At 45.8% G+C, this 141,952-nt stretch overlaps 5 protein-coding genes, 1 long non-coding RNA gene and 1 other non-coding gene across 12 annotated transcripts; 5 read left to right on the top strand and 2 right to left on the bottom strand.

Annotated features, from left to right (window-relative positions):
- Positions 1-571: 571 nt before the first annotated feature.
- On the bottom strand, positions 572-13,424 carry SLC2A10 (solute carrier family 2 member 10). Of its 2 annotated transcripts, XR_010592270.1 has the most exons (6): positions 12,709-13,105; positions 5,556-6,929; positions 4,465-4,551; positions 3,263-3,385; positions 2,267-2,402; positions 572-1,032 (listed from the first exon to the last, which is right to left on the bottom strand). XR_010592270.1 is itself a non-coding variant. In XM_005304643.5 (5 exons), exons 1-5 carry the CDS (start codon positions 12,710-12,712, stop codon positions 936-938), a joined length of 1,734 nt encoding a protein of 577 aa, XP_005304700.2. In that variant the 5' UTR covers positions 12,713-13,424; the 3' UTR covers positions 572-935. The 2 variants fall into 2 exon arrangements, 1 of the variants encoding a protein (XP_005304700.2); XM_005304643.5 differs by lacking the exon at positions 4,465-4,551 and having other exon boundaries at positions 12,709-13,424.
- Positions 13,425-31,354: 17,930 nt separating this feature from the next.
- TP53RK (TP53 regulating kinase) lies at positions 31,355-35,701 on the top strand. The gene is made up of 2 exons (XM_005304644.4): positions 31,355-31,623; positions 35,071-35,701. Exons 1-2 carry the CDS (start codon positions 31,386-31,388, stop codon positions 35,547-35,549), a joined length of 717 nt encoding a protein of 238 aa, XP_005304701.2. The 5' UTR covers positions 31,355-31,385; the 3' UTR covers positions 35,550-35,701.
- Positions 35,702-36,705: 1,004 nt separating this feature from the next.
- On the top strand, positions 36,706-58,083 carry LOC101936487 (tyrosine-protein phosphatase non-receptor type substrate 1-like). Of its 4 annotated transcripts, XR_010592268.1 has the most exons (9): positions 36,708-38,349; positions 42,386-42,727; positions 43,671-44,000; positions 45,295-45,414; positions 46,293-46,652; positions 46,782-47,090; positions 48,037-48,351; positions 49,293-54,807; positions 54,879-58,083. XR_010592268.1 is itself a non-coding variant. In XM_065565959.1 (8 exons), the coding sequence occupies exons 1-8, from the start codon at positions 38,310-38,312 to the stop codon at positions 48,047-48,049; spliced, it is 1,566 nt and encodes a 521-aa protein (XP_065422031.1). In that variant the 5' UTR covers positions 36,706-38,309; the 3' UTR covers positions 48,050-48,192. The 4 variants fall into 4 exon arrangements, 3 of the variants coding, with proteins under 3 accessions (XP_065422031.1, XP_065422029.1, XP_065422032.1); XM_065565959.1 differs by lacking the exons at positions 49,293-54,807; positions 54,879-58,083 and adding an exon at positions 47,536-47,587 and having other exon boundaries at positions 36,706-38,349; positions 48,037-48,192; XM_065565957.1 differs by having other exon boundaries at positions 49,293-58,083.
- Positions 37,925-38,054, top strand: LOC112060125 (small nucleolar RNA SNORA5). The gene has a single exon (XR_002889420.1). It is a non-coding gene; the product is annotated as a small nucleolar RNA SNORA5 (small nucleolar RNA).
- Positions 55,919-68,510, bottom strand: LOC135975339 (uncharacterized). Its single transcript, XR_010592269.1, has 3 exons — positions 65,237-68,510; positions 61,741-61,875; positions 55,919-59,136 (listed from the first exon to the last, which is right to left on the bottom strand). It is a non-coding gene; the product is annotated as an uncharacterized LOC135975339 (long non-coding RNA).
- On the top strand, positions 64,586-106,149 carry SLC13A3 (solute carrier family 13 member 3). 2 transcript variants are annotated; one of them, XM_065565956.1, is made up of 13 exons: positions 64,586-64,605; positions 76,220-76,485; positions 77,334-77,497; positions 82,713-82,779; positions 83,555-83,740; positions 87,283-87,408; positions 91,463-91,558; positions 93,882-93,986; positions 95,107-95,204; positions 96,080-96,192; positions 96,527-96,688; positions 98,978-99,115; positions 104,485-106,149. In XM_065565956.1, the coding sequence occupies exons 2-13, from the start codon at positions 76,250-76,252 to the stop codon at positions 104,668-104,670; spliced, it is 1,677 nt and encodes a 558-aa protein (XP_065422028.1). In that variant the 5' UTR covers positions 64,586-64,605; positions 76,220-76,249; the 3' UTR covers positions 104,671-106,149. The 2 variants fall into 2 exon arrangements, with proteins under 2 accessions (XP_065422028.1, XP_005304704.1); XM_005304647.5 differs by lacking the exon at positions 64,586-64,605 and adding an exon at positions 64,717-64,988.
- Positions 106,150-119,047: 12,898 nt separating this feature from the next.
- Positions 119,048-124,223, top strand: OCSTAMP (osteoclast stimulatory transmembrane protein). Its single transcript, XM_042861097.2, has 2 exons — positions 119,048-120,082; positions 122,050-124,223. Exons 1-2 carry the CDS (start codon positions 119,087-119,089, stop codon positions 122,410-122,412), a joined length of 1,359 nt encoding a protein of 452 aa, XP_042717031.2. The 5' UTR covers positions 119,048-119,086; the 3' UTR covers positions 122,413-124,223.
- Positions 124,224-141,952: the final 17,729 nt, after the last annotated feature.

Here is a 141,952-nt window from a genome sequence, read left to right as displayed (position 1 = left end):
GTGTGCAAAATGGGGAAATGTGTGTAACGCTGACAGACCCTGGTCGTCGGCGGGTAGGACTGAACCAGGGACCTCTGGAGCTTAGTGCGTGAACCTCCACCACATGAGCTAAAAGCCACCTGGCTGTTAGCTAAGGCTGTAGAGCAGACTCATTTCTTCTCTCTCTCTACGTGGTCTTGGTGCCACTAGATGGGACAGAACACCACACCCAGGAGATGTGCAAACAAATACCCATTTCTGTAGGTGAAAATCTTGTGGAATCAGTTAGGAGGAGGGCTACTTAGAACATTTGGCCCCTATGTTTTGGAAAATATTGCCCCATAGCCCTGTGGACTAGCATTGGCTGCACAGTTATCTCTGTTCAGTCAGGGCAATTATTTAGATTGTTTATTATCTGACAGACTCTATGGCACTGCTCAAAAGTTAAAAAACTAAGAATATATAATACAAACTGCTAAATCTTTGACATGCTCATGGAACAGCCTGTGCATCAGTAATGAAGCAAGCAGGTCTCTTAACCAGGACAATAAATATTCTGCACACAGATAGTGCAGAGAGACAGAATCCGGACTTCTTGGCATAAGTTGTGCTTTATTTCTCAAATACAAAAAAACATAAATTCAACAAACAGTGGGAGGTTCCAACCTCTGAAATAATAAAAGATACCAAAGCAATGAGAGGGTCCCTCTTCAGAGTCCAGAATGCTATTGTCTATACATATAGCACATATACATAGGGACACAATCTACAGTCTCGCTAACATCCGTGTCTCAAGATTCAAGGCACTGTAATGAGTTCAGCGCGCTGGCTTATTGTGCCAGGGCTTTTCCTTCGAGCCAGTGACTGCCTTATGTTGAAGATATCCAGAATAAATCTCTTGTTGTCACAGACCCTATTTGTTTCCTGACAGTGACACTCGCTACAGGTGGTTTGTTTCAGGATGCGCTGGAGTGCTCCACCCTTTGGTACTGAGCATGTGCAAAGTTTCCCCTTCTTCCAAATCTTCGCCTGAACGTGTTTCCTTTCAACAACCTGCCGGACAATGACTAAGGTCAGCTAGGAGCAGCTGCTGTTATCAGTGTTTTAGTGTTTACTTTTCTTCCCCTCTCACCTCATGGTGGGCACAGAATCCCTCCATGGCATCTTCCTACAAGACATGCTCTAACTCAACCAGAAGTTATGGGCTCGATGCAGGAAGTACTGGGTGAAAAGCTATGACCTGTGTTATACTGGAGGACAGACTAGATGGTCCCTTCTGGCCTTAAAAATCCATGACTCTACTAATTTATAAGGAGGGTGTAAATGGCAAGCTAAAGTCCTTCCTCTGCATCTCCTGCAATGCCCTTCAATTCTGATCTGTGATGCTCCCTAGTCCAATCCTGGGCTCCCCACATAGCATGGCTAAGAGTGCACCTCAGTTACTCCCCAATTACCCCCGGGTCTGTTAATGCACTTCAGCCCTGACCTGTCGCAATTGTAATAGTGTCTGAGAATAAGAATGTGAAACTGTCCAGTCTAGACTCATTCTCTGGAATGAATCAAGTACAAATAAATAAATGGCACAAATCCATCTTCCTCGCCACTGATGAGATGATTCAGCTTTTTAGTGATTCATTCACAGACATTTTGCTGACTAGTTATCAATCTAAGGACCTGACTATACAGGAATACTCAGGAAAATTAATCCAAACTAATTGGAGGTGTGAATTTAAATTGGATTGGTTAAACTGCATTAAACATCTGTGTAGATGATCTTATTCTGAATTGAGGCCTGGCCTATGTAAGCTGCCTTGCGTCGACCTAACTATGGAAGTGGCTACACTAAAAGTTTGCTCCCACCGGCGTAACTGCCCCGCTACGCTGACTTAATAACTATACCTTCACGATGTAGTTAGGTTGATGCAGTGTCAGTGTAGACACTGTGTAGCTTATATCTACTGTTAATGGCTTTCAGAAACCATCCCATAATGCCCCACACTGACAGTTAAATTGGCGCAAGCGCTCCCAGTGAGGACATGCACTTCCAACACAAGGAGCATAGTGTGGACATGCAAAAGTGATTTAACTACTGAGGCGGCTGTATGACGACATAACTTAGGTCAACATAATTCTGTAGTGTAGACATGCCCTTAGTAACACAGATCAGTTGTTTTTCGGATGAATAACTGGGGGCCTGATCCTTTGTGTACTTTACAAAGACCCCCTACTAAAGTCATAGGGTAGGACCCTTTGACCTGGAAAAGAGCCAGCACCACAGCATACGTACCGTTTCCTTGAGAACTGCTGGTCTATCTCCTCTAGAGACTGTCCTTTCGTTTCCGGAACAAAAAGATAAATAAATATAACAGCTGCCACTCCCACTACTCCATAGAGAAGAAACATCCATGACAAGCCTATGGCATCTACAGAAACAAGTTCGAAAGAGTGAAGGGTTAGCAAGAGATAACACCATTTGCACTGAATGTCCTTTGGCATATGAAGCAAGTTGGTATCTTGACCAAACATCAGTTGTGTTCTGTGGGGCCATTGTACTTAGAGAAGCCTGTAAAACATAGCAGAGAAACACACAAGGCCCGGATTGTGAATCAGCCTATGAGAAAGACAGCTCCCAACTCCAGAACTCTGAAGTACTGACATCCCAGTCTCTGCCTGCCAGAGCTGTGTAAGGAGCAGGGATTAACCTCGGCTCCAGAGGCCAGGCAGTACCTGATGATTTTCTCAGACTGGTGCATCAGACAGTGCTGCTGGCAAGAAAAGTTGAAGAGCAAGGGGTTCCAAAAGTTGCAAGCTTGGTGCTTTCCAGACTGATTCAGATTCGCTGCACTCGGCCAGTACAACATTTCCATTGCCCACATCACAAAATAACCGAATGTGAAAGAATTAAGCAAAAGCTATGGTGTTTTTATCACCATGGATGACACAGAAGCTGCAGGGAGCCACTTCTAGCAGAGATAAAATCAGCCTGGCTCCTATCAGAGTGGCCAAGGAATGGTGCCCTTTTGTCTCACCTGGTAGTATAGGAGGGTCCCAGTTCAAGGCTTGACTACAGAGTTACACACAGAGTGAGTTCTTCACACATGGGTTGTGTCCATTCTAGTACCTAACCACTAGTAGCCCGAAATGATACCCAATCCCCACACAGCATCCTGTGGCCAGTAGGGACATTGGCAGCCTCGCTGATTCTAGTAGCCTGACAGTAGAGAACTGAAGGGTGGTTGGACTGCATTTAGAAAGGCAAACAGGAAATGAGGACTATACATACCAATGAGATCAAGGAACGAGAGGCTGATCAGTAAATTAGCAGCCCAGTTAAAGCTGTTGCAGAAGGAAAAGGCCCTTCCTCTTATTCCAGCAGGATAGATCTCACTGAGGACCAGCCATGTCACTGCAGAGAGGAAAGAAGGAGAGACAACAGCATCTTTAGGCAACTTTAGTGTGAAAGGGTGTGGGAAAGTTTTAAGGCTGGATTTTACCAGGGGCTGAGCACTGGCCTATCTCTGCACCCACTGAATTCAATGTTAAAGCTTCATCTGACTTCAACAGGAGAGTGCCAAGGCTGAGAGTTTTTTAAAATCCCACCTTTACTATTTTGTGGAGGAAGAAAATACAAATACAGAGACAAACTACACGCAAAGGCCCAGGGAGAGGGACCCAGGAGGAATCTGCAGAAAAGCTCCTAAAAACCCAGTTACCTGAAGCTACATTTGGGACATAAACAGGCTTAGTTCTAAACAGCAGGATAAAGGCAGGAGACAGAGCTACATTTTGTCTAAAATCAGAGACACCCCTTGTAGAGATGGGAACAGTACACACAGTGAGGATGTCTCTCATGCGCAGGGAGGCCATTTCCAGAAAGATGAGCAGGGATGGCTGCTCCCTTTAGACTTGGTGGGACGTATGCAGCTCAGTCTTGGAGCATCACACTTAACACTTACCCAGTCGTGTGTCTATTTTACAGGATTCTAGGCAGCTGTTTCTATTACATGCATTTCATTATAAAATAATAATAAGTACTGGGCCCCTACACTGTGCTTTTTGGCCATGGAGCTCAGTGCTTTACACAGGTGGATAAGTAGTATTAGCTCAGATTTGCAGATGGGGAAACTGAGGCACCGAGAGGTTAACTGACTTACCCAAGGTTGCACAGTAAGTATGTGGCAGAGCTGGGAATATAATTCAGTTCTCCTAATCTCCAAGGGACCACACTACCTGTCACCGAGTGCAGGACATTTCAGTATATAATCTAGGTATGTTCCAGAAGTAATTCAGTATTTTGTGAAACCGTATATGATGGCATAAAACAACTTAAAGGGATGCTGTCAAGTTTATGAGGCCTACCATGGACCTACTGTCTTTTTACTTAGATCTTTTTAACTTCATTAGATGTGGTTTCCTTTTCCCCCCAATAAAAACTTCAGTATTACTGAAAACAGAATAAATAAATGCCAGCATGCTAGCACTCACAAGCAGCTCCGCAGTAACAAATCTGGGTGTTCATGCAAGGAGTTCAGTCAAGGAGCAGACGTTAGTGGGATACTTTCAAAGGGGTAACTATAAATAACAATAAATAAAAAGCAAAAATTATTCAATTTTTAAATTATTCAAAATATCTATTTAGGCAAGTATAATACAGCTTTCATTGCCTAAAATAAAAGGAAGCTGGAATGAGGATAGGTTAGGTGTGCTTTCAACTGCGGATTACCTATCAAATATGGTCCAGGCGAGTTATGACTAAAAGCCATTGCCAGGTGGCAAGTGACTGGTAACACCTGTGAAATGAGTTGATAATCTCACTTCAGTTCCTAGTGGATGGGTGTCTACACCCCAGTTGGCAGTAATGACTCTCAGAAGAGATGCAGAAGGTCGATAGGGCCATGCAGACCCAGGGACCAAAAATTGTGCTGTGAGGCACTGATGTATATTGGCCTTTTGGACAGTGAACAGTAACTATTTAAAAAACACATGAAATTCCAGATGTAGCTTCAAACCAATGCTTCCTTCTCTTATTATGTGCTGTGAGTTTTCCAAATGTATTTTAAAGCCTAGAGATGGACCTGCTAGCTAGAGTAAGGAAGAAGGGAAGGCTGCACTGGACTGGGACTCAGGATATATGGAGTCTACTCTCAGCTCTGCCACTGACCTCATGCATGACCTCTGGCAAGTCACTTAGTCCCTCTGTGCCTCAGTTTACCAGCTGTAAAATGGGGTTAATAATTTCCCCCTGCCTCCCGGGGCGTTGTGAAGATCAGCTCAATGTTTGTGAGGTGCCCAGTTTCTACAGCAATGAACACCACAGAAAAAGCTATAAAAAAAATAACTCAGAGGTAATATGTATGGGAACTTTACACAGATGCTGTACCAGGCCTCCAGTCTGCAGGGCTGGAGCGGTATGAATTCATTCAGGTAGGCATGAGTGTGGGATATTTTTTCAGTTGCAGGACCCTCAGCTGCCTTGTAAAGCAGGTGTATAGCAAATGTTTCCAGAGTGTGACGCTCAGTCATGGTTTTATACTATGGGTTATGGCAGACAGAACATGTATAAACTCCATACTTACTTGGTCCAAATCCAATTGAGAACGCGCTCACAAAGGCCATCATGCTCAGCAAAGTAATCCATTTTAAAACCATATGTTCCCTATTGGGAGTATCACTGAAAGGAGAGCTTGTGTTTTGCACCGTCTCTTCATTGGACTGATTTGGCAGGTCCATTTTCTGAGAGCGGGAAGACTCTGTAATAATCTCTCTGTTTCTAGTGTTGCCAAAGTCTTTTGTAAGACCCTCTGGTCTGGTAAGAGCAAAACCGGCACTTTCACCAGCAGCTGAAGTCCGTGGGATGTACAACGCAGCTGGTTGGGAGGATACTGGCTGTATGGGATGTTGTGCTATGGTGTACGAAGCATTGGGCTCTGTGGCAGTCTTACAGTCTCTGGCCTTATCCAATGGAACAGTCCAGCTGGTGAGGCCAATAGCAGTGACGGAGACAGACATCACCACACACCCAGCAATCAATAATACCCTTCTGCCGGCCTTATCTGCAAAAACCATTGCAACTAATGTTGCAATCACCTTCATCACCCCGAGCCCCACAGAAGCCAGGACAGCAGATGAATCATTCTGAAATCCCACGGAGCGGAAGATTTTGGAAGCATAGCACAGGACATTAGGTTGCCCGGTGAACTGCTGAAAGAGCACCAAACCCAGGCCAACCAGAGTCCTGCTTTTCATGTTGTCTCTAGACCTGAAAAGGTCAAGAAAGGAATAATGCTTCTCCTTACATGGCTCTGGCTTTGCTTCCTCTCCATCTTCATTGTTCTGCAGTTGAATGAGGCCCTTATGAGAGTCACAGTCCCATAGGTTTAACACAACAGGCTTAGTCGGGAGGAGCAGGATACTGAGAAACTGTATGACAGTCGGTGCAAGAGCCAATCCAAACATGTATCTCCATCCCTCAGTCATGTCTGAGAAGATGTAGTTCAGCGCATATGAAAGTAAGATGCCCACGGTGATGCCAGCTTCATAGAGAGACACCAGCAGCCCTCGCTGATGAGCAGCCACCATTTCGGAGACATAGATGCAGCATGCCATGGACGACACAGAGATTGCAAACCCTACAGTCATACGTCCAAATGCCAGCCAAATAAGTGACCCTGCCAATGTTAGAATGAGGCTGCCACACAACAAGATTAGGTTGCTGACCAGTATTGCCCTCCTCCTTCCGTGACGGTCAATGAGGATCCCACCAACCAAAGAGGCAAGGAGAGCCCCAATCAGCAGGGAACTCACAAGGATTTCCTGTTCAAAGCAGCTGAGGTGGAAGTCCATCTGCAGTTGCAGTAAGGCACCAGAGATAATCCCCAGCTCATATCCGAACATTAACCCGCCCAGGAGAGAGACTGTTGCAGGCAACAGGAGGACCAGCAATGCACGACCTGGAAAGTAAGCAAAGAACAGTGGGATTTCAAAGATTCACTCTGCTGGCTTTATAATGAAAACTATCTAGTTACACAAAATGGAAAAAGCTGTTCTGATAAAAGGAGGCCCAGGTTTTCAGCATGCACATTTGCGCACCTAAGCTACACAAACAATTACAACAATTGGGTGTACAATTGTGGTAATCATGCCTATAAACAACCAAGCATCTCTCTGGGTATGTATTTATGGAATTACAATGAGTGTGCATTCAGTCGTCACAACTGTGCATGCAGTTTAGTCATGGAAAGGGGCGCACATATTTGTGCTCACAGTTCTGAAAATGTGGGCCTGGTGTGTGAATGTGAACACAGTTAAGACTTAGATGTAACTGGAAGTCAGTGATTTATAGTGGAGAAGCCAGGGTAATTCCCCCTTAGACTGTCCAAACTATTCTGTATGTTCAACAACTTCCCAGCCAGGGGATGTAGTTTTCTCCTTTCTGTACTTTTCTGTGGGTTGTGTTACCATTCTGATGCTCTAGTCCTCAGTTTGTAACTTAGAAGCATCTGTGCGGGTTCTTTTCACCACCTAGGAATTTCACAAATAAATCATCAGAGGAGCAAGTTACTGTCTCTATGTGCTGAACACTGACACCCCTGCCTGTTAACTCTCACACTAGAGAGCCAGAAAGGACCACTTGGTCCATCCTGTGAACCCTTTGCTGCTCATTACCGCATTCCCTCTAACATCTTACCTAATCCCTCCTTAATTCTCTGCAATGGTCAGGCCTCCCTGGGGAAAATGTATTTCATTCCCCTAAAGTCCAGCATAAACTCTGACTTCCTAAGAAGATCCTTCCTCCTTGTCCTACGATCATCTTTTCATTACAAGGGACGTCCAATATTTTAGATCCAAACTTCCCCATTCCAAGATCTGACTTTACTGTATCTGACTTTTAGTGTGGTAAATTATTTCCATCAGAAATTCTAGGTCAGGATACTGAGGTTCTAGACAGTGTTATGCTAACACAATTGATTGCCTTTATTTACAGCTTCCTGCACCATTATTTCACTTGTTTCCCTCGTGTTGTGTCTCTGGCCCTCCATCTGAGCCTGGGCAGGGAGACAGGACTCGCTGAGGTAATAGGAATAGAAAATATTAAACTAACCGATTTTGTGTCCCCTTTCTTTCCTCTGACCATCTCCATTTTTAAGTCCCTTTACTAATGCTAATAACAGAGGCAGAGATCTCAAGGACTTCCCTTTAATGTCTCCTCACCAGATAAGTGGTATCATATAGCCAGGCCCCTGTGCATTGCATGATTATGTGTGTGCAGGTAAATTGCTGCATGAGTGTGGATTATTTTGAAATTGCAGCACAGTTATGCTCCAGAATCTCATTAGCTAAAAAGAAGTCTCTAGCCCTTATCACCAGGGCCGGCTCCAGGCACCGGCCCACCAAGCTTGTGCTTGGGGCGGCACCTGGAGGGGGATGGCGCGGCGCTCCGGCCGCCGGGGAGAGCGAAGCCCCGGCTGGGCTCACCGCCCTCCCTCCGGCGCTCTGGCCGCCGGGGAGAGCGGAGCCGCAGCGTGCTCTCCGCCCTCCTCCCGGCGCTCTGGCCGCCGGGGAGAGCAGAGCCGCGGCGGCCTCGCTGCCCTCCCCCCAGTGCTCCGGCTGGTCGGGAAGAGCAGCCCGCGGCCGGGCTTGGCGCCCTCCCGTGCCGCGGTGGGGGCGGCGGGAGGCTTTTTTGCCTTGGGCGGCAAAAAAGCCAGAGCCGGCCCTGCTTATCATTACAAGAAAGCCAAAGGGAATGCAAAACCAGGTTGGTGGTGTGTGCTCTGAGAGGTGTGAAATGCTCCAGTCACCTTAATTTAAGTCTGAGGACGATTTAAACTTCAGCATTAACTCTTTCACTGCTGAGTATTTTAGCAGGAACATAGAGCTTGTTTTTCATTGCTGAATGCAATGGAAGATGTCGGGAGTGCCTGTAGGGGCATATAGCTACTTGCTGTCAAGGTGTTGCTGGGGTGGTGGCTCAATCCCTCTTAACACCTGATTTAAAACCACCTCTACCTCTGACCAAAAGGGGGAGGCTAAGAGGAAGTGCATCTTAACCCCCTACCAAAGGCCTCAGCTGTTCTGTGGGAACCAAAAACCAAAGCCACTCCCCACACTTTCCTGGATGCTGAAAGCCTCCAGCTCTGCCCTGAAAATTTCTACCAGACTGGTAGGTATGGTCAGTACAGGGAGTCGAATCATACTGAAAATAAAACAGTGGGGCAGCACAAAATAAACTGAGGCCTGGGGTAAAATCCTGGCCTGACTGGGAGCTTTCCCACAGACTTCAGTGAAAGCAGACTCTCTCTCATGTGGTCTACCCACAAAGTTGCACCATTTTAATTAAAGGCATGATTTTACACTGATTTAATTAAACTGATATGACTCTATACATGTACTCTCTTATGTCGGTTTAAACTGGGTTTATATCAGTTTCACCTGCGTGGGTAAATGTACAGGAGCAAGTTAAACCAATAAAACCAGAATGAAGACAATATAAGAGAGATTGTACACAAAAGTTGCACCGGTTTAACTAACCAGATTTAAATTCAACTGGTGCAATTTCTGTATCTAGACAAGCCCTGAATTTAATATCAGAATAAATCAGATACACAAAGAATACTAACTGGTTTGGACTAGACTAGTGGTGGGCAGTTAGGAGTAGAGTGCTTGGCCATGCCATATAATCCCTAGGTCCCTGCCACAAAATCCTGGGGCCTCAGTCTCATCATTTAGGTCTAATGCCCCACACAGGATACCAAGCCTTTATATATAGCCTATTAGAGTTAAATTAGGGCAGGAGTGTTCTCCAATGGTAGCAGAAATTAGAACCCCTTCATTCTATTTCTGCCTGTATCTCTGATGTGACACATGACCTTGGTCAAGTTACTTAACTTTTCTGTGCCTCATTTTTCCATTTTTGTACAATAGGGATAATAATACAGAGCTACCTGCCTGAAAGAGGTGTTTGTGGGACTTAATTAGTATTTGTAAAGTGCTTTGAGAGCCTTGATGGGTGGCACTAGAAAGGGAAAAAACTATTGTGAGAGAACCTGATAAGTGGAAAATAAGGGTGAACTGGGCAGTGGTGTTAAAAAATATTGGCTTGTAATAGAGAATTGCTTCTCCTGGCCAGGCTTGGGCTCTGCATATTTCTTTGTGACAAAATCCTTAAGTTCTCTGGGCAAGGGACTGTCAATTCATCTGTGTTTGTACAATATCTAGCACAATGGGGCCCGAAACCTGATTGGGGTATTTGGGCAACACCAATGATAATCGTACAGATATTGTTCACCACTCCAAATGACCTATTTCTCCTAAATGTTGAGCTGCAGGCATGAGTTTGTTCTGTAATATGCTGTTTTCCAGCATGTGACACTGATGCTTTGTTACTAGTTTTGCTTTAATTTAAAATACTGTTATTTTAAGTAGACTATTGGAAAAAAATTATGGAAACACCCACTGAAATATGGAAAAGTTTCCTCAACTAGAGCTTTATAAGATGTTTTGCAGTCTGTGCTTCACAGGAAGTGTCTATATTAGCTTCTAATTACAGTATGCAGTAAAGGTTATTTCTCAGTAAAGGCTATATTTACATTTGTATTTATTCTGTTGCGTTTTGTCGTGCCATTTGTATTCATTATGTCACTCATGACACATGCCAAAAACCACCCTCCATGCAGTTACCTACACTTAATCACTTCTTGCACACATGTAATATAGATAATTAGAAACAATATTTGCTCAATAAGAACAGAAAGGGGACAGGGCCATTCTACTGTACTTCTCATTATCTTTTGGGCACTAATGATTTATGACCTTTGATTTAAATCCAGTTTGCTATTCAGTCAATTCCAATGCTGTCATGGGGGCTCAGTCACATGTGTCCCTGCACTTGGCTTTCACATTTGCATTCTTCTCTTGAATCTTTACTTAATGTCACAAGGGGAAAAAGTTTGGTGGGTCTCACCGATGCCTCTCTGTCAAGTGTGCACTCGGCTCAGGTCTAGAATAGTAGTTGGTGGTGCCAGAATTCAGAGAAACTGACTTTTGTACCACTAAAGACATTATTTGCATAAGACCAGTGCCAACACTCTCATCAATGCAACTTCCTTTAACAAAAAGTTTAATAACTGGTTCTATTTCTCAGTTGTTCTGTTCCTCCACTCAGCCCAGGAAATGGGGCTGGGGACAAAGTTGGCTTTAAGCCACCTTTTGTGCTCCTTGTATTCTAAGGGCAAGCAGTGGCTTCTGGCAAAAATCAGAGCCTCTGAGCAGCTTTAACTGATTCTCTGGCTGCAAAGCCCCTCTATGGGTGTGCTAGGTCACAGTGTGAGATGCCAGTGCCCCAAATACTGGCCATGCTCCATGCACATTGAGGGCTGGCAGAGAGTGTCCCAGCTGCTTGGTTCAATGGCTGGGGAATTATCTTTCACTGGGAGTTCCCCAGGAGCTGTTTCCTCCCCATCATATCACCAGAGTGGCATTAATGGGCTGGGGCACAGAGTTGGCCTATAACGTTTGCTACGAGATTTGGTAAAAAGATTTCTAAATTCAAAATTTTGTCAAAAATCAGTTTGAAAATTTCAACTTTTTCTGTGTGTGAAAATGTCATCGTGTTTTTCGGATCCTTTCTGTTAGCTATGTTTTCATAAGACTTCTGGTCTGGTGCTTCCTGTCCACAAGCAGTTAGCAATAATAAAAAGACACAGCTACAACTCAGCCCCATGGGATACAGCACCCCACATGCTCATGCCTGACTATAGAGTTTTGGCTCTACAGAGCCTTAAAAGTGGTCTGAAACTTGCCAATACAAAACAAAATGTGACTTCTATATTCAAAGGGGGCTAATGATTTTGGATGTCTCTGTTTTTGGGTGTGCCTAGATACACCCACAGGAGCTTGATTTTCAAAAAGTGCTGAGCACCCACCCTCTGAAAAAAATCAAGCCCTTTTAAGGTGTGTGAAGTTGGCACCCAAAACTAGCAGCACCCAAAATCACTAGCCTCTAGTGAAAACGGAGACCGGTGTGCTAGAGTTGGCTGTGAGGGTGGTATGAGGATTAACTGAAATCTAAATTAGCCAGCGGAGAATGAATGACAGTGGTTCTCGGCTACTATACCAGAGGGAAAGGAGAGGACTCTAGGAAATTAGTGGTAATGTTGTAATGAAGGAAGAATTTGGAGTAATCAGTAACAGTTCACTTAACATCAAGCCTGATATCCCATGAACTCTGGGACATGGACTTGAAAGGTCTCCATCTTACAAAAACCACCAGCTCCAACCGGTGGCAGCCTCAGTAGAGAGCCCAAGGGCTGAGAGGGCCACGGAATCTGAACCCTCCAGCTCGGAGAGGGGGGGAAGCTGCCCTCACTGCCCCTGTTATGGATTAGGTAGAAGGAATCCCTCCTCCGGGCTGTGTATGTGTGAATTCAACCCAGCCTCCTTCACAGCACCAAAACTCCCTGGCGGATCCATCTCTCCTCCACCCCCACAGATCCTGCCAGGAAGCACCATTCCTTAAAAGCTTAAACCATTCCCCTCCCCCGGGCGGGCTGTGAAATCCGGGTGGGGGGAGGTCACTGGGGCTGGGAGAGAAGCAGCAGCAAAGCGGGATCACCAGCACAGGCGAGTGACAAAGCAACCCCCAGCCCGGCCCCCTGGATTCCGTCTGGAGCCAGCCAGCCCCGCAACCCCCGCTGCGCCGCCAGCCCCTCGCCGGGCGGGCATGGCACTTACCCATGGCGATGCGAGAGGCCGGGGAGTTCGGCTCAAGTTTGTTTCCAAACAGCCCGGGACGGGGACAATCCAGCAGGGAGTGGGCAGTCAACCCCAAACCGACTGATTCAGGTCCCTCGGATCATCTGTGCCTGGGGGGGATCCGCTCCCGCTGCAGCAGCAGCCCTGAGCCGGGGGGCCCTGAGCCAGACCCGGAGAGGAGCGGGGCTCCCCGACCCTGGACCGGGGATCCACATTCAGGATCCCCGGGCAGCCAGACGCTAAAGTCCTGCGCTCTTCTCTCCTGGGGCGGGACTGGGGGCGGGGTGCCCCCCGCTCTGGCTGGGTGCCCCAGGCTTGGGCACGCCTTGCCTGCCACGACCCGGCTCGAAACCCTCCAGAAACTCCCGCCCCAGAAACTTTCCCTTCCCCGCCAGCCCCCCTAGCGCCCGGCGGCGATGAACCAGGGGGTGCTGCTGCACAGCGCCACGTTGCTACAGCCCTGCCTAGTGCAGCTGGGACGGCGGAGCCTGGGGGTTGTAGTCCTGGTTCCCCGGCCCGGGGACAGCTGCCTCGCCAAGGGCTTGGTGGCTGTGCAGAGCTCCCAAGAGCTCGCTCTGTACCTCCCCCTCCCCTGTAATGGGGTATGCCCTGTCTCCTCCAGCGCTGAACACACACTCCGACTCCGTTGCAGGGAATTATTGTTGATCCTCTTCCTTTTGCGACGAAGGATTTCTGCAAAGTGAGTTCCAAGGAGGCAGCTTAAATCTCATGCATGAACCCGGTCCTCCTTTGTTCCCTAAGAATAAGGGGGCGGGGGTGGGGGGTGTCTCTGGGTGTGTGGGGCGCAGTGGAATCAGGCTGTGGCAATTATGAATATTATGAAGGAGATTTAAACTGTCCCTCATCACAAACAAAACCACAAACCCTTGCAAAGCGCATGGCGCATCCTCACTGTTCCTCTACCTCTGGGATTGTATTTATAAGGTTCTTGGGACCTGGATCATTTCTTCACAGCCCTCTGTAAAGGCCCTAGTACGCTGGTGATGTTATAGAACTGATAGATGAGAAATAAACCCTAAGAGTTAATAACACCTGACCATGCAAGTTTTCTAGTGCTCCTGCTGAATGTATCATGACCCCTGACTTAAATGCTCAGGTTCTGAAGCTCAGTTTTTATTGGTGCATTTCTAATTGTTCTAAATGCATGGATCCAGGGCCAAAGTAAGACTTTCTGCTGGAATTACAGATCTACACCAAACCTCAGCCCTAAATATAGTATATGCTATATATCATTTTAGCAGTGCATGTGAAATGCTTCATTGCTGATTGCAGGGGGTCTGGATAGCTCTGGCAGGAAGCCTTTGCTTCTAGAGGACTGCTTTAAAACCAATGCAAGTAACCAGTGCAAGTGGAATAACCAGAAGAGATTGGCAACTGATGGTTCTTTGGTCCTGCTTTGGGTTGGAAAGGGGTGTACACCTCTACCTTGATATAACGCTGTCCTTGGGAGCCAAAAAATCTTACCGTGTTATATCGAACTTGCTTTGATCCGCCGGAGTGCACAGCCCCGCCCTCCCTGAGCACTGCTTTACTGCGTTCTATCAGAATTCGTGTTATATTGGGTCACGTGATATCGGGGTAGAGGTGTATATTACAAAAAACAATCCAGCAGGCCAGAGATAAGGAAGATTTCAATGTCAAGGACTGTCAATGTCAAGGCCCCATTAGGCAAAGTACTTCAGTAGTATTTAGCTTTAAGCATAAGCTTAAATTCATCTCTGCTCAGCAAAGCACTTAAGCATGTACATAAAGTGAATGTAGTGAAGACAATGTTACATAAGCCACTGGTTCCTTGAATCAGGGCCTAAACTCACACATCCAAAACCAAAACAAATAAACCCAAACTTTAAACATGGGGTTTTACAAAATCTAATATGTGTTTTCATGATTATTTTAATCCAATGAAAACACTTCCCCTCAGTGCTATAAGCTCAAACCATAGAGTATTAGGCTTGTGCATGAGAGCCAGAACATGAAAGTAACTATAAAAAGTGAAACTAACTAGCCAAGTTTCATCCCCCCCAAAATGAGAGGACTACAAAAGCAAACAAGTTGGATAACTAATGAAAAATTGATTGTAAAGATTATTTCAATGTTCATAATCTCAGGCATTATTTACCTTAACAGGGAATTCTAGATAAATATTTAAAAAGCAACCTTTTTATTCAGAAAACCATGATGGTACCCAGCTCTTTTTCAGGAAAAAATACATTAAGTCTCTGCTCCCGAGGAATCCAGTACTGCCAAATCTCATGATTTAACTGCGGGGTTTACAATTTCCCCCCTTTAAAGTCATAGGTTCCTGGACTCATGTGACTAGAAAGAATCTCAGCTTTCTCTTTCTTAAAAGGAAGTTTTTAACCTTTATGGTTGTGGAGTAAATGTTGAAATCATGAATCCTAAAGGCTCAAAAAACAGAAGGAAAATGAAAAGAACTTCGGATTTACTATTTTAAAATATCTAATGATTTTTTAATCCAGTCTCATGACTTTTGGGGGCCAGACTTATCATTTTTGTACACTTGAGACTGGCAATATAGGAAATTCTATATCTTTTCAGCACTGGATGTGCCAACATTTTGGAAAGTAGGTTGTAGGCCATCTGGTTTGAAACTTGAGCTTGATCAAAGACTTGTTTTTGTTCCCTCTCAAAGACACAGATCTAGTCTATTTTTAAAAGTGTTTCAAGTCATCCACACCTTTTACAGATTAAATATACACTTCCCATTCATCTTTAGTTTCAAATGCAAAATAAATATTTAAAACTACCACTTCCAAATTCTTTTATCCAGAATAAACTCACAACCGCACAGGGACCTAATGAAAGGTAAAGAATGGCTTCAAACACTGAAGATGACCAATAAGATCAACAACATTCAAGGAAGCAGCTTTTCAAAGGGATTAAGGAATGAGAGTTGAAGGATTTGGTAACTATAGCAACTGTTTCAGTGATGCTAATAATCATGCAAATTAAGTAATGTACTTTAAAAGCCAGACCATAAGTTGTGAGCATTTTCAATCAGCTTTAATCACTGCAGGACAGAAAATCCTACAGTTTTACAGTATGAAATGTACGCACAGCATACACATAGCCCAAGTCACTGGGAGATTTTGTTCTTGAAATTAGGATTCTCTTGAGAATGGGTTATCCTGTGTGGAAGTAATCAGGGGAGTAAAATGATGCTATGACAATGCAGAAGATCCAAGGTTTTCTAATTAATCTAGAAGTATGTTAAGGGGCTGATGTAAAATTCTGATTGGCTCTTATAGCACTCAGAGCCAAACTGTTTTGTTCCAATTGCTAATTAAGTATCTCCTTATCCTGAAGCTGTGTGTGTGAGACTGATTGACCATTGTGATGTCTATTCTGAACTCTGGGAACACACTGAAAAATATGGGGTACTGCTGGTGGATGCCCTGTGATTTTCTCTGTATACTCTGCCATCCAGAATGCAGTCGTTGAACTAACAGGGGAGATGGTGGAGTGCCCCTGCTAGGCGGCCCTGAGGTGTATGTGCAGTGCCTTTTCAAGTATATTATGCAGTTGACAAAGGGAGGTGTATGACACGGATTTTCACACAGGGCTGGAGAGTGAGCCTGCCCCACACTCACTTGGCAGTGGTGGCTCCTGTCCTGTGGGGTTGGGCTGGCTCCCTGTTCTGGTCATTGTAACATGGTGCTCGTGGTTGCTTGGTGTTGTGACTCTGTGCACCATGTTGCAATGCCACTCTCTCAAATTTGGCTTCGGCACCCATCCGTCATGATGGAGGGTTGGCCAGGCCAAACCTGAATGGCTTGGAGTGGGGAGCCAAGCCCAGGAGCCGCCATTGCAGGGTAAGCAAGGGTTGGTCTTGTCAAGCTGTCTGGAGTGGCTCAAGAGCATGAGTACCAATCTCGGGGCAGACTGTTACAAATCAGAGCACAATCCCCAAACTGGTTGTGAGTTCTATACTGAGATTTCACCAACCAAGCATCAAGTGTGAACTGCTCAAGCACTACAACAGCCTTAACATGGAGTCACAGACAGTCCCCTTGGCTACACCAATCTATCTTGCCACCTAGGCAAGCTTGCCTTTGCGATAGATGGTCCCTTATGCCAAAAATTACAACAATACTTCCAGTCCCAAAGCACCAGTCATTTACCCCAGGTCAATTGTACCTTAGATCTCTCACCAAAGACAATGCTTGTAGCCCACCCTATAACAAACTATCTAAAGATTTATTAACCAAGAAAAAGAAATAGAGATATTTACAATGTTAGAGTAAGTAAAAATACAGACACAAATGAGTTACAGTCTAAGGCTTGGTCTACACTAACCCCCCAAATCGAACTAAGGTATGCAACTTCAGCTACGTGAATAACGTAGCTGAAGTTCGAAGTACCTTAGTTCGAACTTACCTCGATCCACACGCGGCAGGCAGGCTCCCCCGTCGACTCCGCGGTACTCCTCTCGTCTAGCTGGAGTACCGCAGTCGACGGCGAGCACTTCCGGGTTCGACTTATCGCGTCCAGACAAGACGCGATAAGTCGAACCCAGAAGTTCGATTGCCAGCTGCCGAACTAGCGGCTGGGTATAGACGTACCCTTAGACTCCAAAAGGTGGTAGAAGTGTCTATAATAAGCAAGCTCTATATGTCCTGTAGGACTAACCCAGGCAAAGCATGGGGATCTTTTGCTTATGTTTAGTAATCCTTACCCCTCGAAGTCCTAGCAGCATAAAGATACAGTTTCTTCTTGTCGGGGATTTTTATTCCCTTCCCCCAGAGTTCAAGCTGATGGGACAAGTCCTCGTGCACGTCTCCTCTTCATGGGGGTGTGTGTGTGGGGGCAATCAACAAAGTCTTTTGTCCTCTGATGTTTGTCTGGTGTCTATAGGCCTTCTTTTGTTGGGCAGGAGATAACACCTTATGGCAGGGTGGACTAGGTCCGGAGGCCCCCTGCTGGAGGCCTCACGGCCCTGTATCACCTTCTCCCAGAATAGAGCAGCAAGAAGTCCTCCAGGCAGCCTAGAGTGGCTAGAGTGGCTGAGGAGGAGTGGCCAATCAGAAGGGCTGCTGGAGCGATCAATAAGGGGCCAGAAGGACTGGATAAAAGGCAAGCAGCAGAGCAGAGCCTTCAGTTGCTGTGTGGAGCTCGATGAGGGAGGACTGGGTGCTTGGCTGGCTAGACGAACAGCAGGACTGCGGATAGCTCACCGCAGAGAGCTCACCAGACAGAACTGAGCCCAGCGAAGGCTGCCAAAGACCTTGTGCCTGGCTGGCTGGATAGAATAGCAGCAGAGCCGTCAAAAGGTCAGTGTGGGCAGGCTGAGGCTTGGGGACTGAGCACAAAACCTCACGTCACCAGACCGGGGTACTGAGATGGGCCCCGGCTGGGTGTCTGCAGAAGGCAGTGCCTCTACGAAGAAGCCTAAAAGCTATGGCCCCATACCAGGGCCATGATAAGAACTTGGGAATCTATATCCCGGAAGGCAGGACAGCATGTGAGGCTCGGCCAGAGGGCTGAGCTGCTGAAGACCAGCTGAGAGTACCAGTGGCTGCGGAGTGCTTGCGAGAGGTAGATGCCACCCTGCTGTAAGACCAAAAAAGAAAAGGGAGCCGTCTGCAAGAGGTGGGTGTCCCGCCATGAAAAGAACTGTTTGCAGGCACTCTCGGCCAGAAAAAAGGGGGCACGCACGAGTGGCGGGTGCTGATGCCGTTACATACCTCCTGTGGCAAACTGTATTTCACACTTGGTAATACTTCTCTCCTGACTGATAATTTACAGTTATAAAGAAAACACTTCCATATTACCTTATAACATGGAATACAGATATTTGTAAGTGAGATTAATGCATTCAGCAATTTACAAGCATTTCATAAAGTCTAAACACAAAACACATTTTTATAACGCTAATACCTATTTTAACACACAGGTAAGCCAGACTGATTCCAGCTGTACAGTGTACAATTGAGGCCTACGGGCCTTGGCATGAGCTGGCACCTGGTCTGCCAGTATCATAGGGTTCACTCACCAGCCCTCTCCCTCCCTCCCTCCCACCCCCAGGGCCTCCCATGTGCACCAGGCCAGGATTACGGTTGTGGTGCTGGGACAGAAAGTGCTGCTGCAGGTGTTTGGTGCCCCATCAGTGAGGTGAGGAGAACATGGTGGAGGAGTGCACCCATTGAATAGGGAGGCTACATCCACCACTGAGTCCACTGGATTATGGTGCATTTAAAATTTTACTTGTGTGCATATAAGTCTCTCTACTTATAAATAGCTAGCTACACGTTTGCTAGTTCTGCGAGATTTGTAGGCTTAGACTATCTCAACTAGATATTAGCTGTACAGCTCTAGCTGATGAGGGGAATGAGACCAAATGGTCAATTAATTTGAGTACTGGAGAACCACCAGGAGAGTCTTCTGACTGGGGATGGTTTTAAAAAACGAAACCTAAAGCCAGCAGGTATAATTGAAAATAGTACCACGACGAACAACCCATTGGCCCCTTGCTTGCAAAATCTGGCTCTGCCACTGCAAGAATAGAGATAGGGTTCCCTTGAGTTTGGATTCTCTCTTTGGGGAGCAGTTATAGCACATGCATTTCTTCTGATGGATTCCTGAATTTCTTCTGAGTCTTTTTCTTAAATTATTTCATTGTGTGAAATCGAAATAATGGCTTTTCTGTGACTTTTCAGCAAACTATTGTCCAGGTATGTGAACTGCCAACAAACCTGTTCTTAAATATCCTGGAAGGATCCTGTTCTCTGGCAGGGTAATAAACATTAAATACCTAAGATAGCAAGAAGGTGTGGCTCTGTGGGGGAAAAAAATATCTTTATGGTTAGTTTACATAAAGAGGCGGTGAGAATACATCAATATGTTTGGCTGGTGCCTCAACATTGCAGTCAGCTGGATGTCACGAACCTTTCAAACTAAACCATGAGGAACTGATACAATATGCAGTGGGAATAATTGAAAATGTGTTTTAAACAATCCTTTGAAAAGCAACCTGAAATGTTTCTTTGAAGTCTGAAGTTGTGTAAATAACAACTTTTGTCCTATACATGTAAACCATGTATATTCTGAGCCTGACCCAAAGCCCATTGAAGTCATTGGAAACACTCGTATGGGCTTTAAATCATATCCTCTTTGTGCAGCTGCTGTAGCACATAACTCCATGAATTAAAGGTTTTGTGTGGTCTTCCATGGAATGGGTCTTTGGGGACCTGGAAGAGTCATATCTATATGACAAGTCTGTGGCCACTTGCAGACACAGCATTAGTTCCGAAGGATCCTGCAAAGGAAGAAAGGCTCATGCCGCCTGTTCTCTAGCATATTTCTTGTCCTCCTTGCTATGATCTTCCCTGAGGTGTTTCTCTTGTGATCATCAGGCTGTACGTCTTGGCCAATCCACTTCCCTGTTTGATTCTTCTCTCTCTTTCGGCCTGTGGATTTCAAGTGAATGAGGCTGCATTCCAGTTATAGAACCAAATAATAAAAACACCAGGCATACAAACCACAAATACGTATTTCTTGAGCTGTTTAGCATTTAAAATTCAAACTGCAGTTGGTAACAATAACCCAGTTCGAATGTGTTCTACATTGCTGAACTATTCATGAAAAGTTGCACTGTGCCGCAGGGCAGTAGCAGCTAGAAACAGACATTAAAATCATAAATGAAAACAAGGAGTGGGAATCCATTTAGCAAAGAAGGAATCCCCAGCGATCTAGCAGGTTCTCCCCCACAAGGCAGATAATTTGGCTCCAAATCTGTAATTTGTTCTTTTTTTCCCTTGTCATTGTAATAATTCAAATGCTTTAAAATAAGGGCAGAACAGAAGTTAAGCTAGTTTGTTTTGTAGTCAGCTATGGGAAGTTTATTAGAGGAAATGTTTGTTCTTATAACCAAACTCAGCAAGTTCAGGTCATTTTGTTTTAGAGATGACAATAGTGCAAAGTGAGTCAGGGTTTGTTTACTCACAACAGTTGTACCACTCTAACTATCTGGGAAGAGTTAAAGCACTACAATCCCCCTAGCATGGAGACAGTTCTGTTGGCATCAGCGTGCTTTACAACAGCATAGCTATTCCCATACTAGAAGGAGAATAAGCTATACTAGTGTAAGGCACTAATACAGCAGTATAACTGCATCCACACTAGGGGTAGTGCCAGGTAACTGATTCAGAAAAAATTACCCCCCTAGCCAACTTAGTTAAACTGATACTCAGAGAAGGGCCATGCTGAGGCTTGGGGTAGCTGACTCCTGTCTGTATAAACTCTCAGTTGCCACAGTTTGCCTAATTCCCATTTGACCAGCTTTGAAAATCTCGGCCTTAGGCCAGGTCCACTAGGAATGCGTTACAAGTATAGGAATACTGGTGTACTTACTATATTGGCAAAATACTCCTCAAGTATATCTACACTACGGACGCTACAGTTCACAACTGCAGCAATGTCACAGTACTAGAGTGTCGATGGGTCCTATGTTGACGGAAGGGGCTTTCTGTTGCTGTAGGTAGAGGCAGTAGATAGGTTGATGGAAGAATTCTTCTGTCAGTGTAGCTGGTCTACATCGGGGGTCAGGTCGACTTAACTACAGTGCTTAGGGGGGTGAATTTTTCACACCCCCTGAGCGATGTAGCTAGATCGATTTAAATTTTAAATGTAGACCAGGGCCTCGGAAGGCTTATTCCAGCCCCTGCAAGTGGGAAAACAAATAAACAGGGCTGTCAAGCAATTAAAAAAACTAATCACCATTAATCGCATTGGTAAACAATAATAGAATACCATTTATTTAAATATTTGTGGATGTTTTCTACATTTTAAAATATATTAATTTCAATTACAACACAGAATACAAAGTGTACAGTGCTCACTTTATATTTATTTTTATTACAAGTACTTGCACTGTAAAAAAACAAAATAATTAGTATTTTTAAGTCACCTAATACAAGTACTGTAGTGCAATCTCTTTATCATGAAAGTTGAACTTACAAATATAGAATTATGTACAAAAAACTGCATTCAAAAATAAAACAATGTATAATTTTAGTGCCTTCAAGTCCACTCAGAACTACTTTTTGTTCAGCCAATCACTCAAACAAATTAGTTTACATTTGCAGGAGATAATGCTGCCTTCTTCGTAATTACGTCACCAAAAAGTGAGAATCCAGGCATTCTCATGGCACTGTTGTAGCCAGCGTTGCAAGATATTTACATGCCAGATGCGCTAAAAATTCACGTCTCCATCTTCAACCACCATTCCAGAGGACATGCGTTCATGCTGATGATGGGTTCTGCTCGATAACAATCCAAAGCAGTGCGGGCCAACGCATTTTCATTATCTGAGTCAGAGGCCACCAGCAGAAGGTTGATTTTCTTTTTTTAGTGGTTCGAGTTCTGTAGTTTCCACATTGGAGTGTTGCTCTTTTAAGACTTCTGAAGGCATGCTCCACACCTCATCCCTCTCAGATTTTGGAAGGCACTTCAGATTCTTAAATCTTGGGTCCAGTGCTCTAGCTGTCTTTAGAAATCTCACATTGGTACCTTCTTTGCATTTTGTAAAATCTGCAGTGAAAGTGTTCTTAAAATGAACATGTGCTGGGTTATCATGCAAGACTGCTATAACATCAAATATATGGCAGAATGAGGGTAAAACAGAGCAGGGGACATACGGTTCTCCCCCAAGAAGTTCAGTCACAAATGTAATTAACGCATTATTTTTTAAATGAGCATTATCAGCATGGAAGCATGTCCCCTGGAGTGGTGGCCGAAGCATAAAGGGGCATATGAATGTTTAGCATATCTGGCATTTAAATACCTTGCAATGCCAGCTACAAAAGTGCCATGCAAATGCCTGTTCTCATTTTCTGGTGACATTGTAAACAAGAAGAAGGCAGCATGATCTCCTATAAATGTAAACAAACTTGTTTGTCTTAGCGACTGGCTGGACAAGAAGTAGGACTGAATGGACTTGTAGGCTCTGAAGTTTGACATTGTTTTGTTTTTTAGTGCACTTTGACGACAAAGATTGCACTACAGTACTTTTTGAGGTGAATTGGAAAATAGTATTTCTTTGGTTTATCATTTTTACAGTGCAAATATTTGTAATAAAAAATAATGTACATTTTGATTTCAATTACAACACAGAATACAATATATATGAAAATGTAGAAAAACACCCAAATGGTATTCTATTGTTTAACAGTGCGATTAAATCTGCGATTAATAGTGATTCATTTTTTTAATCATGATTAATTTTTTTGAGTTAATAGCATGAGTTAATTGTGATTAATTGACAGTCCTACAAATAAAATCAGTAAAAGCACAGTTTTGCCAGTATAACTGTGTCTACAGTAGAGGCTTTTGCTGGCACAGGTGTGTCAGTCATAAATCACACCTCATCACACCCCTGACCAAAATAATTGTGCTAGCAGAAGTCTGTAGTGTAGACCTCGCTCCATTCTTCTTCTAAATAAATCCTGGAAAAAGAGTTGTCTGTGCGAACTCCATCCTGCTAGATGCCGAGTGCTCTCAAAGTCAATGTGAATTAAGGGGTCTCAGTCCCTTACAAGAACAGGCTCTAATTCTATTAGCTTGGCCTACAATACTTTTTAATTCAATTCTATCATTTATAAAAGGAGGGTTGCACATAAAACTAAGTTACACAAGTAAAAGACATTACAACAAACTCCATGCCTCAATGAAATTCTCCAGGGTGATACAAAATGTGTTTTGTTCCAATAAAATATTGGGCGATACTGTAAACGGTTTCAGATTATTTCCAAAGGCTGCATCAATCATTTATTTAGTTGTAAATGAAAATAATGAGAAAAATAAAATAATGGAGGAAATAAATGTTTCCTCTTGAACATTTTGGAAACTCCAGAGGATGTTGGTCAGAATGAGATAAATTGTTTAATTGACCATAATGATTTAATGAAAAGGTAACATGCTGTTCGTGTGTGGGTATAGCCTGACCTACGCTATAGAATTAGGTCGGAATAACTACATAGCTCTGGGTTGTGAAAAATCTACACCCAAAGCAGCATAGTTAAGCTGACCCAAGCTGACCCAAGTCCTTGTGTAGACAGCGTTAGGTTGATGAAGAATTCTTCCATTGACCTAGCTGGAGCCTCTTGAGGAGGTGGATTACTTATGTCAACAGGTGAATCCCTCCTGTCAGCATAGGTAGTGTCTACGTTGAAGTACTATAGCGGCAGAGCTATATATAGTGTACTAACTGTAAACTAGCCCTGTGTGTGTACGCACATGCAGGTCTATAGGTATGTGGGCGTGTATGCGCATGTGTGTGTTAGAGTGCATGCTGTAGGCATAGATTTTGCTGGACATGAGTAAATGTGCATCTAGCTTGATTTGAGTGCAAGGTTAAACTGGAAACAAAGGTGTGACAGGCTGTGTGCTGGAGCCTGTGTTTTGGGGCTAGTAGAGATAACTGGGAACACCCTGAGCTGGTAAGCTTGAAATGTACATAAGGTGAGGATACAAACAATTGGTCCTTACACGATCTGCAAAGGAATTGGTCCTTATATGATCTGTACCATGTCCAAACCAATTAGATTCAAGAAGAACAGATGTTTTAGTAGCCTGGAAAAAATGTATATAAACTGTATAGTGTGTGATACGAATGATTTAAAATTATGGTATCACCCTGTACCTAAACCTCTTGAGTCAGAGCCTGGTTTGCATGGCCATAGCACGGTTATATGCCTAATAAAGTAAACGGAGTGATGAGCTGGAGTTGAACTGAGCTTTTGGATGAAGTGTTCTCCCTGAACTGGATGAGGTGGTCTGGATAAGCCAATTGGAAGAGATCTTGGAGGGAATCCCAACACATGCATGGGCCTATATGTGTGTGTAAACTCTGCCCAGAGCCCTATGAAAAATCTGAGCTTTTTAAAATAGTATTTGCAAATTGGTAACAAGCAAAATGGGAATGCAGCTTTTTCCTGGTTAAATGCTAGAGCATCCTGTGTTAAACGGCCTCAGACCAATGGACTTAGGACAGAATAAGAGAAGGAAGAACCACAGGGTACATTTCTTTTATCATCCAAAGCTGTTACTGAAACAATGTAAATATTTCCCCAGCATGACCCCACCACATGAAGCTGAAGTAAGCTGTGTGGAATGTGTTTATGTTTATTTTATTATCTGAAACAGAAACAAATGATGTGGTAGGGAAAACAAGGACAAAATGGACTTGAGACATTTCCAAATGTAACAATCTAAGAATTATTTATATGGACTGGACAAAATCTCTTGTGCAGCCTGTATCTCCTGAAGAACATAAAGAATACCCCACTATGTGCAAATAGCCCAGGAGAGTAGTGGGTTGCATTGTGTGCCATTAACATTCAGTTGTGATGTTGAGACCAAGGGCTTAAACAAATTAAGCAGTTGGCTAGATGCCTCCAATGTATTTAAAACGTCAACTGTGAAAGATTAATGAGTCTTGTTCATGCCTCTGTGACCCTACGCCCCATATTCTTCATAGAGATATTGCTATGATATGAACATGGCATAACTAAGATGTGCTCTATGCAAGATTGGTCATGTGAGATATCATTGAAAAGGTTATGATTTACTGAATATGATTATCCTATTGGTATGCATGTATCATTTCTGTATCTGATGCTAGGAATATTGACTATGTAACAATTCAACTGTGTTTACACCTGGGGAATGCCCACCAGACAGTAGGCAATCAGCCTGGATGGGCCATTCGGGCGAACAATAGGACTCTGGAGATGCTAATCTCCCACCTTCCTGAGAAGCTTCCTGGGATGTTGCTTTGACACTGCAGGGTCATATGATCATGTCACCTGGTACTGGACCCCATCTTGGCTTACTAGTATTTTTCCACTAATCAGGAGTAGGGACCAAACTGGGAAACAAAGGATTCCAGCCATATGTAAATCTTATTTAAGGCAGGGAAGTTAGTTAATCAGGAGCATTCTTCACTGAATCCCCGCCCAGGATGACTGCTGAGAACATCTAAAAAACCAGGGGGGTGAGAGGAGGGGAGAAGAGCTGAGCCTGGGCCAGAAAAGGTGTCTGGCCTGTGAAAGAAATGCCTAAAACAACATTTAGGGTGAGAAATTACTACTTGTAACCAGTTTCTTTAATGTATTGAGCTTAGTTTGCATGTTTGTTTAATTTGCTCAGTAATCTGCTTTGGTCTGTTTGCTACCACTTATAATCACTTAAAACCTACCTTTTTATAAACTTTTGTTTATTCTAAAACCCAGTTTCAGGAATTCATAACAGGGGGTGGAGGGCAAAAAGCTGTGCATATCTTCCTCCACATTGAGGGAGGGAGTGAATTTCATGAGCTTATACCGTACAGTTTTCTGTGCAACACAAGACAATACAATTTTGGATTTGCACCCCAGAGGGAGTGTGCACTTGAGTGTTGGGCAATCCCCAAGCCGATTCTTCCCATACAGAGCTGATTTCAGTGTCTATGTCTTTCTGCAGCTGGGCATGTCCCTACCTGAGTGTGTGCTAGAGGAGGCTTGAGGGCCTGGCTTAGCAGGACAGGGTGAGGGAGCCCAGGCTGATGGAACGGGCAGGCTCAGTGGGACCCCAGTATATCAGGTGGCACCCCAGAGTGTGTGTGTGGGTAACCCGTCACAGCCTCCACACCAGTGGTTCTCGAACTGTGGGTTGGGACCCCAAAGTGGGTAATGACCCTGTTTTAAAGGGGTTGCCAAGGCCGATGTTAGACTTGCTGGGGCCCGGGACTGAAGCCGAGGACTTCAGCCCTGGGTGGTGGGGCTCAGGTTACAACCCTTGGGCTTTGGTTTTGGCCCCCCTACTTGGGAGGGCGGGGCTCAGGCTTCGGCGTTGCTCCCCTTCCCCCCCAGCCTGGGGCAGTGGGCACTGGCAGGCTCAGATCTCGGTCCCTCCTCCTGGGGTCGTGTAGTAATATTTGTTGTTGGAAGGGGGTCAAGGCGCAATGAAATTTGAGAACCCCTGCTCTACACTCTTTCTTCTAACACAAAAGGCCTTCCTCAACCAGGAGCTATGTGGAGTGGCCAACTGAAGATGTCATGTGAGCACTGTTGAGCTGAATCAGCTCGCAATGTTGGCAGGATTCTAGAGTATTGACGGCATTTCACTATTGATAATTAACTTTTCCGTAAAGTAACCATTAACTATCAGCACCGTGAATGATTGACTCTCTTCCAGGCCAACTTTCTAAACCTTTACTTATTGGGGAGGGGGAGCTGGAACTAAGCTGATAGGGTGGAAAACAAGCATCTTACTTCACCTTAGTGACATCTCTCCCCATCCTCTTCCTCTGTGTCATACCTCCCAGCACCAAGTTGTGGTCCTAGCTAACCGAGGCCCTGATCCTGCAAATGATAAAGCATGGTCAGATTGATGTGCCTGCTGAGATCTCCATTGAAGCTCCATGTGTGCACAGCAGAATGCCTCTGCAATATGGATTGCAGGATCAGGGCCCCAGATTGTAAGCTCTTTGTGACAGACACTGTGCCTTCATTCTCTGGGGATGCCCATGGTACTATCTGCAAATGTCACATTCAGGGGTGGTGAGTTATATGGGCTCCTTGGTGCCTGGGCTCCAGCAAATTCAGGACCCAGGGGGTCAGGCTCCACCAATGTTTGGGGCTGGGTCTCTCCCCCAGCGCCGCCTGCCACCCCTATGCACCTCTGCTGGAGCATCCCCCGGCCCCACCTGCCACCCCTGCGTGCCATCCCCAAGCATTCCTGCCTGCCCCTGCAGCTCCGCGCTGCTGCGTCCGGCTACAAGGGAGCAGCGCTGGGGGCAGGCTGAGGCAGGTGCTGTGCTGGAGGAGCCCATGGCACACACCGCCCCCCCTCGGCAGCTGACTCTGAGTCAAGTCCGGGGTAGGGGGGAGCTTATCCTGGCTGGACCTCCTGAGCAGCAGCCTGGGGGGGGGGGGCTTGGGTGAGTGTTGGGCCAGGGAGGGAGGGGCTCCCCTCCCCTCCCCTCCCCCAGAGCTCGCTGCTGCTGATGGGGAGAGGGCTGGCGGGGGGGAGTCCTCCTCTCTGGCCCCCTGCCCCAGGGGCTGACTGCTGCACCCCAAACTCCTCATCCCTGGCCCAGCCCCACACCCTGCACCCCAACTCTCTGTCCTAGCCCAGAGCCTGCACCCAGCACCCAAACCCCCTCCCAGAGCTTGTATCCAGCACCCAAACCCCCTCCCAGAGCTTGTATCCAGCACCCAAACCCCCTCCTGCACCCCAACTCTCTGTCCCAGCCCAGAGCCTGCACCCAGCAGCCAAACCCCCTCCCAGAGCCTGCACCCAGCACCCAAACTCCTTCCCAGAGCCCACACCCCTCCCCACCCAAACTTCCTGCCAGAGCCTGCACCCCAAACCCCCTCCTGCACCCAAACTCCCTCCCAGAGCCTTAGGCAGGTGCTTGTGCGGGGACTTGGACCCGTTCTGGGCACCACCAAAAATTATACAAACCTGCCGCCCCGGTCACATTCTATTAATTTAAGGCTAGATAGAGCCTGGCCTTCACGCTGGCGAGCAGTTGGAAGGCTCAGGGTGAGCAGGGGCCTTCCTTGCCCCTTGCATGGCCCATAGAAGAGCCTGACACAGCTGTTTTGCCTGTGCTATGGGGAGTGCAGGGACCACCGTGCTCCCCTGGGGGCACGTAACAGCTCCAAGTGGGTGGGAAGGAGCCAGGACAATATCCCTGCACACACTGGAATTTGTGCACCCCAGAAAGCAGTATAGCAGCCTCCCAGCATTCTGCCTCCCGGAGCTCCCTGCTGGGGTAGTGCAGCAGGACTGCGCCTTGAAGGACTGTAAGCTCCATGGGCAGGAACCGGATCCTTGTCTGTGCCTTGTGCAGCATGGAGCATGCTGCCAGCACTTGGAATGACTAATCCCAGCCCTGCCCATTTACCCTCTATTGCGGGTCCCACTCAGCAGCTCGTAGCAAGGCTCTGTTCTGTACAGAAACAGAATAATTCATTTCTTTACACACGCACACTTCCTGGCATGCTCTTCTGCGTATCACATCCAAGCGCTCTCCTGCTCATGGTGACTTCACTGAGGTGCTGGAGGCTGAGGTCCTGGCAGGGAGCATGGGGGAAGGTGTGGGTACCAAGCGTTTATCCCTGATGGGATGGCACAGCAGAGATGCAGGCAGTGCCCCAGCTTTGCAGGCAGCTCAGCAGCTGCAAGAGTGCTCTGAGTTCCTGAGTCCCATTCCTGCAGTTGCAGCATCAGAAGTTAAAGGAAGTTTCGTTCTTAGGGGGACAAGGCTGAAGGGCAGCTTCTCACAAGGGGAGGCAGCGGGAGTGATGATCTATCACATATTAGTTATATGCTATTTACTGAGTGCATCATAGAGAGGAGGGAAGCAGGGTGTAGTGGGGAATGAGGAGGTATATAGTGGAAGGCGGAAATATAGAGGGGGCACACAGAGAGTGGGCAGTGCGAGAAGGTGGTATAGACAGGATAGGGTAATACATGATAGAAGGGTAGTATAGAGGGGCTGGGTCATACATAGCCAGAGGGCAGTATACAGGGGATAGAGTGATCTGTGGCGAGAGGGTGGTATAGAGGAGCGGAGTGATAAGACCTGAGTAGGGTTGCCAACTTTCTAATCACACAAACCCGAACACCCCTGCCCTGCCCCTTTTCCGAGGCTCTGCCCCGCTCACTCCATCCCTGCTCCCTCTGTTGCTTGCTCTCCCCCACCCTCACTCACTTTCACCGGGCTGGGGCAGGGGGTTGGGGTGTGGGCAGGGGGTGAGGCTTCCGGCTAGGGGTGTGGGCTCTGGGGTGGGGCCAGAGATGAGGGGTTTGGGATGAAGGAGGGGGCTCTGGGCTGGGGCAGGAGGTTGGGGTGCAGGAGGGGTTCGGAGTGCAGGGTCCCAGTGGCGCTTACCACGGCTCCCAGAGGTGACCACCAGGTAGGGTTACCATATCTAACAAATAAAAAAAGAGGACCCTCCACGGGCCCTGGCCCCGCCCATTTCCCCACCCCCAACTCTGCCCCTTCCCCACCCTATCTCCGCCCCCTCCTCCCTCCCACTCCCAGCCACACGAAAAGGGCTGCCCGAGCACTACCGGCTTCACGGTTTGCCGGGCAGCCCCCAGACCCTGCGCCCCCAGCCGGCGCTTCCCCAGCGCAGCTGGAGCCCGGGAGGGGAAGCGCCCAGCCGGGGGCACAGGGTCTGGAGGCTGCCCGGCAAACCATGAAGCCGGTAGCGCTTGGGCTTCGGCCAGCCCCCTTGCCTCCGGACCCTGCGCCCCCAGCCGGGCACTTCCCCTCCCGGGCTCCGGCGGCGCAGGGTCCGGAGGTATGGGGGCTGCCCAAAGCCCGTAGTGCTCGGCTCTTAAACAGAGCCGAAGAGTCGGGGAGGAGCAGAGCCGCCGCGGCCGGAGGCTCTGCTCCTCCCCTGACTCTTCGGCTCTGTTTAAGAGCCGGGCTGCCCGAGCGCTACCGGCTTCGGGCAGCCCCCATGCCTCCGGACCCCGCGCCCCTGGAGCCCGGGAGGGGAAGTGCCCGGCCGGCGGCTGGGGTCCGGAGGCAAGGGGGCTGCCTGAAGCCCATAGCGCTCGGGCAGCTCGGCTCTTAAACAGAGCCGAAGAGTCAGAGGAGGAGCAGAGCTGCCGCGGGAGGGGAAGTGCCTGGGCGGCATTTTCCCGGACATGTTCAGCTTTTTGGCAATTCCCCCCGGACGGGGGTTTGAGTGCCGAAAAGCCGGACATGTCCGGGAAAAAGAGGACGTATGGTAACCCTACCACCAGGTCCCTGCAGCCCCTAGATGCATGGGCGGCTAGGGAGGCTCCGCACACTGCCCTCACGCTCACAGCTCCCATTGGTCGTGGTTTCCAGCCAGTGGGAACTGCGGAGCCGGCACTGAGATGGGCGCAGCGCGTGGCATCTCTGTGGCCGCCATCTGTCAGGCCGACTGGAGCCACCAGGGTCCGTTTTCGACTGGGCGTTCCCATTGAAAACCATACGCCTGGCAACCCTAGACCTGAGAAGGCAGGAGGGACCCCAGAAGGGAGAGGCAGTAGTATAGAGGGGTGGGGTGAGGTGATTCATAGTGGGAGGGCGGTATGGTGGGGGGGAGTGATGGAATTGGAAAGTATCAGGGGGTAGCCGTGTCAGTCTGTATCTACAAAAACAACAAGGAGTCTGGTGGCACCTTAATGACTAACAGATTTATTTGGGCATAAGCTTTCATGGGTAAAAACCTCACTTCTTCGGATGCATGGAGTGAAAGTTACAGATGCAGGCGCTGCCTAGAGGGACTATAAAGGAGAGAGGGCGGTATAGAGGGGCGGGGTGATACACGGGAAGAGCGGTATGGGGGGGCGGGGTGAAGCTCAGAGAGGGAGGCCGCGAGGCCGGTATGGGTTAGCAGGGTGCTCCCGAGGCCGGTGTAACGGGCAGCAGCCGCAGGCTGGCAGGGCAGGGCGGGGTTACAGGCTCCTCCCTTTAATGCTCTCCTGGGTGGTTCGGCTATTTCCGGTAGCCGAACCCGAGGTTTCCCGAAGAGTCCCGGTAAGTCACGTGGCACGGAGGGGGCGGTGTCGTGTCCCTTTCCCGCACGCAGGTTACGCCGGCCACGGAGCTGACGTACGCAGGTAGCGTAGGGGCCGCCTCTATCATGGCCGGTGGGGGAGGCGAGGCGGGAGCGTGCGCGGTGTCTCCTCCGCCGCTGCAGGGGCTGCAGCTGGTGCAGCAGGGGGCCGAGGCGCGGCTCTACCGGGGACAGTTCCTGGGCCGGGCGGCCGTGGTCAAGCTCCGCTTCTCCAAGCGCTACCGGCACCCGGCGCTGGAGGAGCGGCTGAGCCGGCGGCGGACGGCGCAGGAGGCCCGCTCCTTGCTGCGCTGCCGCCGGGCAGGTGGGGCTGAGAGATGGGGGGGCTCAGCCTAGGGGTGTCGGGGGGGGCTTAGCTCAGGGGCAGAGGGGGGCTCTGTGGGTGTGGGGTGGGTTTGCTGGGAGGGGTGAGTCTGTGGTGAGGTGTCAAGTATCATGTGGTGAGGTGGGGGCTGCTTGTGGGGCAAGGAGGGGTGGGGGAGCCTAGGAGGAGGTGGGGGGCTCTGTGGTGTGGGGCTGAGCTGGAGAGGTACAGGAATGAGTCTAGGGCAGGGGTTCTCAAACTGGGGGTTGGGACCCCTGGGGGTCACAAAGTTATTATATGGGGGGTCATGAGCTGTCAACCTCCACCCCAAAACCCGCTTTGCCTCCAGCATTTATAATGGTGTTAAATGTATAAAAAAGTGTTTTTAATTTATAAGGGGGGTTGTACTCAGAGGCTTGCTATGTGAAAGGGGTCACCAGTAAAAAAAGTTTGAGAGCCACTGGTCTAGGGAGAGATAGGAGCTGCTTGTATGGAAGGGTCTTGGCACTGGTTGGGGAGAGGGTTGTATCGTGAATGGAGCCATCAGCACCTCTTTACACTTTTTCATAACCCCAGGTAACAGGGCTTTTAGTCAAATTGAAAGGCAACAAAAACCTACACAAAAGGACTTATTTAAAATCCAGCACACAATTGTCCTGAGTGACTTGCTGCCACAGGATATTGTTTTCTGTGGTCCTCATTGTAGTATCTGAACATTTCACAATATTACTGTATTCACAGAGTATACTGATAGTATTTAGAAAGAGGCTTGGGCTTTTCTGTGTTGGGGAAGTAATGGAAATAGGTGTTCTCCAACAGGGCCCTGCATGATTATTCTGAGATCTTGTCTACAATTAAAATGTAGAGTGACATATCTATGGGCTTGGATAAACTTGCAAGTTAGAGCGCATTAAAGCAGCCCCGGGCGCCCTAACTCCTGAGGTGTCCACGCTCACAAGGCACGTTGATCACCTGGATTCTGCTCCTGGTAATCCACCTCCACAAGAAGCATAAAGCTTGCTGTGCCCTGGCTGAAATGCCCGGGCGTCAGTGTGGACAAGGTGTTGCATTACTGCGCTGTGATTGGCCTTCGGAAACGTCCCATAATCCCCTGAAGTCAAGTGGCCACTCTTCTCATTGTTTTGAAATTGGCTGCGGCATGCAGATTTCCCCTTTCAGAGCTCTGTTTCTGACAGCCAGCATGCTTATCTGCTCCGGGACAAAGCAAACCATTAGTGTGGAATGCTGCTGTTGTGAGGAGGGGAGGTCTATTGCTATCTGAACTTAAAAGACTGCATGCTGACACACTCTCTGCCCCCCAAAACACAGTCTCTCCCCCCACATACACACCACACACTCCTGTCACACACACACACCCCCATTTGAAAAGCACATTCCAGTCACTTGCACACTGGGATAGCTACCACAATGCACTGCTCTTTGTGGCGTTGCAAGAGCTGCTAATGTGGCCACGCCAGTGCGCTTGCAGCTGACCGTGTAAACACATGGCCGCGTTTCCCCTGCTCTGGTCTCCGAAGGCTGGTTTTACTGCCAGCGCTCTACATCTGCAAGGGTAGCCAAGCCCTATGTTGCTCAGAAGTTGGGAAAAGTTCACAACTCTGAGCGTAGTAGCTATTCCAACCTGACCTCTAGTGTAATTGTGGCTAGGTTGACAGAAGAATGCTTCCCTTGACCTAGCTATCAGGGTTGGAAGGTGGCTTGCCTACAGTGATAGAAAAATCCCATCTGTCACTGTTGGAAGCCTCTATAGTGCTACAGCACTTTAGTTGTGCTGCTGTAATACCTGTAGGGTAGACAAGCCCATATTCTGAAGTAGTGTCAACACAAGAAGCTATTCTGGATGCTATCGTGCCCTAAATTAACACTTTACCTTACTCTGAAGTAACTTTCAAGTGTAGACAAGCTCTTGGATGATTAAAATAATAGGAACCAGCCTAAGTTATAGTGGGGCAAAAGTGAAGCAGGGAGATAAAACCTTGATCTTCAGGGCACCATCCACTAATGCAGGGGATCTCAAACTTCATTGCAGTGCGACCCCCTTCTGGCAACAAAAATTATTACATGACCCCAAGATGGGGGGCTGAAGCCCGAGCCCACTGCCCTGGGTGAAGGGGCCAAAGCCTGAACCCCACCGCCCCGGGGAGGGGAAGTAAAGCCTGAGGGCTTCAGCCGCAGGCAGGGGATCTGTAACCTGAGCCCCGCTGCCCAGGGCCGAAGCCCTCAGGCTTGAGCTTTCGGCTTCAGCCCCGAGTCCCAGCAAGTCTAAGCCAGCTCTGGTGACCCCATTAAAACAGGGTGATATATATCTTCATCTGTAATTTCAAGATTCTTGTATGGTATTTTTTCTTCTCACAAAGAGCAAATAACTGGTATGTGTGTCTTTGTCATTTTCCTGATTTATGGTACTTGCTCAGGATCTGCTCAAAATGCAGCCATGCCTAGGACAAAATCTTAGCATATATTCTGCATCTGCCAGACAAATGTGTTGTCTGGCCGAGTGATTAATCCTGTATTCCACTGAAAGTGCAGGGGGGATTTAAGGATACATAATGAAATTTCAGGAGTTGAAATTTAGAGCTTGTCTACATTATGGGGGATCCAGTGGTATAGCTACAGCGCAGTAGCCATGTCGGCGTAATTCTGTGGTGTTGTCACATTCTACAGTGATGGAAGGGTTTTTTGTTTTTTTCCCCAGAGTGTTAGCCATGTTAGTCTGTATCAGCAAAAAGAACGAGGAGTACTTGTGGCACCTCAGAGACTAATAAATTTATTTGAGCATAAGCTTTTGTGGGCTAAAACCCACTCATCGGATGCATGCAGTGGAAACTACAGTAGGAAGATATATATACACAGAGAACATGAAAAAATGGGTGTTGCCATACCAGCTGTATACTATCCTACTGTATTTTCCACTTCATGCATCTGACGAAGTGGGTTTTAGCCCATGAAAGCTTATGCTCAAATAAATTTGTTAGTCTCTGAGGTGCCACAAGTACTCCTCGTTCTCTTTGGGGTTTTTTTTTTTTTTGTTGCTATTGGAAAACCACCTCCTTGAGTGACGGTAGGTAGGTTGATGGAAGCATTTTTCTGTCAACCTAGCTGTGTCCTATGCCGAGGGTTGGGTTGGCAAAGCTATAGTAGTTGGGTGTGGCTTTTTCACATCTCTGAGCGCCATTGCTCTGGCGACCTATATTCTAAGTGTAGACCAGGCATTAGGCAGGGCAGTAAACTTAACACTGCTAAACTTGGACTTGTCAGTGCACTAGAGGTCAGGATTTTGAGCTTCTGTCCCAATTCCAGGATAGTGTTGTAAACTTCTAAGAGTGCATTTGATTTATGTAATTATAAATTTTGAATATCTTAAAGCAAGCTTAAAAATTCTTATAAGCTAAAGGCTAGCATTTCTTCAACTCTTTTTTTTAATAGGGATTTCTGCACCAGTCGTTTACTTTGTGGATTATGTCTCCAACTGTATATATCTTGAAGATATCCTAGAATCAACTACAGTTCGGGATTATATAACTTCTGTACAGCAAAGTGGAAAGGATACCAGTAACCTCTTTCTCTTAGCAGAAAAGATAGGTGAGGTTTTGGCACGAATGCATGATGAGGATCTTATCCATGGAGATCTTACAACTTCCAACATGCTTTTGCGACCACCAGTAGAAGAGCTGGACCTGGTGCTGATAGATTTTGGATTGAGTTTTATTTCTGGTCTTCCTGAGGATAAAGGAGTTGATTTGTATGTTTTGGAGAAAGCTTTTCTGAGTACTCATCCAAACACAGACACACTGTTTGAAGCCCTGCTGAAGAAGTACTCTGCTACATCTAAAAAATCAAGTCTAGTGATCAAAAAGCTGGATGAAGTACGACTAAGGGGAAGAAAGAGATCCATGGTTGGATAGAAGAAGAAAGCAGAATTTGTGGGAGGGTAGGGCAAATGTAACTTCCTATGATGTGCAAATGTGCTTGTTTATTAATTGTTTGGTCTTATTTCATAATTCACCATTTTGGTAGCTTTCATTGTCAAATGTACAATAAACCAGTTTAATCCCAACATGTTGGTGATCCTTGTATAGCAATCTGACAAGTGGCTCAGAGTAACCAAGTTAATGATAGGTGATGGGAGTGCAGGTGGGAAAGTAACAGCTGAGGTGGGAACAGTTGCTTTTCTTGTCTCCTAATGATCAGATATCCCTTTTTAAAAAGAAAAATCCAATATTTGTAGTGTGATTTGCTATGCAAATATAAAGCTTGTATTGTTAGAGCATTAAAAATGTTATGTTTATTGCAGTAAATTTGGGAAAGTGTAAATTTTGGCTCTGTTTTCAAATCAACTTTGTTTTCTTAAGCCAATAGTCAGTTACATCAGTAATAGAAATGACCAAGTCCTCTGCTGAGGATCTTTCAGTTAAACAAAAGTGTTGCAACTTTCCATGCAGAGTTTCTGTAAGAAGCAGTGCTTCCACTCTGACTGTTTAGGCCCTCTAAAATAAATCAAAAAAATTTTTTTTAATCAGAGTATAGCAACAGCGGAATGCCATAGTGGATCAGAGATGAGGTCCATCTACTCTGGTATCCTGTTTCCAACACTGGTCAATATCAGATACTTCTGAGGAAAATGTATTCTTGGGGGAATTCTGCACCAAAAAATTAAAATTCTACATATTTTATTTGTCAAAACACAATATAATCATGCCATTTTCAATTATTTGGTAATTTATTTCAAAATACCTGTCATCAAGTATGTCTGTAATGATACAGATGACAAAAAGGATTCCCCCCAGAAGTAGGGAGTTAAAGAAACCCCTAGGACAATCCAGTTCCTGTTTCTCTGTTATGCTTTCGTTGGGTGCCTCACTCTTGGTGTGTCACATACACCCACATCCTCAGAGTCCAGCTGCAGGTTCTGCTCCGAAGTTTCATTACTGCCTGCCAGGCCCAGACAACTCGTACCTGCTGAGAGAGAGAGAGAGAGAGTGTGTGTGTGTGTGTGTCGGGGGGGGGGGGGCACAATTTAAAGGTTCGGCTGCCAGCTTGAGTCATGTCTCCCTTTCCTCCCCCCCCCCCCCCCGGCAGGCTTCACCCCCTCCTTACTTAAGTCTCCCCTCCTGGAAAGCAGCAGCCCCTCCCTGCAGCTCCCAGCTATTGCTTCTGCCTCTTCTGGCAGCTGCTGTGCAGGGAGGGGGTCTGGGGGCACGATGTGACTGAGTGGGGCCAGCAAACCTGGGCACTGCAGCCTGCCCAAGCCTCCTGGGGAGCTGGGCTCCGGTGGATCTTAGCAGTGGGCAGCAGCTCTGCAGTGCCAATTCTGCAGGGGATGGGAGGGAATTAAATTCTGTGCAGAACATTAATTCTGAGCAAACTTTGTGTTGTGCAATGGTGCAGAATTCCCCCAGGAGCCAAAATGTAAGAATTCTGCAGTTGGCAGATGTGGGCTAATCAGCCCCCCACATCGTGATCACTCATACATCTAAGCCCTGAACCACACTTTTAAACATTAATTGGAAATATGTTCTTAGCATTAGCTACTATAACTGGATATTCTTGTCATCTGTATAAATGTCCAATTCCTTCTTGAATGTTAAGTTCTTAGCCTCTGACTTTTGGTGGCAATCAGTTCTACACTCTAATTATGTATTTATTTCTTTTCATCAGTTTAGAACTTGTCACCTTTGTTCCCTTGTTCCTGTGGTATGAAATGGGGAGAGCAGAAACTCCTCATCTACCATCTCTATACCATACCTTATTTTATACTTTTATTCCCTGTTGTTTATGTCCTTTCCAAAATACAGAATCTGCATCTTTTCAATCTCTCTTCCTATGAGCTTTTTCCATGGACAAGTAGTGCAGACAAGCCCTAATCATTCTTGTCACCCTTCTCTGAACCTCTTCTTATTTTGTAATAACTACTGCTGTAAATCAGTTTTATTTTTCCTGTGACATTTTTGTAACCATGGCTCATCTGCACACTTTGGGGAAGCTGGGTGGTATATTTGTTTGTATCTTAAGGAACCCTGAGATTGGGGGCAGGCCCCTGGGTCTCGGGCAGCCCCCAGGGCTTGTGGGAGGGAGCATGGTGAGTTTCTTTGTCCCGGGGGAAGAGAACGGGCGCACAAGGGGTCCGCCCCTCGCTCGGTGGGGAAGGCGGCACCCTAGAAGCCGCTGCCATGCCGGCAATCGGAGCGAGACGCCTACCAAGCAGCTCCGTGGCTCCGCTTTAGCGCCGCAGCCTGAGAGCGGGGAGGAGCCGAGTTCGGGGCCGCTATTCTCCTCCTCGTGCAAGCGTCCTAGCGCTTCGGGCTGCCCGTGCCCGGCGCGTATTCACTTCCTTGCCAGAGAAGTTTGCCCAGGTCAAGTGCCCGGTTCCCCCGCCGTGGGAGCCGGGTTCCACCGGCCCGGGGACAATTTTACGAGGCGGCCGAGGAGAGCGACTCCCTGCTCTGACCCCCCCCCCCCCCTTGCCCTGCAGCGCCCTTTCCTGAGCCAAGCCCCTGGCTGCACCCCGCTGTGTGGGGGCATCAGTCTTAGCTTTCCAGGCACGTCTGGGGGCGGGGCCCTTCTCGGGGCGAGGCAACTCCTGGCTGCGCTAACTTCTCCAGCAGTTCAAAGTGCACCTGCTGCGGCGGCTCCTTCCCGGCTCCCCGCCCTGCCCACACCGGACTATGGAAGCGCTGCTCATGCTGGTGCACCTCGTGGCTGCAGGTATGGACGCTCCCCTCTTCCTCTGCCCTGCGGCTTGGGCTGTGCCTGCTGGAGGCGGCGAGTGACACGGGAGGCTCCCTTTGCTGCCCCTCCCGCCGCCTTCCCCTCCTTTGCCGCTGCTGTATTTCCAATCAATGACCCGTCGTTGCCAGCCAGACTCCGCCGCCTCTATTCGCCTTTGTGCAGGACCTTGCTCCTTGAGTGGGTCTGTTCAGCTGGGGCTATTCCCGAAGGAAGATACTGTTCAACAGCAGCAAAGGCGGCAGTGTTGGGCCTTTGGGGATTTTTTTTAAATCAGTCGGAGTTGAGGTTGAACACAAACCCAAAGTGTCACCGCAACGAGAGGGAGGAAAGTCCCGAAGTTGGCGGTGGTCTTGTGGTTTATTTAAGTAGCAGGCTAAGTAGGCTGGGAAGGATTAGATTTTTATCAGTAAATGTCAGTTTCACGGTACACACAGGAACTGGCAAAACATTTCTATCAGTAATCATCGAAAGTTACAGCTGGGCAAAGTAAGAAAAATGCTGCCTGATAACTTCTTAAGAGTCTAAATCCAGTGATTCAGACTTTGAATTCGGCTCGTTACAAATGGGCTAGTGAACAGGTCGGATTGCTTGATTTGAGGGTATTTACTGTGGACATTTTGACATGTGATATTGACAGTTTGTGTTTGGTTATAAAGCTTTAACTGATTGAATTTCAATGTCTATTGTCATTAAATAATTGTCTGACCCCCATAATTTCCCACAACTATAAAAATGTAAATAGATAAAAATAGAAAAAAGCTTTAAAACCCATCTTGTGCAGCTATGCAAATTTAAATTGATAAAAATCTTTAAAATTCTTAAAAATAAAATTGATATATATGTGTGTGTGTGTGTGTGTAAACCAATTTCTGTCAAGCCTAACTCATAGTTTCTGGTAACTGCACCTGTATTCCCCCTCCATGGTTCCTCTAGGACATTCACTTAAAGGTTTCTGGTTCCCAGCCATCACCTCTCTTGAGCAGAGACCTGCATCTCTCTCTCTCTCCTCACAGGGGATTTTAAGGCTGCACAGCTCCTTGGATTACACTGTGATATCCTCAGCAAGCCAGACTGCCTAAACAGGCGAGCATCTGCATGTTGCTTTCTCCCTGAAGGCTATAGCCCATGTATTGCCCACAGTTACAGGTTACCACATAGCTCCTTTTAAGCAAGTACATTTATTCTTAAGGTAAAAACAGGACAGAGAAAACAATAAAAGAATCTACACACATGCTAGAACGGTTACCACTGGTCACCCCCAACACCAACCTAGCACACTGGTAGCTTTCAGTCTTTGAAAACCCACCACTGGATTTTTCCTGTGGTTGAAAGTTCATATCCATCTTAGCTCCAGAACCAGAACAAGGGCTGGGCAGAGCATTAGTTTCTTTATACAGCTTTGGCCTTTGATCTTCTACAATGGGTAATCAACAAAGACCCTCTCCTCTGGATGTAGCTTGAAAAGGCTGGGTTTTTGCATAACCAGAGTTGGATAACGTGCATTAACTGCACCCTAGGTATCCCCAGGAACTGCAGTTAATGCTTATTGTCCCAAAAGTCCATACTTGTCTGGCATTTTCAATAGAGTCTTTTGAACTCCCCATTCCTACATTGGTCATATCTTGCCCCTAGAGAGATTACATGAACTTAATACAATAAGATCTTTCAGGGATATTGCGACATTGCCATATCTGTCACACATGGTGCTATATGCTAGATAAACTTATGCCAGACAAATAATAGGTCCCTCCTCAAAAGAGTTTACATTCCAGAGATATGAGTGGCTATGTTGCAACACAATACAGAGCAAACATAGAATATCAGGGTAACTAATATTTGGAATGCTTCACAGAACAGGGCTAGAAAAGTAATAGTATTTTACACTAATTGTTTGGAATGTGTAACAACTTGCATCTAAAGTGAAGGCAAATTTGGCCCAAAGTGTCTTCAGCTTCCAAGTTTGAGGGTTTCAGTTTTAAGGGCCAAATTCTGCTCTTGGATGCACCTACAGGGCTCCTGTTAATTTCACTGGAGATTCCCGTTTTCAAGTGCATCAAGAGCAGAATGTGGCCCGAAGAGCTGTGTTGTACCAATAAATAAAATAAATAAGAATTCAAAGGAGATAACATGAAAACTATTCTGAACATTTGCCATTTGGGGAAGTTGAAGTGGGGGTGGGGGGAAGGAGAAAAGGAAATGTTATGTCCATTAAGAACTATCCAAATTCCACAACTGCAGTCCAAGTGGAAAATATAATCTCCTGACTTGTTTAGTAATAAATAAGGTTAGTTTTATTAAAGGTATGTTTGACTACAGTGGCATAGTTACAAAAAAAGAAGTCTGATTAATTTCTGAAATCTCCGATACCAAAGAGCGCAGTTGGCTCCCTAACATGGCTAGGTTTATTTCAGACAGGAATCTGGAACAAACATGTGGAACAATTTCTATAGCAGACCTTTTACAAATTGGGAAGAGATGTTCCACAGACAGAAATGTATGACAGTGACTTAGAAAAGCAAACGGTACCATCAGCTTGAAATCTAGCCAATTAAAAAAAATGAATGAAAAGTTGTTTCAGGTCTTATCTTGATCTCTTGAGTCTTAATTGTGTTTTTTACAATTACATTTTCTGAACTCGCACAATTAAAAGAGGAAACTGACTAAGATCACGATCCACCATTTGTTTCAGTTGGTGTGAATCCTACACCTATGTAATACCCCATTGACTTCAATGGGGCTGCACATGGGTGCAGACATCCTTGCTAGCAGATCTGAGACCTGTGCTTGGCATAGTGTGCTGTCAAAGGCATGGAATAAACAAACAAAAAATGAATCCAACTCCCCTCTCTAATCCTTTTCACGTGCTACTTGTAACAAGGGTAAGGAAATACATTTGAGACAGATGTGTAATTTTTATGTTGACAGTAGGGTGACCAGATGTCCTGATTTTATAGGGACAGTCCTGATTTTTGTGTCTTTTTCTTATATAGGCTCCTATTACCCCCGTCCTCTGTCCCGATTTTCCACATTTGCTGTCTGGTCACCCTAGTTGACAGTGTCCCATTGAGTAAACAATGACATGTCTGGTGCTCCAAAGCATCAATATATTGGTCACCCCATCTCAAAAAAAGATATATTAGAATTGGAAAAGGTACAGAGAAGGGCAACAAGACAACAAGAATGAATAGGGGTATGGTATAGGTTCCATATTGGGAGAGATTAAAAAGACTGGGACAGTTCAGCTGGGGAGGGAGGGGGGGGGGAGATATAATAGCAGTCTGTAAAATCATGAATGGTGCGGAGAAAGTGAACAGGGAAGTGTTATTTACTCCTTCACATAACACAGGAACTAGGGGTCACCCAATGAAATTAATAGGCAGCAGGTTTAAAACAAAAAAAGGAAGTATTTCTTCACACAATGCAGAAAAAACTTATGGAACTCGTTGCAGGGGATGTTGTGAAGGCCAAAATAATAACTGGGTTGAAAAAAGAATTAGATAAATTCATGTTTATGAACTATGGCGATTAGCCAAGACGGCTATTAGCCAAGATGCTCAGGGATGCAACCCCATGCTCCGGGTGTACCTAAACCTCCAACTGCCAGAAGCTGGAACTGGATGACAAGGGATGGCTCACTTGAAATTGCCCTGTTCTGGTCATTCCCTCTGAAGCATCTGGCTCTGGCCTCTGTCAAAAGAGAGGCTACTGGGCTAGATGAACCTTTGGTCTGACTCCGTCTGGCTGATCTTATGTTCTATGTTCTTATAGGGCTCAGTTCCTAAAAATATCAATCCCCTCAGATATGTGTCTGATGGCTTTGATTTATCCACAGGACAGGTACAACCATAGAAGCACGAATGTCCCCACCCCAGCACAGTGATGTGACTCCATCCTGATCCTAGGCAAGCCCCTAATTAGGGCTGAGAGGGAGAATTCAGTCTCTATAGCTCCTTTTCCTGTTACTAAGACTGATAGTGAGTGCCAATTGCATGTTCGTTTGTTTTATTTTTAGCTACATTGGAAATCAAGACCAGCCCTTCCCCAGTATTCTGTCTGGTGGACAAATATATTGAGTTGCATTGTAATTTTACAATCTGGAAGAGTGTTAAATTGGAGGATGTGGCAGTGAAATGGACCATAAACAATGAATTTGGAGAGAAGACCGTATACCAGTTTGATGGAAAGCATACGTTATATCACCGGAATGGGGCCTTGGTGAATCCTCAATTACTAACCCAGGGCAGCGCATCACTGAACCTGCATAATGTGACATTAGATGACGAAGGGATCTACACATGCACTGTTTTAATAACCCCGCAATATGGAAGTGGGACAATCCAGCTCCAAGTAAGAGGTACTCAATACTATTAGCTATAAAACAGAAACAACCAACCAATGTGTAACTTTGAGGCCAGTCAAAGGGTTGAGTTAAGACATGATACTGTGATGTAATGAAACAGTAGCCTTATTTTAGCCTTGGAGATTTTCATCTTTAGGAATTCCTAATTACTTCATAAACTACCGAATTGGGACAATAGGGTGTCAGATAAATGGGAGTATTCTGTATTAATAAACTCATTTTACAGATGGGGGAAATTGAGATATAGAGAATAACTGACCTGCCCAGAGTCACACAGTGATGATAGAACTGGGTCTAGAACCAAGAGGCCTGATTCCCTATCCCCAGCCTGCAGTAAACACTAAACCGCATATGGATAGGAAGTGACTCTTTTGGAATAGGAGCACTGAATATTAAACAAACCCCTATAATTTCTCTTGCCACTGCCTACAGCCAGCAGTTCATTCTCCAGTGACTGTTTTGAATTATTTTTAGGCACTTGTTTGAGGATAACTGCAGCAAATGTTTCTTAGGGGATCATCAAGTGCTTTCCAGGTCCTTGTAGCCAGTTTAAAGTTGGCTTCTTTACTGTCTCTTTGATGCAATGATTTAGTCACAGTCTGGCTTGTTTACATGTTAACGTTATAAGAGTAAAACTTTTGTAGAAAAGAAACTCTTCAGAGGAATTCTTACTGTGCGTCACTGGTGTGTATCTATCACTCATTTGTGCATTTACATTCTCCTTTTTATTTTGAACTACATTTTTACTAGTGTCCATTAGCACTCAGTCAGTATTTTGAATCTAGTCTTATTCACTTAATGCCATGTAACACTGTATTCCCAATTTTAACTATCTACTCAGAAGCAAAATTAGTGTCTGGTGCTAATTAGGAATCTTTTATGGGGAATCATGAGCAACAGGATCTTGTTTATGCATGACTGTGATCTGTCTTCCCAGCTCAGCCTACAGTGTTGCTGTCACCCCAAAACCCTGAAATTACAGCAGGGGGAGAGAAAACCTTTTCCTGTGATGTTCATCAATTTTACCCTCAAGAAATTGACATCTCCTGGCTGGTTAGGAAGTATGGCAGTAAACACGAGAGGCCTTTAACGCAGGATATCTGCACGGGAGTCCCACTGGCTCATGATAAAAAGGGCATGTTCACCGTGCTGAGTCGGGTGACCCGAGAGGTGTCTGAAGAGGATGATGGATCCTTGTACATCTGTGAAGTCCGACATGAATCTCTGGAAAAGCCGCTGAGAGGAAATACAACCATATTTGTCACGAGTAAGTGGCCCAAGAACAGACTCTGAATAGCTCTGGTTGAAAATTTTTTAATGGCACAATTTTCTGTCAGAAAATGTAATTTTGCTGAAATCAAACTGTTTCATGGAAACGTGTTGGTTTGATGACATTTTTCAACAGGAAAAAGTTTAAATGAATCATTTTTTACTTTCTTTTTAATTTTGATAAGGTAAAAATGATTAATTTTGACTTTATCATTTTGATTAATTTTTGTTTAAACTTTTATATTATACTAAAATATTAGTTTTAATATATTGTATGTAGAGATTTAACATGTTAGAATATGCCATAGTTAATATTTTATATAACAATGTTTTGACATTACTGAAATTAAATGTTTCAGTTGTTCCACATCAAACTTTTTCTGAATTTTCATTTTGTAGAACATTTCAAACTTTCAGCTTTTCAGTTTGATTTGGAACAAAAACAAATTAAAAAATGTTGGGATTTCCCAGCAAATGGAAATTCTACTCTCTACGCATTGGGGAAATCCTAAGAAATGATTGATGGGAGAAATAATTTTAATAGGGGCAAAATCCTGCCTTAACTCCAGAAAGTCCTGAGTGCAGTAAAACCAGTGCCCAGGGGCTCAGGACTCCAGGGGCCTGCACAGGGGTTCTGCACTCTCTTCAGGCTGTGCTCTGTGTTGGCTCAATGCAACGGCATGCGGAAGAGATTGAGAGTAGGGTGGGGCTGTTGCAGATCCACCATCCACAGAAGAGGAATGCAGCATTCCCAGGGACTTTTGCAGCCTTGAGGCTTCAATAGCTGCTCCTGAGCTCTGCAGCCTGTATGGGAGATCTGCTTCTTCACCCTTGCAGTTCCCACAAATCTCCCCAGCTCACAGCCCCAGTTACTCAGGCTGTAGTTGAGGGCAGGAAAGCAAAAAACACTCAAATATCCTGTATATCAGCCTTCTCTAGCAAACTCATATTACCCCAATCCCTGCTTCATACCTTCATAGACATAGCCCTGTACCCAAAATAGCAAAGTTACTCCATGGCTCAGTTCACTCCTCTTTCAAGTGTGTTCTTCATGCACATGTCATCCAAAAGGCCTAGAATCCCTTGTCTTGCCTACACAGAACTGATTATAGCTTGACCTCTTTCTGACTCAATTTACCATCATGTAAAAGGGGGATAATAACAATAATACAGAAGTGCTGCACTTTCCAGGGCTGATGGGAAGCTTCATTAATTATTTGTAAAATGCTTTGAGATCCTTGGGTGGAATCTGATTATTTTAAATAGTTTCTAATGAATACATTTGTTTTCAGCCCCAAAGCAGTATCATCGGGATATTGGGTTCATTGTTGGAGTGGCTGCTGCTTGTATTGTGATAACTGGAGCGTGTAGTATATTTTTGACCATATTCTATCGGGAACAACTTATGAAAGGTAAATTTTTTTTTAAACAGTTGCACCCTTCAGCATCCTTCTAGCTGTGGTAGGCCTCCCATTTATATACTAATGGTAATAATAATTAATAACTAATAATAACTTAGCTAAGGGTTTGCTCTGCAAACAGTATGCTTCTTAGCTTATGTTAAAGGAAAGTTGGCCTAAAAATCAGAGCTAAAGCTTTCTCTAACCCAGAGTGTTAACAAATATCCTATTTGATTCTGAACCCCAAAGAAGGGAGTTGCTAACTTCTGTACTTCTATCTGATTTCCTTATGGATATTTTATATGTTAGGACACCTCAATCAGCTGTATGGCCCATGAGCAGACTCCTTGGGAAGCACCAATAGTAGGTAATCTAGCTTATTTGCCTGCATCATGGCAGGATTGATTTCATTTCCCTAAACCATCTGTCATGGACTAATCCAGTCATTAGAGGGATGCAAGCGGGTTTTAGCAACTATGGGAGACCAACCATAGAGGTTGGGGCACTATATTTAGCAGTCATAGCACTTGTCAGTACTGAAGGGATCACAAGGGTTTAATCAGATAGAAAAGATGGGTTTCAGCAACTGAAAGGGGAGTGGGCCCCCTCAACTCATCTTATTGCAAAGGGCCATTGCGTGGAGGAGGTCCTGGTTGTGTCTGAGCAAGAGTGATGACAAAGCAGGGCTCCCATAAAAGGTCCAGGGCTCTCTGCAGCTACACTTTGGGTCTTTTCTAGGCATGTACCCAGTGTGCTGATTTCACTCTGGCCAGTATTTCATATTTCACTCCTACTGTGAATATCACTACTTTATATATCCAGGAACCCCCAGTTCTGCTATGCCAGCATCTCACAGAGACTTCTAAATCCCAAATTTATCTTCTTTTCAGTGCCACCTCAGGTTTCCTTGATTAACAAACCAGATGTGATCCCGATTAATGAGAAGCTGAAGCTGATGTGCAACATAAATGGGTTTAGACCAAAAGCGATTAGTGTGAAATGGTACCGGAGAACCCCCCAAATGCCATCAAGTGAAGCTCCTGAAGAAGCCTCTTTTCTTCTGGGTCCGAGAGACGATATTACAGACAAGGCAAGGCAGCCTTTGGAAACCAATGGCAAGTTCTTCAGTGTTCCATCCTGTCTGACCTACACACCCACCATCCGGGATGATGGGGCAGTGTTTGAATGCAGCGTTGAGCACAGCGCACTGAAAAGCGCCATATGGATGAGCACCACGCTGAGTGTCACAGGTAAAAGCTCCCCCCCCCCCGCCTCCTGCCAGCAGATCTTCTTTTCTTACTGACTCCTTGCCAAAAACTGAACAGTAACTTTTTACAAGATTTCCCTAAACACACACGCTCTCTCTGTCTCCCTTTCAGCTCGGCCGACAAGTCTCTACATCACTAGCTGGCCTCAGGCTCCCATGGTAGGAGAGAAGCTCATTCTGAGCTGCGTAGTAGAGAAATTTTACCCAAAGGATATCACTTTGACTTGGTTTAGAAATGGACAACTGGTTAGCGATGTGACACAGTTTGGACCTTTCCCTTGTGAAATTGACTATTTCAGTGTCTGGAGCCAGACTGAGTTTATACTGACCAATGAGGAGGAAGGGGCAGTTTATATCTGTCAGATAAAACACAGCAGCTTTGGAAATATAGAAGAACTCTTCTATGAAGTTAACTTGCAAGGTAAGATACATGCCGTGAGTCAACTGCTGCAAATGATGCTAATAGTGGAGCTGCCTTTGAGAGGTTCAGCAGATTTGCACCACGAGGTGCAAAAGATTCAGAGCTTGGGAGGCAGGGTGGTCTATTGGCCCGTGCACAGGGCATAGTGCTAGGAAGTCCTGAGATCTAATCCTGGCTCTACCGCTGACTTGGAATGTGGCTTGGGGCAAGTCAGTCCTTGTTTTTCATCTATAAGATGTAGAGGATAGGGGTATTGTGACCATCAACTAAATATAAAGTGCTATGGAAGTATTAAGTATTTCTAGGTGAGAATGGTTTGATCACCTGGAATCTGAATGGGGCCTTTGGGTTAAAGACTGTAGAGGAAGCTAAGGAGCAGCTGAGTTCCTCCTAACCCAGCCTATTAGAGTGATTGCTGAATGGGCCTTCTGCTTTCTTGTCTTAGCCCCATTTCACACACTGATCTTCAGCGGTGGCGCAAAGTGGAACCGGCTCAGGTAATGCCCAAAATCTGGGATGAGGAAGAAGAGGTATGGTAGCTGTGGCTGAGTAGAGAGAGACCTTATTCAGCACAGTGCACTGTGTGTCAGTATGGGAGAGCCTGGGGATGTGATGGGGGCCTGGAGTACTGCGAGAGCCCCATGAGCTATAGGTACAGGGGAAAGAGCGTGACACACACAATGTTGGGCCAAGGTCAAAGCTACAGTCACACCCAAAAATTTCCATTGCCAGACCCGCAACATGCCATCAACAATCAAACCAGGCACAATTTGCAGCAGCTCTCACTGTGTGAGCTGTAGGCTCCCGCATTCTCATTATGACTGTCATGAATAATTCACCACTCCCATTGGTACAGTTATGCATCTTGGCCATGTGCCCTCTTCTTGACATTGGAGGTGACTCATCTAACCATCTGTCCTGCTGTGTGTTCTTTCAATTTGAACAGGGACACCCCCTGAAGTTCTCTGGATCACCACAGACCCCTCCATTCCTGTGGCGGGAGAGGAGCTGAGGCTGAACTGCAGGATCAATAACTTCTCCCCTAATGTGATCACTGTGAACTGGTTCCGAGATGGGCAGCTCCTGCAAGCGGGAGTCTGCCATTCAGTCTCCATAATGGGGGCCAATGGTTTGCACTCCATCTGGAGCGTTTTGAGAGTCACGCCCGGAAGGGAAGAGGAAGGAGCAGTGTTTACGTGTCGGGTGACACATGCTGCTTTAAGGGACTCTGTAGAAAGATCATACACTCTGCAGCTGCCTGGTATGTCCTGTACAGCATGTTTGATTGGATAGTTCATACAGTGCCTGAACAACGGAGATTAGTTTAAAGCGAAGTGTGGTCAAGGGGCCAAATGAGGCCTGTAGAGTGCCAGAGGGAGGCCTAAAGTGATGGTGTGAGCCGATGGCTGTGAGCTAGAAACTTAATGAGACCTGATCTCAGCTCTGACACAGACTCCCAGCATGCTTAATCTCTCCGCCTAAGAGCCCCCATCTGTCCAAACACTCACTTACGTAAGGGTGGAGCGAGGAGTGCTGTGTTTGTAAAGCGCCTCATTTCTAATTATTGTTATGTTATTAGAATGCAGCCTGTGGCTGCTCTCGGCATGTAAGCGTAGGACGGGAACAAAGCTGATCAACTGCAGGTTTTTAGGGCTGGTGAAATGTTATGAAACACAGAGCCTCGGAGTAGGCTCTAAGGTCATCCTAGCCCCTCCTGCATCCCAACAGCTAGAGGTGAGCACTGCACCAGGGGATGCTTGGACTTTGCTGGTGCGTTCCCCTCCCCCATCCCTCCTCCTCTTTTGTATTGGTCTCTGGCTACCAGATTTAGTCCTTGGGCTAGTTGGTGTCTGTTACATTTTCCAAGTCCTGCACTCATATATGGGATCCTCACTGTGGTCAGCGAATGCATCTTTCTGCATCACACATGGCAACATTTCGCCCAGGACAAATAAGGCACATTTTGTTTATGAACTTGCTCCATAGGGAAATGTCATTTTTATGGAGACATTTAAAAAAAAAAAAAAAAGAAGCTCTGCGGACTAGTGGTAGTGAGAACCCAAAATGTTTTACTCCATTGTAAAATGATGAACTTCCCCCCACCATCTGGCACGTGATTTTTTTTTTTCCATATCGGTGTAACAAAGCACACATCAGCAGTTACTGCTGGCCAAGCTGACAATTCTGACTTTTTCTTTATAGATTGACTTGGTGAAGGCTCAACAGACTGTCCAGGGTGGGAAAGAAAGCCGAAGGTACACTTCCAGCACAGGGAAAGTTCTCTGGAACTGAAACTTACAGAAAAGTTGGTTCGACATCCCTCCCACTTCATCTCCTGGCTTTCACGTTCTCCTTGTAAAGGGATCCTAACTGCTCCTTCCCGTCCTCCAGTGTAAGGACTGGTTATATGTCACGCTCATGGCAGCTGCTCGCTGCCTTTCTGTATGAGAAGCACCAGTTTAGCAGCTGTTTTGTAGAGCAGAGAGAATTTTTTGTTCTTTAGCTTCACTTTTGGTTAAAGGGTGGCCTAGCTTCCTGCATTTTTTGGGTTGTACGGAATTGCTAAATGTGCAGGTGAGCAACACCCAAGAGTCAGTATTATTAACATAATACTTCTTCTTAGGGCTGGTCCACACTAACCCCCCAGTTCGAACTAAGATACGCAACGTCAGCTACGTGAATAACATAGTTGAAGTTGAAGTACCTTAGTTCGAACTACCAGGTACTTACCGCGGGTCCACACACGGCAGGCAGGTTCCCCCATCGACTCCGCGTACTCCTCTCACAGAGCAGGAGTACCGGCATCGACAGCGAGCACTTCCGGGATCGATTCATCTAGGGTTACCAGACGTCCGGTTTTTCCCGGACATGTCTGGCTTTTTGGTAATCAAACCCCTGTCTGGGGTGAATTGCCAAAAAGCCGAACATGTCCGGGAAAAATACCACGGGCTGGGCACTTCCCCTCCCGGGCTCCGGGGGCGCAGGGTCCAGAGGCATGGGGGCTGCCCGAAGCTGGTAGCGCTTGGGCAGCTCGGCTCTTAAACAGAGCCGAAGAGTCAGGGGAGGAGCACAGCAGCCAGAGCCCGGGAGGGGAAGTGCCCAGCCAGGGGCGCAGGGTCTGGAGGCATGGGGGCTGCCCGAAGCCAGAGCGCTACCGGCTTCACGGTTTGTTGGGCAGCCTCCAGACCCTGCGCCCCCAGCTGGGCGCTTCCCCTCCCGGGCTCCAGCTGCGCTGGGGAAGCACCGGCCAGGGGTGCAGGGTCTGGAGGCTGCCCGGCAAACCGTGAAGCCGGTAGCACTCGGGCAGCCCTTTTCGCGTGGCTGGGAGGGAGGAGGGGGCAGAGTTAGGGCGGGGAGTTGGGGCAGGGCCAGGGCCCCGTGGAGTGTCCTCTTTTATTTTTTAAATATGGTAACCCTAATTTATCGCGTCTAGACAAGATGCGATAAATCGATCCCAGAAGATTGATTGCTTACCGCCGAACCCGGAGGTAAGTATAGACGTACCCGTAGTATTATTAACACCTAGGATTTATCTCCAAAGGGCATTAACTAAGTACTAGGGCTAGGGTAGCTAGGGCATAGTTATTAACCTGTTTAACAGAAGGAGAAACAGAGACACAAAGTAGTGAAAATGATTTACCCAAGGCTACTTAGAGAGCTGTGGAATTATTTTCACAGATACTAAGGGGTTCGTTGGCTTTCATGTACATTGAAATGATCCTACCTGACTCCTAGATAGAAATTGGCAAGGCTGCGAAGAAAAGAGAAGACCTATCATATAGTTTACCACTGGGTGTCTCTCTTTACCTCATCACTGGAGGTAGAACTGAAAAATGTAAAGACAGCTCTGCAATCTGGCCTGTGGTGACCAGAGTGTGTTACCTAGCCCAGTGTGAATGGAGAAAGAGCTTTGCCTTTTCTTTTCTTGGTTCTTTTCACAATCAAGTATTTGCAAATTCATTTATTGAACAGAAAATTGACACTCCTCCTATACTTCTTACACAATGGATCAACTCCAGCTGCTTTGAGGAATGAATTCCCTTTCTCAGTGGGCCAACTCTAGGTCTGCTGTAAATGGATGCCATTCCAATGACTTCAGTGGAGATGCACCTTCTTACACCAGGTCTGAATGAAGTTCAGTGTGCAATGACATCAAACCATGGGAAGGGGGGATATAAGGAAGTAGGGAATGATAAAACAAGGGCAGAGGGAGAAGTTCTTTTGGGATAGCTTGTGGTGTTTTTTTGGAGAGGGATGTTGGTTATCAACTGAATTGTCTTTATTTATTGCATTTTTTTTTTTTTTACTGTTATAAGTCAGTGGCTCTCAAGCTTTCTAGACTTCCCTTTCAGGAGTCTTATTTGTCTTGCATACCCCCAAGTTTCACCTCACTTCAAAACTACTTGCTTACAAATAAGACATAAAAATACAAAAGCGTCACAGCACACTATCACTGAAAAATTGCTTACTTTCTCCTTTTTACCATATCATAAAATAAATCAATTGGAATATTAATATTGTACTTACATTTCAGTAGATAGAGCATAAATCATTGTCTGTTCGAAATTTTAATTTGCACTGACTTTGCTAGTGGTTTTTATGTAGCCTGTTATAAAACTAGGCAAATATCTAGATGAGTTGATGTAGCTCCTTAAAGACCTCTGTGTACCCCCAAGGGTACATGAACCACTGTGGTAAGTGACTTCTATCATAAGCAGGGGGCAAAGAGCAGCAAGTGCCTAGGTGTGGATTATTAGAAGTAATAATGTTAAGGACCACTTTGGCCACTGAGTTCATTGGGAGTAGAATCCAGACCTCTATAAGGGGAAATGAAGGAGGAAAGTGTGGTTGCTTGGCCAACAGGAACACAAAGAAAAATAAATGTGAAATATAATATGTGTGTATAAAACCAATAAGCATGGCTGCTGGTACAAGTGTGTGAGCAAGAATACATGTGTATAATCTGTGTGTGTGTTCAGTTATCATGACTGCATGGGAAAAGGACCAGTGTCTCACTGTCCCTTTGCGTGTTCAGTTACTGTGATTCTGCATGAAAACTGTATGTGCAAATTATGCACATGCACTTTAGAATGTGAATTTTTAAAACTCTAGGCCTCAGTAGCTGCAGGAATTTGGAATCCGCCTGCTTTGCAAAATGCAGAGCATTACTAACCTCCTGCAAACACCGTATGGGTGCCGATAGGAAAATAAGTCAAACAGTACAATAAAAGCTCATTGGTAAAACAAAGGTCAGTATGTGAGGGTCACTAGTGATAAATACAGTCTCTCCCCAGTCAAAACACAAGCCCAGAGTCTCAGGCTGTCCCTTAGTGCCATACCTACCAGCTCTCCCTTTTGTATAAACAGTGAGTGGATTTAAATGTAGTGGAATTAGTGATTACAAGTGTTGGGTTGGCATCAACCATCCCTCCTTCCATGCTCATTAACAGAGATAAAAATCTAGTTACAGCAGGAAATAATTACCATATATACTCGTTCATTAGCCCGTTCGTTTATAAGCCGACCCCCCAAAATGGATAGGTAAAAATAGCAAAAACTGTTTGACCCTTTCATAAGCCAACCCTATATTTCAGGGGTTGGAAAACTTTGGCTCCCGGCCCATCAGGGTAAGCTGCTGGCGGGTCAGGACATTTTGTTTACTTGGAGCGTCTACAGGCATGGAGCCCCTCAGCGCCCTGTGGCCGCAGTTTGCCGTTCCCAGCCAATGGGAGCTGTGGGAAGCAGCGCTCCACTTCCCGCAGCTCCCATTGTCTGGGAATGGCGAACCGCGGCCACAGGGAGCTGAGGGGCTCCATGCCTACAGACGCTCCAGGTAAACAAAATGACAATGTATTAGGTATTCAATTAAATGATTCCATAGAGTTTTTAAAATCAATTTTTGGTGTAGACCCATTTAGAAACTGACCCCCGCTCTTTGATGCGTCACTTTTTTACCAAAAATATTCAGCTTATGAACAAGTATATATGGTAATATGGAAAAAAATGAAGGAAAGAAGCATCTGGGCCTTGGCTAATGCTGGCGCAGGAAGTGTTGATTATAGGTGTTTACAGGGGTGCTGGAACAATTTGTATAGCGGGGATGCTGAGAGCCACTGAACCAAACTGTAAACCCTGTATATAATGGAAACCACTTCAAGCCAGCACCCGGAGCACCTTACTTCCAGCACCTATGGGCATTTACATAATTAAGAAGATGCAAAGAGGTCGGGGTTTAAATCTTAATCACATTCAAAATACTGGAACTCTAAGCAAATCAGTATGTCACCACTAGCACAATAAACCTCAGTAAGAGACAGGCCCCTGTCCTATGAATACTGAGTGGCATGTTTATGATACTGAGCTGATAGGGGCTGCATTAAGGGAATTGAATAGAGTTAAACAGGCACAAATGTGAATTGAGTAAGGAAAAGCCTTCCCTTTGTTTCTCACTGTTAGAAACCTGTATCACTATAAGAGAAATGGCAGCTTTCTGCACTGGCCACCAAATAAACTCTCTCTTTTAAGATCTCACAGTGTTCTTGTATTTCACATAGTTGATTTTTGAGAGAGGGGTTTGTGGGGCTCCTGTGGGGCTCCTGTGGCTACAGCAAGAGGCAGAGTATGTTTGGTGACTTGGGCTCCTTTTAAGTAGTTGTAGTGTTTTATGATTTGAGAATTTTACTGTTGGGTCCTCAGCTTCTTTATCTGCTCATCCTTTGTCATCACGCATGGAATGTTACCTAAGTGAGCAGGTTGTGGGTGTTAAAAACCCCCACCATTAAAGTCATGTTCACAGCTGATGAGCAGGCTCCCTTTTCTTTCTCTTTCCTTCTTGTTGTTAATTATGGGCCTGATACTACAGTTCTTACCCTCATGGCTAACTCACATAGGTGTGTAGCCATTGACGTCAATGGGAGCAGGAGCAGACCCAGGACAGTTATCCTGGGACTAGTCACAGCAGATTCGGGCCTTGTGTGCGTGGTCTGAAAATGTGAAATCTACCCCATTGGTTCCTGATTTCTACCTGTGTCAAAATGATCCCCAGTAACCCTGGAGCCTAGATAGAAAATCAGTTCAAATCAAAGCTACCCTATCAAAGGATGGGAAATTGAAACAGCAGCAGGCTAACAAAAGCAGCCCAACTAAAATGCAACCTGCTTTAGCCATGTGCATCTCTGCTGCTTTAGAGAACTCTGGTATTGGGAAATCATTGCCCAATGAATGGCACTGGGTTTGGTGAGGCTCACCCAACCATATTACGGTCTTGGTTGTGTTTCAGTCCTTTGCTTCCAGGATGTTTCGTCTTTTCATTGGGCTTTGTTTGTTTGTTTTGGCTAGAGCTGCAGTCCCTAATTGCCACAGATCATTTGGTTTTTGTTTTATTTGGTCATTTTTGGTGTAGGCATGAAGAGCTCTGTAGTAGTCTCGGCTGAGGTTCAGCCCTCAGCGGGGCTGTGGGGTATCCCACTGCCTCGCTCTGGTCCGCCGTCAGTCCTGGTCCAGCGGTAGTGTGGGACAGCAAACACACGGTTAGGGGCTCAGGCCCTTAAGCAGGGGCTGAGCCAATGGGTAGAAAAAGCCCCAAGCCCTCAATCAGGGCGGGGCAGCAACCACGCAGTCTGGACTCAGGCCCTCGAGCAGGGGCTGAGCCAATAGTTCAGGAACCCAGGCCCTTAAGGAGGGGCTGAGTCAATGTTTGTAGCAGCCCAGGCCCTAGGTCAGGGCGGGGCAGTAATCAAATAGTCAGGAACACAGGCCCGTCAATGTTTGTAGCAGCCCAGGCCCTAGGCCAGGGCGGGGCAGTAATCAAATAGTCAGGAACACAGGCCCTTAAGGAGGGGCTGAGTCAACGAGCAAGAGGTCCCAGCCTCTCTAGGCCAGGGAGTCTGCCACCCAAGGAGTGGGTGGCAGGGGTGACGCAGGCCCTCCCACTCCACTGCATCCCAGCCCGGGGCCCTAGCAGCAGCGGAAACTCGCTGCTGTCAGTGGGGATCTTGGTCGCAACACACTGACATAGGCTCTGGCAGTGCTGCAGCCAGACTGGGGTCGGCTGCCCGCAGGCTACTTCCACACGCCCCCTCATAAGGTACCTGGGCCGTACTAGTGTCCTCGGTGCTCTCCACCAGCATCGGTTCCTCCGGGTAGGTAGCGAAGGGTAGGTTCGGCTCCTCCTCGGGATAGCGGCAGGCTTGGCTCCTCCTCAGGGTAGCTGGAAAGGGGCAGATTTGGTTCCTCCTCAGGACAGCGGGAAAGGGGAAGGCTCAGCCAATCCTCCTCAGGGTAACGGGCAAGGGGTAGGCTCGGCTAGCCTGCTGCTGTCTCCAAAGCAGGAGCTCGGCCACAGACATCTGCCCTCTCCGCCAGCTTGTTCTCCACTGAGCTCTGCAGGCGGGCTTTTATACTTCCGAGTCGGCGCCATGACCTCTGAGGGGCGGGCGCCAGACCCGGTGGCTCCGCCCACGTCGGTGTTAGGGGAGGTTCGGCCCTCAGCGGGGCTGTGGGGTATTCCACCGCCTCGCTACAAGCTCATTTTCCTTTAGCTCCGCAATTGCTCTGTAATTAACATCTTTGAGGCTGTTTACTCTTTTTGAAAACAGATTCTTTTCAGCGTATCAGGCTGGCATAAGAAGGCATTGGAAGGCTGCACTGTAGCCTGTGGTGCGTTTTGAAGTTTGACTTTGGCCTTCTGTGTTTGGATCTGCAGGTTGTGTGTGGAGAGAGAAATGCAATTAGTCTGATTGAATAAGGTCTCGGCGGCTGCTTTGTTTGTAAAGGAGTAAAGCTTATGCAATGCTGGAGAGTTATTCTGCATCTTTTTTCATGCGGTAACTTTTTATTCATGTCTCTCAATGGCAAAATATGAAATTTGCAGAAAGGGCTGAAACATACACATGCCTTTCTCTCTTCCAATCAATTCTTTAATTAAATGGAGAACCACACAGTATCACTAAGAGAAAATAAGCAGGACAGGAGGTATGTATGCCAGCATGGACTGAGCAGGGGGCTGGGAGCTAGGAACATCCTGAATTCTAGCTCTGCCACTGGCTGTCTGGGTGGCCTTGAGCAAGTCATTTAACTTCTTGTGTCAGTTTCCCCATTTGAAAAGTTGGCATGATAATAATAATAATAATATCCACTTATCCACCCTGAAGGGTTGATAGGGGTATTAATTGATTTGTTATTATTTGCATAATATTCTGAAGCTATAAAGTGCTATTGGAGAGGAGGGAGAAACTATCTCACATGGACCAGGATCTGCTCAGACAAATTGCAAACCAGTCTCTAAAACGTACTGTACCAACAAGCTCTGTGGCTATATACGCCACCTCTTTTCCACCAGGCCAGTGATTTACGGTTCTCATCAGGGGATGGTTTTCTTCTTTGGAATCTGTTTTGTACTTTCTTGCTATTCATTTGACTCTGTTAGAAACTATGACTTTCCTGACACATTAGGAATGACCTGTCTAGTATCGCTAATTCCCCTGATGGCTAATTGGCTGTGAAGGGGAAAGGGCTTGTTTGCCTAATAATAATTCTGTATCTCCTAGTACGTTGTGGGGCTGAATTCATCAATGTCTAATGCACTTTGAGCTCGTCAGTCAGAGGATGCTATAGAAGTGCAAAGTGAGATCAGGTTATTATGTTACTTGTCTTTTCTGCTCACTCTCTGGTTTTATTCAGACTGATTTAGCCTCCATTCGCTGTGCTCCAGACACAGCAACAAAACACAGAGAAAGTCCAGCCCGCACTTGACTTTATCCTCCCATCTTTTCCCCCTTTGATCTGTTCCTCAATTTGATTATAAAGTTTGAATTGTCATCTGTATCTTCTGCCCCTTGCATGGAGAGACTGGGTCTCTGAGGCTGTGGTCGATTTTACTTTTTCCTTCTTATGTGGCATTTCCATTCCTGGAGGTTTGCACTTATGGTAGCCCATTCTGTACGATCGTCTGCTTATCTCTTTGTGGATGAACAGTCCTTTTGGTCCACCAGGATACTACATTGCATTGACTGAGTTCAAGGGCATCGGAATCTTTGTAGAAGGTTGCGGGGACGGCAAGGCCAGAGTGGCAGGGGGAATTAAAGTGCTACTTAAATATCCCACAGAGTACAACTGTAACATAAATACCCAGAATACAAAATGTAGCCATATTATAATATTTAAGGCATAATTATAGTATGAACAAACAAAAGAAAAGAAGACAACTTTAGTTCTAAACATCGGGACTGCATTTTATTTTTGTACTTCACTTACATTTATCATGTTATTGCATATAAGCCACTATTAATACTGCATTATTATTATTTTTACTATTGAACTGTAACTTGCAATTCTGTAACATTACAATCAAATTGTCCTTGTTTATACATAATGTATATTTTAACAATTGTAATCCTAAATTGTACATCTCCTTAGAAAAAGGCATCAGCAAAATTAATAACAACAACAAACAACTTTGAAAGAAGGTAAACGTGTCCCCATAGAAGCGCTACCATATGAAATGATTTTTCTATGTTTTATAAAAAATAAAATAAAATAAAAAATATATTTTATATTTTTAGAAATCCTAACAAACACCATGAACAGGCTGTAGCAGACAGAAGCAATACAATATCTATTAAGCAAAAAATGTAAACTTAATGCAATTTTGATCATGCAATTATCTAGGATTGCAGTGGATATCTAGGAATGCATCTGATCTGGTAGTGCATCTTGGTCCTTAGGAGTACAATCATGTTTTTTCTACAGTGCATGTATTTCTTTTGTTAAAAAGTGTTTGTGTTGGGAGGGGCTCCTTGGCCCTCTCCCCAGGTCTGGTGACTGAGTTCCAATCATCTCTATACTTTTTTGGTTGGTTATGTGGTCTATCTAGGATATTTTCAGAATTCTTCTGTAACATCATCATTTGAAGGATTGTAGTTTATTATCAATTGTTTGAATGTCCATGTTGGATTTTACTTTTAATTAGTTCAATAAAAGAATCCTCTCCTTGCCCTTTATGCTGTCTTTTTTTTTTGCTGTTTGATAAAGAGGAAAAGAGCTATCCTGCCTGTGCTGATCGGGAATTTATTTTGCAGGGGTATTTGAGGTCAGGTGTGAAAAGCCAGTCATTTGGAGTTATAATTCTGGTGTGGGCAATTTCTGTACTTCCTCTGTGACCTGTTTATAAACCATTTCTAACAGGCTTAGCCTTTGCTTGGATTAATGTATTTGGACCACATTCACGTGCTAGTTTTTGCTTGCTCAGCATCAGTGTGCAAAGTGGGGAAATGGCTTTAGTCTTGCTTAGATTAGAATGACACAAGGCAGAATATGCCAGAGGGCCTGGACAAAAACTCTTGAGCTGAGCACCTGCAAACTTTGAGAAAGTTTGGAACCGACTGTTGTCCTTTGGCTTGGGTCTGCTGTGATTAGCTCTTATCTTTACGTTGATTCCTCCTAGCAGTGTAGAGAACTTGTCAAAATTCTTTTAAAAAGCCCTGTGTTGTTATTGAGTGGAGTGGAAAAGCAACTGCACCTCCCTGCGTTGTCATTTTTGGCTTCTCCGTAATGTGCAGTTGTGTTTGATTTCTGTGTACGGGGAAGAAATATGATACTGGATTCCAGATTGAGCATTTGAACAAATATTTAAGCATATGGATTTTCATTGTTTTTTAGCACGTCAGATGTAGGCACCTTTTCCCCCCTTTGTATTTGAGATGTATTTAATGTAGTTGTTGGGATCAGTACCGGGGTACCTGGCTGAAATTCTCTGGGCTGTGTTATGCAGGAGGCCAGACAAGACAATCTAGTTGTCTCTTCTGGCCTTAAAATCTAAGATTTTATTTTGAAATGCATGTCCTGCTAACCCCCTCCTATAACAAATGGCATGAAGCAAGTGGCTCTGCAGCATGGAAGATCTTGAGGAGAGAGAAGATGCCTGTGTCCCTTTTCTGAGAATTGAGATGGAAAAGAAGTAGGGTCACCCCCCCTTACTGTCTTGGGGTAATGCCATTGTTAGCAGCAGAGTTGCACTAGTGTAAAATTGGAATAACACCGTGGTCCCCTGGAAAACAAAACAGAAACCAACACAAATAAGCACATACCCACTTCAGGCAAATAGCAGCATATCCATGTGATTTTTAAAAAGACCACTAAAGCTGGTAAGCTGTGAAAAAGGAAACTCTAGATTTGTCTGCATTTAAAGAGGTACAGGCAACCACTGTTTTTTGTTGTTGCTAGATTTGCAATAGAGTTGCATACAAGTCTTGTTAGATAGGATACTGATGGACCTCAAGCTAAAAAGAGTTGGGTTAGTACTGCTAGGAAATCCCAGGAAGTAATAATGGCAAACCAACTGATATCAGTGCTGTATGAAATAATTTTGGAGTCCTGTGCAAATTGGGGTGCCCCCACCTCAAATTTGGCTCAGCTGCCCCTTCCCCGTTATGATGGCAGGACAGTGGGCCAAACCTGAGCGGCACTACAACCCCACTCTAGCTCTGCTCCAGCTGCTGCCAGCCCTGCAGAGCATGAACAGGGGCTGCACAGTACCCCAGCCCAACCCCCACTCCACACAGACCCCCAAATGCCCCTCCCACATATAGCCCTCCACCTGCCCACACTTATCCTGACATCCCCGACACATCCCAGCAGCCCTGACATACATCCTGCTCACCTCAGCCCCCAGCACCTCAGCCCCACTGGCAGAGCCCCCAACATGCCCCATTCACCTCAACATCCCAGCCCCCAAACCCACCACCCTCCAAAATCCTCCATCCCCCCACAACTCACCCCACCGCCTCCCAATATTCCCCCAGTGCCCCCCAACACTCCCCACCAACCCTTAGTCCACCAGCAACTAAGGTCCCAGCCCCTCATCCACCACCCCTGGAATCTTCCTGCCCACTCACTGGCACTGGCACCCCCTACCGCACCCCCTGGCTTCAGTGCTTTGCTCCAGTCCTGGGCGAGGGCGGCTCCTTACGATCTCTGGTTGCTCCCCTCACCCACCCTGCACTCACACTGCAAGGACCAAATCTGAGTGGGTGGCATTGCCAGGTCATAATGCCACTCATTCAAATTTGGCCTGTGGTGGGGACAGCCAGGCTAAATTTGAGTGAGGGGCGTTGTAATCTCATGTGTCTGGTCGAAGCACCACTCAGGTTTGGCCTGTCGTCACAATGCTACCCACCCAAACCTGGTGGTCTGGGTCTCCTGAGATGGGTGCCCTGTGCAAACGCCCCGAGTGCATGTTAGTTAACTCAGGTCTGGTTGGCACCCTTATTACTTAGTACTCTGCCACTGCCTCAGCATGGTGCTAGGGGGCGCTGTACTGCAGAGAGTGCTGGAGTTACTCTTTCCTCTGTCGTTCCTGAACCAATGCTTCAGCAGGGTGCTTGCTCTTTCGCTGGATATGCCGTCTTTTGGATAAGATGTGCCAATTGTAGTCATTAAAGATTCCTACAAGAGTAGGGGTATTAACTGTGGTATCCTGGACAAATTCCAGCTTTACCTTCTTTACTACACTTGCCCCTGGAATTTCAATTGCATTACTGTAGTTACTCTTCACTTCTCCTATAAATATGACGGCAGAGTGTTGCTGGTGCAGCATGTCTGCTGCATTTCCATCCCAGAAGCAGCTGCTTTTCAGTGGTGGGCTAAATGATCCCCATACACACAGGGTCCAGTTTTCATACTTGCCACCTAAGTGAGGGCACTAGCTGTGCATTCGGGTGTTCAGACTGAAAACTGGGTGCCCAAGTTTGAAAGGTGGGCTCCCCATCTACAAATTGCTTTGGAGTCTGTTGCAGCTGAAGATGCTGTATGGTACTGGTATGATTTTGGTCTTTTCCTTAACTTGGAGATAGAGCTCTACACTTGATACCAATTAGGATTCAGAAGCCTGTAGTCCCAGATATGTTTTTATGGGGTTTGGGGTAGGTTTTTTTAGTGGAGGTCATTCAGCTCTGGAATAAATTGACCCTGTGGTCTGAAGAAACCCAGATGTGCTGGTCTTCAAAACATGTTGCAAGAAATCTCTTCTCCTAGGCTTTTTCTGAGGGGGGAGTGACTAGGGCTTCATGGAGATGGCAGGAAGATGGGCTTGTGTTGCTGGGGAAGGGAGTTCAGTGATTGTTATATGTTGACAGCGAGTCAGTTTTTACTTTGTGTGTATTTTTAAACTGCCTTATACAAGCAGCTGGAGTGTTAGGCATATTTTATACATTAATATTTATTTACTTTTGTCTATTTTTTGAATTAACCAAGTAATCTTAATGAAACAGTGCCACTACTCATTTGAACAATGTCTGGCCAACCCTATAGGCTGGCTTGATTTGTTTGTAGGCCAGTCTGTATCCCTTTATCAGCTGATTAAGGGTAACTCGCTAACAAAGTCGTCAATTGGTTTCTTTAATCCTTCGTTACTGTGAAAGGAGATCAATCAACATGATGTGTGTGGCTCTCTTCCATCTTCTTTCCTTTGTCTGTGCTCTTCCTAATCTCAGTGCCTTCTAGTGAAGAAGGGAACATGTAGAGGGAAAAGCCTTACCTCCCTCAACCCCCCCAGCCTGCCCATTCCATTTGTTTTATCTGAGTCAGGTTTGACCTGCATTCCACTGTGAGAAGGGTTCTATCTTCTAGCTATTGATAAGAGCCTTTTAGTTACCTTGTTACTGGAGAAGTCATCTTTGGAAACATGCCCTTTCCACTGACCGATATTTCACAGCAGGGCTGGCTTGTGTCTGAGTTCTGGGGACAATGGCTGTTGCTTGTCATTATGCTGAGTTGTAGTCTGTGCATTCTGCAACCCAGAACATAGAACTTTTCACCTTTGGCCCATGTCTGTGTCTGAACAATATCTAAATAGAATATGCTCTAAATTATGGAGGAAGATGTAACAGGTGGGGGGGGGAGAGGGTGAAGTGGGAGAGTACAAAGAAAGCAAGAATCTAAGCTAAGCAGATCTGCAGCATTACCTTCTGCTATTGGACCATATCCATTCCTGACATCCTTTCTCAGGCAACACACCACTGATCTCAGTGAGAACTTTGCCTAGATATTCACTTCTGGATTGTAATCCTATAGATCAGTGGTTCTCAACCCTTTTCATACTGGGACCCCTATTCCATCTAGCTGGGGATCTCCTCCTGTTTGGTAGCATGGGAAAGACAGGGTGGTCATGACCCTAGGTCTGGAATTCTATTCCATAGCTATCTGGATTGAACTGTGAATTTAATTCATGGGGCCAAATTTTCAAAGCATAGTGCAATGGCTACACCTATAGCAATACAACACAACCCATACCTATCACACCTGCCACCAATGAGAGTTTTTGCAGATGTGATGTGAAATGCAGCCCTTTCCCTCTCCCTCCCCCATTTTGTAAACATCGCAAACTGTGGAGCCCTGGATTTTTTATTCCCTCTACCCTCCCCCTTCTTCTCCCACTTTTTCTTTAAAAAACTCTCGACAGTAACTGCAAAACCTAATTCTAAGCTGTTCACGGCAGAGAATGCATTTACTTGTGCAATTAGGCCTTGATCCCGGCTGAAGCCTCTTTGGGTGTTACTGTAATATAAATGTTAAATAATAATGAAGGTTACACTGTTAATGTTTCTGATGAAATCTTAACTTTACATTTCCTGCCTGTTGTAGTTTTAATAGTGCAAAATGTAAAGTTACATGACATTTTTTGAATTGATTTCTATACTGGACCTTTGCTTTAGATTTCTTAGTCTGGCAAAACCTCTATTTTTTTAAAAATAAGGGTGTTTTTTTCCAATGCCTTCTCCCTTGCACCTCTGTAAGCAGGTGAGATCTCCCAAATCAGAATATTCCACTCACACCTATGGGAATCCTCATCATTTTTGCAAAAGTGTAAATGATGATATAAGGTGCAAGGCGATGGAGAATCAAGACTAGACTAAACTATCACAAAATGAAAATGAGTGCCCTGAAGTCTAGGGCAAGATGTATATTCACTACTTCATGGACTCATTCTCATACAGGGCCTTATTATTCACTGTAAAAGGCACATCTGGGGGAGAAGCTGCCATTACTGTCCTTCTAAAGGCGACCAATTGCAGTATCACAAACACTGTCAGTGTTTCTTCATATCAGATACCCAAGGATAACAAAACATACACTGCTTGTGCTCACTAAACACTAGGGCCAGCCCAGAATCATCCCTGGTGTAACTACTGGCTTCAGTAGTGTTGAACAAGGGGTAAATTTGCTCCAAGGACAACATGCTTCTAAAATGACTGAAAAGAAACACTAGCTCAGGGGCTGCCAGCTTCTCTGCTGCGTTTAAATGACTCGGCCTTGAGCTCATATTACTATTATTATTTATTATTATTAAACTCTGAATGGTTTAACTTGGTTGTTGCATATACAGCAACTGTCTCTATTTCTCTTCACTTACTGCAAAGCCAACTGGCAGAATAACTTCGGACTACCAGCTCCACATTGTGAAACAAGCTAAGTGGCTGCAGAAAGGCAGGGGCAGGCCACACATATCATGGCTAGTGTAATATATGTGAAGCAAGTTGGGTTAGTTTACAGCTCGATTCACTCTGAGTAGCTGTGTCATAGATGCAATCAGGCGCTTTTCTGTGATGATGATTTGAAGAGAAGGCTCTGGTGTTTGATAACTGAGAAAACACTTCAGGACAGCTACCAGTTCGCTGTAGAAAAGGAGATGGTGTCACCAGTGATTAATACTGAGCTGTCTTCACCCCCATTGCACTCAGGGAGCCTAATTCATACCCAGAACACATGCAGCCAATGGTACCTCTGTGCTTCTGACTCCATGCAGCACATTCTCATATGACCTACTATCTGCTGGGTGGTGACCCATGAATGCTGGAAAGCCGGGATGATGGCAGTAAGTAGAGTCATTCTAGCAGGCTCAAGAGAGGGGGGTTGCACTTCCCTGACATTCAAGCCAAAGGGAGTGAGTGATGAGCAGCAGCGAGTCCCATGAGGTGTGAGCAGCAGAAAGGACAGCACTTCCTGCAGAAGGGTCAAGGATAGGGAGAGCTGGTAGAGGCCCTATTGCTGCAGGGTGGCCAGAACCTCCCCTAGCCGGACAGCTGTTCTTTGGCCAACTCTGGCTGGCCAACTTAGGGAGCGCTCCAAAGGTGTGCCAGCAATCATTGGGAGCTGGCTGTGGGACCCACAAGGGATGGGTAGTGCTCCAAGGTTGCTGAGCGATGGCTTCTGAGAAAACTGGGTGCAAAACCACACTTCCTTGCCCCCTCCCTGTCCCCAGCCCCGAGGCGGTTAGGGATTTCTAAGGCGCCCATCATGGTGGTATCTAGCCGGGTTGGACAAGATCGCTCAGCATAGTTGCCCAGAGTTCACCGCTCACCAGCTCCGTGGCTGGGGGGTGGAGGTTGCTTTGCACATCATGCGCCTCTCACCTCGGGGAGGGGAAGCTCCCTCTCCTACAGGCAATAGACAGGTGTCTGCCGGGGCCCCGCCGGCCTCTGGATTCCGGCTCCCGGGACAGCTTGCGGGGAGCCTGCGGGTGGGTGGGGCTGGATGCGGGACAGGGGGTGTGGTGAGGAATGAGGAGCGGGGTTGTCATGCGGGGGGGGGGGGGGGGAGGTGTCCGGACGCGTGGGGGAGGGGTTGTTCGGGGCAGGGGGCGGCAGGCCAGCAGCAGTGGCCCCGTGCTCAGTGCCGCCCCCAGGTAAGAGCCCTCCCTCCCCCTCCCCGAGTAACTCTCCTCCCCCCCGGGATAAAGCGGCGGCCCCTGCGCCCGGCCGCAGTCGGGTCCAGCTGGGTGTCTGTCGGGCTATGGCAGCGGTCGGAGCCCTAGCGAAGAAAGTGTGGAGTATCCGCCGGTTCCTGGTGTTACTCTTCACCCCGCTGGTGCTGCTACCCATCATCATCAGCCTGCCCCCCAAGGTAACCTCCCTTGGAGCCCCACAGGGGACCCCTCCCGCCTGCCCCCAGGGAATCCCGATTCCCCTGCTTCTCCAAGAGACACCTCCAGACCTGGCCCCCTAGCGACCCCCTCCCTTCATCCCAGGGAACCCCCCTCCCCTCGCCGTGCCCGCTGCCCCCAGGGGAGCCCTGGCCCTGCCCTGCCCGCCACGCTCCCTCCACAGGTCCCTTCTGTCCCCTTGCCCAGGGCGAGCCACCTTCCTTCCTACCTGCCCCCAGCCACTCCCCTCTGCCCTGCCCGCGCCGGGCCGGGCGCTCCCTCCCTGGAACCGATCCGCCACCGGCCCAGCGCCTCGGCTCGGGGCTGTCTCTCGGTCCCGGCGGAGCAGGCTGCCTCGGCGCCTTTGGACGCAGCAGGGACCGCAGCCAGCGAGTTGGTGTCCAACTCTTAGAACTTTCCGCCGGGTCTCTCGGCGCCAAGCGCTGGCTTCAGAGCCGCGTTTCGCTGGCACAGGGCGCCCGGCAGCTGGGACACGCGTGCGATGTGTACTCCTGCGCTCCTTTCCCCGCTCCGCGCCAGGTCAAGGCTCTATGGAAAGGCTGCGGGAAGCTGCGCCCATGCCCGGCTCCAAGTGACCCTCTCCAGCCCGTCAGCACTCGCCGCACGCTGGCACCCCTGCCCTGGTACATAAGCGTGTTTTCCAGACCCTTTCCTGTCAAGACACTGGGGACATTGGGGCTGGCTTCTATGCTGGTCTGAATCCCCTCCCTGCTGACTGCCTGTGGAGAGAGCTTTCCCCCACCCAGGAGAAGAAGACAAGGGAACCTGCAGCACTATGCCCTGAAAGAGCATTTCAAGTCAGGAGACCTCATGAACCTTCCCACCTTGGCTTTCCCCACCTGATCCTCAATGTTTTCTTGGCAGGGCCATAAAGGCAAAGAGTGCCTACAGCTCCATAGAGGGCAAAATGGCATTGGATTCCTGAGCTTGGGAAAACTGCACTGCGTAGGACCCCCTGCACAGATGGGGCCAGGCATCCCACAAGGGGATAGAGAGAAGGCAGAGGGAATTAGATCTATGGCCCATACCCCCAGAGCACACTTTGGGTCAGATTCTACAGCATGGCGTCATGCCCCTGGTACTGTGAGCAGAGTCTGGCCTGAGGGTGAAAATAAGGTGTTCTACCTGCTCTCACAGCGTGGATAAGGCTTAGCCTATGACTGTGAGCTGCACTGGTTGCTTAGCCATTTCCCTGTGTGGTTTTATCCCTAACTGGTTTGGGCCCTGGCTACTCTGGCTCTCTTCCCCTGCTGTGCTACCACGGTTGTGGATGGCTAGTTTCTTGAGCTAGATTCTCTCTTGGTTTAACTGCTAGGAGTTGCAGGAGGGCTTAGTTTAACTGTATTGGTGTGGTGGAGAAATGTTGCTTTGTTGTAGGGTGCAGATACAGTGATTTTAACTGTGATGTATATTTATATATTTGTGAAAGTGCCTAGAGCTTTGGTGAGTGTGTGTGCAGCGTGCGTGCAGCGATAGCTCCAAACAAACCAATCCATCCCAGGATGGTGGGAATATTGACTAATGCAGAACTAAGCAAGAAGGATCTCAGAACTGGCTACAATTAAGTGGATTATGCTAAGATCTGGCACTAACAAGTATGTGATGCTACTCTTTCAACCTTCCTAGAACACCTAGTGCTTATAGAGTGCTTTTCAGCAGTAGATCTCAAAGGGAAACATAAGTACCGAGAGATGAAGTGACACGCCCAAGGTTACCCAGCAGGCCAGTGGCAGAGCTATTAACCCAGGGTTCCAGAGTCCCAGCATAGTGTTCTGTCTGCTAGGCACACTGCCTCCCCAACTGTAAGGAAATCTCACTGTAAGTCAATCCCAAGATCTACACCCAAGAACAGTTTTCTCAGGAGAGCTAAAAGTTGCAGGTTTGGTGTCAGAATTGTGGTTGGATTCTCAATAAAGTGATGCATGGACCACAATATGCCCAATGAGTATTACATGGTTTAAATGGCTTGTTATCATCCCCTCTTACGAGCAATGTTGTAAAATATGGCATTTTGCAGGTGTGGGATGTGCCTGTAAACAGACAACCTTTGTTATCGTGACTGAAGAAGCTTCTTGAGTGAAATATTTGGATTATTCTGTACAAGCTGTTTTCAGTTTAGGATATGGGCTTGGGGACTATGTGTTAGAGAGCAAAGCAGGTGACTTGTCTTTACAGTGAATGCTGAAAACCTTCTTGGGGAAATACAGGATTTTTACAGCTTTCTCTCACACAAAGTTTGGCTAGATGTCTAGAATGACTAGCATTTCCTCTCAGGAGACTTGGGGTATTTCACCCCAGTGACTGAGAGTTTTTTTGCCATTGACTTAAACGGGGCAGGATTTTACCCTTGAATTCACATCATGACTCAGATCCACTTGAAAATTAATTTGTTCCTATCAGCAAAAATTGGGCACAGTTCAGCAAGTTTGGCAGTCTCTGCTAAAGAGAAGCTCTGGACTGGAATAGCCATGGCGATAGCATGTGCATTCACAGAGCTGTGTTGGGGGCACCTGTGTAGTCTACTGACTTTGTGCCTGGCTCTAGTCAGATAAAACCTTCACTTCCAAAGTCACAACGTGAATCCCTGAAATAAAAATGAAAGAAAGAAGAAGAAGAATTAACATTGTTTTAGTTGATGACACCACACAGTAGCAGAAAGAATTCCTTTTTGGAATTAAAATCCATAGTTTCTGTTTTGCATAACTGTTTTTTTTGGATGATGTCTTACTAAGTGCATATGAAATCTTTTGATTGTTTCAAAGGGCAGAAATAGGATTACATAACAGGTATCTAATTCCTTCTGCAGACTTGTAAATAGCTCATTGTATTAGTTTGTGCATTCATTTTCTGTAGCTGAACAAGTGACTTTAACGCTTTTAATGGCTTCCCTTTTGAAGCTGACTGTGATGTAGGTCCAGGCATACAGTCTGTCGTAGAAGAAGCAATCTGTGTGCTAAATGCAGACTCTTGTCTTGGGGTATGTCTACACTACAAAACTAGGCCGACTTACAACCACCACAGTAATTACTGCACTACTGTCTATACTATGTATGTCTACACTACTCTCCTTAGATCGAGTGCTTGTCCTCACCAGGAGCACTTCCACTGACCTAAGAGGGACAGTGTGGGGAGGTGAGAGCCTGGTCTCTCAGATCTACTAGCAGCTCCCTGCCAGGAGCCTGGCTGCCCCACAGGCTCCTGGGGTGGCTGCTTCCCATTCTGCTCCCCACTCCTCACAGGGAGCAGGGGAAGTTGCTCAGGGCTTCTTGCCTGCCCCAGCCCTGCCAGAAGCGGGGAGGAAGTCACCCCAGCTTCTCGCCCTGGCTCCAAGATGGGATCGGAGCCTGAAGTCCCCTGGGCTTCTCACCCTGGCTCCCAGCTGGGAGCAGAGTCCAGCTGCCCAGCTCTCCAGGGGAGCAGGGCTTTCCTGTCAATTTCACGGCTCCTGCAAGACAGGACAGCCAATGTAAAGGACACAGTGTCTACACAGACATTGCATCACCCTAACTACACCGACATAAGCCTTATGCCTCTCCTGGAGTTGGAGTTATGATGTCAGTGTAGTAGGGCACTTACATCGGTGGGAGGAAAGCTGTAGTGTAGGCACTGACTGATATATTAGGTCAACATAAGCTACCTTATGTCGACCTAACTTTGTAGGGTAAGACCAGGCCTTGGAAGCCCAGACTCGGGGTTTCTAATATGCTGGTAGCACACTCCTCATGTGCAAGTCCACACAGGTTAGTGTGATTAGCACTTTTTTGCTCCAGAAAGACCCAATGATGGAAAAGTGGAAGGGATTGCAACTCAGAACTGGGCATTGTGTGTGAGGGGTGCTGCAGATCAGCGTTTTGGTGCATTGTGGGGCACTGTGTGGAGAGCCGAGGCCTGGAATAGCAAGTGCTGCTGCAGGTCAGGTTAGAGAGGCATTGGCAGACTTGCATGTGGGAAACTATCACTGCCTGACTGAGCTATGTTAGCAATTAGTCTTTAATTTTCATGAGCTCTAAATTCATTCGCAATTTTAAAAAAGTTGCTGCTTCGCTGCCATTACTATCTGCATTACTTTAAAGTCAAATTCCCAATGTCAGTGCGGTGCCTATAAATCAGGGCCGATTTTGGCCCTGCGTGTTTAAAACAAATCTGAGCAGCAGTTTCACTGTCTGAACTGTCCTCCTTAAGTTTAAGAGTATGGATGAGCCTACACCTGGGAGTGACTCTTGCAGAGTGTCATTTGTTCACGTTCGAGGTAAAGCTTCGGGTTTCAAAAAACAAATTGACTAATTTTTCTTCAGCAAGCAAAGAACCTTACTTAGGTATCCAGGTGGGATTAAATTCTGACGTCTGGAACTGTGTTTAACCTGTCCTGCACAGCCTGGGTGGCTGCTGGGAAATGAAGGGCACAGGTTACATATATAACTGTGTTCACCAAGAGGGTGGAACAGGCAGTCTCAGCAGGTGAGGGGAGCCCATGTGGTGGGATACCAGATGGCATGGTGGCTTGTAAAAGGAACATGTGCTAGCTGTGGAACATATGCCGTTAACTGCCTGGCTGAAGTTAAATGACTGACTTAGAACAGACAGCTGCTAGAAACCTCATTGATTTGGGGGTTTCTCAAACCAGTTTCTTATGAGCCAGGCCCTCAGTGAAGATAATAAATATAGATCTGGTGCAAGTCCACGCATTGGTTTAATATATAATCTATCTGTTGGCATAGTAGCTAAACCCTGATAAATATATAGGATGAACACTCTGGGCCAGTACCTCAGCCTCTCCGTTCTGGAAGCTTTGAGCAGCATAAAGCAGTTGGAAAGGTGCCCTAAGGCATGCCCTGATTGTAGACTCAATCCCTTGGTAATGAGAAGCCACAGTAGCTAGCTCTATGCTACCCATTCCCCACATCCCTGGGCAGGAGGGAGCATGACAGTGTGTGTGTGTGGGGGGGGCAGCGAGCACTGTGCTCTGGTGTGCTATGCCAGTGTAATTGCCTTGAGGGGGGTATTAAAAGCAAGTGGAAGTTAGAGCTGGTGGGTGGTGGTTCAGCTGTGCATTGTAGTGTTCAGTGGTCACTCGGTGCTTAATGTGCTTAGAAGAGTTCTGCTTTATTCTGTGTCCTGTTCCAGCTTCACAGCACCCCTCACAGACTCTCTGCCTTGGAAGCTCAGCCCTTAAAGGCCCAGATCCTAATGTCACAGGTGGCCCCCACATCCAGCCCTACCTTATGTATTGGCACCACACCAGTTCTGCTGCCAAAGGGCCCTCCACAGCCATGAAGGAGGGGCTGGATTTTGGCCATAACACAATGCACTTCTTAATGTCTTTCAAAGGGGACTGGAGACATGGGGCCTAACGTACAGCTCTTAAACAGAACCATTATCTTAGGTCTCAGTTTGCCCTAAGCACTGAGCACTATGAGTGCCCAGTAGGGGTGGGGCAGGGGAGGTCGGGTTGGGTTATTCAAGGTCTTCAGGGTTTTTTAATTTGACTCAGTAAAAGCTCCACTGGAATTGTGAAGGCCAATTAATGTACATGACTGAGCCAGCTCGTTTGGCTTCCTAGGGGATCCATTTCCATTCACAAGGGGTTGTGGGTGAAAGGGCGACGATTCACCTGGACTTGCATTGGAACTGCAAGAAACTACAAACTTAACAAGAGGAAAATCCTAAGTGGGCCCAGGCTCCCTGAAATGATTTGAACCCCTCAGTGAACCTTCCAATGGACATGATCCGAGTGTGCACCCAGGTGACATTCACCTGCCTAGGAGTTTCCTTGTGAACACTGCCACAGGGTGTTTCCTGGATTTTTGATAGTTTTGGGTGTCGGAGGATTGAAAGTTCACCTGTCAAGTTGGGGCCCTTCAATTGCTGCTCATCCCCCACCCCTCCATCCATACCGAGGGGAAGCTGTTAAAAAACATCACTATTAGCCCCCTGCAGGGTAGCAATAGCTTCGGTTGTAAGCAGAGATACCATGTAAAGACGCCTGTGCGAGTACATACATTGACAAACAGACTGCAGGATCCTGGGTTGCTGACATTTGAATGGCACCTTCTGCATTTGTCAGTGCTCTCTGAGGGAGTCACATCGTTGGAGGAGGAGACCCTGGGGTAACTGGCATCATCTCTAGTTCTACAGGTGGGAAAGAGAAAGTCTGACCTCAGAGGCAGGTTTGGTTGGATGCCAGCACGTGCTCCCGCAGTGGGGGCTGAAACAATGAAAGGGCGATGTGTTGACTATGCATTAAGCGCCACAATGCAAGGTTTCCTGAGGAAGTGCATCTCCCTTACCACACTTTGCACCAGGGCCCCTCAGGTCCTCCCCACCTCTCTGGCTGCTGCTGAAATTCTTGAATATCTAATCCAAGAACCCGAGGGGCAGTTGTGAATGATTGCAAAGAGCTCAGGCAGGGCAGCAGGTGGTCGGAGGAACTGTGTTGCAAGTTTGAGCACAGGGGGCACTTTTAATGAGCTGTGCAAAGTGCTTGTTACAACTGCTTCTAATGAACTCAGTGTCTACAGTCCCCTGGCTTGGCAGCATCTGCTGTAGCCAGGCCTGCTACCGGGGGCACCAAGCAAGTGTTTAATGCCCAGTGCTGTCTAAAAACACAGGTTCAATCCCTTAATGAATACAGATCAATTTAAGACTAACTCAGAAGCAAGATATAGGAGCTGGCAGGCTTGGAAGCAATGGATATCTCCTGACTGGAGTAAGGAAACTTACCAGCTCCCAGGAAAAGCTCTCCCGTTTAAAAGCAATGAACAGGAACCACTTTCAAACTATGTAGCAATAGAGGGTGTCTGAGGCTAACTGGAGATGGTGGGTGCTGTCCATAGAGTTCAGTGGGTTAGCAGCATCGAGGTTGCGAGAGGAAGTGATTGCAAGAATGGGGTATGGTGCACTGGTGAGAAGGCATGTGCAGAATGAAAAGCAGTGATATCTAGTGGTTAGGGTGGGGACCTGGGAGTTAGGGCTCCTGGGTTCTATCACTGCTTCTGGCAAGGGAGTGTAGTCTAGCGGGTGAGAACAGAGAGCTGGGATCCAAGCTCTGCCATTGATTTGCAGTGTGACCTTGGGTAAGTCATTTAACCTCTGTTTGCTAGCCAGAATGTTTGCAAACAAGGCATGTGTTACATGATGATTTACAGAATAATTGCAAGAAGCCAGTATTCTGAGTGGAAATCTGATTCCAATGCTTGTGGTCACCTACTCAGTGAATAGACCATGTGACCTTTGTGGCCAGTCAAAACAGTATGAATGTCAAATTGTGAAAAGTTTGCAAGCAATCCAGAGGCTGATAGGTATTTGTATGCCAGACAATGGTGATCAAAGGTGAGATCCTCACCTCTGCTCTGACCCTTTTACCCTGGGCAAAAAGGCCAGAGTGGTGAATGGTGATCCAAAGATTCTGGCCCGGGGAGGAATCCCCTGTCACAGGAACTGAGGAAGGTCCTCTCCCGCTTTGGCTGTCCTGGCACAGGTATGTGTGGCTAAGGGCCTAAGGGGTGTATTGGTTGTGGGGCTGTAGTACACAACATGGCTGCCCAAGGAGGCTGTTGTAATTTGGAGAGGCCCTTTGATGCTACCCAAATTCTGCCAGGGGACTGTGACTATCACCAAGCCGCAGCATGGATCTGCATTGTGGAGGCAGAGAAAGGGAGTTCTGAGTACCAGTAGCAGGTAACGAGAGCTTAAGGTATCAATATGTATGTACAAAATGGTATGTACAAAAGGAACAAAATGGTATGTACAAAAGTGGTTGCAAACCATTAGCCTTACTGATTCTTCTCCCTAGCCTGTGACAAATGGCAGGGAGGGGTTAAGCAGCCAACGGGCTGATGAATGTGTATTGCCCAGCAAATTTTGCCTGACTAAGAAAGTCTTCCAATAGCTCCCATCAGGGCCGGCTCTAGGCACCAGCGTTCCAAGCATGTGCTTGGGGCCGCACTTTTCAAGGGACGGCACTCCGGCTTTTTTTTTTTTTTTCTTGGGGCGGCAAAAAATCTGAAGCTGGCCCTGGATCCCATAACACTGTCCCCACTGAAGTCCCTCCAAGATGTCAGCTCACTTCTTCTGATGGGTTGTTCCTGTCACCTCCTTCAAGCTGCCAGGCAGTGGAAGTTTGTCTTCTGTAGTAACCATTGCTAGGTAAGGCTTGGCTTCTTCTGCCATTGCTGAGTGCGCAGTAGGTACCATACATGAAAAATCCTGGATTCGTAAGTGGAACAAAGGTATCTCTGGTATAGCTGGAAGCAGCTCCGGCGCAGTGCAGGGTTGCCCAAGACTTCCCTAGCAATCATTAAATGGTTAAAAATTAACCCAATCACAAGACCCACTTGAAAGTTTGCATTTGCTACCAAAAATTATCTGAACTTTAATTGAGCTAGAGACTTATTCCCCAAATCCCTATGCTGCTTGGGGGGTGGGGGAAGCAGAGTGGTGCTGGTATGCAATGGCTCTACAGAGTAGGATATAGTATAATGGGCAGGAGGAACACATTGCTACATATTCCCTGGGTGGTGCATGCTGCACAGACAGTATATGCATTGGATGTGGGGGGCCTGACCATCCCACCAACTGGCAAAGCAGTTGCCCTGGCCAAAGAACACTGGCTAGGATAGCAGGTGAAATCGGTTGAATATAGGCACCTAACTCCCTTAATGCTTACTAACCAACCTCCCAGGGGCTGGGAGCACTAGTTCATTAATATTTGGAGAGTGCTTTGATAATTCAAAATGTTCAGTTTCATTAAGGACTTATAGGCTGTGGGTGTTGTTCTTAGGGCTCCTTACTTCTAATCAAAATTTGGGTGGGTGGATGGGTGCTGTTAAAGATACACTCCTTGTTTTAAATGAAAACTTTTCTTTAGGTGGGGTCCATCCACTTTTTGTTCTGAACTAAGTTACATCAAGAAAACTACAGTTCTGTCAAAAATACAACATTGGCTATTTTTGTTATCGATTAATAGATGACACCACAAAATTGCAACTTGACACTTCAGAATCACGGTACAATTCTTCACGCCTGGTTGTGTCTGTAAACCTTGGCTTTTGATCCTGCACTGTAAGTGAATTATTAGACTACAAGTTGTATCCTGTTGAGTTGGATTGCTTAATTAATATGTAGAAATTGTCAGTGTTCTTTTCGGAAAATAAAAACTCTTGTCTTTACAACTAGCCCTCTGAATTGTGCTTTTATCTAACCAGATCAGTTGAGAGCTTCGTTGATGGCGCTTTTGCATTGGGATGTTGACAAACAGTTTAAATCACTGGTACAATAAGAGACAGAACATGATACCCGAGTTGAAATTCATTTTGGTGAAACTTTCCTTTCTGGAAGCTGAAGAGGATTGGGCAATAGGGAAAAAAGGTCATTTGATCTTGCGAAGTTTCTGGAACTTGGACTGAGGGCAAAAAAATATTTGCATTACAGTCTGTAAACTCTGTTGGAAAACCCAGAGTGTTAGCAACTCTCATCTCATTTGAGCAGCATTGTAGACAGAAGACTAACAACATAATTAGTCAAGTGGATTATTTCTCTGTTTCCTTTATTGCCAGTTCTCCCCCAAATCACCCTCAAGGGTATAGAGGGGTGTCAGTGCAAAAGTTAATGCAGTTGCTGGAGGATTTATTGTTGTTGATGTCCGGAAGGATCAATGCACATTTCCCTTCCCATTCCAGCCAGGTTTTGCTCCTCCTGCTTCCATCCCTGTGCAGATCCGTAGGCATAGGGGATGGGAGAGAAAAAACAGTGCATGAAGGCAGTTGACTCTCCTCTCCATAACATGGGAGATGTCACCCTTCATGTGGAGGCACAGAGCCTCCATGCACATAACCCAATGGCTATGGCAAAGCCCCTGAGATGTGCATGGATATTAAGGATTCCTTAGATTCTAGGTCCCAAATCCTCTCTTCATTCCACAGAAGGAAAACTAGGGAAATGTGATCTAGATGAAATTACTATGAGGTGCGTGCCCAAATCGTTGAAAGACCATACTCAAAAAGCAGGTGTCAAGGATTCACTGTCAGACTTGGAGAATGTATCTAGAGGAGTTACACAAGGGTCAGTGCTGGATCAATTACTGCTCAATATTTTCATTAATGCCTTGGATAATGAAGTGGAGAGCATGCTTATAAAATTTGCAGATGACACCAAACTGGGAGGGATTGCACACTTTTGGAGGACAGAATTAGAATTCAAAATTATCTTGATAAATTGGAGAATTGGTCTGAAATCTACAAGATGAAATTCAGTAAAGATGTGCAAAGTATATTTGGGAAGGGAAAATCAAAGCATGACTACAAAATGGGAAATAGCTGGCTAGGTAGTAGTACTTTAGAAAAGGATTTGGGGGTTACAGTGGATCACAAATTGAACATGAGCCAGCAATGTGTTGCAATTGTGAAAAAGGCGAATATTCTGGCATGTATGTTTAGAAATGTTGTATGTCAGGCAAAGGAGGTAATTGTTTTGCTCTGCTTGGCATTGGTGAGGCCTCAGCTGGTGTACTGTGTCCATTTTTGGGTGCTGCATTTTAAGAAAGATCTAGACAATTTGGACAGAGTCCAGAGGAGAGCAACAAAAATGATAAAAGGTTTAGAAAACCTGATCTATGAGGAAAGGTTAAAAAAAAACGGGGATTGCTTAGTCTTGAGAACAGAAGGCTGAGGTGGACCTGATAACAGTCTTCAAATATGTTAACAGCTGTTATAATGAAGATGGTGATCAATTGTTCTCCATTGGAAGGTAGGACAAGAAGTAATGGGCTTAATCTGCAGCAAGGGAGATTTAGGGTAGATATTAGGAAAAACTCTCTAATTATAAGGATAGTGACATACTGGACTAGACTTCCAAGGGTGGTTGTGGAATCCTTGTTACTGAAGGTTTTAAGAACAGGTTGAAGAAGCACGTTTCAGGGATGTTTTAGATATACTCAGCCCTGGACTAGATGCCATTTTGAGGTCCCTTCCAGCCCTGCATTTCTATGATTTTAATCCTGCCCCAATGGAATGATCTGGGGAAAATTCTACATAGATGAGGGGTGAGCCCCTCCGATGCTCTCCCTACCCCTGAACACTGGTGGTAAGTGGGTGCAATTTACTTGTTCGTGGTAAGTGTACCAATATGCGAAGGCTTGTTTGTAACTCCAGAGCCGTCAGCTTCTCTCTCTCTCCATTTCCTTTTGCTTTTTCAGGAGGGAAAATGCCTCTATGTGATCCTCGTGATGGCTGTGTACTGGTGCACAGAAGCCCTACCTCTGGCTGTGACTGCTCTGCTGCCAATCACCTTGTTTCCATTTCTGGGGATTCTCCCTTCGAACAAAGTTTGCCCACAGTATTTTTTAGACACCAACTTCCTCTTTCTCAGTGGTTTAATCATGGCATCAGCCATCGAAGAGTGGAACCTGCACCGCAGGATTGCCCTGAAGGTCCTCATGCTAGTGGGAGTCCAGCCTGCAAGGTAACCTACAGACCAATGGTGCTTGCTTCGTGCCTTAATTCCCCAGGCTCAAACTCTGGTGATTTCAACATGTGAGCTGCAGCTTGGCCAAGAAAACAGTGTCACAAATGGTCAATAGTGCACACTAGTAAGAGCATTGCACACGCCCCTGCTGTCTTCTCTCTCTCTCTCTCTCTCTCTCTCTCTCTCACTCGCACACATGCACACACACACACTCTCTCTCCTTTTTCAGAGCTTGCTGATTTCATTAAGCCCAGGTTGTTTTCATTCCTTTGTTGGCTTGTAATGAAGCAAAGGAGAAATGCAACTACTTCAGCCTTGTCATATTAGCACTTATCCCAGTTATACATGCTCTGGCATATTATAGGATAACCAGGGCCGACACTACTGTTTTTGCCGCCCCAAGCAGTGCACTGAATTGCCGCCACCAATGGCGGGAGCAGTCCGTGTGCCGTTAGGGCGGCATGCGCGTTTCTGCGGTGGCGGCGGCAATGAAGCTGCCACCAAATTGCCACTGCGGGCAGCTGAACATGGAAGCTGCCGCCGAATTGCCGCCGCCATGTAAACGCGCGTGCCGCCCTAATGGCACACGGACTGCCCCCGCCGTCCGCGGTGGCAATTCGGTGTGCTGCTTGGGGCGGCAAAAACACACGGATTGCAGCCCCTTGCAGATTGCCGCCCCAAGCACCTGCTTGGAATGCTGGTGCCTGGAGCCGGCCCTGAGGATAACCACAGCCAGCTTTGTTCCTGTTAATTTTATGGGACTGTGGCATGGGATTTTCTCTACTGGAATCTAAAATTGACCTTGCAAAACACAGATTGTTAAACTTAATTTTTCTGCCTTTCAGGCTGATCTTAGGAATGATGTTGACAACTTCTTTCCTGTCCATGTGGTTAAGCAATACAGCCTCCACTGCTATGATGCTTCCAATTGCAAATGCGATTTTGAAGAGCCTCTTTGGAGACAAAGCAGCATCTAAGGATCTCAACAGAGAAAACGAAGAAAATCCAGGTAGCTCACATAGCGCAATAGATTGCACAACCTGGGGACAGTTCCCAGTGAGCTCTGTGACCAAATTTCCATTGACTTCAATGGGGACAAAAGCAGGCCTGTTAGCTGAAGTTTAATATGTATTGGAATGGCCTTTTAAATAGACTATGTTTCATTATGGAGGTGAAAGGGCATTGGAATGTTACCCTCTCTCATCACTTCCCTTCATCCTGGCTCCTCCTCCTGTCATGCAAATCAGAATAGATTCCTATGAGCCATGGTTAACCTCATACCCGTTGGGAGCCATGAGCTATTGAATAAGACATTTCACCAGACAAACCTGGTGAGGTGGAACATTTGATTTGCAAATGGGTCCTGGGGCAAAAAGGGAAAGGGTGGGTGATACATACCCACAGAGCTCTGATAAGCAAAGTAATGGTGCAAATAAAACATCAATCCCATGAAGGCACCCAGATGTGATGGTGATGGGACTCATATTGATACCTAGATAGGCAGAGAGACAATACCTCTTTTAAACAATAACTTTTTGCACAGATAGTGGCCCTATCTGTGGGCTCTGGGTAAGACATTCACTGGCTTTTTAGGCCCTGATCCTGCACCATTAAAGTCAATGAGAGCTATGGCATTTTCTACCGTGGGTTTAGGATCAAGCCTTTACAGCACACACCCTTTTCCAGTGTGGGAGTGATTAGAGCAAGGGATTGGAGTCAGGATTCCCTGTCACTGATTTGCTGTATGAGCCTGGAAAAGTCATTTCTCCTCTCTGTTCCCAACTGTAAAATGGACATAACAATGGGGGGTTAGAGGGTTAAATGAGGCTTATAAACCTTTGAGATATCCTCAGGACTAGTGCTACAGAAATGCTAAGGATTATTAATAAACAGCTATTGCACAAGGTTCAATCAGGGAGCTTAGTAATTGGGGAAAAATCTTCCCCAGTAGCTTGATTGTTCACAAAATAATTTCCAGGGAGCCTTTTTTTTTGCAGACAGTGATGAAAAACAGCAAAATAGAAATGAAGTCCCCGCTGAAGCTGTTAATGATGGTTAGGGTAGTAGTAGCTTCTCTCTCTTCTCCTAATTGCCTTTGTGAACTGCAGAAACAGAAGTAGCCCTTACTAAGTAATGGCTTTTTGGTGGATGCTGATTCCTGAGATGTAGAAAACTGAATTCAAGCATATGCATGTTCTTACAGAGTTGTAATTCACAATCAGTGTATGGCAATCATGATCCAAGCCATTTTGTTGCTTTTACTCTATGAATTTTTAACCATTTTTAGTCTATTACAAATGGTCACTCTTTTTTGTGATCTTTCAGAATTAGAGCATTTAGTGAGTTTGATCTTTAACTTTCTTTAATCCTGTCCTTTGAGCTGATTTTATTATTTATTTGTAATGTTTATTATGGTAGTGCCTAAGGAACAATTAATACTGGGGACCTATGGTAGCCCATTGTGTTAGGTACTGTACATACTGTCCCAAGGAATTTACAATGTAAACAAACAAGACAGACAAGGGCTATAACATACACAGAATCAGCAGAGTGATGGTTTGCAGATATGTTAGCTGCATCGTTGTTGTTATTGTTATTTATTTGGAAGTTGAGACTTGCCAGTATAGTAAGCAGAAGTGAAAGAAAAATTCACAACTGAAATGTAGGGTGTCAAAATGCAGATATCCTAGTATCTCTTTGTCTGGGAGAAAGGTAGAAATCAGTAACAGTGGAGCCTAATTTGGCTCTAATATGAATGCCAAGACAGATTTGCCCTGTTCTCTCGTCCTCGTATTTAGAAAATAGAATGGGAGCTTCATCTGTGATCTGGACAATGCAAGCTGAATTTCTAGAATGAACACCAAATCTTGAAGCAATTTCTCAGTCAAGAACAATGAATTTGGTTTGTATCTAGAAAGATAATGAGAACTGTGAACCAGGTTTTTCCTTAAGGTTTTATCTGTTATTGAAACTTGGCTTGACACCAGGATTGGTTTCACAGCTAGGTTTAGGTTTTGTTGCCCAACTTTTGCACAGCTTGCATGAAACAAACAATTTACACGCTACCTTTGGAAAGAGCTACACTCATTTTAGACTTCCAAGGTATAATGTTATACATTTCAAAAATTAGATGAGCAAAAATATTGCAAAATGGGCTTCATTTTGAGCTGTTTTTAAGAATGACATCTGATGATGTGCATGTGCAAATCTGCATGGGTACATTTAAAAACAATTAGGAGGCTAGAAAATTAGTCTAGCTGTTGGAAAAAACATTTTAGCTGGGAAAATATATTAAAGAATTTGTACCTTTCGAGTGCATTTGTCTTTCAGAAGGGATCTCAAAGGCTAAGAAATTACCTGTAGAAATTTTTAATATGCAGCTGAATAATTTAAATTACTGTATATGACTGACAAACTGATCATATAGATATGTGTATATATATAATGGTCTGAAAAAATTGGTGAGAAAAGCCTTGAGCCTGGAAACACTTAATCTTCACTCATGTGAATAAACTACTGCAGCTATGTAAGTAAGTGTTTGTGGAATCAAGGCCATAGATTGCTAAAAGTATTGACTAGTGTTCACCCATAGAAGATACCACATTTATGGGTACCGTTATAAGAAACTAGGTAAATAGTAAGTGATAGTTGAAGCTTGAATGACTCACTTGGGTTTAACAGTGTTTGGATAATTGTCCTTCCATGAAATATCCAACTATCCTTGATTTTCAAAGTTGGGTTAGAAACCTGCTGAGAACAGGAGGGTTTCATGTGACTTCTGGAATTTTCCATTTTGAGGCTGGCTGTAAATTCCTTAGACACAACCTTAATTAATTTAATTATATTCTGACACTTCCAAATATATACTCCATGACATCCACATGATCAACTGCAGAGCCATGTGATAACGAATGTATTCTGCACCTTTGACCACCTCACCTCTCTGCCCTCTAATCCATCTCTGCCAACATTTCATTCCTCTGAGCAGCTTTGAACAGTTATTTAAAAATGTTTCCTCCTGAATGTAGATTTTCTTCTCCAGAATCACATGGGGTCTGTCCTGCAGTCCAACAAGGCTAGGAATGGAAGCTTCATATCCTTAGAAAGTTACGAATTCAAAGCTCCGCCCTTCCTTTTGTTATCCCCCCTGGCAGACTGCGAGATATCAGCCCTCAGAATGTCACATTTTTAGGGATGCAAAAATTACTTTTTTAATATATTTTAGAAACCTCTAAAAGTTCATAGTAATGATCTTTTTACACCATGCCTGAAAAGTTGGGTTCATGTTATTAAGTCACCTTGTCTTTACTGGCCAAGGGAGTCTAATAAGAGCACAATAGTGTTAAAGCTAAACTTTATCTAGAGCAGTCTTTCTGTAAAGTATGTAGCCTGTACAGATTGTGTGATAGTACAGCCCTGGATGAAGAGTTTATTGGCACACATTTGGGATAACCTGCATAACTCACGACTTCATCAATCACTGGGAATGTGGCCATTATGCAGTGTCTTTTTTTCTCTCTCTCTCTGTTTAAAAAAAAAAAAAGAAAGGGGGTTCTCAGCCTTGGGAGTGCAATGCCCCAGGAGGCCTGTGAACAGGTGTCAAGGGGTGGATCCTTCCCATATTGCTATATGGGAGGGGGCTTGGGCCCAGTATGAAAGACATTGAGAGCATCTAAAATAGACAAAATGAAATTTACACTCTAATTTAAAAGGCCAGCACAAGGCTTAAGTGGGATTTAAGTGGTGCATAGGCTTTGGTTTGGCCCTCTATTCAAGAGTTGATATTTACCCATAGAGAGAAAGTCCACAGTCACCAATGGGTTAATTTTCTTCCTTCCAATTACATCCCTTTATCATAGCTTCCTTGGAATCAAAGCTCAGTCTTCCAAGAGAATTAACTCTGATTCCATAAATTAGCCATGTGTAAAACATGACACTGCAAAATTCCCTGGTTCACTGAGCTTGATCTCTTCAGTGTACGATTAAATAGGTCCAAAGACTTTGACCAGTGTGTCCTCTCCCCATAGTTCACCACATTTTCTTGAAGGTAAGAGAAGGCAATGTTTGTGGATGAAGTATGTGCAGGGAAATCTAGGGGCGGGGGGAAAATAGCACTGAGTCCATGCCCATGATGATCAGCAGGGCATTTTGATCGTTAGTAACCCTCTGGAATCCTAAAATGTACAGCAACATGGCAAGGGTAGCAATGTTCAGCAGCAATAGCAAACATCAAGTATAATGAAGGATTGTGCTTCTGGCTTAAATCTAATAAAATCCACTATCTCCCTGAGACCAAGGTAAAAATCTGGGGAATGGGGTTTTATAAAAATGTATTGCTCAAACGTGCCATTTCATTGAGACTGTATGCAGAAGTGGCTAGTCTGATAGAAAGTTTCCCCATGTTCTCCTTAGCCTTATGCCCCGGGGATGGCCTTCAGAGGATTATGCTATACTTTGAGAGTGTTCAGCCTTTGGAATGTGTGGCTTTCAGAGGGCTGATGGGCTCTAAAAATTGCCTGTGCTCTCTGGGTGAAATTGACCAATGTGAAGATGGCCTGGGATAAGGCCTAATCACCACTATGTCCTACTCTAGCCTTCAAAATGGGATTGGAGGTGGGAGTGAAGTGGTGCATGGGGCTGAAATTTCACCCTCTCAGAGCTCATCCTTTGGGGGCAAGTGATTTTGGGACAGGGACGATCTTGATGTAATTCAAGGCCAAACAATTTTTTAAAATTCTGATAAAATTATTTTGAGTCCTAAGAATGAACCATAGTTTACGAAAAAATAAACACCACATACCCGAGAGGTTAAATTACAAACTGGAAATACAGTCTGCATTAGAATAACCATGTCACTAGAGACATAAAAAAACCCACTGGGTCAGATGTAGCCTGTCCTGGTTGCACAGGAGGAGCTGAGTTTGTCAAGGTGAGGGAGAGCAGGCTGCCAGAGATCTTTGGAGCGATGTTATACCTGGCGTCCTACAGAGCATAGTGGTGGCTGTGGGGAGTGGGCTGTATTGCTGCCTGTGCTCTGGCCTCAGATCAACAGGAATGGATTTTACTTCTTCTGCTTCCTTGAGCTTGATCAGCATAGAACTCTCTGTGTGTGGAGTGAATTTTCCTCTTTGAAAACGGCAGCCCTTTCCATTCCATTGTTTGGGTCAGGGAGAGTTTTTCTAGATGCTTTAAACTGTTTTAAAGTCCTAATCTTTCTTTTTCAGCCTCTTTACAGCAGAATAAACTTTACACTGTACCAACTGAGCTGCAGTTTCTGGCAAGTACTGAGGAGTAAGTTAATTATAAAGTTTATATTGGAGAGTTGAGTGAGGAAATTATCCCCTCAGATAGAAACAGCCTTAGGAGTGAGAAATTCAATCAATGAAACTCTTTTGATTCCACCTGTTACTCTATTTCCCGACTACCAACAGCCTGACTAGAGAAACCCCTCTCCAATATATTCAACAAGACAGCACAAGGCCAGATTTTCAGGCTACTTTGAAAATGTGATTGGAAATGTGTTTGCTGCTGGGGAAGTGTCTGCATTGCTTTTTTGAGAACATTAAATGTGTCAGGCAGCAGGTTTAAATCACCAAGATTTACATCTCTCTGATGGTCCAGGTTTGATATGTTAATGATGTAGAAGAAATATCTTCCCCAGGAATAGACTCTTCTTGCCACTCCGTAGCTTGAGATCATCAAAGCCTTTTTCATATTTTAACATGAAGAATATTGACTTTTTGTTAAGTTTTTTTGACAGCCTGATCTTACAAGGTGCTGAGTGGCTAATCGGAGGTGTGAGGACCTTCAACTCCTATTGAGGGCAGTCAAGGGATTCAGCATTTCGCAGGACCAGTCCAGTACAGAGTGGTTCTCAATCATCAGCTGAATGATGAGGATGTCAAGCAGGCCCCATGTGTTGCAATATTCTGCATAGACGTCCCTTGGGATATTGCTAATCTCGTTGCTAAAAGTTGAGAGTTTTCCTTTTGTCAAGGATCTGAATTGGTTACACCTGTATTTAAACCAGGGCTTTCAATGGAGTCTCTTTTGGAATGTTTTAAAGCAAAGATCTGATGGAGGAGAAGGAAGTTGTCATTGAAGTTCCCATGGATTTAAAGAAAGAGGACGAATACAGGGCAAACATATGGAAAGGTTTCCTCATTTCAATCCCTTATGCAGCCAGCATTGGAGGTACAGCAACGCTGACAGGAACGGCACCAAATCTCATCCTTCTAGGACAGCTAAAGAGGTATGGGAGGAAATTCTTAGGAAGCCAGGTCCTAGGAGTACAATCAGTTTATGAAATCTCTGCTGATCTGCTCTTTCTATTAGAGGGAATTCTACAAAATTAAGACATCACATGTTTCCTATAGGAAATTTATCTTTGGGCTGAGGCCAGGGATGTGAAGTTCTTGCCCTCAAAAGCAAGTTTTGGAAAAAGGGAGTGACAGTAGGAATTCAAAAGGAAATGGCTCCTTCAACCTTAGCTACAATATGTAGGTTGTCACCCTAATGCTATAGGACCTGATTCTGAAAAACACTCTCATATGTTTTTGGGACTTAACCATATGATTAAAATCAAGTACTTAGAATCATAGAAGTGTAGGACTGGAAGGCACCTCAATAGGTCATCTAATCCAGTCTCCTACATTCAAGGCAGGACTGTATAATAACTAGACCGTTCCTGACTGGTATTGGTTGAACCTGTTCTTAAAAACCTCCAATGACACAACCTCCCTAGGCAATTTGTTCTGGTGCTTACCCACCCTGACAGCTAGGAAGTTTTTCCTAATGTCCAACCTAAACCTCCCTTCCAGCAAGTTAAGCCCATTGCTTCTTGTCCTATCCTTAGAGGTTAAGGAGAAGAAAAATTCTTCTCCTTAACCTCTAAGGATAGGACAAGAAGCAATGGGCTTAACTTTTATGTTAAGCCCACAACCTTTCATGTACTTGAAAACTGTTATCATGTCCCCTCTCAGTCTTCTCTTTTCCAGACTAAACAAACCCAGTTTTTTCAATCTTTCCTCATAGGTCATGTTTTCTATACCTTTAATAATTTTTGTTGCTCTCCTCTGTACTTTCTCCAATTTGTTCACATCTTTCCAGAAATGTGGCAACCAGAACTAGACACAATACTCCAGTTGAGGCTTTATCAGCGGAAGAATTGCTTCTTGTGTCCTGCTTACAACACTCCTGTTGATACATCTCAGAATGATGTTTGCTTTTTTGGCAACAGTGTTACACTGTTGACTCATATTTAGCTTGTGATCCATTATGATCCCTAAGTCTCTTTCCACATTACTCCTTCCTAGGCAGTCATTTCCCATTATGTATGTGTGCAACTGATTGTGCCTTCCTAAGTGGAGTACTTTGCATTTGTCCTTACTGAATTTTATCCTATTTATTTCAGAACATTTCTCCAGTTTGTCCAGATCATTTTGCTTGGGGCAGCAAAAAACCTAGAGCTGGCCCTGCACTTGATGTGCCTTTCCAGCTTGACTGTGAACCATTGAAAACTACTCTCTGGGAATGGTTTTCCAGGCAGTTATGCACCCACCTTATAATAGCTCCATCTAGGCTATATTTCCCTAGTTTGTTTATGAGCAGGTCATGCGAGACAGTATCAAAAGCCTTACTGTTAAAGTCTAGATAGGTATGTCTACCACTTCCCCCCCATCCACAAGGCTTGTTACCCTGTCAAAGAAAGCTATTAGGTTGGTTTGACATGATTTGTTCTTGACAAATCCATATTGACTGTTACTTATGACATTATCTTCTAGGTGTTTGCAGATTGATTGCTTGATTATTTGCTCCATTATCTTTCTGGGTACTGAACCATATGACAAGCTGGCAGACTGGTGTGTAATTTCCCGGATTCTCCTTATCCCCTTTTTATAGACTGGCACTATATTTGCCCTCTTCCAGTCCTCTGGAATCTCTCCTGTCTTCTATGAGTATTTGAAGATAATCGCTAGTGGCTCAGATAGCTCCTCAGTCAGCTCCTTGAATATTCTAGGATGTATTTCACCAGGCCTTAATGACTTGAAGACATCTAGCTTGTCTAAGTAATTTTTGACTTGTTCTTTCCCTATTTTAGCCCCAGATCCTATGTCATTTTCACTGACGTTCACTATGTTAGACATCAGATCACTAACAACCTTTTGGGTGAAAACAAACAAAAAAGGCATTTAGCACTTCTGCTATTTCCACATTTTCTGTGATTGTCTTCTCCCCATCATTGAGTAATGAGCATACCCTCTCCTTGGTCTTCCTCTTGCTTCTAATGTATTTGTAGAATCTTTTCTTGTTACCCTGGATGTTTCTAGCTAGTTAATCTAATTTTATGCCTTGGCCTTTCTAATTTTGTCCCTACATGCATATGTTGTTGTTTTTATATTCATGTGTCGTAATTTGACCAAGTTTCTACTTTTGGTAGGACTTTTTTGAGTTTCAGATCATTGAAGATCTCCTGGGTAAGCCAGGGTAGTCTCTTGCCATACTTCCTATCTTTCCTATGCAGTGGGATAGTTTGCTTGTGTGCCCTTAATAATGTCTCTTTGAAAAACTGCCCGCTCTTTTGAACTGTTTTTTCCCTTAGACTTGCTTCTGATGGTTAAGTGTTTTGGTGAACCAGGGCAACAGCGAGCACTTTATAAGTTGTCCATTATGTGGTGAAAAAGGAAAACAAGGCACACACTATTTCTGTCCTGGATGGCAGTGTTGCCTAGTGGCTAGACCACTAAACTGGGACTCAGTAGACTCTGCCGCTGGGTGAACGTGGACAAGTTCTTCGTGCCTCAGTTTCTCCATCTGTCAAATACAGATGATACTGATGTCCTTTGTAAAGTGCTTTGATTATTATTAAACACTAAGAGGCTCCCCATCTGAAAAAGTAGATAGTGTTGTCACTGTAAACTTGCAGTTATTTCTCAACCATGCAGTGATCTACATAGAAGGTTCTTCCTAGACATGGATGAAAGTGGTTCTGTTTGGGTAGAGCTCTTCTGTAAGGTTCATGTTGGGATAACGTGATTTTAGTCAAATGAACAGCGTGCCATCGCTGGTAAATAGTATCAATGGCCAATGAGGGTCTGGCTGGAGAATCTTGCCTACATGCTCGGGGTTCTACTGATCGCCATATTTGGGGTCGGGAAGGAATTTTCCTCCAGGGTAGATTGGCAGAGGCCCTGGAGGTTTTTCGCCTTCCTCCGCAGCATGGGGCAGGGGTCGCTAGCTGGAGGATCTTCTGCTACTTGAAGTCTCTAAACCACAGGATTTGGGGACTTCAACAGCAAGGGAAAGGGGTTGGGACGGCTTTGTGGCCTGCATCATGCGGGAGGTCAGACTAGATGATCATAATGGTCCCTTCTGACCTTAAAGTCTATGAGTCTATGAGTCTATGTTCAGACACTCTTAAAGTGGGTTCTACCATGAATTAGGATTAATGAGTTAATTTCTATATAGTGCTATATATTGAATGTTGTTATTATTTGGGAATTCCAGCAAATCTAGAGAGATCTGTTCCAAAATGGTATTTCAAATTGTCCATTTCAATTCTTTGAAGCAGGGACCGTTTCTTACGACATGCTTGTATAACTCCTAGCACAATAGGGTCCCAATCTCAGTTGGTGCTGGTTGGCACTATTGGTATACAAATAATCACCTTTCTAAAAACTGCGCAGCTGGAAAGTTTGAATGACATTTTGATTTTGATTTCATGTGTCTGTTCCCCTTCATTTCCTGTGAAAGGGGTGTGTCACGCCTCAGGTTAATTAGTCCCTATTTTCTAAGTTTTTTTCCAGGGTGTGATGTGGTGAACTTCGGATCCTGGTTTGTGTTTGCATTTCCTTTAATGCTGCTTTTCCTTTTCCTGGGATGGTTATGGATCAGTTTCCTGTACGGGGGAATTAACCTAAGGTACTCTTATCTCTAATCTAATTGTGACTACATTGTAAGCAAGCAGTTTATCTGGTCCTGATCCAAGGCCCAGTGAAATCAATGGGATTCTTGGATCAGGCCCTTAGACATTTCATCTGTACATGTTGCAATAACTCAGTCAATACTTGTTCTATACAAAGCTAGACGTATGTCATGTATGTTCAGCTAAAAGCTCCTATTTGAGTAAATTCAGCGTGATGAATAACAAGAGAAATTGCCCCATAAGTGATGAATGCAGAGCTCAGCATTATAATATTATTTGATATTCTGTTCAGAAAGTTCATGGGAGAGATTGTGAAGGGTTAAAAATACGGCACATGAGTAGACCTGGTCAGAAAAGATTGATGAAGCACAATTTTGGATAAAAACTGAAAGCAAATTTTTTGTGAATGTTTTTCTTTCCATTACCCAACCAGCTCTAATCAAAAACCCTTTCATGAATTCTACTTTTTCAAGGCTCGACATCAAGGCCCACATTGTCAGGTGATGTAAATTAGAATAGCTTAATTGAGATCAATAGAGCGATGACAATTTACCCTAATACAGGATCTGACCCAAAAGATGGGACCTTCAAAAGCACTTAACATTGGCCTAACTCTGTTCCCATTGAAATCCAGGAGTTTTACCATGGACTTTAATGGGAGCATTTAGGCCAATGCTGAGCACTTTTGAAAATCTCACCCAAGGGTCTCAATTTACAGCTAGCTTTAACTAGCCTGCACATCTGAGCCTGCAAATGTTGGGCACACAGTCGTTTGGAGGTGCACGTGGGCGTTTGTGTGCACAAATCTGGCACTTAGGTAGTTGGCCTCCAACTGGCACGCACAACAATGTGATTTGCACGTGCAGTCAGTGAACATAGAGTTTTGCAGGCTCACATTTACTACCTGATCCTGTGCCCAGGGAAGTTAGTGGCAAAGCTCCCATTTACTTCAGTGCAGAAGCAAGTCTTTAGAGACTCTGGGTGAAATCCTGGCCCCACTGAAGTCCATGGCAAAATTTCTATTGAATTCAGTGGAGTCAGGATTTCATTTTAAGGTTGAAAATTTGGCCCCTGGAGAGGTTACTTTGTGACAGGGATTAAACGTCAGTGATTTCATAACACTGGGATTTTTTTTCAGTGTGTTAATCTACAACTAATCTGTAAAACAGTTTTATTGTAAATCTTTCCCCTAACCTGGGTACTTGCAACGTCCTCTCCAACTTCCACTACATGCTACACTTGATGTGCTTTAATCAGGTGCATTGTTGAGAAGTTGGCAGCATTTTGAAGCCTCTCTTTTTTTCTTTCCATTTTCACACATGTTATTAATGAACACACATTTTTGTATCCTGCATAGAGCATATACAATTTCTAAGAGACGCTTTTGAATTTGTTTTTTTTTTTTTAAATGTTTATTGGTTTTTAACTTCAGGAGAAAAAATGAAAAGGAAAAAAAAAATAGGTGCACATTAGGATTACCCAAGTATATAATTATATCAGTGACACAGAAAATAGGAATTACTAGGGAACTTTTTCAATGCAATAGGAAATAACCAGTGTAAGTCCCTGATCCTTCAAACGTGAAAGCATGTACATAACTTTGTTTGTCTGATTCAGCAATGCACTTAAGCATGTGCTTAATTTTGAGTGTGTGTTTAAATCCCATTGATTTCAATAAGAGTTAATTGCCTTGATGAACTGGGTCTTTAAGTAATCCCACTGAAGTCATGTATTTAAGGATTCTCTGTCCTAAAAAGTTATACTAGTGTAACTATGTTGGTTAGGGGTGTGATTTTTTTTTTAAACCAATATAGTTATACTGATCTAAACCCTAGTGCGGATGTAGTTATATCAGTATAAAGATGCCTTACACCCCACCCTGAACTGGAGTAAATTATACCAGTATAAACACTTTTATGTAGTTACAACTGTATCAACACTAGGATTATTTTACTGCTCTAACTATACCAGTACAATTAAACTTTCTAGTGTAGACAAGTCTTAAGTGTTGGCAGGGTCAGGGCCTAGAAAAATCAAGCTAAAGAAACACAAACAGAAATTAAAGCCTATTAAAGAATCCAGATTTTGGCCTGGTCTACACTTAAAACTTAGGCATGCAAGGGTGTGAAAAATCTAACCCCTGAATGCTTCAGCTATGCAAACCTAAATCTCCAGCGTAGATGCAGTTTTTATAGGTCACCAGAAGAATGTTTCTGTTGACCTACTACCATCACTCAGGGAGGTGCAGCAAAAGCATTTACTCAAAAGCATTTTGGATAACAAGGGGTTGTCTCGATGTCCTTGGGTAAAGCTGTAGCTACTAAAAGAATCAGAGTACTGTGTAAGGGGCTGTCCATAAATTACATAATGCATTAGGGGGTAGGTGGGTTCTTAATCTTGTGTGTTTGTTTCAGTGTTAGTGTTACAAAGGGTGGGTGGGTCTTTAACATCACCAATAAATGTGTTATGTAATTTATGGACATCCCCAATATCTATTGGAGACTCAGGAATTTTTGGATGGTCAAACATGCATCTTTATAAAGGATCTAACCATTGGACATCCATTTAAAACAACAAATGAATTAATCAGTCTTAGTATCACAGAATCAGATATCTAACGGTGTCAGTCTGGCTTTTCAAATGTAATCAAGGTCCCAGGAAGTATTAGAAATGTATTTTAACCACATGACACTGATAGGACACGAAGCAGCTGGTGATGAATATATCATTCATATGCACACGTATTGTTTAAGAGTCAGACCGTGTACGAGTCCAGGGTTCCCTGCTTAGAAGGCTTAGCCTGGCTAATGAAGAGAAGCATATTAAAATGCCAGCCCCTGTTGTTAAAAATTCCTCACATATTTATCATCAGCGAGTGCTTTGCATAAATTAGAGATTGCCCAGAAAGTTGCTGGTGACTTGAGGGGCTGGGGGAGGGGAAGGGAAGGGAGGGGAGATTCTTATTTCCCACCTTGCTCTCTTCTCAATCAAGTGGCTGATGCAGTCATCTGCTAAAAGTGATGAAATCTGCAAATCTGACAACTTCACTCTCATTTACATTCTGAACAGTCTCTGTGAACACAGGCTGTGATTACCACAAATAAGCTTCTTTAGTGTAGCGGTCAAAGTCTCCTTTGCATAATCCTGGGGCGAAAGGCAACACAAAGTAGGATAAATATTGGCCTTGTTTACACTAGGGAATAGTACCACCAGTGAGAGCCCTAGTGTAGATAAGGCTCCTGTGGTTTCCTCTGTTTTTACCACTGCAACAATTAAACCTGCCCTGAGCAGGAACTGTGTATTTTACCTCAAGGAACACACCTTGCTCCCCACCCTGAGCACTAATGAAATTTACATACTCATAACCCAGGGAAAATTCAGCCCAAGGGTTTCTAGGCAGCACCAGAGCTTTTCTGTTGGTGACTAGAGCCACGTTTCTGGCAGGCATCAAAAAGCGTCTGCTCAGAACTTGAGCACTTATCTCTTTGCCTGTGGCTCACCCCATCTATGCATGCCATATGGACAATTGGGTGCATTCATGTCTGTTTGTGCACATAAATGAATGTGCTCACAGATTCTGCAAGCACATTTGTGTCTTGTCATGAGAGGGTGGGAATATCGAGCTATAATATCCACTGTCCAATACATTAATGGCTAGATTTTGCCACCTTTACTCATATTGAGTGCCATATTACTACATGAGTAGTCCCACTGATGTTTACAGGTCTATACGCCAGGTAAGGTACAACTCAGTTTGAGTAAGGGTGTCATTAATATTATTTGTGGCATTATATATAACTTGTCTGAGAGATGGGAAGTCTGTCTAAGAGACTGGAAGTATGTACTGTATTATGAAATGGATCCATATGATACTGGTTTTCTGAAATCACTGGCCCACGCTGAACCCTTTATCCTCCTAAGCCTTCCTGGCAGCCACTCTGTGCATGCCCTGTATAGGTGTGTGCAGGAATAGAAAACATGAACATCAGTGTTTGACTTCCCATATGAACCTGTGGAAATGAGTGGTGGATGTGATTTCTGTGTTGGTAGGCATTGCAGAAAGAAAAAGTCAGAAATAAGAATGGATGCAGAAGACCGAGCCCGAGGAGTCATAAAGGAGGATTATCAGAAACTGGGGCCAATGAAGTGAGTCGCAAAAAGGGAACAAAAATGACAGAGAAATCAACCGGGCTGGAAATAACATTTCTGGGGAGGGAAACTGAGGATATCTGTTAGAATTTGTCAGTGAATTTCCATTTGTTAGTATGTGTGACCATTTTGAGTTTGTTTTCCTCAAACATTCAGTTGCTCTGTCTTTGCTAATGCAGATAATTGCAGATAACAAACATGTAGCTCAAATATTCCACAAATGCCAATTTTCAATTGTAGATGCTAATTCATGCTGTCTTAATTACACACTGTAAGTCTTTTAATCAGGAAACAGAAACAATATCATGTGACTTATGTACCTAGCCAATACAGTGTGAATTTTTAATATTCATGGAAAGCTGTTTATGAATGGTCTGCAGAGCAGGTATTATTTGCTGAAGAGATTCATGATGAATATAAAGAATATAATTCAATTATTTTCTGATCTGTTTGTGGGCAATTTGTGAACAGAAAATTAGATGAATTTTTGTGGAATACATTATTCATTGTGAATTATTCTCTGAGATCTATTAATCAGTCATGTGAAGAGAAAACAAGATGTGTTCGACTTCCCAGGATGGCGTTTCAAGCATAACTCTGCTATTTCTGGCTTTGGTTAGATTAAGCCAGATCTGTATTGATATTTCAATACAGTTTTTTGAACAAATCCTGAGGAACTTTTACATATTGGAGAGTGGGTGGAAGGGCATCAGAGATGGTTAAACTTACAGAATGAGATGCCAGAAAAAGATGTATAGCAGGAAAATTGAATATCAGGCCCTATCTGTTTCAAATTGGACACTAAAAATCTAGGCAACAAAGTTAGTGGATATTTCTGAAAATGTAGGTCTGTCTTTTGCTGCGTCTCAGTTTCCTCATTTGTAAAATAGCGTTTCCATACTCACAAAGAGAGCTGAGCGAACAACGGACATTTCAGTTTGGCCAATATAACAAAAAAAGATCGGTTTGTTTCAAATTGAAGCTGAATTTCTTTGTTTTTTTTTTTGCTGGAACCAAACCCCTCCAAAATTCATTTTGGATCAAAAAACACCTGAAATGAAACGACCCATTTTTCCAGCTTTTTGTTTTGGTTTTGGGGTGTTTTTTGATCTGAAATGGATTATTTTGTTGAATTTTTGGTGGTTCTCATCCTTATAAATATAGCTATATTTTGAAACAAAAGGTCTAAGGGCTTGTCTAGACAAACAGCTAGCAAGCAGACAGCTGGGGTATAGATGCTCTGTCTGTGTCGACCCTGCTGCAGCTCACTAAAGGTTCTCTAGTGCTCTTTTACCTACACTGCCTTGACGCGGGAGTAGATGCAAGCACCCTACGGCACTTTTAGTGAGTGGCAGCAGAGTCCATGCGGATAGTTCCTGTGTGGCAGGCTAGTGTGCTATAGTTTTTCCACACCAGCTTGCTGCACATTAACCCTTGGTCTAGACAAGTCCTCAATGTTTTGTTTCAAAATGGTCAAAATAAACCATTTTGACTGTTTTTTGGGGGGAAAATAATCCATTTATTCTGCCAAAAGTATTGGCTGAATTTGACCTTAATTCACTGATAGTTTCAGTATCCCCCAAAATGCATTTTTTTAAAGTGAATTTACTGGTTGCCAAAAAAAAAAAAAAATCACCCAGCTTTACTCACAGAGATATTGTGAGGGTTCACTGATGTAGGTAGCGCAGCACAAACAAACATTCTAATTATTATTCTTGTGTGCTCTAAATGAAAGAAATTGGTTTATTTTTTTCCCTTCAGTACATTATGGACCAGCCTGCAAAATGTCATTGTAAGAATCAAAGTCCCACTTTGAGTTTTAGGAGCAGAGAAAGCCCATTAAGCCATGTGCTATAAATTTGATTAGCTTAAATTCAACCCAAGTGATTTCTTCTCAGTGGTTTAAGTATCCCTCCTTCCTTGTGTCTTTGAGAGGTTTTAAGGCAATATTTTGGACATGTCTTGGTCAAATCCAAGCTCCACTGAAGTCAATGGGAGTTATATCACTGACTTCATTCAGGTCAGGATTTTCCCCCCGGGTCCTTACTAGAAATATTAACAATAGCAGATGTTACTGCAATTGGAAGATCCCCTCCCTCATCAGCTCTCAGTTATTCACACCGTCAGTAGGAGATACAGTCTACATTCTGCTTTCAGAGAGGGAAAGTCCCCATGTGTCATGCGTGAAGTGTCACCTTTCTAAGCTAAGGCTTGAAATGTAGTGAAATCATCACTAGCAATTAAAGGTGACCCGGGAAAGGTAACTCATGTTCACTTCATTAGCATGACTAGATTTTAATTGCATCTCCTTACACCTTAGGTTTGCAGAACGGGCAGTTCTCTTCCTCTTCTGCTTTTTTGCAATCCTGCTGTTCTCCCGGGACCCAAAATTCATCCCAGGTTGGGCAAGTTTATTCACTCCTGGGTAAGATTCTATTTTCAATCCATTGTAACATTTTTTCAATAGTATTTCCAGGCTTTTGAGATCCCTGTGTTTTCCATTGTCCTTGTTTATACTGTTGTCCAGGTTTCATGGAGTAAATGGAGCTGAGCCTTATGTATCTCTCTAGAACCATTTTAATTGTTTATGTTTCCAAGAGGAGGTAGTGGAAGCCTAGTGGGATGTTAGTATTGAAAATGCTCACATCTATTTCCTGACAGCCCTATGGCCTGAGCTCTGGGAATGTTGCCTATTGATACATTTAGGGCCAAGTCCTGAAGTCTTTGGGCAGGCCATTGAGTTCAGTGCGGGTTTGGGCTGAATAAAGGCTGCAGGAGTTCACCCCTTAGTGCTTTTCTCTCTGCTTTGCAACCTTTTCTCTGTTGTGACATCCAGACCTTTCTTATGTGAAGACAAAGATTAAGAACCATAAAGGCAATAATAATAATACTCACAGAGCGAGAGTGAGTTGTTTCTGCACAGAAAAGAGCCCAGCTCTATTTCTCTAGGGATACAGTTCAACAGACTATTCATATTCAGAAGAGGAGTTCACCACATGCTTGGCTCTAATGGGAATCAAGTACATACTTTACAGATTAATTTTGTTCTCAATATTTAACAGTTACTTAAAGTTAAAGCTTAAATGCTTTGCTGAATTGGGGTCTAGAGTTTTTATATCACGCTCTTCATTTTAGAAGCTGAGCATTTTACAAAGAGATCATAACCAAAAAAGGCCAATGATCTGATTTTTCTACTTCCCTGCAACCAGCTTAGGCAATCTCCCCAGACCTCCATAATCGGTATTCTTCTCACAAACTCTAACAACAGAAAGTGATTCAGTCATTCGAGCAGCCAGCACTGCCACCCCCTCCCTGTTTTTTTAAAACCAGGTTTTTGTGTTTTCAGTGTGTCTGATCAGTTTTCTAAAGGAGTCACAACCAATCTTAGAAATGTAGCTCAGAGGGGAATTTAAAAAAAACTAATAATGAACAATGAGTGTTGTTGATGCAAAATCCTAATCCTCTTTGGTAAATCCCAATTTTTATAAACTTGACAAATCTCAAGACTTTTGCTGCTTACAAGTGTTTCTGCTCCTCCTGGACAGGTTTGTCTCAGATGCGGTTACTGGAGTCGCCATAGTGACCATACTGTTCTTCTTCCCTTCACAAAGACCATCCTGTAAATGGTGGTTTGACTTAAAAGGTAGGTTGTAAGCCCTCAGGGTAGGGACTCTGTCCCCTTCTTTTGTGTTCTCTATAAGGTGAGCACACTGCAGGAGCTCAGCACATAATAGTAAGGCAGGGTACTCAGTCAGCAGGTATGGGGTAACATTTTGAAAAGCACCTAAGTCCCATTGACTTTCAATGAGACTTAGGCGCCTAAGTGCCTGAGTCACTTATGAAAATGTTACCCATATGGCTATGGCCACCTTCATCTTTAATTGGACGTGCAGCTTGTGAAGCCCATGGGGCTCATCTTACAGCAAAGCAGCACAAAACAAAAGCAACTGCCATTACGTCCTTTCATGCAAATTAGCTGTTGCTTTCAGGCTCCGGGCAGGTCCTCAGACTCCCATTGGATGAAATGTGGGTGTCCTTAGTTCACAGAACATGACAGCCCTACCAGTTTACCTTTCCATATGACACAACAATTGAGTTCTTATTCAGAAGTGACCTTCTGGGGGAGACACAGCAATTTCCTTCCTAGAAAGCTCCTACCACTTTGAGCTGCAAGTAGAAAATTATACGGTGATGAACTTGTCCACAAAATTACAAATGTCAGAAAACTTCCTCCTGCCGTAATCTGCCAGATGTCAGAGAGGAGAATATCTATGTCTGTTACACCAAGGAAATTGTCCTTTTTTGTTAATAAAAAAACCAGCTGAGAAAAAGCCCAAGAAAACCTTAACTGCTAGAACTTTTTTGCTGCCTGTTTAATTGAAATTGAAATATCCATGTGTTCGTTATTAAGTGATCATCAGCTAACTTTGACACCAGTGAGTAACGTAGCTATTTTATCAGATGACAAGTTATTTGTTAATCTGTGTGTGTGTGTGTTTGGTGGGGATCTCTGTCTAGCATCAAACACTGAGAATCCGCCCTTGCTGTCTTGGAGAAGGGCCCAAGAGACTGTACCTTGGAACATTATCTTGCTGCTCGGTGGAGGATTTGCCATGGCAAAAGGATGTGAGGTAGTTTTTGGAGTGATGCCCATCATCAATGTTACCTTGCTGTCATTCTACTCTATGCCCATGGTTTTTAAAAGAGTATCAGTTTGGCTTCTGACTTTGCTCCTGCAATTTTGCACCTGCAGTGTATGGCAGTTGAGTGACTGGATCTGACATCTAAGGGCTATAACATGCACCCCCCTCCCCCGCCCACCCCAGGGTGGCTGCATTTCAGAGGTGGGTGGGCGAAGTGATCTCTATTTATATGTAGTTTGCAATTCTGCGAAATGATCTGAGTCTTGCATGGAAATGCAGGAACTCGGATATAAAACCTGCTGCATTTTCTCTCCTGCTGCAGGAGTCAGGCTTGTCTGTCTGGATCGGAGGCCACCTGCATCCCCTGGAGAACGTGCCGCCGGCGGTGGCTGTCGTGCTTATCACAATAGTGATCGCCTTATTCACAGAGTTTGCCAGCAACACAGCCACAATTATAATCTTCCTGCCTATCCTGGCAGAACTGGTAAGATACGTCACCATGATGGGGCCAGCTTTGACCCCTCTGTGGTCTCTCTCAGCGCACACCCTTAGGTGGTAGGCCTTGTGCCTTTACCTTATCAGACCAGGCCCTGCGCTACAGAACCTTGTGTACCAGCATGATGACTCAGCAGGCCTGACTGGGTTCAGCCCCTGCAGTTCTTCCTTTTGGGGGCTTGTGCCCTGTGGTGGCCACAGTGACAGACAGACTTGTCTGAACAGCAGGAACAAAGCGTAACATAAGAGAACAAGAATTTGAACATGACAAAATATAGCCACGCTGTAACTATCCTGATAACCAGGTCACATACAGTATTTACAAATTACTACAGTCAGCCCCATGTACTTCACAGTCTAGGTACCCTATGAAAACATTTCACTCTATTGCAGCAGCCTGGCCTCCATCAGCTGCAGAAAATGCACTAATCATCTGAGCAGCCACGGGGTCACCTCACTCCTCTGCATACTAGGCCCAATAGTCTCTAGGATCTCAGCTGGCCCATCCAGCTGTATAGGGTTGTGACCAGGGTCCCTGGAGGGGCTATACTGAGATAGCACAGTCAGGGCAAACGGCAAAGAATAGGGCAGATGATCCCCCAAACTGGTGGTTTATTCTATAATTAGATTTCACCAAGCCAGTAACCAAACAGTTCCTGTAATACCTTACTGATTACCAAGAAGCCAAAATACAGTTCTCTTTAAGCAATCCAGCCTTTGGCTCCCACCCAGACAGCCAACTCTAATATAGTGAGAGTTACTAAAAACCTTATTCACTATATATAAAGTTCTACCAAGAGATTGGACACATTACCCACCAGGACAATGAATATTTCAGATCTCACCCAAATACATGCTTATAGCCAATCCTTATTCATTAAGATTTATTAATAAAAAGAAAAGCCAGAGAGTTGCTGTGGTTAAAAGATCATTCGACGTACAGATATGAATAAAGTTCTTAGGTCAGTTTCATAGCAGAGATGGTGAGGTGGCTGCTTTGTAAAAAGCCTTCTGGAATCAGTTTAAAAGGTTATAGTCCAATTGGCAGTTCTTGTGCAGAGTTTGTTCAAATTCTTCCATGAAAAGTACAAGGTTAATCCACAGTAGACCTGGAGACCTCAGTCTTACAGGCTTAGATTTTCCCGGTCAAAGTTTAAGCAGATCTGAGATAGCAAGCATCAGATGCGAAACTTCCTTTATAGATTGAAGCAAGGTGTGTTCACAGCAGGGCTTCCTTGGTTGAAGAATAGGTAATGTATATTGTTCCTTCGAAGCTAATTCCTCATTCCTAGGCATACACTGGTAGCTAGTTGCATTCATTAGCATAGGGCAATTAACCATCAAACAGCTTACAGGTAGTTTACTACAAATTTCAAAGATAAATGAAAGAATAATATTATTGCACCACAAATCCCATCTAAATGATAATATCCCCTTTTGACCTCTGAATCAATAGACTATCGTAATGAATCATTAAAGACAGGAACAGAATTTTAGCATCTACAAGCTAATTAGATCACATTAAACTTCTAACAAGGTAAACATAGACAAATACAACTAGGATCTATTCTTGATTCTCTAACAATACAGGCTTCCATGTCAAGGACTGTAGTCTATTTAAAATGCCAGTCTATTTAAAATTCCTATAAGGAATGGATCTGTATACAATTTCAGTACTCTTCTAATATGGCCTTAAGGTATTGGTTTTGGGTCACTCAGCCTGCTGGTTGCTTAACCCTCGCTGGCTCAGCCTCACAGTGGTCTCCGTGCTCCCTGAGGCCATTTAAAGAGACCTCAGGTTTTCGTCAACCAGTAGTTTTGCGATGTTGTGACTGCAGGATTGAGTATTGTGTATTCAAGTGGTTAGAACAGGCAACAGGGAGTCAGAATTCTTGGTGTCCATTTCAAGCTCTGCCACTGACCTGCTGTCTGACCCTGGGCAAGTCACTTCCCCACTCTGTGCCTCAATTTCCCTATCTGTGAAATGGGGATAACAACACCTGCGCACTTCACAGGGAGTTTACAAGGCCTGCTTAATATATTGGACTGTTTGGAAACAAGATGCTAAATGAGTGTAAGTACATGCTGCACAACATGCATAATAATAATCTTTTAAAATGTTATTAGCTATAGAACAGCAGGATATGCTATTATAAAGCATAGATCACTGAGTTCTGCTAGGCACAGTGCTGTAATTATTTGCATTCTTAGATGTATCTCCATTGTAGCTCAGAACCCCTAATGTACAGTGTGTTTTTTTTAATTCTGTTCTTTTAAGGCAATTCGTCTGAAAGTAAATCCCCTATATTTAATGATACCAGGAACTATAGGATGCTCATACGCTTTCATGCTGCCAGTCTCCACGCCCCCAAACTCAATTGCATTTTCTTCTGGACACCTGATGGTCAAGGATATGGTAAGTTGTTTTATGTATAGAAATCACTGAAGACACAATCATCTAGATGAAGAGTTTTTAAGACAATAATTTCGAGAGATGCTGCCAAATCAGCATTTTGTAAAATAAAATCACAAAGGTCAGTTTCTGTTATGAGCAGTGTGTGAAGGCAAAGAACCTCATTCATGGTCGGTCAGATCTAGAAAGTGTTATTTAGGTAAAAATGGGCCAGATTCTGCCCTTGATTAAACACATGTAAATCCATAGTAATTCAACTGCTTTCAGTGGATTTACTCCCAAATTTCTTCTGTGTAACTGAGAGCTGAGTCTGACCTTTAACTAATTGAAAAGTGGAGCCACGAACTTGAAAAATAATCAATTTTCTGTCTCTCCTTTTAGATATTAAACAAATTTATTGTAACAAGGGGATGCTCATCTCCCTGCTGTCCATTTTGCTGAGTTTGAGATCAGACCTGTCACAAAGATCTCTGCTCTCAACTTTGGGAGAGTGAACATGAGTCCTTTAAATGACTCCTACGGAAGTGTCCTTGACCTTATCTTCTTCACGTTCTATTACAGCACTTCCCCTTTGCTAATGAAGTTTATATGGCTTTCACAGGTTCCAGTGAAAAATAACCTTTGGCATCTGTTGGACATAACTAGTTCTGCAGTTGTTTGTGACCTAGGGTTCTTTGCACTGATTTATCTTCTAGATCATGAATAAAATATCAAACCATGAAGTTATTGAGCATCCCAAGCTAAATTTCCCAGTACGCCTTGGTCAAAGTCACCATCTCTATGTGAAGTGCATGTTACTACATTCCTTTTAATTGGTTAAGTGGATATACTGCCAGTGGTATCTGATGTAGATGCTGGCCGAATCAACTGCACTAGAATATTTTAGTCTTTTCTGATCTGGAAGAAATTATTTGACATAATATGCTTGGAGCAATCACCCAGGCAATTCCCATTCAGGAAGATGATAGAGTGAAACAGAGAGAGAGAGAGGAAAGACAGACTAGTCTGGGAAAGCCAGAAAGCTACAATATGAAGCTCTCCAAGTGAGCAGTAAAATTAATGTGTCTCAAAACTCAACAGGAAACACGTATATGAATTCTCAGATGTGCTGTCAAGTTCTCTATAGAGACTAAATATACAGCCTGTATAACAATTACCCTCACTAATGAAGAGACATGCTATTTCCTAAACAAAGAGTCACTAAGAGCTACTTCTCCTTTTGATTTTACTATTAAGTTTGTTTTGCTTTGTTTTCCTGTCTGGTATATTCTTGTTGGCATTTTTTAAAAAAAAGCCCCTCTTATTAAGGCAAAGTTACAATGAAGTGTTTACATCCTACACTGTACATTACTATTAGATTTTTAATGTAGATCCTTACATTAAAGAGCACCAAGGGAATGTTTTCAATTCACTGGGCAGAAGAGCTTGACCACAAAACTCCTATGAATGTCCATCAGAGTCAATTTAGTACATCTCTATACTCCAGACTGAGCATATGTCCTCTTGTATAACTCCTCACCTGTGGTCTGTGGACCCTTAATGGTGCACTAAGCCCTTTTTGATGATTTGCAGAATAAAACATTTTTATAAGCAATGGCTGAGGAGGGGAGATGGTCACATAGGGGAAAGGATCTCCTTCTTATAAGTGCAACCATTCAGAGCTGGTTAGAATTCACATGAAGATGGCTCAGACGTTTATGTGGTGATGGCCACACTAAGTGACCGTTTTCATTCTCATGCCATTCTCACACTCTTATCCTCAAGGCCGGTGAACATGAGCAGAAATCACTAGACCTGTTTGGTAGGAACCTAGTCTTATGTGATTCCGTAGTGTAGTAGGTTGGTTTGGAGATCGCTGGTATTAGCTGCTAAGTTGGTTTGGTTACCCAGGGCCTCAGCCCACACCCCAGTGCTTCTCAGCATTTGCACAAACACTCAGTAAATGAGGAAGTGAGAACTGGGGAGAAAAGAGCAGGCCTGTTTTCAGTTTCCTTCAGAAGAGAAGGGTGACTGGAAACACACTAGGAAGGGGATTGAATATTACAGAACATCTTGGTGTGCGGAAGGGCAAGGAGAACACTCAGTGAAAAGCAAGGAGGTGATGAGAAATTGGGTAGGCTTCTCTCAAGATTCCTCCCCATTTTCCTCTCCTTACGACTTCTTGCCCCAGAGTTGCAGTTACTCCCCTTCAGGAGTAAGGCTAGACACAGCTACTTCCAAAGCCCATCTGTACTGTTTTTTACCTCAGCCAGAGGGGATTGCTGGAGAGTGACCTGAGGCAATCCCTCTCCCACAGGCTGAGCTTCACATCACTTACAGCCTCTGCCAGCCTGAAAAGTGAGAATCTGGGACCAGAACCTAGTTTGCCCAGTTGGAAGCACATAGCATTGCCAGGAATCCTGCCCTGAGTGAGTGAAATCCAGACAACAATGGGATTTAGTACTTTGCTTAAGGTCTCATTGTTCTGCAGCAGGAGGGGAGTGTTCTCATGATCCCATCCATGCTCACAGCACTGGATTCAGCAACTACCATGGCTGGGCTTATGCTTGGGAAATGCAGTTGCTTTTATAATCCACACTAAATGTGAAGGTCGCTGTCCAGCCCGTTATTGACTGGTCCACATGTGATGTTAATGAGTCTGCAAAAGCCACCCACTAGAAGACTTAGTCCTTTAAGCTCAAGTGGTAGCGGCTTGTGCTTTATACAGTCCACCAGGAGTACATGAAGAGCAGTCGGGGAAGGATGGGCAGATTCTCTAGTTTATGGCATTTCAAGACAAAGGAGTGGGTGTTTTGAGGAAACCACATTCTTCCTGAAAGGTCAGGTTGGCTGGATGTCAACTTGATTCCTTATCTGTGTCCCCTCCTTGCACAAAATCATTGTGCTCCAGTGGAAGTATGAGCAGAGGAATCCACGTGGGGGCAAGTCAGGTTACACACTAGGCTAGTCCTACTCCTTTAGTGGCAGAACCGCTCAATGACTTTGCAAACCTGCTCTCTGATTCTCAAAATCAGTGTAACAAAAGGATGGGGTGTGGGCAGAGAATAAATACAAATGACCCTCGTTGTGCTAATGAGGCACTTTAAGCAACTCACTCTCCTCTCTGGCCTTGGTGCTCAGACAGTAGCACTCATTAATACAGGGTTGGGGTTCTCTGTGCCCCCCACATCTTGTTCAGCAAATTTTACCTTGTGGTAATATGTGCCACACTCTGTCCTGTATAGGATCAATCCTTAAGGCTCTGCAACAGTGGCTGCTGCATGCAATGAGATGAGGTTCATTTTTCCTATTGGAAGCCATGGGAATCTAGCTACCTGGATTAGCCTTTCGCAAAGGAGCCAGAGGGTGAAGGGCTAGTGCCAAAGTGGTTAAAGAAGAGGAACTTCAGAGTTTAAAAGATTCATGTTGCTGAGCAGGGATCTGATCTTACAGTCTTATGTTTAAATATGCTGCTCACTCACCAAACAGCGAGCAGGTGGAATAAGAGGAAGCCAAGTTTATGTGCATGCACCCGGGTCTATGGCTCAGCTGAGAAGTTGGAATTTTATCTATCGGAGGGGCTGATCGTTATTTTTAGGGTTGGCTCAGTTTAGAGACTGTCACCCTTAATCACATCCCCTTTAACTTAATGTGAAATGATAGAAATCCAATTTGCTCCCATTCTTGTTGACAGGTCAGCTTGCCTGGATGTCGGCTTATTTCCCAAGCTTGTGTCCTGCCCTTGGCTGGCCCCAAGAAGGAGACAGTTTTATGACTTTGCTGTGATGTTCTGTGACTATGGAATGAAAGTGCAATTTGTGAAAGTCCCTTTCAGTGGCACAGGCTTACCCAATAACCTCAACGTGCTTAGCCCAACAGAGTTCAGCATTCCTTCACATCCTCTGACTTTCTTTCACCCCACTCTACCCCAGCCTCCTTACGGTTAAAAGTGTGATGACGTGCCTTCTTCTGGAGCTGCTACAATAGCATCCGGCCATTCAAGCCTGTTCTCTCTCTCCCTTTGTACACCACCCGTTGCCCTGGTTTAGACTGAGGTTTAACAGTTGCCATGGTTGTATGAGTTTGTGCCTTTGAATTGAGTGAAGTGAGAGTCAGTTGCTTTGGAAACAGTGAGCCAAGTCCTGAGGCTCCTTCTCACTTTTACTTAGGCTGAAGCCAATGGGAGTTTTGCCTGAGTGAAAACTGAGCAAAGGCTTTGGGAGAAAGCCTAACTCCTTTCGAAATTCAGCTGTTTATCAACTCAAGCTCCTGTTGTCTTTACATATTGGTAAGGGGCTTTGGTGGTTTTCTTTTCTAAGAAGTGCACACCTAACCTTTGATGATTAATTTTATTCAGCTTTCACTCTTTGCCTCCATATTGCTGTAGCTTTTCAGAATTGCTTGTTCATATTAATTGGCTAAAAATGTCTGTGGTTTCACTCATTCCCTGAACATGGACACTGATTGTATTACAGACGGGGGCTTAAAGACAGAAAATAAAACAGGAGCTTAAAGACAGAAAGTGCTTTTTAACTCACAGCAGGGCTGCTGGAGGATTCAGGGGGCCTGGGGCAAAGCAGGGGAGCTGCGGCGCTTGTACTCACCCGGCGGCGGTCTGGGTCTTCGGCGGCATTTCGGTGGTGGGGGGCCCTTCAGTTGCTCCGCGTCTTTGGCAGCACTGAAAGACACCCCCCCACCGAAATGCCGCCAAAGCCCGGACTGCCGCCAGGCTAGGGCTTGTGGGGCCCCTGCGGGACCCGGGGCAAATTGCCCTACTTGCCCCCCCCTCTGGGCGGCCCTGATCCACAGACTCTTTAAGTTGGATTCTCAGTTCCCAGATGCTCTAAGCTGACTTGTAAGAGAAACCTTTCCTTCTGCAGAAATGAAACTTAAAACAAACACATACACACTCCATTTACTGGGATGTTAGAGATGCTTTCCCAAAGCCTGATCCTGAAAAGTTTTGAACACCCATTGCTTTCAGTGAAGACAGCAATGGAAGCTGCATGTACTCCTTGGCTCTCTGGCCCTGATCCTGCACCAACAATGGCTAAAATTTCATTTATACCACTGGCACAGGATCAGGCCCCAAGTCACCAATGTGTTTGAGCGCGTGTTAAGTATGAGAACAGCTTTGTTGACTACTCATGTACTTAAAGTTAACCATGTGCTAAAGCTCATGTGCTTTGATGGATGAGGACCTAAGTCAGCATTTGGGACTGGGGGTCCCCGGCTTGAGAAAATCCAGTTGAAATGTTAATTAAACTCCTCTTTATTGAAATGTTCGTTCATGTGCAGTCAGTCCTCAGGGCTGGCAAGCGTGGTTCTTTGCTTCGAATGCTCAGGATTTCCAGGCTAAACGCAAGTATAATGTATCTGCATTTCTTTCACAGGCGAGAACTGGGCTGCTCATGAATCTTATGGGTGTTCTGCTCCTTAGCTTGGCTATAAACACATGGGCCAAGAGCATCTTCCAGCTGGACACCTTCCCTGCGTGGGCCAACATCCATGGAGAGAACATCACGTCCCTCTTGCCGGATGTGAAGAATGTTACTTTAAGCTCGCTAAATAAAATATGAACAAAGCCTGGGACTCACTCGCTTAGGACTGGGGCACTGGAATCGCCAGAGTGTACGCACAGGACAAAGGCCATGTTGCTGCTCACATTGCACAGGACTTTCCATTCATTTTATTTTATTTTTATAAATATTATTCATTGTCACTACATAATTTTTGGGGTGGGGATCTTGGAAGATTTGGCTCCTCCCCCACAGATACCTATCAAACAGTTTTAGAAAACTTTGTTCTTCATTAGTATTACATGGATGACCAAGTAAGTCTCTAACATTTCCAGGGTAAATGCCACTCCTGGTGAAATCTATGGGAGTTTTTCTGATACCCTAACTCATGCTGGATGGTATCCTTACTCCCATGAGTGAGGTCAATGGGACCATTTCAGGTGCTACGCAACTTGAATCAGGGTATCAGAACCAGGTTCAGAGGGGGGCCATGCTTGATCCCTGTGATTCTAGAACACTTGTTAGGGGTCAAGTTTTCACAAGGATTTCACAAGTAATTGTATCGTGTAGTATGAAGACTATTTCTTCAGCTTATGAAAGGATAATTCAGGAGACTATGACTGAGTCTAGCCAGAATTTGGTGTATTGCTCCACAGTGGGCATTTGGTAACAGTAGGTTTCCAAACACATTCATTAGCTTGGGAATTATTTTAAAACCCAAGACAATAATTTTCACTAACACTTTTGTACTGACTGGAAAGGCAGAGATTTGTGGCCATATTCGCTCCTGATGTAACTCTGTGTTTGTGTCCATCAGGGGCTTGACACCAGTGGTTTATGTGGCTATTCTTAAGTTGGTGAACTTCCTTTAACTGAGGTTTGAGGTTGACCTACTCATGACAGTGCTGTTGAGTCACAAGTCAGTAGACTGTTCGCAGAGGAATGTTGATATTTTTGCGAAACGGAGTTTGATTCTTTTATCTGATTGCTTGGGTACTTTCAATGAAAGGATTTGCAAATTGAGCATGATTTTCATCACCATTGTATCCAAACACTTGTATTTTGTTTGTGTAAGACTTTATTTAATTAAAGATCAGTATTTGAAACAGATGGGTTGAAAGATGAGGAGTCTTATATGGTGCTTTGGGGATGGTTAGCGAGGGAATCCTTGCACTGATACAGATGTTGGATTCAACTGGACCAGATTCCCAGCTGGTGTAAACTGGCATAGCGCCAATGGCATCGACGGAAGTAAACTGATTTACACCAGCTGAGATCTAGCTCAGTTTTCCCTTGAGTTACTCAAAAGATTGTGTCAGCTCTGAGAGCAGACAGGGTAATTTATCCATCAGACCCAATTCTCTCTTTAATCGCAGTTGCTGCTGTTGCTGTGAAAACTATATTGATTACATCACAGTATGGATATTTCCAGAGGGGTCAAGCTGAAACCAAAACTGACCGAACATGGAACTCAGCTGATGTTGAGACGAAGTCCTCGTGATTAGGGAACTTGTACAATAAAATACATTTATTAGCGTGCCACTGTGTTATGTGTTATCTGTGAAGCCAGGGGAGAAACGTGGGGTATGAGGGTCCTCTCACTCGCCCCAGTCTCACTCCATTGGCTTCAATGGAGCTGCTCCTCATGTAGGCTGGGGTGAGGGAGAAAAGAGTCTGGTTCATTGACGCTCTGCCTGTGTTGTCCCCATTCTAGTCAGGCCAGGAACCCTGCAGACTCAGTGGCAATGTCATCCGTTTAAGAGTGTGATTAAAGTAAGGCTTTGAAGCAGCATATCCATGAGCTTGTTGGGCCAGTTTCTGGCTCTCTCGGCTAGAGGTGTATGGTGACAGTGGGGACACAGAGCAGCAGAGACTGGAGCCATTCTGCCTGGGCAGTGGTGGGGAGATGCCTTTTGTGGGTGCTAGCAGCGCCGCATGCACGACACCACCAGGGGAAGTAACAAGGTGCAGCACATGCGGCCCTCAGGGCTGGCAGCAGGTGCTATGCCCCCAGGTTGCCTGGTCATGGCCTTTTGGGGGCATCTGGTGCTAGCTGGGCCTTGCTTGTGTTCAGGGAGTGCTGTCAACCACACTGTGGCTGCCTCCTCTTGAGCCTTTGCCAGCTGCCATTGCACCTGCCCTGGAGGAAGCCGAATGGAGCCATTAGTCGCTATAGTGCCACTTCCTGTAGGCTTGGCCACATTCATCTCAGCAGGAGCCTGGATTCCTAGCAAATTACTTTGTACAGGTCTGAATTGTCTGCTTCGCTTGGCCTATGGCTCAACACTTAAACTTCGTCAGGATCACGGGACAGTATAAGAGGCCTGATGCTGGCTGAGCTGGTGACGCAGCTTCTCTGAGCTCCGCCACTAGGATTAATTTTTGAATCCAAGGGCTCTGGCTTTGGAGCCGTTATGCTGCTTCTATGGCCATCCTGGGGCCTGTATGTACGTGGGATGAATTGCAAAGTGAAAACGGCTCCCTTCTTACAATTCTGCCCATCATCCTATGGAGTGTTGATCTCACAGTAGAGGCAGTGATTACGATGAATGCAGTTTATCCCTACAGCAGGAGCCCGGCCTGCCTGGCACAGACAGTATAGTAACTCCTCACTTAACGTTGTCGTCATGTTCCTGAAAAATGCGATTTTAAGCGAAAAGATGTTAAGTGAATCCAATTTCCCTATAAGAATTAATGTAAATGGGGTGGGGGGGGTTAGGTTCCAGGGAATTTTTTTTTGCCAGACAAAAGGCATTATATACATTTTAAACAATTTTAAACAAGCAATTTAATACAGGTATAAGTTTTAAACAATTTTAAAGAAACAATTTAATATAGTAACTCCCCACTTAACGTCCTCTCACTTAACCTCCACACCTTCCCCCAAGCCCCCACCCTTAACCTGCCTCTTCTCCCCCCCCGCTCCACTTCCTCCCGCTTTACTCCGCACGCCGCATCCTCACTCTTTCCCCCCTCCCCCCAGCCTCCCAAGATGTGAGGTTCTTACCCACGAAAGCTTATGGTCCCAATACTTCTGTTAGTCTCAAAGGTGCCACAGGACCCTCTGTTGCTTTTTACAGATTCAGACTAACACGGCTACCCCTCTGATCACAGGATCTGGGCACTTTTATAGCACTTTCCATTTGAGGCTCTCAAAGTGCTTCACAAATGCATCTTGCCTGGGGAGGTAGGGAAGTACAGATGGGGAAACTGAAGCACAGATGGCCTAAGTGATTTATCCAAGGTCATCCAGTGGGTCTGTGTCAGAACTGGAAACCAAATGTAGATGTCCTGCCTCCAAGTCCTGTACTTTAGCCACAGACCATGCTCCCTTCTCTCCGTATCTCTCTAATCAGGATACTGCTTTCAGAGCCCAAAATGTGTGCATCCCCCACGGCTCTGGTCTTTCCTTAGGTTTTCTGGTTCAAAGCACTCCTGGGAATGTGGGATTATGTAATTCTGCTCCTTTGTAGCCATGTATGCACCGGTCCTAGAGTAATTGCGCTCGCCTAAAGTCTTATTTCATGGTTTTAAGAGTATCACTAACCATGCAACCCTTTCTTACTTACATTTGTTGCTAGCACCAAAAATCACAATGATTGCATTATACAATTGTATGCACCAACTTGCCTCTTCCCAACCCCTGCAGTCTGCATCACTGCCTCGATAGCTGCTAAAAGACTTAGGCCTAAATTTTCACATTTGTATATAATCCATCCTGAATTTTAACTCTTAAGCCTTCATGTTCATCACTTTCTAAGGTTAATCAGGCCACTGGCAGTTACGTCCCTTGTAGTTCTCAAGACTCCTGATATGTTACGTGACTGAATCGTTGTCATAGTTTTTTTTCTTCATAAGCGACTTTCCAAGACCATCATGATCATGTAACACAGATTTTCCACGCTTTGGACTTGATGAAACACTAGCTGATGTTGAACGTTTGTTTTCTCGTGTCTTTACACTTTCCGTTTTTCAGCCACTTGTCCATATTGGGTGTACAACATTTCAAATAAAAATAACACACGGAGAACGCCAACAAACTAGTAAATGAGAAGATTTCCTCATGTCTCACTGGAACAAAACGGCACACTACAGAGAATGACTGAGTATGGACTAACAGAGGGTCGTTACCACCCACATTGGCTACAATGACCTTGGTTCCGGCTGATTTGGCGTGCAAACACTTTTTCTTCCGCCATCAGGGGGATGTGGGGCAAGGGACAAATTAGCCTGAAAGGCCCCCCAGGTACAGCGTGGCTCTCCATCCCACTCTGCCCCTCATACCGCCCAACTTCCCCTGTCTGCCAGAGACAGGGTCCCAGCTGCCACCTTCAAGCCTGGGGTCTGGGCTGCTGGTCCCGCACTCCATGGACCTTGGGCTGCCCGCCCCACTGGCTCCGGAGCTCTGGCTGCAGCCCCGCACTCCTGGGTCCCAGCAGCTGCCCCCCCATGCCCGGGGTCCCTAGGGACATCTCTGTCCGCTATTACAGAATTTTTTCTGAGAACCCCCAATACATTTTGTGAACCCCAAGGGTTCCCAAACCCCAGTTTGGAACCACTGGTCTACCAGCTCATAGTAACACTACATGGTGCTTAAAACAGAAATTGAAGAAGAATCCTGTAAACAACAGGGAAGATTTTGGGGAGTCAGTGTACAGATTGCTGAGTTGGAATTTGTCAGGACAGCAGGGTTAAGATGTTCCAATGCTGTGCCATGAGCGCTTTAATTATGCAAAGTGGTAAAAGCTTCAGCCAAAAGACAGTACCTTTGGCACTGGCAGCACGGCACTCCTTAACGTCACCATGGAGCATTGGTTCAGCAAGAAGTCAGAGAGCCAAGTGCCATTTACTGACTCACCACGCTTGATTCTTCCTTAGCTTTTCCTCACAGGTCTTCCATCCAGACTCAGACCTAATTGGCTTGTGAGATCAAACACGTTTGAACCCCAAAGTGACATGGCAGCATCTCACCACAAGAGGTCACAGTTGCTTCACATAGGTGAGAAAGACCCCACAACTAGCAATAAAATTCGTTGCCATGAAGGAAGCTCTTGCATTAAGCTTTGGAGAAGGTTAGGAAAAGTCTGACAGTCATGTTTCCGGCTCATTTTTCAGAGAATATAGAACAGGCGTATATAGAAAAGGAAGGAAATCTCAGGTTTAAAATCTGCCCCTGAGCCCTCCGACAGTTATCCCTGCTGGAACTTAGATGCATATCTAGATTTATCCATGAATTCTTGCATGTGCATTAAGCGATCAAATTATACAACAGTAGGAGGAGGAATAACCCATCTACCAACTTTAGCTCAGACACACTCTGGGAGCACAATGAATCAGTTAAGTGGGAGAAGAGTTATATTTACAGAAGGGAGTTATCACAATTTGGTATCAGACTATTAATTTATTTTGCGTATGGTCCCTGTTTGACAGAATCTCTTGGGTCCAGTAATGTAACTCCTTGTTTATTTTGGGCCTGAGCCTGCCTCTGTTACTCAGTTACTCTGTGCAGCTAAGGAGTCAAATTTGTCATTAGTGCTTTAATTTTCCAGGAGGCAAATACAGAAAATGGCACAGAAACTATTTACCTATCTTGGGACTGCTCATGTGAGTGCAGGCTGCAGGACTAGTCCCTTTGTTACCACTGGGACCAGGTTATAGTATTTCTACTGCCTTCCACGATCCAGCAAGTATTCATCTTCCCTGATCCACAGGCACCTGCCACGCACAAAGTCGCTGAATAATTTGCTGCCCCAGAAGACTGCCTGTCTAGCTTGTAAGACAGGTTCAGCCTAGGACAGTACAGTGGCCTAATGCTAAAATTAGTTAGTATTCAAATAAAGGAGAAACTAGATTAATTTTAAAATAGTTCATAATGAGACCTTAATTGATTCTACAGGAGACAACTGTTGGATCTTTGTTCAATCCTTTTATGTTCTGGAAATTGAATTCATATCCTCATGCAAGCAATTCCGAAGGAAGCGCAAAATAAATAACAGCTTCTTTTGTGTTGCCCTGACGGTCGTCCCTTCACAGACAGAACAGCTGTATTAGTTCTGTATGCGGCATTCGATGGCTGGTTTATGCTGTTCACATAATGTCTGAAGCATCGCTAGGAAACCTTTGTGTTACCAGCCGACTGAGGAGCATAATTACTATAACTACAGTGCAGAACAGCTGGGGTGTAGCTGCTAAACCTGAAAATGCTCAATTTGCTATCCCCAGCAAGTGCTCATCAGATGCATGATGCTTTGTAACATTTGCTTGTGCTTTATAGAGATTATGAGTGTGCCTGTCTTGAGAGAGGTCTAATGTGCATAACTAGCATTACTTTAGTTCTTTCTGCGAGGTGACAGTAAAGACGATTTTGTTTCAAGTTCTGCACAAATCTATAGTCACAGCAGCACAGGAGTTTCTTAGGATTAGTCTGCTGGCCCAAGCGGCTGCAGATCTGGAGGATGTGGGCTATGGACACGTTCCCCTGCATGGGAGAATCCACTGAATGGCATAAAGCCTCCATAACTCTACTTCACCTTCTACACCCCAGGGTCCTAGCATAGGGGGCATGCCCAGGGAGAAGGAGGCTTGGTCTGGAGGCCATTACAACTAGCTAATCTCCAGCTGCCAGACAATTGATGGCATCCATTATAAAATACAATAGCTTTAGGCTGCTCTAAATTATACTGGGGACTGGTGTGGCAGGGGTTGGCAGGGCTGGCGACAGAGGAGTGAGGGACTGGCTGGCTTCAGGCAGGGGGATGCGGCAGGGGTTGGCTGGAGACTGGACAGCGGGTGCGGGGCTGGCTGCAGGCAGGGCAAGGGGTGCAGGGCTGGTGTGGGCAGGGCAGGGGTACAGGGCTGGTGCGGGCAGGGGTGTGTGTGTGGGGCTGGCTGGCTTCGAGCAGGGCTGCAGGGGGGTGCGGCAGGAGTTGGCTGTGGGTAGGGGGTGCAGCAGGGGCTGGCTGTGGGCAGGGGGTGCAGGGCTGGCTGCAGGCAGGGCAGGGGGCGGGGCTGGGGCGGGCAGGGCAGGGGGGGCAGGGCTGGTGCAGGGCTGGAGGCAGGGCAGGGGGTGCAGCAGGGGCTGGCTTCGGGCAGGGGGTCAGGGCTGGCTGCAGGCAGGGCAGGGGGTGCGGGGCTGGTGCGGGCAGGGGGAGCAGCAGAGGCAGCTGGAGCCCCAGCCCTTTAAATAGCCCCCGAGACCCCCGCTACCCAAGGGCTCTGGGGGCTATTTAAAGGACCCGGGGCTCCCCTGCTTCTACCGCCCCGGCCCTTTAAATAGCCGAGGGAGCTCTGGGGAAGCAGCGGGGCTCCAGCGGCTATTTAAAGGGCTGGGGCGGTAGAGGCAGCAGGAGCGCCGGACTTTTTAAATAGCCCCCCAGAGCCCCGCAGCCCTATCCCAGGGCTCCAGCAGTGGGGCTCTGGTGGCAATTTAAAGGGCCTGGGGCTCCAGCCCCTGCTGGGAGCCCCAGGCCCTTTAAACAGGGCAGGCTCCAGACACCAGCCCTCCAAGCACCTGGAGGGGGGCGGCGCTCACCGGGGAGAGCAGCGGGGCCGCGGCCAGGCTCGCCGCCCTCCTCCCAGCACTCCGGCCGGTCAGGGAGAGCAGGGCCCCAGCCGGGGTCTCTGCCCTCCTCCCGGCGCTCCGGCCAGTCAGGGAGAGTGGGGCCCCGGCCGGCCGGAGCGCCGGGGGAGGGCAGCCCCGCACTCCCCGGCCGGAGCGCAGCAGAGAGGGCAGCGAGGCCGGCCGCGGCCCCACTCTCCCTGGCCGGCCGAAGCGCCGGGGGAGGGCGGCGAGCCAAGCCAGGGCCCCGCTCTCCCCGGCGGCCGGAGCGCTGGGGGGAGGGCGTGAGCCCGGCCGGGGTCCCGCTCTCCTCGACTGGCTGGAGCACTCCGTCCAGCCAGGGAGAGCAGGGCCGCGGCCGGGCTCGCCGCCCTCTCCCCGGCGCTCAAGCCGGTCGGGGAGATCTGGGCCCTGGTTGGGCTCGCCGCCCTCCCCGCGGCGCTCCGGCCAGCCGGGGAGAACGGGGCCGCGGCCGGGCTCGCCGCCCTCTCCCCGGCGCTCAGGCCGGTCGGGGAGAGCTGGGCCCTGGCCGGGCTCGCCGCCCTCCCCTGGCACTCCGGCTGGCCAGGAAGAGCGGGGCTGCGGCCGGGCTCGCCACCCTCCCCCGGCACTCCGGCTGGCCAGGGAGAGCGGGGCCGTGGCTGGGGTCGCCGCTCTCTCCCCGGCGCTCCGGCCGGCCAGGGAGAGTGGGGCCGCCCACCCCCGGCGCTCTGGCCGGCTGGGGAGAGCGGGGCCCCGGCCGGGCTCACCGCCCTCCTCCCGGCGCTCCGGCCGGTCGGGGAGAATGGGGCCGCGGCTGGGCTCGGCACCCTCCCTGCCGGGGGGCGGCGAAAAGCTTCTTTGCCTGGGGTTAGCAAAAAAGCCAGAGTCGGACCTGCCTTTAAATTGCCCCCTGGGGAAGCCGGGCCATGCCGGTACACCATACCGGGGCTTGGGCACCGGGCTCTCTTAGGCGCGGGGCCCGATTCAGAGGAATTGGTTGAATTGGTCTAAAGCTGGCCCTGCTCCTTGTAGTTCGGCACTAAGCACAACGCAGATAGATTGGAGTCTCTGAGCTGGAGCTGTTAATAGCTCCTGGCAGTCACTGTGAATTTATTCCAGATCTCTTTTTCCTTGATATCTCTATGGCATCAGTCACTGTGGGCTCTAGGAGTCTGAATTCTGTTTACACCAGTGCCCTCTGAAAACAGCCTGGGAGCAGGTGGTGCAAGAGAGTGCACATCAAATTGAAAGAGTTTAACTTAGCATGGCACAGCAGGGCAGACAGCATGTGCAAATTAAACAGCAATTCACTATTAAAAACATTTTTAATGAGCTTTAACAGTTCGGTGAGCAACCTGTAATTAGCCTAAATCACTTCACGCAGAAGCAGCATTTTAATGTGAAACTATCCGGCTGTGATGTACGTTTGCCAGGAAACAGAAATGGCTCCCATCAAACATACAAGCTCTGTATCAATCCTGGTAACAATCAATTCAGGTGCGTCAAGAACCACAGAGAAATTTCACAGAGTTTGTGCTTTGGCCTGTATCTACTCTACCAACTGACTAAGGTTTTCTATAGAAGCATCACCGTAGCATCTGTGGGAATTCTCTGTCCCTTGAAATCTTTCAGTCAGGCCTGGATGTCTTTCTAAAAGGTCCTCTTTAGCTCAACCACAAATTATTGGGCTTGATGCAGAAATCACTGGGTGAAATTCTATAGCCTGTGTTATGTGGGAGTCAGACTAGAGATCACGTGGAGCCCTCCTGGCCTTAAAATCTATTAACCTAAACGCTTTACAGGTAAACTACATCTGCATTCAGAGTAGCAGCCATGTTAGTCTGTATCCGCAAAAAGAACAGGAGTACTTGTATGCATCCGAAGAAGTGGGCTGTAGTCCACGAAAGCTTATGCTCTAATAAATTTGTTAGTCTCTAAGGTGCCACAAGTACTCCTGTTCTTTTTACATCTGCATTGTAAGTTTCCTACGGCACTTCAAGGGATCACTGCTCTTCACCCTCCCCTGGTTTTAGGAGGCCGTCCTTGGGCTGGGTGTACAGTGTGGGTATCTAGCAAGGCCAAGGGCAGAGAGAGATGGATGATGTCGCTCTGTGGCAGAAATCCCTGTAGGAGTTAATGCTGCTCCTTCCACTGTGCAAATTCTACCCCCTCTCCCCCACTTGAAGGAGTAAGAACGTGCAGTTGCAGCAGGGAGAACTATGAGCTACTAATACAGCTGTGCTGCCGGGGCAAGGACTTTTTGCCTAAGCTTGAGTTCAGTGGAGGTGGGCCCCTCTTGCAGATGTCTTCTACCCAAACGTGGGTGTGAGGCTGTGCCTCCCATCATTCCACGTTTCCTCCAGTCCTGTTAGGAGGACGGGGATGCATCAGGCCTGTTGTTGTTTGGAGTCATCAGTACGTTTTTTGGGTTGTTTTTTGTGGCATGGAAGGGATGATTGCAGCTCTGAAGAAGCAGATGACAGTGGAATCTTGCTATAACCATTTCCTTAAAAATTGTTGATACCTTAAACTTCTGCCGGAGCGCAGATAAAGAAGATTGTGTGGGAGCTATTTATTTATGGACTTTTTTTCCAGTGACAGCAATCACTGCAGTATCTCAGCACTCAAGAGCTGCCCAAGGAAAGTTCAAATCAGGTTTTATGAGTGTCTTCTTTTCAAATTAGATGTAGTCAGCTAATCAGACTGCAACTAAGGGATTGGTCAGCCTATAAAGGACCTGTAATGGGTCGTATCCCTTTAAATAGCTTATGAGCCCCCTCGTGGAGCACTGTCTTTCAGAAGCTCCCAGAAACCTGCCAGAGCGGCAGCATATATATGTACCTAGGTCTTCCCTGCTGTATATCGTTAGTGAACAGTTATTTGGATTCCACTGTATCCACGTGCTGTCTTCATAATACAACGGTGTAAAGAGCAGGAGACTCAACAGGGCCATTTTCAAGGGAGCTGCCGTGTGCTCCAGGGCGTGACTAGCTGTGGAAATTGTGAGCACTGGTAACAGGAGAATCCACCTAGCGCTTCATCTTCTCCCCCCAGCTGGAGCATTACTCTCATACTATGATGAGAGCTAAAAAAGAAAGATAAGAAACGAGGTGACAAGTAATAAAGAAACAGGAAAGTTTCCTTCTGAAGCACTGTCATTGGACACTGTCGGAAGACAGGACACTGAGCTAGATAGACCATTGGTCTGACCCAGTATGGCCGTTCTTATGCTCTTAAAGTCTCATCCTTTCCGGGGCGATAAAGTAAACATTCAGCTTTACCTCTCTGGGACCTCCTACCAATGTTCCCTGGAGAGTGAGTGGGGTTAGGAGGAAATCAGCTGGGCTAGGAGGGGAGCGAATGATTTCCTAATATGCTTTGATTATGGTTGGAAAAATGACCATGTGACTAATTTTCCAACTTACTCAGTGTTGTATTTACTTGCCATATGTCTTTGTCGCTTATCTGCAAAAATGCCTGACAAAACAAGCTTTTATGCTACAGAGTTAATGCAACTACAGCAAGAGCTGAATACATACCTAGTGCTCATGTAGTGTGTGATATTTACAAACATCAGTGGAGCCTCACAACGGCCCTCTGAAGTGGGAGGGTAGCACTCGTATCCCCACTTCACAGAGCAGGAAGTTGACACACAGAGCAAGGAGCTGACCGAGGCCACAGAGCGTGTCACTGGCATGACTGGCACTAAGAATCAGGACTTGTTGACTCCCAGACGCACGCTCTAACCGCTAGCCCTCCTGTCCTCCTGAAATATTTCCTATAGCAGGCGGAAAATTACAAATTCTGGGCTTTTATGAGCACATAGTGAGTATGTTTATGAGTAACCAATGTGATTTCATTTTGCTCATCAATAGAGCTGCTCGGAAGAGAAAAAAGAAGAAGTTGTGGGTGGGGGGAAATCAAGCATCCAAAACCGGAAATTTTTTCATTTTTGTTTCACTTTGGATTTTTCCATTGAAAAAAATGTAAAAACATTTCCATGAAAACATTCAAGTAAAAAACACTTTTTTGACATTTCCCACAGAAATAAAAGTCGTTTTTTTATTTACCAGCTCGATTCTATTCTGTTCTGTCCTGATTCTTCTACCACCCTCATCACTGCGCTCTGTGAGCACCTTCCAACAGCGCACTGAGCAACGTGGCTCACATCGGCCGTGCGTGGGTTCTCAGCCTCTCCCCAGGGTGGGAATGGGGAGCGGTTTGGTTTGGTTTTTAAATGGTCACGCTGCGCCATGTTTATCATCCTTGGAGAAGGGACGTCAAAGACGAGCACCTTGTACCTGAAGAGCTTTGTGATGCTCCCCAGTTCCTGTGGGGGTTAATTCCACAGACTCAGATCAGCTCCAGAGGAAGCTCTGTTCACCTGCACTGATTTCTTAGAGTCTCCCATACTCCTTACTGGCATTAGCAACTATGCTATGAGGCACAGGAGGCACATTTGGAAATGGGCCGCACCATTTGCTGCTGTAGTGGCACGGATCCATCTTGCCCTGTGCTCCCCCGGAGTGTGCTTTACATTCAGTCATGCTGAACAAATGCAGAGTAACTTTTAAAAAACACAGCCACGCTAACAATTACCCGAGACAAGGCAACATATGCAGGGAGAAGGCCAAACAGGGAAATAAAAAGACATACTGTGGCCATGGAGGTCAGCAGTGGCCATAATAAAACCACCTTTGTAAAGTGTTAGGGGCTGATGGAAAGTGAGGGATAGGCGGCATTCTGTGTGGCAGGGGGTGAGTTCTTCATGCTAGTGCCTATCCTAGCTAAGGCAAAACCACCTGACATCCTAAGGTGAGACGGGGGGATTCCCTCCAAAGCAGGTGTTGTCAGGAACAGAGCGTAATTAGCAAGAGGAAAAGAAGCCAAAGAGAGCAATTAAATTGGCATGGGACAGAATGGTACTTTCAGGCTTCTAAGGGGGTAACAACAGAAACAATGCAACAGAAACAATGCAAATAGCAGATTGTCAATGCAAGCAATCCCCGAGGCTGAAAATGATCTGCCCAACCTCTCTTGCAAACCTTTCTGAATATCAAGTATATTGGAAGGAAATGACGATCAGCTGATGAGCAGTTCACTAACCAGAGTCAAAGGGCTTACATTCAGCAACAAACATGATTCAGAGTGAACAGCTCTACCACAGACTCGAGATCGATGACACCTGCTTGATTCTTTTCAGAACTGACACTTCTGCTTTCTGTGGGCAAAATTGTGCAACGCCCTGTGTGCCTTTTAGACAAGCAGTCTAGAATCCAGCAGAAGTTCCTCAAGAGAGACGGACTAAACTTGTTCTGCATCTGACAGTGTGATCGCTATCTGGGTCTCTTAGTAATACTGAGCTCACCTTTTGGGCCAGGCTTGCCACACTTGGCATCACCAGCCTTCACTGTCTGAACCATTTTAAAATGTCCATTCATTGAAATCTACGCCTCTAGTCCCAGCTGGTCACTTCTCCTAGTTCATCTGTCTGTGCCTTTTGGGAGCTGTTCTTGAGGTTTCTTTCTGAGTGGATTAAGTGGCAAGAAACTTTCCTGAAGCATGGAGCACTTACAAGAGAGCACAAGGTCTCTTCGCAAAGCTGGGTATGTAGAATTCACTTTCCTCTGCATCTCACTCTCTGTGCCTATGAAACTGACATTTTATCTATGGAAAATCCAAGGAACAATAGTTCCAGAATTGCTTTTTTCAATATTCTCCCCCAAAGAATAACGGTGGATGCTCTGATTTGGTTTGAGTCATAGGAAGACAGACATTGCCAGAGTGGATCAGACCCAAGGTCCACCTAGCCCAATATCCTATCTCCAGTAGTGGTCAGCACCAGATGCGTCAGGGGAAAGTGTAAGAATCCCATAGCAGGCAGATGTGGGACAATAGGTCTCATCCTGATTTCTAATGGTTAGCGATTGACTTAAAACCTGAAGCATGAAGGTTTAATATCCCTTCTCAAATGTTTATCATTGTTAACTATTACAACTCAAAATAGTCCTAATATCCATAGAAATGTCCAATCATCCTTTTTAGGAATCTCTTAAAATTCTTAATCTGAATAGCTTCCTGTGGCAAGGAGTTCATGTTGTGTGAAACAGTATTTCCTTTTATCAGTTTGCAATTTCCTCCCTTTTAATTTCATTGAATGTCCCCTTGTTCTTGTGTTATAAGACAGAGAGAACAGAAGCTCCCAGTCTGCCTTCTCTATACCAGGGTCAAATATCTACTACTGGTGGAGCGTAAGCTATTTCTATGAATCATAATAACTGTAGGGTTGATATTATTATCGCTATTATTATTTGTATTATCGTACTGCCTAGGTCCCACAGTGCAAGGTGCTGCACATACTCAGAACAAAAAGATTATCCATACCACAAGAGCTTAATGTTATTCAACATTACATTTGAGGATGAGCAACTGATCTTCAATTATTAATTTAGAACTTCCAAGAAATACCTAGAAATTGCCTGTTCCGCATGATTTGAAGGAAATTCTACCCAGTCCCACATACGTAGTTCAGCAAAGCCAGTACAGAGGAACAGAAGTGAGAGACAAGATGTGTTCAGGGAAGGAAGCACACAAAAAAGACCTGTTAGTCCATCTGCTAGTAGCCACCCCAACAGAGGTCATCCTTATGTATTATAATGCCCAGGAAAAATAAGGAAAAGACATTACACCAGTCGGACAGTGCTTTCTTCTTGTCCCATTTCTATTAGTAACTTTATAGTGCATAAGGAGCAGCTTTCACAGCTTGGTGGAGGTCACTCTGCTTCATCTGACAGTCACTGTTTTGACATAAACTTTTGGCTCGTATCAATGCATTTCTATATTGACTCTGTTAAATACAGAGTTGCTTTTTCTTGGTATAGGTTAAGAGTCTGGATCTATTGCCAGGACAATCTGTTTCCAAAGATACAAGAAGTCATGTTAGATGCCTGGTCTGCCTACTCAAAGCCGGTGCCTTCAAGCTGCAGTGAGCTCCTGACTTTATTTCTTCAGTGCTGCTGCATTGCTGTGCTCACAGGTGGCCTCCTCTATAACTGGATGTTCTCCTCGCTAGAGTATCCATTTCACCTCTCCTCTGCAATTGCTGTTTCCTTCAGTCTGCTACTTCTACTGATCCTCTTCTTGGTGCATCCTGTCCGCTGCATGTTCACCATAATCATACCTACGTTGGGCACTAAACAAGGCCGGAGGCTTCTCTTGTCCACCTGCTTCATGATCGTGGCAGTTAATATCATACCAAACATCATGGACAACATTAAAACCATACTGCAGGTTATTAAATGCATTTGCAAGAATTACTCAGACAGCCTTTTGAACTCAACAATCCTATTGGGAACAGCTTCCACGCAGTTTGGTCACCAAGTCAAAGAAGTCACTGACAACATGGCAGATAACTTTCTGACGCCCAGGAATGGACATTTTCAGTATGCTGTGGATCACAGTAGTTCCTTGGTGAGGGAGCAAGTACTCATCGCTAGTCAGAAGATCAAGGATGATTTCTCTGCTGTTGAATTGCTGGTCAAACAGGCATTGCTCGTAGCCAACAGGGTGGCTGCTGGCTTTTTCCTGTTCTATCTCCTTTTTGAGTCCGCTTGGTATTTGAAAAGCTATCTCACCAACCTCCGATTTGACAACATTTACATCACCAAAAAGCTGGAGGTCTTGGCTGTGGACAAGAAAGCAGCCCATCTGCTGACACACTCACCCAAAAAACTGATCAGATCCACCGGCTTGAAGCTGTCCCGGGAGGAAATGGTGGTGTGCCTGGTGCGCATGATGCTCCTCACTTTGGTCCTGATGGTGACAGCGGTGATCATAGCAACGGACTACGTCGCCTTCCACTTGGCAGATACAACAATGAATGAGGTGGTTCAGTTTCCCACGGTGCCCATAACGCTCAACATTAAATACAATGTAAGTAGCAGAATCCCTAGCTTGGGCCTCTAAATAAAGGAATGCCCAGCTTGTCTCACCAGCCAAAGCTACATTTGTCTATTGCCAACTGCACAGGCAGAATGGAGGCAGGACAGGGACATGTGTACTCTCACAGCCTGCCTCCAGCACATATAGTTATATAAGGCAACATTGTGATCTCTCCTGTGCCCTCAGCTCCCACTAGCATCAATGGCAGCTGAAGCCAGCCAACAACCTGAAAGAGCAGGGTCTGTAGTACAGCCACTCCCGTTGTAGGGATCACTGATGAATCCCATGTGCTGCATTAACAAATAACGGACAAAACTAGCCCAGAGTTTGTGTTTAACCCCATAGGGCAAGTGAGGAAGTCACTGGTCAAGCAACTGATGTGGGGATGAAAACTTTCACTTTTAAAGCATATGTTCTTGTAGGGGTTGCCCTTAAGGGTCTTTTTGGGGATTCTGGGGTAGGACTGGGGGGGAGGGGTGAAGCAAAATCCAAGAGAATCAATCACGTGGTGTCAGTCATTCAGGGCAGGAGCATCTCTTGCCCTCATGCCAGTACGGGAGAGTCAGGCAAGCACTTTGCACCTCTTTACTCTCCTCTGTGCAAGTAGGATGACCAGATAGCAAGACAGAGCCTGATAATATGGGGACGTCTGGTCCCCCTATGTGCAAGGCTACCTGCACTGTGAGTCACAGAGCAGGGAAGGAGGGAAAGCAGTCTCTATGGGGTCAGTAACCCCACTCCTGTGCAGGTGGGCAAGAAATGGGTGAGTGGGGAGCACGGAATGGGCAGAGCTTTGGTTCCTCTCCCACCAAATGCTCTGGGGGCCAGTGTATATAGAACAGTAGCAAGGAGGGGACCCGGGAGCAAACTGTGATTCCAACTGTAGAGATACAATCTAGCCCTTAGACAGCATCACGGATACCCTGCAGTGAAATGAGGTGCTGGAATGCCACCCTGCGCCCTCTGCATCCTGCCTCTAGTCTGGGACAAGTGGGCTCTCAGTGACAAGAGGAAAGAGCAGTTTATTAGAAAGAGGAATGGGGCCCTTCCCATCTCTTCCTGGACTTGTGATTGCACTGACTGAATCATAGCTCCAGAGACCCACGCGTATGACAGCGGGGAGAGTTTTACCAGGAGACATTTACACAGTGATAATTGTGGGGATCTACCATTTAGGAATATGGGAGTCACCAAAGCAGAGCAGATCTATGGTTCATGTAGTCCAGTGTTCTGTCTCAGAGAGTGGTTAGCACTGGATTCATAGGAACTATGATTTATTATTTATACAATGCCCAGAGTTTGTTAGACACTTGTACAATCACACAGGCCAAGAGCATGGCCCCTGGCTCTCAGCAGCATTCTCACTGGAACTGCTCCCCATTCACCAAACCCTCTCCAGTTTCAATATATTTTTTATCCCTCTACCTATTTTCATTTTTTCTTGTTTTTTAGCTTTCCTGTTTTAATTATTCTCCCATCTCTTTCCTTTTTTGGGATGCTTCAGACGCAGGCGTAATCCTCCCATCACACACTTAACTGGGCACGTCTACATTTCTTCCTAGCTACCACTGGCAAGCAATTTATAGCCAGAAACCTGTGGATTGAGAAACTATTTAACTTTCATGCTAAAGAGTGTGACTGCAGATGCCATTCTTTGCTAGAAGAGTTAAATTTTTTTATGACTCATCACCTCAAACAGTTTATTGCTATTATGGAAGCAGCTAAGACCTCAGTCAGGATCCTACCGTATTATGCTAAGCAGCGTATGCCCAGGTAAGCGTATTATCACTCTCAGTCACAGCTTGAAACCCACTCACATTTTTATCTCCCAATCTTACCAAACGTGTACAAAATTTAATTGTGATTCTTACATTGCCAAGTTGCTATTTTTGTATTTGCCAGATTGTGGTGGGTTTTTTTTCATCTTTCCGTTGAATCTTTTATTTTGTTTGTTTCAGGCCAAAATAAGCATTCTGCCCTTTATCTCGAAAATTTTCAATGGAGTCATTTCTGGAGAACAATCCATTGTGAACTTTGAAAGAACTTACCAGCAGAATCTGACCTTCATCTCTGCCGATTGCACAATTAAACAGCCAAGCCCCCCAAACAACTTTGTGGCCCTTGCTGTCGGAATGCTCTATTGCATCATCTATGCCATGCTATTTCTGGAAACCTACGCACAACGTTTGTGCCGAAAAATCTCTGCCTCCTTCTTCGAGGGACAAGAAGAGCGGAGAGTCCAGTACCTCTACAGGGCACTATTAAGGAAATACAACAAGAAGGAGCAGCAACTGCAGCAAAAGCTGAGAGCGGATTTGTAAATATCCTGCATGCTGGCATTCCTGGGATGTTATGACAGAAGATGACAGAGATGCTTTAGGCACTATGCCATGACAATCTTTTTTTGGATAGTTCAGCCTGGGTTTTGTCTTCAAAGTCAGGGGTAGGGAATATATGAAATATGGGCACAAAACCACAAAAATCTCAAAATCGAAGGATTTTGTATTTTGCTTTAGTGTTGCAAAAATGGCCAAGTTTTATGGGGTTTTTTTCTTTTCTTTTGCTCAGCTCCAGGACACTTTTACAACAAAAATGGTCCTACTATAAGCAAAAAAACCCAGCGTGCTCAAGATTTCAAATTTTATTCTGATGCAGAGCAAATTTGGCCTCAAAACGTGCAAAAATGAAAACAAATTTGCATATTTTTATGCAAATACAATAAAGTCACAAAAATGTCAAGAAAAGCACAATTTGACTCTGTCCTGGAATTTAATTTTGCAAAAAGATCATGCTGTTTTTGCCCAGCCCTAGCCAGAATGTATTTGTGCAGAGTTATAGTCTGTTTCACTTGTGCTATGTTAAATATTTATACATTTTGAGAGAGAGAAATTGCTTAAAACTTTATTGATCTATGGGGAGAAATATGTAACTTCCGGTCCAATGATTGGCATTGGCCTGGATGTCCTGGATATTGTCTATTCTTCACTCGGGGTGATGTAACCCACAGCCACTTAGTGTCTCCTCCTAGTGGTGACTGGGCCACATATAGAAGTTGATGAGCCTATTACAGCCTCAGTTAACACATTTAGCTCAGGCAATAGAAGCTCACGGTTTTAGATCCAGATATCCCAGATGCAGACCCACCCAGAGATATGGCATAACACTGACACTACGTGAAAATGGGGTTTCAACGACTGACCTGCCGTTATCAAGCACCATAGAGTATGTCTATACTGCATTTTGGAGCGAGCCTCCCAGTGCAGGTTGACAGACTCTGGTTAGCGGGACACATGCTAGCACTCTCAAAAGAGCAGCGTAGACAGGTCTTTGAAGTTGCATCTTGGGCTGGAGCTCAGGCTGTGAAGTCCACCCCCCGGCTTCAGAGCCTGAGCTCCAGCCTGAGTCACTTCACAGCGTTGTCTACACCACTATTTTTAGAGTGCTAGTGCAAGCTCCTCTAGCCTGAATCTGTTGACCCAGGTTGGGAGGGAATACACCCCTGTATTCACACCCTCCACACTATTGTAATAATCTTTGTACAAAGTATGCCTTGCAAAGTGTCATTTGAAAACTCATCATTTGCTGGTCAGTATTGTCCTAATAAAATATATGTGGCAACATGTAGGCATAGTTACAAGATTTCCCTGTATAATGTTATTAACACGTTTCAAATCTCACAGCCCTGTCCAGACAGAAGTTGACAAACAGGTCTGTCTTAGACAAAGGAATATGTGCTCTGCTTAATTTGCGTTTAAGCAGTAAACAGAGTCATCAAGCAAGAAGGGAAACAAACACCGCTCAAACAGGTGAGAAAAAGCCAGCAAGGAACCTCCTTCCACATAGACTCTTTATTTCCTAGTGCCTAGCCGGAAATGTTTTTTTCAAGAGGGGGACTGAAACTATAAAAAGGAGGGACAAACACCCCCAGGCACCCCCTCTCTCCACCCATCGTTTTCACTGCACCTGAAGCGACAAAGGAAGCATTCGTTGGACTCTGGGGGAGGGGTCCCAGCCTACAGAGTTTGATCAGTCAGGCTGCTGAAAGCCTGTGGTGAGACATTTTGCTTGAATCTGATATAGTTTGTCAAGTTAGGTGTTAGCAAACATTCAATCTTTATTAACTACAAAGAGATAGATTTTAAGTGAGTACAAGTAATGAGGCAATAAAATAAAAATGGGTACAAGAAAAATAACCTTGTTTTACTGTTTTATCTAATGCAGTGCGTTTAAATTGGAGTGTCTGAATAACTAGTTGCGATAATAAAATGGCATATTATTCCCTTTAAATATTTTGTACTGTCCAGGAGAGAGCTGAGTAGTACAAGACATACATTTATGGGGGGAAATCTGGGACTGGAAGTGTGTTGGGGTCACCCTGCAGTATAACCCAGGCTGGTGAGAGCCAGAGTGTAACCCAAGTGTGGCTGGCAGGCTGCAGCTACACACAGACCGTCATGGTGTGGCTTGCATGCTGGAAGGCTGTTTGTGAGTGGCCCATGTGGGAACTATGTCAGCAGGGCATTGTAAGGCACCCATAGTTGCAGGGCAGGGGCAACACAGCTACTCATTACTCTGGATTGTACCTGGTATGTCACAGAAGCTCACGTCAAAATGCTGTGTAGACATAGAGTACTCCAAGGGTTTGTCTACACCAGTGGTTCTCAAACTAGGGCCGCCGCTTGTTCAGGGAAAGCCCCTGGAAGGCCGGGCTGGTTTGTTTACCTGCCGTGTCTGCAGGTTTGGCCGATTGCAGCTCCCAGTGGCTGCGGTTCGCCGCTCCAGGCCAATGGGGCTGCAGGAATCAGCGGCTAGTATGTCCCTCAGCCCGCGCCGCTTCCTGCCGCTCCCATTGGCCTGGAGGGGTGAACCACGGCCACTGGAAGCTGCGATTGGCCGAACTTGTGGACGTCACAGATAAACAAACCGGTGCGGCGGGGCTTTCCTTGAACAAGCGGCAGCCCTAGTTTGAGAACCACTGGTCTATACTAAAGTTAATTTGAATTAAATTAAATTAAATTAAATTCCTGGTAAAAGTGGATTAAGCTAATTTGGAAGAAGGCACTCTTAATTTGGAATAAGAGCATCCACACAGGGAGATAATCAGAAATAGGTCAACTAGAATAACTCCCCATGTAGACAAGCCCTAATATGGCCTGAAGCCACAAATTGAGGCTGGCTGCCATTTCAGGGCTTTGGCCTACAGTGTAATATGAATTTCTAAAATCAGGTTGTGTCTACTGAATTTAGGAGACAAAACCAAAAGAATGGGAAGTACATTCAAAGTAGCTAATAATGAGCTACCCAAGATTGTCATGGCACAGGTGTGAGAATCCCTGAACATTTTCCATGTGAGGTGGGAACTCTTGCTGTTCACACCAGATCTCTCACTGGAAAAGCACCAAAAGGATTTTAATAATATCACTGGCAGGAGAAGTGAAATCCATAACTTAATGGCCCCTATCTATGCATTGTGATAGGGGAAAGAGAGGAGCACAGAATGAGTCAGTCAGTCCATGACCTCTTCCCTGATCTGAATGATTAGGTTTGACACCACTGCCCTTCCCCTTCTGAGCTCTGCATTCTCTGTCATTAAGAAAGTAAGGGAAAGGGTGGGAGTGGAGGAAGATATCACACCTTGGTGGATATTCAAACCTCCCATTCCACGGGCTACCCATTTGGGAACCTGTGCTGCATGTATTATAAGGTACCTAGTAGCGTGCACAACTAGAAATTAATCTGATCCTCCAGCAGTTCTTGCCTGAGTATTTTTCTGGGAATGAATTAGCCTGATGGCATTTTTTGCTAGCAAGTTCAGTATTTCTCTAATGTGTAGAATTGTAACCATATAGTGGTGAGCGTTAGGCATCCTGAGACCATGCCAGATCTTGGCTACACAGTCAGCAACTAATCAACTGGACAAATGTTGTCATGGGAATATTGTGTGATAAATGGAATGAGTTATTGCTTTGCTGAAGCATACACTTATTCCATATAATAAGCCTGGCTTTATGCCCTCTGCACCATAAAAATATCCTAAAAATGTGACTGAGTGAGATCTCTCCCTCCAAAAATTTCCAAAGCCATAATATACAGTTAATTTCTTACACTATTGCCCCTGCAAGGATACATCAGCACTGGAATACATCTCGCTCCCAAAAGGGCTAGGCTATCTATTAGGTTGTGTCTATTTTGACGATCATAGTAATTATGTTATAACTAGATTTTAAAGAGTTTCTCAGTAATGACAGCTTACTCTGGAAAATTATCTTAGCCCCTTCCCACTTAGCCAGATCAGTCTCTTCCACTCGTCCCTTAATGAGAGACTTGGAAAAAAAGAAAACACTGAGCAGAAGAGAAATCCAACATTATAAAATAAAAAGGGATTTAGCGCTATCTGGGAAAAGGGCACTTGAGGATTTGTTATGTAAATTTTTTAAAAGGACCTAAGGGCCTCTAATCTTCTGTTTCAGTTCAAGCTAAGGCTGCTGTATGCCTTAGAGTTCACTGACTCTTTTCATCGTGCTGCTGGGGAGGTGAGAAGATTCAGTGTGAGGGACTGAAAACGCAGAGTGGGAGGCCAATATTAGAGGCAGATGACAATGGGGAGCAATTAAGTGTCAGGGCTGAATGATGCCAGGTGGGCAGATTCTGTTGTTTCCATGGGGCACGTTTGTAGAGCGTCAGAAAATGACTGTGAGCAGGAGCTCTGAGTGTCAGTTGGGAAAATGTACCAAAGCGTGACATTTCAAGGGGAGGTTTTAAAAATACCTATCTCCTACTGAACCATCGTGGAGAGAGGCCGCTTCAAAGCTGATCCTGTCAGCAAAATGATTAGGGTATCACTAGCAATCTGAAACATGTACATGGGCTGCTTCCCACCTCCCACGGGTAATATTATATATATAGATGCACACTCCTGGGGGGGGGGGGTTGTGTACAGGAATGGGGTAGTCTCTTTAAGTAGTCTGTGATCCCTCCTAGTGGTGCTCACTGTGTTCTATGTTTTAGAACGGGAGGTGGGGGGTGGGGAGGGGCAACCTGTGGCTCCGGAGCCACATGCAGCTCTTCAGAAGTTAATATGCGGCTCCTTGTATAGGCACCGACTCTGGGGCTGGAGCTATAGGCGCCAACTTTCTAATGTGCTGGGGGGTGCTCACTGCTCAACCCCTGGCTCTGCCACAGTCCCTGCCCCCACTCCACCGCTTCCCACCCCCTCCCCTGAGCCTGCAGTACCCTTGCTCCTTTCCCCCCTGCCCCGCAAAAAACAGCTGATCAGGAGGTGCGGGGAGGGAGGGGGAGATGCTGATTGGTGGGGCTGCCGGTGGCGGGAGGTGCTGAGATGGGGGGGAGGGAGCTGATGGGGGGGACTGCTGACATATTACTGTGGCTCTTTGGCAATGTACATTGGTAAATTCTGGCTTCTTCTCAGGCTCAGGTTGGTCACTCCTGTTTTAGAAGCTGCTGGAAACCAGCCAGAGCAGTACAGAGCTCAGTGTGACATTTTTGTGTGTATTTAGTAAATGTGGTTATTTGGAACCCACTGTGCCCATGTGATTTTTTCCTCTTATATTTCTTATGTAAAGAGCAAAAGACACAACAGGGGACATTTCCAAGGCACAAATAGCAGTTAGGTGGCTAATTCCCAATGGTTTTCAATGGAGATTAGGCACCTAACTCATTTGTGCCTTTGAAAATCTCACCTATAATCCTCACAGGGTATTTATGCCCCATAACAGAGACAGTAGCACAGCTGGGGCTGCTAGAGAGATGAAGCCGGGTGTTAAAAAGAAACAAACAAATTTTCAAGCATGACAAATAGGGTTGGCATCTAAAACTGAGCCCACAATTTTGTGGCCACAAGTTTACTGGGTATCTTGTTTTCACCATTAGTTTTTGTGAAGGTGGCAAGATGGATTTGCACATGCAAATTGGGTAGGATTGTATGCATAAATGCGGTTTCCGTGCACTAATCCTTTATTACATATACAAAAATTAATTGCATACCGGATGAAAAAATTCAGGGGCAAAATTTCAGGTGCCGTTTTAGTGTCTGTTTTTCAAAATTTGGCTCACATAGTCCAGTTTATTTCCCATTGGGCTCCTGTAGGAGTCCCATTAGTGTGGCTTGTAATTAAGAAGAGATTTCAGGCTAGCAGGTGATTTGGGAGAGTGATCAATTCTGAAACACCACTGACTCTTGAAACTGGAATAATATGGCAACCATTAGTGCTCTGGTTTTAGAGCATGCTAGCGTCACTTCTATTTGTGTTGCTAAATCCAGTGGTTTTCAAACATTTAGGCTGCATACCCCTTTCCAAATAATGGAGTATATTGTGTACCTTCATCTGAGACAGGGTCATAATATACCTGTGATTAGATTGGCAAGTCTTACAAAATAAAATGTGTTGTCCACCATTACAGGATTTTTCTTATGTACCCCCTGACGAGAGCTTGTGTACCCCTAAGGGTAAGCATATCCCTGTTTGAAAAGAACTAATCTGTCCATCTAAGTTTTATATGATACCCATGGCCATTGTATTTGTGTGCTTCTCAAAATTACGAAGTGTACGTACATATATGCATTTCTCTCTCTCTAACTCCCTCAGTCGGAAGTGGCTGGATTTGTTGGGGTTGGTTTACTGTTTAATTTTCCAGAAGGTTTCCTCTCTCTCTGTGGGGGTGTAATTGGGGATAGGCTATTAAAAGTGGGTTTTGCATTTGGCTGTCAAGGTTCTGAGATCCACAAACAACTTGAGTTCTCCCGGCACTTAGTTCCAGATTCATGAGCCAGTTACTAATAAAGTTCTTGTGTTGAGGTGGGTGTTCCCTGGTTCCTGCAGAACACAGCTGCAATGGGAGGTCATTATCAGGGAGAGGGGGTCCCCTAGGTCATTTAGATCAAATCCCTAAAGGGAATTTGAAGATGAGGACCAAGCTTTTGAATATGATTCAGTACTACATGGGAGCTGGTGCAGCAAGCAGAGCAGTGGGGTGACCGTGTCTCAGTGGCCTGCATTGCTGAGCAGATGAACTGAAGTGCGCTGAACCAATTGCTGCTTTTTCAAGCTTGATTGTTTCAAACCTAAGTTCAGAGAATTGCAATACTCTAGCTCAGCGGTCTACAGGCACAGATCACTGCGGCTAAATCTGAATCTAAGAGGCGGCACATCAGCCCCCCTTTGTTCTGAGCAGACTGCACCAGAGGATGAAACAGGAGGAGAATCAATTAAATTACTGAGCTCGGTTATAATGACGAAACTGTGCAGCCTCCCTTTCTTCATTGTGTCTTGACTCTTTCCTTCACTTCTCCTATCCAAGTCTTCGTTAAGGTATTGTAATTATTTGCCATAATGGACCTTATGAGATTAAATTGCAGAAGTGAAGAGGCAGCTGGAGCCAGATGCATCAGACAGACTCTTTCAGCTTCTGGGGTATTTGGAACAAAAGAATGTGGGTTTTTTTATTTAGTAGCTACCTAAGGAAACAGTGGCTGTAACTGTCTCCCTGGGTTTCCTGGCGCCACATCATTACCTTGTTTAATACAAATGCCTTTCTGCCTCTGGAACAATCAAGGGCTTTGAGCCTGGTGTTTCTTTAGAAAATGCTTTAAACTCTCCTGCATTTGTGAACCAAAGAGACTTCCATGCTCCTTTTGAGTAGCTGAACCTATCCGGAACCATTGAGTAGCTGAACCTATCCGGAACCAATGACTGGAGCAATGGGGAAGAGAAGAGAACAGAAGATTTCTTTCTAACTAGAAACCATCCCCATTAGCATACGGAGTTCTGATAGGCACTTTTCATTGTAGTCATTGAAACAGATGGCTCAATTTTTCAGAATGGACCCTACTCTTTTTAGTTAATGCCTCACAATGGTACATTTCACACAATCCAAGTTCTTTTTGTACCATATCCTTAATCCGAAACAAACTCCCAGTTCCTGTCTCTATCCCCCAACACAAAGAGGAGTGGTTACAATATGACCTGCAGGGAAGATTTCTGTAGGAGTGGAGTGGAAGATGAAGATGAAGATGAAGATGGTCAGTTCAGAGGGTGAATGGCAAGGGGAAAGTGGAGGCACAGGGTTGGGGATTTATTACATTTAGAGATAGGCACAAGTCTCAAAATTCAGATGTGGATTTTGACACCTGACACAAAGCCAGGGGGATGTTTGGGTCTGGGTTTTGGAGTTGGCCTTATCTGTGAGGAGAGAGGACAGGGCCCATTGGAGTTGGAAAAGTCAGAAAGTCAATTGGCAAAGCAGCTCTTCCAGAGGACAGTGGGAGCAGATATTAAAGTGCTGCATTGCCGCAGAAGAATCTCAACAGAAGAGAACAGAACATCACTGCAAATAAAGAATTAGATATCCCTTTTGTATCAAGGGGTTGGAGTTTCTCTTCAGAAACACAATGCATTACAAAGGGTGGGGCCCAGCAAACAAAAGGCATAAAATACAATTATATTTGTGAGAATCAACTTCATTTGTCTTTGCTGAAGTTACATCGAGATGCTGGGAAGCAACAAAATCAGAAAATAAATAACAGCTTTAAAAGGTCTTGCAAAATTTCACCCAGCATGTTTAACAGGCTGGCTTTTAAAGATTCAGGCCCATATTCTCTGCTGCTGTAATCTAGGGTTACCATACGTCCGGATTTCTCCGGACATGTCCGGCTTTTTGGTGCTCAAATCCCCGTCTGGGGGGAATTGCCAAAAAAACGGACATGTCCGGGGAAATAGGGAGGCAGCATAAGTCAGGGTCCGCCGGGCCCTAGCAGGACCCGCTGGGTCCGCAGCGCAGCCCAGCCGCCCGGCTACATTGTAGCGAGCTCGGGCAGGGAAAGGAGGGGGCGCAGCCACAGAAGACAGCGGAGGGGCCGCTGCTGCTCCCGGAGGCCGGGCGGACTACGCACCCCACCCGAGCCCGCAGGACCACGGGGAGGCCGGGCCCAGCCAGTGGCTCGGGCTTCCCTCATGGGCCGGGACTCCCCGGCCACTGGGGGACCCTTCCTATGGCCCCGTCACCCTGCGTGGCAGGAAGAAGGCTGTGGCGCGGGGCAGGAGTGTGGCATGTGCCGGGGCTGCAGGGACCTGCGCTGCCTCGGTCGCCGCTGAGCATCCGAAGCCCCCGCCAGGCAGAGGCTGCTGGGTGAGCGGGGGAGCAGGGCAGGCGGGGGTGTGTGTGTGTGCAGAGGCTGCAGGGTGAGGAGGAGCAGGGGAGGCAGGGGCATAGAGGCTGCAGGGGTAGGGGGGCGCAGGGGCAGAGCAGGCAGGGGGCGCAGAGGCTGCAGGGACGGGGGGAGGGTGCAGGGGCTCCAGGGCCAGTGGGGAGCAGGGGGCACAGAGGCTGCAGGAGTGGGGGGGGTGCAGGGGCTGCAGGGCGAGTGGGGAGCAGGGAAGCACTTAGCAACCTCCAACCAAGATCAAAGTCGGAGGGAGGAGGGGGAATGTGGGGTGCTCAGAGGAGGGGGCAGAGTTGGGGCAGGGACTTTGGAATGGGGGTGGGGAAGGGGTGGGGTTGGGGTGGGGCTGGAGGGGGCGGGGGCAGGGAAGTGGCGGAGTTGAGGCGGGGCCGGGGGGGGCAGGGCCCCGTGGAGTGTCCTCTTTTTTAAATGTTTGAATATGGTAACTGTAATCTGATTGACCTCAAGGAAGCTGCACCACTTTCTACTAGCAGAAAGTCTAACCCCCAACATTTGCATAAGGCTGACCTTCCTTCCTGTTATGTAAACAGTAGCTACCCTCTCACTCTGCCAATCAGTGGCAGCTGAAGCAGCAAGCTCTGTTTTTTTTCTGCCACTAAATTAGGGATGGGAGAGACCTCAAACCCAAACCACAATGTTTTTGTTTGTTTCAAACCTATGTCCTGTCATTCCCCCCCCACCCCCTTGGGATTTTATTTATCTTCCTTTGTGTTAAATGCCACCTACCAAACAGCAACATTAATTTTCATTTTTGTCTTGACTAAAATCCAGCATAACCTCTCTGAGCCAAAACCCATGCCAGTAATTATATGGATGAAGATAAGTATGCATACACACACTCTATAATCTATCTGGGCACAGCATCATACAAGGAAATCAGTGAGAGTTTTAGCTGAGTAAGGACTGCAAGATCCAGCTCACATTCTTGCAGGGAAATGCCATTAGCTGAATGTGTCCATTTTGCTCCATCGTTACACAGCTGCCCTGTTTATTTTTCACTGATGTGCCTCAATTTCACTGAACTTGCACTGTGCATCAGCCAGAAATATTCAGAAATACCTGGACGTCTTGGGTGTTTGCCAAGTCCTATAAGATCCTGTCTCCTTCACTTTTTTAACAGAAATCCCCACCTCCTTTGGCTGTAATTCCCTAGGCCTTGCGAGAGGAGACTCAGCAATCACCTTGTTCATTCAATCAGGTTAGTAGGGCTTTCCCCTGACATCTAACAATGACACCTGTCCATCACGACCATCCCTAATGCAATGAATGTCTTAACATCTTTAAAGGTTCTTTTAGTTCATAATAACCTTTCTCCACTAAGGACTAACCCTAAGAACCTGATAGGAATTCAACAGAGCATAAAGATTGATTTGGCTAACCAAATCTTTTAACTGTTATCTGAAAGGATATAACAACATATCTTAGGCACCCCTATTATCATAGTTTCTGAGCCTCTCACAGTCTTAAACGCATTTATCCTCACAACACCCCTGCATTGTAGCGCAGTGCTATTATCCCAACCTACAGATGGGGAACTGAGGCACAGAGTATAAGTGACTTGTGCAACATACACAAGAAGTCTGCTGCAGATCAGAGACTGGAACTCAGGTCACCCACATCGCAGGCTGCTGCTGCTAACACGGACCCATAAAACCATCCCATATGAGAAGTTTCTATATCACAGGAAATCTCCGTCTTGCAAGAGCTCAACTACAGCTAATAGCCAGTGGCAGAGCAGTCACATTATTATTGGCTTTAACTAGCACAGCCACAGACGGTGATCTTCTTTACTTGTAGTTGAGTGGCATTTGCAAAAGGGAACGACTCCTTCCTGTTTTTTGAAACCATCAAGGAGTATCAAATACATCTCTTCCTGTCTGATCTTTACAACCTAAATTCCTCACTGACCAGTCAGGGTCGGTGGCTATACACACACACCAGTTGCAAATGGCTTTTGGAAAGTGACTTGATCCTTACAGCTGAAAGATGGTGCTAAGTGAAGATCAAAAACAAAATTCCACTGTGTGCAAAGCCCTGCTTTCCTCTCAGAGAAGCAAAGAGAGGAATCCGTGGAGGAAACCAGTTCACTCCCCACCCATCGTCTGCAGCTTAATTGCACAACATTTATGTGACGTTTGATTAACCAGCAGCTTCTCCTAAGGTTTGGCCAGTATTTCCAAACTCCCACAATGGCAGTGACTCAGAGTCAGGGTGGGATAAGGGTTATCACAGCACGATCAGGATGTTCTGAGTCAAGGGAAAATGGCCTGACTAATCCAGTGGAACACATAGACTGCAAAGACCTAGCAATAGCTGGACAACTTCTTGTAGCTGGGCAGTTGTTTCCTCTCAGAGCCAGGCCCAGCTGACACAAGATCCCTTTCCTATTGATAAGAAATAAGAATTCCACAAGGGGCCTGAAAGCTGAGATTTCTCCCTCACAATCACTGGGGTTTATTTATTTATTAACGTTGGGGCAAACGCTCAGTCGGGTGTAACTCACCAAAGCTCCACTGAAATCAACGGAGCTGCACAAATTTACACCAGCGAAGGATCTGCCCTTTCTTGAAAATAACTATCACCTCCATAGTGCTTTTCAAGCACTGTACAGCCAGTGACACCCCCCCCCCCCAACCTGGCAGGTGTAATGCCCATTTCACAGACAGGGAGACCCAAAAGGGTGAGGTGGCTTGCCAAGGTCACGCTGCAGAGCTGGACCTAGAACAGACTGAAAGCACAAGGATCACATGATTGCTGCGCAGAGAGGGTGAAATCCCCACCACTTAATTACCCCCACTGGTTTACAGGGTGTGTAAGCTCTGTGTGGTAGCCTACGCACAGGAGGTAGTGTCACCTCAAGAGAACAGTGAGGGGGAATTTGACCAGCAGCAGATGTCTTCCTTTTTATTAGAATGTTAACAAATCAGTGGTATCCCTGCTCATTCCAGCTCCGGAGGCAATAGCAACATTTCTAAGCTGATGTGCATGAGGTGCTATTTCTCTGTCAGTGCAGCTTGTGTGTCCCCTACTTGTTGGATTCACGAAAACACTCTCTGTCTTGAAAGCGCCTGGCCCAGTGCCTCCTGTCACATGTTAATCAATTCTTCCCTATTTCCCCTCCAACACACACTCGAGTTCTGAGGTCAGAAGCAAATGGTCTATTCCAGGGGTCGGCAACCTATGGCACGCGTGCCAAAGACGGCATGCAAGCTGATTTTTAATGGCATGCTGCTGCCTGCCAGGGTCCCGGGCTCTGGCCACGCTCAGTCCGCTGCCAAACCCAGGCCGGCAGCGGGCTGAGCGGGGCCGGTGGCTGGGACCCTGGCAGGCAGCAGCGTCCCATTAAAAATCCTGCCCGGCCCGGCCCAGCCCGGCCCGCTCTTCTCCGCCTCTCCCACCGGCATTTGCACATGCTTTCCTGACCTCCGTCACTTCCGGCGGGAGATTGTGTTTCCGGGTTAGTGTGTCCATACCTCTATCTGGTGTCTGTGGAGACTGAGCAGCCCCGCCGGCGGGGCCAGGAAGAGGGACCCAGCCCCACAGGAGTTGCAGCACCCATGAGGCCTGTAAGTGGGGAAGGGTCATGGGTCCCAGGTGCACTGTGTGCCTGCCCGCCCCGAGCACGGCCGGCCCCACTCCCTGGACTCAGGCAAGCTGCCCCAGGGTTGGAGCCCCGGTGCTGGGATGAGCTCGGCTCTGTACTGGGGCAGGCCGCGTCCTACAGCCCGAACCCGAGGCCAGGGGCTGCGGCTCGCCGCCTGCTGGATCTTGGGAACAGCTGGGTCACGCCTCTTTCCCCACCACAGGTCATTGGACCCCGCTCCTCTCCGGCATTGAGGGCAGAACCCAGGAGTCCAGGGCCGTAGTCTCCGTTTGCCCCCCACCCCCTCGAACAACTAGAGCCCAGCTGGAAACCTAGGAATCCAGAGTCCTCGCTCCCAGCACTCCTCCTCCGAGCGTCAGACACCAGCCCCTTCCCGGAGCCCAGGAGTCCCAACTCTCACCCCGCTCCCTGCCCTACCCCCCCCACATGTCCCCCAAGCCCCTGCCCTGATCCCTGCACCCCCCTCACACACCTCCAGCCCCCGCCCTGACCCCTGCACCCCCACGACCCCAGCCCTGACTTCAGCACCCCCAAACATACCCAGCCCCCCCACACCCCATGCCCTGACTCCTGCACCCCCCTCACATGCCCCCAGCCCTCTGCCCTGTCTCCTGCACCCCCACACATACCCAGTCCCCATATACCCTGTGACGGGTTGGATCACAGAAACCCCCTTGGGAGCTGCCACCCGATGTGCAAAGACTACCCCTGCTCCTGTTTTCCCTGCCAGCTCAGGACTCCAGCACCCTGTCTTGCTGAGCCAGACACTCCCGTCTGGCTCCAGACACAGACCCAGGATCTGAATCTCCTGTCCCAAAGCTGCAAGTTTACCTGAAAACAGCTCACAGCTTGTCTTTAGCACTCAGATGCCCAACTCCCAATGGGGTCTAAACCCAGATAAATCCGTTTTACCCTGCATAAAGCTTATGCAAGGCAAACTCATAAATTGTTCGCCCTCTATAACACTGATAGAGAGATATGCACAGTTGTTTGCTCCCCCAGGTATTAATACATACTCTGAGTAAATTACTAAATAAAAAGTGATTTTATTAAATACAGACAGTAGGATTTAAGTGGTTCAAAGTAGTAACAGACAGAACAAAGTAAGTCACCAAGCAAAATAAAATAAAATGCGCAGATCTATGCCTAATCAAACTGAATACAGATAATTTCCTCACCAGTTCCAGAGTGCTCCCTTTTACAGGCTAAGCTCCTTTTAGCCTGGGTCCAGCAATCACTCACACCCCCTGTAGTTACTGTCCTTTGTTTCAGTCTCCTTCAAGTATCCTGGGGGGGGTGGAGAGGCTCCTTCTTTAGCCAGCTGAAGACCAAATGGAGGGGTCTCCCACAGGTTTAAGTAGACTCTCTCTTGTGGGTGGAGACCTCCCTCCTATGCAAAGCCCAGCTCCAAGATGGAGTTTTGGAGTCACCTGGGCAAGTCACATGCCCCTGCGTGACTCAGTCTTTGCAGGCCAACGCCATTGTCCACATGGCATCTTGCATGTCTCCAGGAAGACTTCTCATGTGGATTGGAGCATTCCAAGATGCATTGTTCCCTAAGTGTCTCCTGATCAGGTACTTAACCTGGCAAATTCCTTCCTAAAGAAGCTGACCAAATGCCTCACAAAGCTTACTTAGAAATCAGGCAAGCATACAGCCCATATTCTTAACCTCGAGTAGAAAATGATATATATGTACAACTAGGATGAATAGATATAGTAGACCATAACCCTTACGGAGATATGTTACATGGCACAGGCAGCACAAAACATATTCCAGTTATGTCATACGTATATTTATAAGCACCCCCTCCCCATAAAGCCTTATGGGGTACACTGTCACCCCATGCCCTGACTCCTGCACCCCCCTCACATGCCCCCAGCCCTCTGCCCTGTCTCCTGCACCCCCACACATACCCAGTCCCCATATACCCCATGCCCTAACTCTTGCACCGCCCACATCCCCACTCCCACCCTGAGCACCAAATGGAAGTCCTGCACCCCCCCCCCCACTTTCCCACCTACACCCATCGCACCAAATGGGAGCTGCCCAGGTAAGCACTCCACACCCAAACCTTCTGCCCCAACCCTGAGCCGCGTCCCTTACTCTAGCTCCTGGCCAGACCCCATACCCCAACCCCCAGCCTGCTCCTTCATCCCCAGCCCTGTGCTCAGTGCACTCCCACCCTCAGCTCAGTGCAGAGAGAGAGGAAGAGAATGGGCTCGAACCAGGGAGAAGGTAGGTACCCACTCTATGTGGGCAGGGCCGGGACTCCAGATCGGCGGTGGACTGAGCGGCAGCGGGCTGAGCCGCTCAGCCCACTGCCGGTCTGGGGTCCTGGCTGCCGGCCCCAATCAGCCCACTGCCGGCCCTGGGTTCTGGCTGCCGGCCTCTTGCCAGCCAGGGTCCCGGCTGCCGGTCCCACTCAGCCTGCTGCCGGCCTAGGTGAACGGAACCCCAGGCCAGCAGCGGACTGAGCGGGCCGGCGGCGTAAGATCAGCATTTTAATTTAATTTTAAATGAAGCTTCTTAAACATTTTGAAAACCTTGTTTACTTTACATACGACAATAGTTTAGTTATATAATATAGACAGAGAGAGATCTTCTAAAAAACGCTAAAATGTATTACTGGCACGCGAAACCTTAAATTAGAGTGAATAAATGAAGACTCGGCACACCATTTCTGAAAGGTTGCCGACCCCTGGTCTATTCTCTTGCAATGTGTGTGCCAGTCAGCTGACTCAGTACTGCTGGAGCATTTTGGCTCCTTTCTGGGTAGTTTAAAAGCCTCCAAAAGCGAAGAATCAGTTCGGGCAGAAGCAGGAGGCAGGGATTTCTGTTTCTGAACCTTTCCTTTCTGAAGGCCTGAGAACAACAGCCCCATGTGGAGTGCGTGAGAGCACTGCCTGGCCCTGGGGAGTGCATTCCAATCACAGCGACAGAAGCGCTCCAGATGGGCTTTGCCTGAGGCACAACTGTAATGGTTTGCTAGCCTGCAGGAAATATGCCATTGGAAAGGATTTCTAGTTCGGCTGATAACATACCTCCAGCCCACATGAGATGCCATTTCATTTTATTGCAATTAATTTGTTGTTCAGCTGCTACTAAAATGTTTTAAAAGCCTCACAAAATTCAGTCTACTGGGTCTGCAAACCTTCATCTTAAGCAGCATGTCTATTTATTGCTACAGTAAGTCTCATTTTCCTTAAAGTTGGGTTTTTTGTCTCATGTGGCACATTGCAGCAGCAGAACTAAAAGTGAGCTAGCAACTGGAAAGCTCTTAAAACGTATGCTTTGCCCTTAGCCCCTTCTACCTGAGGATCGCAAAGCACTTTGCAATTAATTAATCCTCATGACACTCTGCGAGGTAGGGCAGTGGTTATCCCTATTTTGCAGAAGGAGAAAATGAGGCACAAAGCAGTGGAAAATGACTTAACCAAGGCCTCACAGCAAGTCACTGGTAGAGTTGTGAATAGAACCCAGGAGTCCTGTCATTTTAAAGCAGTTAGTGATATTCACCCCGTCAGAGGTGTAGCCATATATTTTTGGCATGACAAACCAACGTGTGAATGGTGAAAGTGGTGTGTTGTAGAGACATGCACTGTATCTGTTGTTGTATCTGCTCCAGTTTACCAAGCTTTGTAAGAGGAGGCTGGCTGCTACTATTGCATCTATTAGGTATTTAGAATTATATGGGATCACTGATGATGCATTGGAGAGGTTTTAGCTGAGGACTGTAGGTGATGGCCAGTGGCTGAGGTACAACCGCATTTGCTCCAACCCCTCAGACAGAGACCAACACCTACAAGATCTTCACCAAGCATTCCTGGACAACGATCCCTCGCTTTCACAGGCCTTGGGAGGCAGGCCAGTCCTCGCCCACAGACAACCTGCCAAGCTTAAGCATATTCTCACCAGCAACCACACACCGCACCATAGAAACTCTAACTCAGGAACCAATCCATGCAACAAATCTCGATGCCAACTCTGCCCACATATCTACACCAGCGACACCATCACAGGACCTAACCAGATCAGCCACAACATCACCGGTTCATTCACCTGCACGTCCACCAATGTAATATACGCCATCATGTGCCAGCAATGCCCCTCTGCTATGTACATCCGCCAAACTGGACAGTCCCTATGTAAAAGGATAAATGGACACAAGTCAGATATTAGGAATGGCAATATACAAAAACCTGTAGGAGAACACTTCAGTCTCCCTGGACACACAATAGCAGATTTAAAGGTAGCCATCCTGCAGCAAAAAAACATCAGGACCAGACTTCAAAGAGAAACTCCTGAGCTTCAGTTCATTTGCAAATTTGACACCATCAGCTCAGGATTAAACAAAGACTGTGAATGGCTAGCCAACTACAAAAGCAGTTTCTCCTCCCTTGGTGTTCACACCTCAACTGCTAGAAGAGGGCCTCATCCTCCCTGATTGAACTAACCTCGTTATCTCTAGACTGATTCTTGCCTGCATATTTATACCTGCCTCTGGAAATTTCCACTACATGCATCTGACGAAGTGAGTATTCACCCACGAAAGCTTATGCTCCAATATGTCTGTTAGTTTATAAGGTGCCACAGGACTCTTTGTCGCTTTTTACAGATCCAGACTAACACGGCTACCCCTCTGATACTGTTTGTAAAAATCTCCAATGACAGAAATTCCACAACATCCCTAGTAATTTGTTCCAGTGCTTAACCACCCTGACAGTTAGGAAGTTTTTCCTAATGTCCAACCTAAATCACCCTTGCTGAAGTTTAAGCCCGTTGCCTCTTGTCCTGTCCTCAGTGGATAAGGAGAACAATTTATCACCCTTCTCTTTATAACAACCTTTGACATACTTGAAGACTATTATCATATCTTCTCTTCTCCAGACTAAACAAAACCAGTTTTTTCAATCTTTTCTCCTATGCCATGTTTTCTAGACCTTTAATCATTATTGTTCTCCTCTGGACTTTCTCCAATTCGTCCATATCTTTCCTGAAGTATGGGTGCCCAACAATAGACACAGTGCTCCGGTTGAGGCCTTTTCAGTGCTGAGCAGAGGAAAAAAATTACTTTTTGTGTCTTGCTTACAACACTTCTGCTAATACATTCCAGAATGACTGACATCTGTCAAGAGCTATGAACATTTGCAAAGTAACACCTAATGAGGAAAACGGTGTGCTGAGACGGAGTACCCCGTACAATCCTAGTCCCCCTCCCCCCTGCCACACAGAGCAAGACACACATACACTGTGTGGTGTGTTTTGTTAATTACACATCATCGTATAAACTGTCATAATAGAAATATATTTGTGGCAGAGAGTATATTTTAGAACAAACACATTATAATTAAAAACACAAAGATTAGCACAATGTGATTTCTTTATTATTATCATCACTGTCAATCTGTTTTAGGGACTAACGCTAGCTTAATAAAGCAAAGCACTTATTCAAATGTAAATTGCATTCAGGAACAACACAATATTTTTAGGTTTATGAATCATCAGCTGTTGATTAGATGATTGTTTCTCCAGCCACATTATTCTCCACCAAAAGTGCTGTGATGCAAATCACTTCACACAGTCGATTGTGTCCAAAGTCCACTTATTGATGTTTAAATTACCATATTTTTCTCATGCAATTTTTCCAGTGTTGACAACAGAGCCAGTGGGATAACATATGTTAAGCTGACCACCTTATAGTAACCAATAATATTTCTCTTGCACTATAGGCCAGAGATTTAAAGGTACTTAGGTGCCTAAAGATGCAGACAGGTGCTTAGCAGGATTTTCATAATTGCTGAGATGCCTAACTCCCACTAAAATCGATAGGAGACGGATGCCTAGGCACTTGTAGAAATTCCACTAGGCACCCATCTGCACCATTAGACACCCAAATACCTTCAAAAATCTGGCCCTTTGCATTTAGGGAGCTGAAAAAATACAGCTTATCCCCTGTAGAGGTGCTGCACCAGAGGGAAATGGGCTTGTTCCAGGGCAACTCCCATAAAGGTTTACAAGCCCACATAGACAGAAAAGCCAGGCCTGGAGATGGATTTGTCATGGGAAGGCCAGGAGTCCAGATGATGGATTGGTAAGAGGATTTAACAAAATCCTTCAATCTCTCCGCTTCAAGGACTCCAACCCAGTGTCTCTAGTTACCATCGGATGGCTGTTTGGTGCCCCAGCTCTCCATGGACAAGCCACAAAAACACTCATCCCCTGGAAAGGGAACCACAGCTGACAGTGTCAGGAGAGAGGCCAAGGCCTGACTGGGCCATGGAGACTGAGTGCAGATTATATTGGAATCACGTCTGTGGGGAAGCCTGAACTGTCACTGCCCATTGCTATACCTCGTCTGCAGGTAAAAGAAAGGACTTCATCCTCTGGCCCTCTCAGTCTTGAGGCTCAGAGGAGCCCTGTGAATTACTATTATTTGTACAGCACCAGCTGTGCGGTAGGTACTTCACAGACTGATGTGAAGACATGCTCCTTACTGCCCTCACGCACCCCCACTTGACTGGCCAGCACTGTGGGCTGATTAAATGATGGCATTGGGCTTTATTAAGTGACCCTACCCTCCACATGCCTTTTGGGGTGGTTTGCTCTCCCTGGAGCAGTCCCAGCTCTCCCGCAAGCGTGGGAGCTGTGATAGTGTCTGACACTTGTGCAAAGTTTGAAGTGTAAGGTGCATTCCTTGCAATGTCCCACACAGTCACATGAGAGCCAGGGAGAATCTAGAGCAAAACCAAGGAGGAAAGAGACACCCAATCCTTTCTAATTAGCTGGAATGTTCTGATCATTGTAAGGGTTGGAGAGGTGAGGGGAGATAAAACTAACTAGGCAACTAGGCATAAAAGGCAACAAAAAACATTTTACAAATACGTTGGAAGCAAGAAGGCCAAGGACATAGTAGGCCCATTCCTCAATGAGGAGAAAAAGACAATAACAGAAAATGCAGCAATGTCCGAATTGTTAAATGCCTTTTTTCAGTTTTCACCAAAAAGGTTAGCCGTGATTGCATGACCAGCACAGTGAATATCAGTGTACGTGGGGA

Source organism: Chrysemys picta, chromosome 13 (assembly GCF_011386835.1).
Source record: "Chrysemys picta bellii isolate R12L10 chromosome 13, ASM1138683v2, whole genome shotgun sequence".
In the NCBI taxonomy this organism is placed as follows: Eukaryota; Metazoa; Chordata; order Testudines; family Emydidae; genus Chrysemys; species Chrysemys picta.
Note: the sequence above shows the minus strand (reverse complement) of the source record. Positions and strands in the feature narration are given on the sequence as shown.

What these genes read in the sequence shown, in the direction of transcription:
- SLC13A3 (XM_005304647.5), top strand. Translation starts at nt 64,878, where the DNA reads ATGGCAGCGGTCGGAGCCCTAGCGAAGAAAGTGTGGAGTATCCGCCGG. An exon ending in TCATCAGCCTGCCCCCCAAG is followed by an intron (nt 64,989 to 76,219) that starts GTAACCTCCCTT and finishes TTGCTTTTTCAG; the next exon opens with GAGGGAAAATGCCTCTATGT. An exon ending in CCATGGCAAAAGGATGTGAG is followed by an intron (nt 96,193 to 96,526) that starts GTAGTTTTTGGA and finishes CTCCTGCTGCAG; the next exon opens with GAGTCAGGCTTGTCTGTCTG.
- LOC101936487 (XM_065565957.1), top strand. Translation starts at nt 38,310, where the DNA reads ATGGAAGCGCTGCTCATGCTGGTGCACCTCGTGGCTGCAG. An exon ending in CACCACGCTGAGTGTCACAG is followed by an intron (nt 46,653 to 46,781) that starts GTAAAAGCTCCC and finishes TCTCCCTTTCAG; the next exon opens with CTCGGCCGACAAGTCTCTAC. An exon ending in CTATGAAGTTAACTTGCAAG is followed by an intron (nt 47,091 to 48,036) that starts GTAAGATACATG and finishes CAATTTGAACAG; the next exon opens with GGACACCCCCTGAAGTTCTC.
- TP53RK (XM_005304644.4), top strand. Translation starts at nt 31,386, where the DNA reads ATGGCCGGTGGGGGAGGCGAGGCGGGAGCGTGCGCGGTGTCTCCTCCG. An exon ending in GCTGCGCTGCCGCCGGGCAG is followed by an intron (nt 31,624 to 35,070) that starts GTGGGGCTGAGA and finishes TTTTTTTAATAG; the next exon opens with GGATTTCTGCACCAGTCGTT.
- SLC2A10 (XM_005304643.5), bottom strand. An exon ending in CTCGTTCCTTGATCTCATTG is followed by an intron (nt 2,403 to 3,262) that starts GTATGTATAGTC and finishes TTGTTTCTGTAG; the next exon opens with ATGCCATAGGCTTGTCATGG. An exon ending in CAGCAGTTCTCAAGGAAACG is followed by an intron (nt 1,033 to 2,266) that starts GTACGTATGCTG and finishes ATTGTCCGGCAG; the next exon opens with GTTGTTGAAAGGAAACACGT.
- OCSTAMP (XM_042861097.2), top strand. Translation starts at nt 119,087, where the DNA reads ATGTTAGATGCCTGGTCTGCCTACTCAAAGCCGGTGCCTTCAAGCTGC. An exon ending in CGCTCAACATTAAATACAAT is followed by an intron (nt 120,083 to 122,049) that starts GTAAGTAGCAGA and finishes TGTTTGTTTCAG; the next exon opens with GCCAAAATAAGCATTCTGCC.